This window comes from Sturnira hondurensis, unplaced genomic scaffold (genome assembly GCF_014824575.4).
Source record: "Sturnira hondurensis isolate 20B ecotype Veracruz unplaced genomic scaffold, ASM1482457v3 Scaffold0002633, whole genome shotgun sequence".
Taxonomy (NCBI): Eukaryota; Metazoa; Chordata; class Mammalia; order Chiroptera; family Phyllostomidae; genus Sturnira; species Sturnira hondurensis.
Genome location: NW_028075264.1, coordinates 185141 through 329319, shown reverse-complemented (window position 1 = coordinate 329319; position 144179 = coordinate 185141). Strand labels below are relative to the sequence as shown.

The following is a 144179-nucleotide window of genomic DNA, read 5'->3' as shown; positions in this document are numbered from 1 at the left end:
TTTTATATTGTGCTTGCCCCTAAAAGGAGTTTCCCAGCATTTAATACCACTCACCTTCGCAGCATTCTGGGATATACAGCCAGGATATACAGCCAATTCTTCACTGGGCATGTTCACCTGATGTCACATAGGTACCTCGAATTCCACATATGCTCAGTTGAGTTGCTCACTCTCTACATGTATCCTCTATGTCTATGTTCCCTATATTTATTTGTTACCATTATTCATTTACATTTAAACCAGAGTTTAAAAGTCCACCTAAACTCTTTTGGCTTTCTTCACTCTTCACATTAAATACCAAATAGTTTGTATTTTATCTTTCCCTCATTTTTCTAGACTTCACCCTTCTCCACACATTCACCTCAGATATGCTAGTTCAGGCTCTTAACTCCCTCTTGGATCTTCTTCACTGTCATCTGGTGCATTGAATATTAATGAATCAAGGATGCAATGAAACAGGAAAGCCTACTAGGTCTACCTAAGTATCTAAGAAATGCACTCCTTTTGTAATCTATCTCCAGATGTGTAGTCTAATGTGGCATTTCTCTGCCTTTGGCCTGACAGAATTTTTATTGCTTACCCTAATTTCCCCAAATTCTTGATCTTGTTTTGGAACCTACTTGGTACTTTGACTACAAGTCTAAATTAACTCGGCCATTGTGGCTTTGAAGTAAAGAATCACAATCAAGTGGACATCTCATTGGCAAAAAGCACAGAATTTGATGATACACTGTCGGTAATGGTGTGGTGAAGCAGGCATGCCAACATTTTTATGGAAGGTTAAATTGGTAGGACCTCTTTGGAGGTTAATTTGGCAATGGCTATTAAATATAAAATTGACCCAGCAATTCCATTTCTAAAAATTTATCCTACATATATACTTACACATGTGCACAAAGGTGTATGCACATAAGTAATTATCATGGGATAGTTTATACTAATTGAAAATAAAAACCAATATAAATACTCATCAGAGGTGTAATGAATAAATAAACTATGTTTCAACTACATGGGGGATTACTATTCAATTAAGATGAATTAGATAAATATGTATAATAAACAATCTCCAAGATTTTGTGATAAAGGCACAAATATATGTTGCATGTACTATCATTTGTATGCCAATTTTATGCACATATCCATATACACGTGTATATGCACAGATGACCTATAAATAGACATACACAATTAATGTGCTGCCTGTGACCTATGGGCAGGAGAGATCTGGGATCCCAGGGTTTCAGATTTCCTTTTCACTCTACAACTTTTACTTTTCACTGTACAAGTTTTACTTAATTTAGATTAAAATACAAAGAACAAAACAGAGTAAAGAGCAAGTGGGGAATCTTGATGGCTTTAGCTTAAAATATTAAAAATCTGTGCATAAAAATGGTATAGATTCATGATTTCTCACATGGGAAATAATGTACACATACACAAATATATAGCATATGTGAGTAGGTAGTCATAAGCACAACATGTACATTTGTGTTAGTGAAAAAGTTGGTTAAATCATCTTTAGAACACAAGATGACACCTATAGCAAGTATATTTGGATGTTAAGTATTCAAGATGTTAATCTTTGAACCCATGTTAATAGCATAAGTTTGCTTTTCAAAAACAAATGTACACAGTAATGTATGCATAGCTGAGATTTCAGCTTCAGTTTCTCTCCTGGAAAATTTTGACTATGATAAATATATTCCTAGAAGGACAATTAAGAAAAAGTAAAATATATATTTAAGCATTCAAAAACATAAGCATGGCACTTAATTGCTAAAATGCTGAACATGTTTATTTTTCTGTAATACATCACAAACTCACTCAAGATCAAAAAAATATTCATGTATACAATTTTTTAAAAAAACCTTCCAGCAACAACTACCTTGAGTACAACAGGCAGCCTTTCTCTTTAAAGGACTGCCTGGATAATGTTACCCGACTTTTAGAGAAATATTTACCCCCAAAAGGACCTCCCTGATTGTCCTGATACATATAGGCCAGTTTTGATTAGCTCTGAAAATCTGTGGCATAAATGCTACCCATGAAAGCAGGCCATAATATAGCAGCTTGATAGAAGAAGAATGAGGGTGTGGGAGTATTGATGCTAAACCTTCTATTGAATAATCAAAACTAATTAATAGGATGAACACCATGATAAGACTTTTAAACTAAGAGAACATATTTTTAGAAGTACTTTATGAACCAACATTATACAAACAACACTGAGTTTCCAACATTCAAATATAACACCCCCAAATAGTGGCAATCTAAAAGTTGAAATGCATTTTGTAATTGGAGCAGGGCCATAAACCTGCCCTGTTATATTATGGGTAGTTCTTCAGACCAGCCCAAAAGACACTTTTTAGCACACAGTCCCCTGAAATAACATACATCAGAAGTGTGTAATAGACCTGAACATACTGTTGAATTACTGGTAAAAAGTAAAGTACTGAATTGTAATGAGAACCATGACTGTACAAGCCCAGAGAAAGAGAATATGTTAATCACTCAAAGAAAGAACACCAAGGATTAGCCAAAATTCTTTCTAAGGCAAAAGAAAAAAAAAATGGTGGTATGAAGGAAAATGAGAGGGGAGTAGAAGGAAAATCTGGGCACTTAGAGAACACAGCGGCCACCCTTAGCTCCAGAGGCCTGCATAGTTCCCGTGGAGGCCTGAAGGGAGAGGCCCCCCAGCCACAAAGAGCTTCATCTCGGGCCAGTTGTAGCAGTGGGTGTAGAGCGCATTGGGGAACTCGTCCACACCCCCAAAGTAGTTCACCCACAAGTCATCGTGGTTCAGCCAGCCTCTGCCGCAGGTGAGCCTGAGCTTCCTCCCTGTAGGCGCCAGGAAGGAGTCCTGGCCTGCCGAGGCCCTCTCCTCCAGGAACTTCTGGGCACGGGTGTCGTAGAAGAGCAGGGAGCCGTGGCCGGTGCCCACGGTGATGATGTGCTGATAGAAGCTCAGTGAGCGCACACCAGTGCCGCCCTCTCGGGAGCACAGTGGCCGAATGTTCTCCTGGCGCTGGCGCGGATCCAGAAAGGAGACGTGGGACTGGGAGCCCGCTGCATACAGGGACAACTCATCACAGTAGGTCAGGCACACGTTCTCTCGGCAGTAGGGCAGCCTGATAGACAGCAGCCTGGACAGGGTGCTCCGGGGCTTCCACAGGTGAAAGTAGCCATCAAGGGACACTGCTCCCAGCTCCTGGTTCTTGCTACTGAAGGCCAGGGCCCGCACCTTTCTGTTATTGAGATTGGTGCTGGACCTGGGGATGGTCTCCATGTCCGTGGGGCAGATGTGGGCATACACTGGGAGCCCCGCGTCATTGTGCCAGGCGATGCTGCCGTTGAACAGGTCGGGATCCATTCTCCACAGAGCCAACGTGCCGTCGCGGGACCCACTCACAGCCACTGTGTCACTCATCCAGGCGATGGCGAAGATCCAGTCCCTGTGGCCGTTGCGGTCCCCCAGGCACACGGGGTCCAGGGTGGGCAGCTGGTAGACAGCCAGGCTGTTGGGGTTCTCGCCTCCGGTGGCCAGCAAGGTCTTGGAGGGATTCAGCTCAATAGCGTGGATGCCACAGCTCGGCTGGGCCCGGGCCAACTCGGGCCCCTGGTCCCGCATGAGTGGGATGCGGGTGATCTGGCCCGACAGCACGTCCACCACGAAGAGCGTGTTGCACTTGGTGCCGCACACCACATGCCTGTCGTTCAGCCATTGCGACGCGAACACCTTGTTGAGGGTGCCCAGGGCCAGCTCGCGCTCTCGAAACAGCCCTGGCAGCTTCTGCACCACGTAGCTGCGCAACTTGCCCTCGAAGCCTTTGAGCCCCACGCGGCCCCGCGCGCCCCCCTCGCGGTCCTTCAGGTAGTGCACCAATGAGCACCGTATCGCCGGCCGCTTCTGCCTCTTGGGCTGCAGCGGGCCCCCACCATCCGCTGCCAACAAACCCTGCGAGGACGAGCTTGCGGCAGCCCCCTCGATGGCGGGCTCTTTCCGCTTCCTACTACCTGTTTGCTGCATGGCCATGGTGGGTGGCTGGCGAGTGCTGGCGGTGACGTTGGCGGCGCTGCAGCGCTGGTGCTGTGTGGCACCCGCGTTGGCCGTGGCGGTGGCGCCTCCTAGTCAGCAGAGAGCGCGGGCTCTCAAGGGCCCAGAGTAGGGGGCGACAGAGGGCTTGGAGTCTTTGGAGTCACGGGCGCAGTGGCGGAGGCGAAAGAGGCGAGAGGCAGGCCGAGGAGGGACGTGGATCGGAGAAGGCAGAGAGCGGTGGCGTGGGAGGCTAGGGGGCTATGGGGTTCTAGAGGAGGGCAGGAAGTGAGACTGGCTGCAAGGCAGGAGCACAGTCGGAGTGGGACGAGGACCACGCGGGAGGCGGTTAAAGAGGGGGGCGGAGGCAGCGGGAGGAGCCGGACGGGACCGGGGGTGGGGTGCCTGGGAGCACACGCCTGGGTGGGAGGGGTCGGAGAGGGGCGGGGGATGAAGACTCACGGGGCCAGTGCTCCAGGGTCCCCAGCCGGCTTCATAGGAACACGTCCCCCTGATAGCTTACTCTGGGGGTTTCACTACCCCCTGGATAGCAATCAACTATCCTTCTTAAAATCCCTACTTAAATATAATGCAAAGGTTAAATGTGGTCAAGTATGAGGCTAGAAGGAGCCAGGACAATTGTATGTCGAAGAAACAAATGTGTATTTCGTGCAATACTGGAAGACCCTTTGCCCTAATTAGATAGCAAGCTTGATGGGTGATGGGGATGTTTGGCAGAGACAGGGAGATCCTCCCCCTTGGGTCTATTATGTGGCCTCTTTTGCTCTTGGACATTGACCACCTGTTCATAGTAGTTAAATTGGACAGAAGTGACTAAAACAAAGTATTTGGATCATGTTCTAATTATCAGGCAGGCACATAAAGGAAGACATGAATGAGATCATGCCTACAGAGTTCATTGATCTTCTAAATACAAATTATATAGATTGGAATAGGATTTCAGGTATAAAGGCATCTGTCTTCAGAAATGGAATTATGTAATCATTTCTGATATATTGTATATAGATGTAAAGCAAGGCTGTTCTTAAAAATATTTTGACATCTTGTCTACATGTGTATGTTTTGCCCTTACATTATCTTTATTCTATCCCAGGCTCTATAATATCTTAACTAGATATAGATACCCAGTTATTGTTTCCTCTAACTTTGATATGACTTACAACTAGCTTCAACTACACCCTAAATGCCAATGCCTCCTAATTGTTTTAAACTCCATCCTAAATCCATATGTCCAGCTTCCTACTTGACATTTTACATATCAAAATATAACTTCAAATTCAGCATGTATAAAGTCAAGATTTTGATTTCAACTCCCAGGCACAATCTTTTATTGTTTCCTATCTTAATGAATAGCGCCACCACCCATCGATCTGTGTAAATGAGTCCTAAGAAAGATCCTTGATCCTTGACACATAATGCTTATTTTCTGGTCCAGTATCCATCTTCTAACATCTTTCAAATCCATTCAATTCTCACCATCTCCACTGTTACCATCCTTTTCTATGTCACTGTTTTGTCTTGACAACTGCAATAGCCTCCTAATTTCCCTGCGACTATTCTTGCCCTCCTCCATTCATTCCACCACACTGCAGCCAGTGATGTTTTCAAAATGCAAATATGGCCATGGCACTGCCATGACTTAAATTAACCAGTATTTTCCTATTGTCTTGGGGTAAGGACCAAAACCCTTAACACAGCCTGCAAGGCCCTGAATGATATAACCAACACTCCCCAGCCACATTTGTACCTTCTTATTACTTGTTTTGCTCCATAAAAACTGGTTCTTTTTAATTTTCCCAATGATATTACATAACATCGTGCCTCCAATCTTTCTTTACGTTCTGTTCTCTCTGCTTAGAATGCTTTGTACTTGTGGGTCTTCTGATTACGCCCCCCCCACCCCCAGATTCTTTACCTTGTTAACTCCTTATCATTCAGATTTTAGGTTAAGTGTTACTTTCTTAGGGAAACCTCCTAGACCCCCTGATTAGGTCAGGTCTATTATACATGGAGATCCCCTTCACTGTATTTCATGGCATGTACCACAAGTGAAATGCATGGTTATTTCTGTGACTGCTTCATGTGTAAATCTAATAAAGGATTGGGGAAAAAAAACTCCTTGAGGGCAGAGACATTATCCACTGTGCTCTCTACTGTATCTCCAGTATCTAGAATGTCAGAAATACTCAATAGTTGTTGAATAATGCTGACTGAAATTTTAGAGAGCCTGAATCTCCATTTTACTGGTACACCAGAACCCAGCCCTTCACACTATTTGATCAGCTACCTCTAACATAATAGATCTTACAGGAAAGACCCTCCATTACCTGACATTTTAGGGTCTTTAAATTTTTTTACTCTTCCCTGGCTGGTGTGGCTCAGTGGATTGAGGGTGGGCCTGAGAACCAAAGGGTCGCCAGTTCAATTCCCAGTCAGGGCACATGACTGGGTTGCAGGCCAGGTCCCCGGTAGGGGGCACATGGGAGAAAACCATGCATTACATTTCTCTCCCTCTCTCCTTCCCTTTTCCTCTCCCTGAAAATAAATAACTAAAATCTTTGAAAAATTTTTTTACTCTTGCTTCAGTTGTAACTTTCTCTGAATCTATTTAAAGTATAACCCACTCTTATTTTTTCCCTAAAGGTTAAACCTCTAATCCTGGAAAACTGTGAATCATTTTATGTGATAGACTAATCCAGAAAGCATTATACAATTAGACTGAAAGTGGAAGTGGAATAGTCTACTGTCGAACATTACTGCCTTGTCTTTCAGCTGTGGAGACAAGTGCTCAAAATGACATAAGGTTGTTTCCAGGTGTGGTTGATCATCATAACTCCAAGAATCAGCCTTGACAGAGTGCTAGAAGTTTCAAGTAGAACCTCAGCATTGCTGACCTTAAATGGGCATTTTGGTACCATGTAATAATCACAGGAGATTGCTATAGTCCTTTACTATTTTAAATGACATCATAGAGGGCTATATCTTAGCTGTCATTGTCTTACACACAACTTAATGGTTTAATATCACTTGTAGACACATTCAATCTCCCAGTGCAGATGCTGTGTACAAAAAGTTTAGTGTCTATGTATATATCAATGGCATGATTTTACTGTTAAGAACTAGAGTAGCCTTATTAACAGATTACTACTAAGAAGGTATCAACATTTAGGTAAAATCTAAAACTATTGTTTTTAGCACTAATCCTTCAAAACTCAGCCAGTCAGTTCAAAATTGCTTCTAGCAGCATAGAACTCATTTTGTTACTCTCATAGCCAGGGTGGTAGACATTTTTCAACCGATGTATCATAATAAAACAGTGGGGAATTTTTCCCTGTATCAAATTTCACACTTTCTTCCTTCATGAAAAGTGCCTACTAACTATTGTTTTTATCATTTTCCTAAGTCAACTGCATCGATGTCATCCGTTGTTAGAACTTAGATGTCTGAAGGGAGCACTTGTCCAGATACTCCAGAATCGATCTAAATGTGCATCCCAAACAAAGTCTGGCTTTGCCCGATAGCATCTGTAGGGTAAGTGGAGGCAGTCTGGCTTCCTCACCCAGGTAACTGGGTAGCTAAGGGAAGCAGTGTTCCCATAGCTGCCCTTGGAAGCAATGTTCCCATAGCCTTGGAGGGGCCTGATAACCAGTGTTCTCATAACCTTGAGACTGGGTCTGATAAACTGTTCCTATAACATGAAGTGGGCTCATATGTGCAGAATTATGTTACGTTATGTAATGTTCTGGCAGTTTTCCGGCTTCCTTTCCCTCTAGCACTTAAATAGGTAGGGACTCCCTGCGTGGGTCGATGATGATGGGAGACGTAGAAGGAGACAGATGCCATGCTGGGGAGCAAGGGCCATGACATGAGACATGCAGATACACACACAGCTTGCAGCATGCCTAGCTCACCCACCCATGAATGAAGGCATGCCAGACATCCCAATGGCTGTGTGGATATTTTGCCATCTGCACAAATACCATGAACCTGCCTGGCCTTGAAGGGTGGCAATACAGCATCCCCACATATTACCTCTGTGAGAAAGTAGGATGCTCTGTGAACCGGATGCAAATACTGGTCAAGCTTCTCAACTTTCTTAATATGGCAACCTTATCATATTAAATTAGTATAGTAGTTGGCAACATGGCACTTTTAAAGAATGATATGGCTTAGGCAACTTTATGACCTCTCATGCCTCCCTTTACCCACTGAAAAATGAACTTTTTAAATCTTTATAATTGTGTACAAACAAATGCTTAATCAGTAATAACTATTATTAGTGTCTGAATTTTTTAGCATATGAAGCTGCCTGTCATGAGCACTGTATACCCCTTCAGACATCATCAGAGAATATAAACTCGATGCTCGATGCGTCTTATCTATGCAGGTTGTCCACCAACCCCTTGACTGCCTGGGAAAGTTTTATTCATCCCTCAAGTCTCATCTCAAACTTTACCTCCATTAAGATCACTTCTTTGACTCTTCCAGACAGGTTTAAGCAGGTCTTCTTTTGTACAAGATGAACATTCTTCCATTACAGTAATTGACTAATTTCATTGTAGTCATTGGCTTGTCTAATTTCAAAATAACTGTAAGCCCCTTGGAAGTAGAAAATTTAAAAAAAAATATGTTTTGATGCCCAGAACCTAGCACAGTGCCTGGCATATAGATGGCTCATGCACATTTGCTGAGTGAATGAACAAATGAATTCAGTCAGCTGCTGTCTAAGTGCTTGTTAATGAAATATAATAGTTAACATTCGGAAGGCTGATGCATGTCCTTTCAATTTTATTCTTGAATCACCTTATGCTACCAGAAGACTGTATCATAGGATCATATTAGCTTAGTATTTGCTGAATCAGTTTCACTAACTTGCACTTTAATGTTATGCTTTAGGCAGTTATCAAAGATCATTAAAAATAGCCAAACAGCTATATGGATATCCCTTCTGCATTTATTATAAATCTGTTGTGAAGGTCACTGTTCATCATATTGCTCAATGTCCCCTTTATACAATGTCACACAGAAAATTAATTTTATAATCTAATGCCAAAAAGCCTTTATCTCTGTGGAATTACTATATTTTGTCCTTTCTGACCCTGAGAACTATTTAAGAGTACTGGCTACAAAGTCAGAGAGTCCTTGATTTGAATCTTGGCTCCACTTAGGACTGTAGTTTTGTGGCACTGGGCAAGAAAGTGTTTCCAACCTCAGTAACTTCATCTGTAAAATGAGGATTCTAACACCTGCGTATTATTGTTGTGAAGACAGATGTATTGTCAAAGCACCTAGCAAAGTTCTTAGCACATAATTTATGTTAAGTATGTGGTAAAAACTAATTTAATTGTGTTTCCCCTTGGATGCCAGAAAGCACAAAGACAAACGTGATCCTTAATCATAGCGACTATATAACTTTTCTATTTTTTTCTTTCTTGATCCTGATTTAGACTTTTAAAAATGTTTATTATTAAAATTGACTTCAATTATGGAGAGAAAGTGTATAAAATATATAAATAGATTATTACCCTGGATCTTACAACAACAACAAAAAAACCCACCATTAGTTAGAAACCCTAGGGTTATAATTATCATAGATAGATATAGAGTAGGAATTAATGGACAAAGTAGAAAGCCCCAATATGTCTACACATTCCCCCGCCTGAAGTGCCATAATATCAAAACACCACCATTAGAGATAATTTCAGGGATTTCTCTTTCAATGGGACTTTTAAAATATAAATACATAAATATACGGGGGTGGCAAAGTAGGTTTACAGTTGTGGGTATGTGAAACAAATTTTATTCTCATATTATTATTTATTCTTGTATTATGTATTTTTCCATATAAATAACTGTAAGCCTACTTTAGCCCACTGCTGTGCATGAAAGTATTGTTGACTTTTTATCATCAAGATTAATAGCATCAAAGACCTCTTTGACTGCCCAGAGGAAAAGGACTTGGAGAGCGATAGAAGGGGGAGAAAATGGTTAAACACAGAAAATGACTTTGCTTATATCCTAATTTGCTTCAGGTTGGCCTTATCATACTATTCTTTGGTATAAGATTTAATAAGAAATCATCACTTTACACTTTGTCTTTAACTAAAGAGACCTATTATGGAACGTGCATTTGAATTGCTCACAGATAATCCTTGTGGGGAAAAAATGAAGAAAAGTGGGCAAAATGCTAGAGCAATAAGGTAGATTGCAATGTTAATTGTTAATGATTAATGGTTGCATTATTCAACAAAGATTTATTAAATACCTGTGATGTGCTATAAAGGAATTAGATAGTAGGAAATACAAAGATTAATGAGACATAAAGTCTTTCCCTTCAATGAATTGGAATTCTAATGTGACAAAGAGACATGATGGAAGGACCAGAGGAGGCCAAAAATATTCACCAGACACTTATGTGGATAATAACTAGGTATCAGGAACATTGCCAGGACCTGTGGGTATATTATATATATTTAAAAAATTAAAAAGTATATGTTGTTTACATATATTTGTACGTAATTTAAGGTATGCCTCTAAATTTAATTATAACAGCCTCCATTTTTTGATAATTTATGTTGAACTGCAGGTTTTACATACATTATATCCATTCTTCACAACGAATCTGCATGATAGAGGACATTCTTTCAATTTTCAAACTGAAGACACTGAAGTTTAGTTAAGTGAAATAGCTAACAAGTGGCAGAGATGAGAATCCAACCCAGGCCAGTGCCCTTTCCCCATCACAGTCTGTCCACAGCAGTATTCTTTTCTGGGCCTTTGCCAGTACCAAAAAAAAAAAGGGACGAGGGGGTCATAAGGATGGGACCAGGATGGGCTCCAGTTGTAGTTTGTGGCCACTGAGTGATTTGGAGAGCTACCCAAATCTGGGTGGTTTGCACTCTACCTACCTTGCCCTGCAAGCTTCTTGCTAGGTGTGGTGGACGGCCTTTGAGATGGTCCCTGAAGATCCCTATTTCACGCTTTCCATACCAACTAATCACTTGATTCTAACCAATAAAACGTGGCAAAGATGGTGGAATGTCACTTCTGTTAGTAAGACTCTGACATCTATCTTGTTCTCTCTTTGTCTCTTTTTCTCTCTGGCTTGCTCTGTGAGAAGCCGGCTGCCATTGTGAGGGCTGCCTTATGGAAAGACCCACATGGTAAAGAGCTGATGTCAGCCTGCCTGCAGCCACAGGAGAAAGCCTGAGAGTGCATTACCCCTCCCCTGCCCCAGTTGAGCTGTGAGGTCAGACCACAGCCCTGGCTGACGCCTTGATTGCAACCTGATGAAAGACTCTGAACCATATAAATCCAGGTAGCTTGTGCCCAGATTTTCCTGATTTGCAAATACTGTGAGATAATAAATGTACATTGTTTTAAGCAAGTAGGTTTTCAGGTAATTTGTTCCACAAAATAGTTTATACACTAAGAAAAAAATGTTTTCCAGATGTGTAAAGAATTGATTCTAGCAGAACAATGACTGGGCTACTGACTCAACATACCAACAAGTTCATGACTTGAGCTCTTAAACCATTAAAACATTTACTGAGCATTTAGCAAGCACTAGACCCACAGTATATTATCCTAGTTTTTTTTAATCAACTCTATGGAAGTACTGTACTCAAGCCCCTTTGGCTAATGAGAAAACTGAAGCATGAAGTTTTCTAAATTCACACAGCCAGTAAATTAGGAAAGCTTTGAGTTGCACCCAATTTTGTGACTGGGGAGTGAGCATTCTTAAACAGTTAGCCATATTGTCTCTACTATGCTATATATTCTCAAGATATTGCCTAGAGGTTCACTAAATGGTTCTTTCTTTCCCAGTCTTCTTTTTTATTAAGACATACAAGAAATACTTATCAAATTTATAGATGGAATTAAACTGGGAAGCAGAATGAAGAATATACATAACAAACATAATTCAAAAATATCAATAGATTGAGGCAATGTTTCAAATCTAACATGGCTGTGTTTAATGGGAATATGTACTCTATTTGCATATTTAAAATATTTAAATATAAAGGGGAAGCAACATGGCTTCACACTTACAAAACTTTAATAGTAAGCCCAAAGAGTAAATAAAAGTGGTCCTTTAATATTAGGCTGTAATAGAAGTACAGTTCATAGAGTGAAGTGAGAGATAATTATATTCCTTATAAGTAGGTTAGATTATATGTGAAGTGCTACATTTAAAATTGGCCACCTTATTTTAGAGAGCTTTAGATCCTCTAGAAGAGTGCATTATTGGGAGTGTTATCAGCGCACTTCTGGGGTGGGTGCTATTTCCCAGGGGACACTTTGAAAACTTGAAGGGGTGTTTTTTTTGTCTTACAATTTGGTTGGACCTTCCACACTGCAAAATATTTTATTCTATTATAAATTTATTTTATTACATTTGTCATTTATGTTAAAGTTCAAGAATTCTAGATTTTTATAGATGATGTGTAGGTAGGTTTCATTATCTATGGATTTAATTTCAGTAAAGGGGTTGTTGCAAATTATGGTCCTTAGAGCACACAAGCTTAATGAGAATAACACTGGAACTTATTTAGGGTAGCATGAGTAGGATGGTGAGGAGACTTGGAACCATATCATTTTAGAGACCATGGAAGGAGTTAAAGTGGCATGACAGAGAAAAGAGAAATATTACTGTAGGGTAGCATGGCAGTTCTTTTAAATATCAGTGGCTTATCTTGCGGACAGATATTAAAATTATTTTATGTTGTCTAGTGTCCAAAATTATAAGTAAAATAAGAAAAACAAAGGAGGTTACAGAGAGCAGATTTCAATGAGATACAAAGAAGACCTCTCCAACATGGTGTTCTGTGAGAGGGTGGCCTTTACATAGTTGAGAGTTGCACATCACCACATATAGTGACTATCTGAGTGACTAGCACAGATTAGAAATGTAATGAAGCTGTGTTCAATAGAATAATAAACTTCATATAAAGGATTCAAGCATTAGGTCATTTGGATTAGATAAGCCTTAAGGCTCTCTCCTACTCTGCAAGTCTGTGATTAAGACTGTAACTGAAGGCTTGACCAGTGTGGCTCAGCTGGTTGGGTGTTGTCCTGCAAAGTGAAGGGTCACCAGTTCAGTTCCTGGGTGGGGAACATGTTGGGTTGTGGGTCCTATCCCCAAATAGGACACACACAGGAGGCAACTGATCAATGTTTCTCTGCCACATTAATGTTTCTTTCCTTCCCTTTCTCCTTCCCTCCCTCTGTCTTAGAAAATAAATAAATAAAATCTTATGAAAAAGACGAATTGAAAAACAAGTACATTATGTATCATTGTAAATCATATATTTCAGAGTGTGGAGGCCACACCTGAGACACTGAAAAGAAAAAATAAAAACATGCCTGATCTATGTGCTACACAAATATCAGCTATCCTAGGGAACGATAGATGATGATTGTCAATCATGGTATAGTCCACAGGCAGCAAACACAAGGCCCACAGCCAATCCCGCCCTCCACCCTGTTTTATCCAGCCCGGGCCCCTTGTTTCTACCCAGCAGCAGTGCTGAACCCCTTGCCCCTAGTTAAGGACTAGTTACATTTCTACATTCCTAAAATGACATCTGGCCCTTTGAAGGCAACTGCGAGGATGCTGTGGGTACTGGTGAAAATGAGTGTGATACCCCTGGTATAGAGAATCACAAAATTGCCAAAGTATGTTTTAATAAAGCATAGATTATTAACTCAATTTTGTTATAGTTTATGCATGGACAGGGTATGCAAAACAAGCAATGCCTTATTCTCATATTAAATAATAGAAGAAAGTGTACAGGACAAATGTTCTCCTTTACTGGGTGCATGGTCTAGTGGCAGTAAGTTAAACATTCAGAAGTGAAATTTAACTCTAACTCTCCTTATCAAGAAATATTGACAGTTTCTTTATAAATAGATACTCATTGAGAATCTATTAAGTGTATAATAATATGCTAAGTTCTGTAGAGCATATGCAAGAAATTACAAAGGCCTGTGCCTTCAAAGAGTTTCTACTTTGGTTAGGAAGATAGCAGGAAAATAATTTAACATTTAAAATACTTTAAAAAATTAATGACTATAAAGTTAAGTGCCACCATAAGAAGTCATAAGGAGTCATAACATTTCTCATAGGAGATTCTAGAAGGAAATTACTCACTACAGACTGTGGGATGGAGAACCTTTGTGGAGGAGATGTGGCCTTCTTGAACTTCGAAGCTTCTTTGGTTAGCATGAGCAGCACAGAGTAGAAAATAGCCTGATGGAAGCAGAGTAATTATGTAATGGAAAAGTGGGAAATTGACTTGAACAACTAAGCTCTAAGGGTCCTCCAATTATACAGGACCTTCAAAATCATGCAGAGTAGTAATGGTAAATATGGGAATACCACAGGTTTCTGAGAAGATGAGTGCTATGATGGGTATATTATTTAAAGGAAAGTAGATGAACCATGGTTTACTGGGTGAGCTAATCAAGGAGAAAACAGACAGGAGAGACAATTAGGTATAATAATCTAGTCATGGGGGAATAGTGTTTTGGAATGACAAGTTTTCTCTGGGAATGAAATTTATGGTACAAACATGTCTAAATAATACTACCAAGACTTTTGTATTGTCCAGGTGTAAGAGATACAGAAGAAGAATTGCATACCTTCAGGCTCTGCATTTTGTAAATCAATGAGTCAATAGCTCAGGGGGATGAAGTTAATCCATAATAAGAGCACCAGGCTGAAAAACACAAATAAATGTCTCCTGAAGAAAAATTAGTCAAGTGACTATAGAATTCTGAGCTTAAGTATTGATGGAAATGAGGAATTTAAAAGAAAAGATAAGAAAAGTGAGGAGGGGGATTTCTACATTGATTCAGTAATGAAAAAATGAATTTAAGATGGATCCTTATTTTTAAAAAAACAGTGGAAAAAGCACATCCTCATGACTTGCAAACACTTTTTGAAATATGTTTATCTTTTGATTTCCTCATAACAGTAGCCACAAGTCCAAAACCTTTGTATTCTTTGGTTTCTTATATCTGACTTTTGAATTTGTTATATAACGATGCTTAAAATCATATTAATAATTTCTAAAACAAAGTATGGAAGGCAGGAAGGTATTCTAGAATTCTTCAGAAATTTGGTGGCAGGTAAACAATATAGTGGGATAGATGTTAGAGCATTGAGAAAGGTAAAAGATGAAGTGCTGGTTATAATTCATCTCACCCAGATGTTCTAATTAACCATTTCTTTATCTTGGCAAAGAAATCTTGGTTTAGCTTAGTAAAATAACTGCCTTCAGCATCATTGCTTTTTGAAGGCAGATACCCTTAGTGTGTCCAAGTAATAGTGGAAATACAGGGAGTTGACACAGTTTGGAAAAGCATTTTCTATGCATGTGGGAAACTTGAAGGTGAATATCCTGTTTTTTTCAAATTCAAATGTTGTAAGAAAATTCCTGATGGGACAACAAATCATGAAGAATAAATAAAACAACTTGGAAGTTTGAATTTCTAGAACTTCAGTCATGTTCATATCGTGTCAAGAACTGGTTAACAATTCCAAGAAAATTGCATTCAAGTCAGGTTGATATTATATTTGACTAGAGTGGATTTTAGTGCACTGCACACTTAGGCATTCAATAAATGTGAATAATGATAGTAATGATTCAATATAATTTTTTAAAGATTTTATTTATTTATGTTTAGAGGGGAAGGGAAGGAGAGAGGGGGAGAAACATCAATGCATGGTTGCCTCTTGTGTGTCCCCTGCTGGGAACTGGCCCGTAACCCAGGCATTTGCCCTGACTGGGAATCGAACCACGATCCTCTGGTTCGCAGGCCCACGCTCAATCCACCGAGCCACACCAGCCAGGGCCAATATAATTTTAAACTTTTCAATCTGATGGGTTGAAATATCTAAAGTCATTCTGTTGTTTAAAAAAAAAACACCTTGAACTTGACCTTATCTGCCCTTCCATTTTAAATGAAAGCTTTGCTGGGTAGAGCAATCTTGGATGTAGATCTTTGGATTTCATGACTTGCAATACTTCTTTCCAGCCTCTTCTTGTCTGTAAGGTCTCCTTTGAGAAATCAGCTGACAGTCTGATGGCAAGCCCTTATTATATGAAATGTTAAAAAGGACTTATCTAAGAAAAAGAAGATAAAAAATATGAACAGTGAAAGGACAGCAAACTCACAGTTATTAACAACCACACCTAAAACAAAAGCAAACTAAGTGGACAGCTAGATCAGGAGCAGAACAATAGAAATGGAGATCACATGGAGGGTTAGCAACAGGGGAGTGGGAGGAGGAGAGGGGAGAAGGTACAGAGAATAAGTAGCATAGCTGGTGGGGAGAAAATAGGGGGAGGGCAAGAATAGTATGGGAAATATAGAATCTAAAGAACTTGTGACACATGGACATGAACTAAAGGGGGGAATGGGGGGAGTGGGTGTTCAGGGTGGAGGGGAATGAAGGGGGGAAATGGGACAACTGTAATGACATAATCAATAAAACATATTTTTTAAAAACCCTAGGCAATTAGTCTGATAGCTCTATACTAGTCACTTCAAAGATCTTCTGGTTACCCTTTGACACACATCTTATTTCCCCCAACTCCCTACCTTTGGTAATCACTGTTTTTATCTCTGCTGCTATGTATTTGATTTTCTTCTTAAGATTCCTTGTATATGTGAAATAATTCAGTATTTTTCTTTTTGTGTTTGGCTTTTTTTTGTTTTATAAAATATCCTCCAAGTTTATCAATGTTGTCACAAATGAAAAGGTCATTTTTTAAGGTTGAATAATATTTCATTTATATATATATATATGTGTGTGTGTGTGTGTGTGTATTCATTGGTACTTAGGTTGTTTCCATATGTTGGCTATTGCAGATAATGCTGTACTGAGTACAGTAGCAATATTTCCTTATGTATATGTATATCTAATAATCATGTTGTAGATTTTAAATATTTATTTTAAAATAACAGAAAAGAACATTTAGAAGTAAAAAACAAAACTGGAACATGCCGCCCCCTTTTCAGATTATGTGTAGAGTACTGGTTCACACAAAAGGAACTAGACAAGAACTTTCAAGTTTTAAAAATATGGTTCAGTCTCTTTTCTCTTTGTACAAACTGGCCTCTCCTAGAGTAGGAAGAATAAAAACAAGGTAATGCATGGAAACATGTCATTGGTAACAAGAGAGAGAACTAATAATTTACTTTAAAACTCCTAACTTTGAAACTAAGAAGCTTAATTTACATACATCTACAGAAACTTATGCACTTAAATGAGCTATTTTTGTTCTCTTGCATGCAATCTCCCTCTTCTGTTCCTGCTGGGTTCCAGAGACAAATCAAAATAAATTTACAGTAATAAAATTAAGAGCTTAGACATGCTGTTCTTGTATATATTCATAAAGTTGATTTTTTCCCCACCTACTGTTATTTACCATGGAGTTTCAAATATTCTTTATTTGGTTGGTAGGAAAGCTATTTTATCACAAAAGTACAAAATGTCATTTTGAAAGACTAATAACTTTTTAAAGATTACATTGCAGACCATGGAGAATGCAACAATTTGCAGTTGTTAGAGAAATGTCACTGGACGGACTGAGTTAACAGATGCAAACAGCAACAACTCTCCTTTCTTCTTTAACTTTCCAGTCAAAAACATTTTTGCAAGTTTTAGATGAAATCATGTTCTGAAATGTAAATCATATGCTTTCCTTGGCATGAGAAAGGCCGCTGACCTTCTTTAAGTACATAAAGCAGGGTGTCTCATGTTGTTTGAAGATATTTTGAGTTTGCTTTTTAATGTGAGCCCTATGCGAACAAGGAGCCTTGCTTGAGTGTGTTTTGAAAGTGGAGGGGATGCCAGATCCCAGTTCTCCAGTGGAGGGTTGGCAAGTTGCCCTACTCAATATTCATCCACTGAGCAGAAAAATATTGATGTTCACAGAAGAAAAGAATTTAATATGCATTTAGAAGTGTAAATAAAATATGTCACTTTATAAGCATTTGAGGATTAGGAAAGAATCAAGCATTCCAACTGTTATCGACACATTGACACCAGCAATGGTAAAAAACAAAAGGTAGAATGTCATAAGGTTTACTTACTGTATGTTGACATTCTCATACTAATAAAAGTATTATTAGTTGAAGCATATATAAAGATAAGAATTATCTGATTTCACAATCCCTGCCAACAAAACAGAGATCTAAGATTCAAATTTTATACAGAAAGAGGGACACAGGTGACATTTATTGGTGTTTTTCAGCCTGATGCTTTCATTATGGATTAATTTCATCCCCTCTGAGCTATTGACTCATTGATTTACAAAACTCAGGACATGAAGGTAGGCAATTTCACAGAGTATCGTGTTTGTTTGACTGAATAAATGGAGATTATCAGGACAAGTTAAAACGGCCACATACATATATTATTGTAAGACTCAATTATATTTTCTGCAATGTGTAAATTGGTCCAAGATGTCACATAGAAGTTCAAATATTCTCAAACCCTTCTGACCTTGGTAATTAACAGTCTTGACAACACTATATCACTAAGCAAAACTGGGGCAGATGGTGACTCTCAACATACACTTATTATGCAGCATGAACAAGTGAAAATAATGTTGCTCTTTGGGAACATTTGAAGAGTGATTCTGCTTTAACAGATATTTTAAAATTGAAGTGGAACTTTAAAAATGAAAAGCTAGAATGGTTAGAGACTTCCAGAAAGTAAGCCCCTTCTATTTTATGAATGATTGACTATTGAAGAGGGTGAATATACACCTCTTTCTCTTTGTGCCCATCTTTCTATTAGATGCTTCATTAGTAAGTGAATAAATAAATTTTTGATTAGCTTTTTAAGGGAAGCAGCCATGATTTAAACATTTCTCTATCCTCAGAGCCCAGCAGAGCATTTGACACAAACACTCAACAAAGCTTTTTTCTGCATTTATTCTAAAATGTAAAATAAATGTATGAATACATCTCCAGCTTATCATTAAGTCCCTCACTATAAACCTCAAGCTCTGTGAGATACCCCTTATCTTGAATTATGAAGTATCTGAGAAATCCCATTCCAAGTTAACTACATGTTTAACAAAAATGTTTATATGTGAAATATATAAACAGTGCCTAGGCAAGGAAGCATATAATATCAAAGTGTTTTCCAGCTTTATTGAGGTATTATTTTCAAATAAAATCATAGTACATTTATAGTATACGATGTAATGATTTGATATGTGTATGCATACATTGAGAAAGGGTTTTCCCCATTGTGAAAATAACTCTTTTCTTGATTGTTTACATGATTTAGGAAGGAGAACAGCCTTGGAGGGAAGGCAGATATCGGTTTGAATACTGGCTGCACCAGATTAGAAGCTGTGGAATCTGAGGTTAGTTATTTGACCTCTCTGAGTCTGTTTTTCCATGTATAAAGTATGGTTAATAATATTCCTCTCAGATAACTAAATAACAGATATGGAAGCTCATTGGGGTATAAGAATTGGATAGAACGGATATTTGTATACAATGGAGGTTCTCACATCTATGTTTTCTGCATATTTTGCTTGTTACTTGTTACTAGCCATAGTTTTATAAATAAAGTGTGCTTAACTGGAATAAGATGATCTGATAAGTGATCTTTGAGTTCTGATAAGAATGCTTAGTCATTTATCTAGATTCAAATTACAAGTTCTTGGATGACACTAGGTTTTAGCATTAAGATCGCTGTGTTTGGAGGGAAAAGATCTACATTAGAATCCTGGCTCTTCTACTTCCTAGCTCTGTGACTTTGGACAGGTACTATAACCTCTATGAGGTTTATATTCCATGCCTCTAAAATGAGGATAAAAACATTCACTGGCTTCTAAGGTAATTTGAGAAACAAATGAAATAATGGATGTGAAAATACTTTGTAAAACGCCAAGCACCATGAACCTACTAAATATCTATTATTATTGCTTTCCCTGTGTTAGATTTGACTTGGTAGTTAAGTTCATTGATTTGTCAGAAGTGGTTATTTAGTGGTTAAGAGAATTGACTGAGAATAATGACAGAGATTGTTTAAGATACACATCACATATCAGCTGCAGTGATAAATTTTTATTCCACTCTCTGACATAGATATGATAGGTGACCTGAAAAGAGTAAATTACTTTCCATTCCTCAGTTCTCAAAATGGGAGCAAGAACAACTCCCATTAATGAAGGTTAATATGAGAATTGCAAGAGCGATAACACATAGTGAGATACTGGATTAAGAGGAACACTGTAATTGAAAATGTATCAGGGTGTTTCCTGTTGTCAATAAGGATTTTTCATTATTCAATCTGTTTCTTTGGCTATGAAAGGCATTGAGTCAGATTTTCCCCTGCTGTGAAACTACTATGTTAACATTTTACTAAATGGAACTGCAGTATTTCCAAAATGTCAATATAAGTAGCTCACACCCAGGGAATAGATTTTCTATTGTAAGATTTTGGCGTATTCCTTTATGATAGACCACCCTAGGAATGAACTTAAAAATTCACTCAGATATTTATCCAAATGTATAACTATTTACATTTAGAATCGGCAATAATAATTGTCATATATAATGTCTTTAAATTTGAGTGATGCATTAAAAATCAAAGAATTAACATAAACTGAAAGAGAGCCCTAGTCCATGCAAAAATCTAAAATGATGCTTTATTGCCAAGTAATGATTTTTCTGATGATAGCTGGGTAAAGGATGTTGGGGGGAGAGTGGAGGTTGTGCAATGATGGAGCACTGTTGGTAATAGAGACATTTAATCAAGAAACTATTGCAACTAATAATTGAAAAATAAATCTTTATCTATTGTAATCAGATTCTTTATGTAGATATGGGTGATGGAAAGATTGAAATCACTAGAAGCTAAAGATTGAAATCACTAGGAGCTTTCAGCCATGAAGGAATTGTACACTGTAAACACTCAAATTGAGATCTTTCATCCATGACAGGATGGCTTGTTACTTTGCACAAAGGACAATAAACTGGCTCCTAAGCAAAGTGAGTAATTTTTAAAAACACTCTACTCCATGTATAACAATCATTGCAACATATCTGTCAAGCACATCATTTGTAAATATAAAAGGGATTCAAAAATAAATCTTAAAGCAAGAAAATTGGGGAAAAAACTGGTGGAAATCAAATGGGTCTAAAATAGGTAATCATGAAGAATGACAAATTACCTTTCACAAATTACCTACTTGGTGATGTACATCCAAAATGGAAAATATTACTAAAAGATGGATGTATTTATACACTGCAAGAAACTCAGGGGAAAGGATTTTTTTCTTTGTTATGTTTCCATCTTACTGATGAAGCTCTAGTGAAACTAAACATGTAAGTCACAGACATACATTTTATTTTCTGCAAATCTAAATGATACACAGTTAATGGAACAAACAAAATACGTGTTTGCTAAAGTAAGAGAATGATCCCATAACACAATTTTGAATGAAGATACAACTTTAGTTTTTCAATAAAAGGAAGTTGACAGTGTTTTTCCCTTGATAAGATCCTGCAAAAGAATCTTTAACCAAATTAGAAACAGTAATAGTAATAATACTAATACTACTAATAATTATGGCCAAAAGAAACATTTTGAAATGCAATCAAAAGTCAGAGTTTTTTTTAAAAAGACTTCTCCTTGGATGGTGTGCCTCAGTTGGTTGGAGCACCATCCTGAAACTGAAAGGTCATAGGTTCGAATCCCAGTCAGGGCATATGCTTGGGTTGTGGGTTCAGCACATAGGGGAGGCAACAGATCAATGTTTCTCTCTCACATCAATGTTTCTTTCCCTCTCTCCCCCCCTCCCTTCCCATCTCTCTAAAATCAGTAAGCATGACCTTGAGTGAGGATTAAAAAATATTTTAATTCCTAAAAAAATCCATTGAATTTTATTTGAGTTACATCAAGGCATAATAAAGATCATTTGCCAAAAATTATATTTGAGGAATTCAGTTATGCTTTGAATAAACTACACATTTAACAGGTCAATATGTTTATTCTTTAGTGGGCATAAAAGAAAAATTACTACAAAAACTTTTTTCAAAACTAGCCTCCAATTAAAATTTACCAAATGTCATTGGTTTATAACTTGGTAGTTAGGCAATGAAGAGTTAACACACACTTCACTACTTCACTTACTTGAATTCTCTCCTTAATAAAAGTTAGATAATGTGTTATCTCCCTGTGCCCCTCCTCTTATTCCATTACTTTCTCCTCCTCCTTTCTCTGACTTTCCCTTCCTCTCTCATTCCCTCTAGCATGCTTGCAGACACACATATACACATGCACATGGACACAGGCACAGATACAGACACAGGCACACAGACACACACTCACTCACACATACCATGCTTTCAAGGAAACCACTCACTGTGAGGGTGTTTACAATCTACATAACACATGTCTTTTTGGTCAAAATAAAAAAAGAGTTACATATACACATTTAAATATATGTGACAGAATAACTTTAGGGAGATATTATATTTGGTTGGCCAAAAATGTAAACATAGAAAATTAGCTATCAATAAACTTTTCAAATTGCTGACTGACTTCTGATACGAACACATATGTAAAGGACCCACAGACAAAGCCAAAGGGGGGAAGGTTGGAGGGTGGAAGGAGGGAGTGAGTGAGGCAGGGAAGAGTGGTCAGTGGGATAGTGGAGATGACTATATTTGAACAACAATAAAAATGATAAAAATGCATATTTAAAACACTTTAAAATGTACTGAACTTAGTAAAACTTCAACTGATAAGAATGGTTGAAGAAAGAGGTATTAATGGAAGTTTTGGTTTGTGTTTGCTTATGTTTTTTCTTGTTTTTATTGACCTAAGAACAAAATCTCTTGTTTAAATCTCAGATGCTAAAGAACTTTGTTAAAATGTATTTCTCTTTTACTTATATTTTTTCACCTGACAAAGTGAAGTTTATTTTTTCAGCTTTATTGAGGTATAATTGACAAATTAAATGATAATATATTTAAAGTGTACAACATGATGATTTGATATAGGTATACCATGTGAAAGAAATCAATAACAAGAAAAACTGGAAAACTCAAAAACATGTAAAGATTAAACAACATGATCTTAAACAATCAATGGATCAAAGAAGAAATCAAAAATATCTTGAGACAAATAAAAATGGAAACACACACCAACACTTATCAAATGCAGCAAAAGCAGTTTTGAAAAGAGATTTATGGTGATAAATGCCTACATTAAGAAAAAAGATTTTAAATAAACAATCTAACTTTACACCTCAATAAACAAGAAAGAGAAGTGCAAACTAAACTCAGAGTTAGCAGAAAGAAGGAAATAACAAAGGTCCATTTGGAAATAAATAAAGTGGAAGCTGAAAAAACAACAGAAACGACCAACAAATCTAAGAACCGGTTTTTTTAAAAGGTAAAAGAAAATTGGCAAACCTTCAACTAGTGTAAGGAAAAAAGAGAAGAGTCAATTAAATAAAATCAGAAATGAAAAGATACAACTGATAACATAGAAATATTAGGACTATAAGAAACTAATATAAACAATTACATGCAAACACTTGCATAATCTGGAAGAAATGGATAGAATCCTAGAAACAACCTACCAAGACTGAATCATGAAAAAATAGAAAATTTGAACAGACCGATTATGAATAAGGAGGATGAACGAGTAATCAATCATAAACCTTCCAATAAAGAATTGTCCAGGACCAAACAGCTTCAGTGGTGGATTCCATCATGCCTTTAAAAAAGACCTTTCTTAATTGTGTGCTCCAGTACCTGGAAATTTCTGTTTTATGCATTAGTTCTCATAGTAGAACAGCATGGATAAAGAAATCATACTTTACGGAACTCTAGTTAGTAACTGAAAATATGTTTTTAAAACAGATTCCTGATATTATCTGATTTCCTTTACATTTCTTTCTCCAAAAGGAATGAATTTTCAAATTCTCCTCCTTAGAGAATCTAATATAACCTTGTCAGCTTTGATTATTTATTACTACTAGATTTAAAAAAAATGTTTTCTTACATAGGAGAAAAGAAACAAACAGAAAAGTTCCTCATACTTGTTTATAGAAATTCATTACATAATATAAGATCACTGAGGATATTATTATGTTAAGCAAACTCAGTAATCTGTGATTTGTGAAATATGACCAACTGCTCACTGGATATTTTGCAGAACAGTTTTATTTATAGATCATACACTGTAAACCTTCATTTTTTAAATCATACCCTCTGCACTTTAGAAATTACTTGCACCTCTAAACATAGCAAATTATTTTTTTAATTTTTTTTGTAATTTAAATTGCAAAGGCAATTCATATTTTTCCCAAGATGGGAATACTTCTGTTTAGTTAATTTCTGTGTGAACAACTATGGATCACATAAATGTGTATAAAATGTTGCTTTGATTTATGAACCACATTACAGATCTAAAGTTTCAATTCATTAGCAGTGAATATAATGACTTTGGAAGCATTGAAGTGTCTCATGTCATATGTAGCTATCTAATGTCCAAAAGCCCTGCAGTAAAAGTCTGATATGCACTGGGGAGGAAATTTATATCAGATCAAAACTTTTTAAGAACAAAAATGTCCTTAAATTTGTTTTGCCAAATGAACACAAGCCATCATCCATCTGATATGCAGGGTACAACTGGTCATTAATTTCCCCCTTCTAGAGTATGAAATTCACATCAGTTTGTTTCAGCTTTATTCTGTTATATCTATCTTTTTATTTTTTAAAGGTTTTATTCATGTACATTGAGAGAGAGGAGAATGGATATAAACATTGGTGTGAGAGAGAAACATTGATCAGTTGCCTCTTGTACATGCCCCGACCTGGGAACCAAACCCACAACTTAGGGCTCTGAACCCAGAATTGAACTAGTGACCTTTCACTTGCAGATGACACATAACCAACTGAGCTACCTGGCCAGCCTATTCTGTTATGGTTTTTAAACAACAAGGGTGCTGGAACATAAGATTGGGATCAGAGGCAAGGTCACATAGCCATTCCTGTATCTTTATAGGAGAAAGATTCTTAGACACTTTTGCTTAGAGTAGGAATGCTTTTCACATTTCAAATTAATAGACACATTTCTAGTTCCTACTGTAGTATCCCTTAACCACTCCATTGTTATTCAATTTATAAAATATTAGTATTTTACATGAATGATAATAATTAAGAAATTGTATAATTTGGATTCTGTGTAATGGCAGTTCTAAAACATCAATTATGGAGCTTTTGTTGGTGACGTGATAATTTTTACATCAAAGTTTTTGAAATGATTTTGATAAATCAATTTCAGGGGCTCCCATACCACAATCTATGCATGTATGTTAATACATGATTGCCTAAAGATGGATAATAATGTCACATTTACAGAGTGCTTTTTATGTATTATGCACTAAACTAAGCATTTTATGTTATTATCCCCAATTTCATAGAAGAGATATCTGAAACAAAAATAGATTATATCACTTGCCTGAAGTCATTTGGCATGTATTTGGTGAAAGCAAACATATTTTGACACTAGAGTCAACACTTTTAACCTGTAGACTTTACTGCCGCTAACAGCAATGCACTGGAATTAAGGAAAGCAATACCAAAATACTTCAGGTTTTTAAAAAAATCTTTCCTTTTTTTCTTTTGGTTAGTCATATGCTTTACAAAGAGTTTCTCCCAATATTTCCAGTACTCACCTGACACCATACACAGTTACTACAGTATTATTGACTGTATTCCCTGTGCTGTATTTACATCCCCATATCTATTTTGTAGCTGGCAAATACAGACCTATAGATATGGAGAATGTTAGATCCACCAACTGCGAGAACAAATGTCGGAGACTTTCAGGGATTCAAAGATGTTAATTTATTGGCCAAGTTTAACCTGCGCAGGGGCGATCCCTCCGGAGACACTGTGCCCACTGGGGGCTCGTCCGGGATTCGAGCCTAGCGCTTACAGCTAAGTCCTTATATACAGGTCATCAAGCAGGCGATTTGCACAGAAGCAGATTATTGGCTTACAGGGCCCACGGGCGAGAAAAAGGGTGGGGTCTGACTCAACTGAAGGGGAAATTTTGAAACTAAACAGATGGCAATCAATTTACAGGGTGTCTGCTAAGGTTTCAGGCTCCTTGGGGCTGAGGCCATTGTTCTTGTTCCCAACCGAGAACATACTGAGGGATGCTAGAGGGGAAGGAGTTGTGGGAGCTGGGTGAAAATGTAAAATACTTCAATTTTTAAGTTTTTCTGTTGATACAGAATGTATTGTTTCTTATCCAGGCTCTGAAAATGACACTCAACTTGCCCTTGCACAAGTCACATCACCTCTGTGAGCCTCTGTGAGTTGTTTCATGTAGTATGAGAGTCTGGATGAGGTAGTACCTAAATTTTCTTCAATTTCCCAATTATATGTTTATATGACTTTTCTTTGAATTCAAAGAGGCAGAAATGAATGCCTTGACTAGTTACAGTGTACAGAATGGGGGAAAAGGGACCATTGATTCCTAAATTCATTTTGATTGATGCCATGCAAATTGGCATAAAGCAAGATTGTAAATACAATCTTTGAATGTTATTCTTTATGCTTAGAAAACATCCTTTCTCAGTTCTGTATTGATTCATTCATACTTATGCTTCAAAACCTCTATTAACCTTTATCTCATTCAGGAAGCCTTCTCTTTTCTTCTGGAAGCATTCTTTGTTCACTGCCCTGTCACAAAGTAGAAGTGACCTTCATTTGAATCGCACCTGTGCCTTTACACCCTCTCCATGCTGCTCCGTGCAGGCCTGCCGCATCTTTTTTTTTTCCTTTTTTCTTTTTGTCTAGTTGCCTTCTACTCATCTTTTCATAGCTCAAGCCCTATCTGCTTATGTATTTCTTCATTGGCCTAACCTCCTCCCCAAGCTGGTTGAATGTCCCACTTCAGGGTTCTGATATCATTCTGTATATAATTATTTAAAATGTTCAACAGATTGCATTGAAATGATGTATATACTTGGCTTCCTCAATCACTGTATGATCAGAGTAGACAGGGATTATGTTTTATTCATTTTATAAACCTAGAGAGATTTCCTGGAATGCAATGTGATCAATATATGTTTTTGATAAACTGAACTTAAATGGTGATTTAATGCAGATGTAGCTCTAAAGTAGTCTTTTACCACATCCCAAAGCGGGGGCATTTGCACAGGCACTTTGATAAGTTCTAAAGCACAGGTGGCAAACGCAAGGCCTGCAGGCCAAATCCGGCCCTCCACCTTGTTTTATCCAGCCCGGTGTCCTGTTTCTACCCAGCGACAGTGCCAAGCTCCTTGCCCCTTGTTAAGGACTAGTTACATTTATACAGTCCTAAAATTACATTCGGCCCTTTGAAGGCAACTGCAAGGCTGATGTGGCCCCTGATGAAAATGAGTTTGACACTCCTGCTCTAAAGTGGGGGTGAAGATTCAAAGATGAATATAAATAACCCTGCATCTTCTTAAACACAGGGAAACTTATAGAATTATTCAAAAATCTAATCCACTCTAAGGTTAAAAAGTTTAACAAAATTAGTAATTTTACCATTACTTGAGATGTGGCTTGGTTTGTTTGTACTTTGACAATCTAGAATTAATAATATAGTTGTCATCTTCAATAAGTCAGTCCCAACTGATGTGGAATAGAAACATTCCATCAGTTCACTTGGGGGTGATATGTCTTTGGTGGCAAATAATTGTTTATTCAAGTTTTTACTTCAAGGAAAAACACCCTATTGTTAAAAACTACAGAAGGAAAGCATGGATACTTTTTGCCTTTTTTCCCCATACCTACCTATTCATTTGACTTGGATTTAGGGGCTGATATTGCATCTTTAAAGGACACCTCTGATTATATCATTCCTCTGACATTTGCAATGTTACTCAGTGCAACATAACACTCCAAAGAACTGTCAGACTAAGTATTTCAAAAGTGATGAATTAGCAACATGAGAATTAAAGGACATCATGATGGATTGGACAGAAAGCTCTTAAGGATGACCCCATGATATAAGCAAATGTGGACATGATGTATTATGAGAATAACACTAAAACTGTGCATTTTCTAAAGAACAGCATTTAAGAATGTTAATTATAGTCATCATTTTAGCACCATAGAATCTCTATGAGATAACACAGTAGACTCATTTTGCAATTCACATTACTGTTTGTGGTATATCAGTGACATTAATAATTATTACTTTAGGCTATTGCAAAAGCAAAGAGAAAAAATTAAGTGTGTGGTTCATTTCATAATAGAAGACATAGAGTCCTTGGAATTGAGATGCCACACTTGAGCACATTTAGTGTTCAGCAAATAATTTCTGAATGTCACTGATCCTCGATTGCTTTTAAAAAGCTACTTCCCCTTACTGTGAAAGATGTGTTATGCTGCATTTCATTACTTTTCTCCTTACTTCGTTCTGCTTTTGTTTTAAAATAAGTGATGAGGCTTTTGGTGAAGATTAAGCACTAGCAGGCAGTAACGCAATGGCCCAAACAGGGTTTTAATTGGAACCTCAAATCCTGTGGAAAAATAAGAAATTAAATCATTAATAAAATACACTTCCTAGAAGATACTATGCTGATACATGTTATGTTAAGAAATCTTCATTGTGTTTTCCCATAACATTCCTATATACATACTTGGGAAATCTGAAATTCATTAGCTATGCCATATTAAGGTTATATAATGAAACTCCAGTCCTTTCAAAGTTTCAAATATCAAGAAATAAACAAGAATCTCATAGCAGTTTTCCTTTTAAAAATGTTAGTATTTTTAGGTCAACATTAATCTTCATGTGGATGTTACAGTACATTCATTACTTAATATAATCCTGGAAATACTACAGAGGTATTTCCATATTACCCAAGCAAAACCATGGCTCGGTGTTTAGGGATACAAGTTGCCACATAGCTGAAAGTTTAGAATGAAATGTCATTTCTCTGGAGACCTGCAACTCTAATTACAAATGCCCCCATTAAAGAAAATCATAAGAACACTGTTCTAGTGAGTCATGGATTATACTAGGTCTGTGACTAAAGCACATTATAGAAATAAAAATGTAGAAGACACATTAAAGTGTCCAAGATTCATGATACTATCTAAAAAACACTTTATTATACATTTGCTCAACTAACAATTATTGAGAAACTGTGGACCCCGTTCTGCTTAAGAGTAGTGCAAAAATAGTTTATATTGAATAGCTTAAATCTAGTTGGGAAAACCAACTGGAAATGTTACTACTACAAAATAATCCACGTACACTGGAATAATGATTCTAAGATAATGATTTTTAGCATTACACTTTATAATTGGTTTATATAATTTGTTTTTTGGGGGAAGAGGTTTTGTGTAAAGGATGGGTTTATTTTATAAATATTAAGATGGCTATGCACTCATACATATAAAATATGCAATATGTTTCATATATGTTCTATAAATGCATGCACATGCAAGTTTCATGTGTCACCTTTTACTATTTGGTAGTAAACATAATAAAATTTGTGTACTATATGAACATCTAAAATCTTCTTTACTTCACCTTGCCTCATTAGTTTCAAATGGATTATTTGCTTGGTAAACCTTAATGCAGATATATTAAAGCCTATACTATTGGAATTTATTTATTTATTTTTTAGAAAATATTTTATTTATTTATCTTTAGAGGGGAAGGGAAGGAGAGAGGAAGGAAACATCAATGTATGGTTGCTTCTGGTGCATCCCCTGCAGGGAACTGGCCCCTGCCGGAAACTGGCCTGCAGCCCAAGCATGTGCCCTGACTGGGAATCGAACCGCGATCGTCTGGTTCGCAGGCCCGCACTCAATCCACTGAGCTATACCAGCCAGGGTCTAATATTGGAATTTAAAAGTGTATATTTCAAGTGTATTAAAAGTGTATATTTCACTTATATTATATTATATTATATTATATTATATTAGAAGTGTATATTTCACATATATTTCAAGTGTATTCTATTAATTATAACTCGCTACTCTACCGCATTTATTCTGCCTTATGCTAATGAGAGGTTGTATCCCCAAAATTATCAACATAATTTCAACTCTTCTATTTCTGTCTGCTGTCTCTAATATATCATCTTATGCCAATAGGACTTTGCATTTTTATAAACACATTCTAATCCACTCTTTCAACAAATATTTATTGATCACTCAAAATATTCAACTAAAGTGACGTGTAAGATAAAATAAAACAAAACAAAAAGGTGAATTACACATGGATTCTGTCTCTGGGGTGCTTATAGTCTAGTAAGGGAGATGGCAACTTAGTACTGATAAGAAGGAATATGATGAATATCACAAAAAAAAGTGAGTAAAAAGCTACACTAACTAGTTTCAGAGGAAGAAAGTTTGCTTCCAACCATGAGGATCAAGGAAGAGTCTGTGGAATAAGTAGCATTTCTGCAGGTCTTTAAAGGATTTGGACAATTAGAAATCAAACATTGCATTTGGCAGAGAGAGAACTGCATTGAAAAAGATAAGAAGGGGAAATTTGCATGGCAGATTTGGAAACTAGTGGGCAGCTTTAGTTAGCTAAATTAGGGAGAACTTGGATTGAGGTAGTAGAGGTATGGCCTGAAGGATGGATCATTAACACACAATGAGGAGACTTAAATATAAGCCTAAGGAAATGGCACTTGTTTCCTTAGGCGATGCAACTCACTGAAGTTTTTCTCGAACAAGGGAATGATGTGATAGGATTTTGTTTTATGAAGATTTATCTGGCAGAAGCATGAATAATGGATTTGAAAGTTGGAAATAGTTGATGGGTGTGGAAGCAGTTAGGAAGCTATTGTGATAGTTCATACGAGAGATATTATGGACCTGCATTAGGACAGAAGCAAACGAAAATGAAAAAGATGAAACAGATGTGAAAAATGCTTTTCTAGGGACATTGCAACTGACTGCTGAGCTTGGGGAACTGAGAGGATGGTGGTGCCATTAAGAGCGATGAGACATCAGAGCATGAACTATTAGATGTTAAATAAGAAGATAGGAAATAAATTGGGTTTATTTTAAATATGTAGTGCTGGCAGAAGATGGATATGGAAAGGTATAACTGGTATCCAGAGAATTCTAGGCTACATAAATAGATGTGAGAAGCATCTGCATTCATTCTTTCAATTAACATTTAATGAGCACCTAAGATATAGCTGACATTAGAGGTAAAAGGTAAACACTACATGGTCTCCTTCCCCAGAGAGGTAATTGTCTAATAAAGGAGAGAGTCCCAGTAATAGAAACTTATGATTTAATATGAAAAGTTCAATCACTGAAGTTTTCAAATATAATCATAGATACGTAGCACTTGATACATCTTGTAAGGGTCATAGAATAAGTCCGAGAAAAGGTGACACCCTAGCTGAGTTGTGAAGGATAAGGAAATATTTGCCAAGTGAATGGGCAGTATTTGAAATGAAAAGAATAAGAGCAGAGACGTGAAGGCATAAAAAGTGCAGTGTGGTCTTGGCTGGTGTAGCTCAGTGGACTGAGCACTGGCCTGTGAAGCAAAGGGTCGCTGGTTCAATTCCCACTCAGGGCACATGCCTGGGTTGCCGGCCAGGTCCCAGTAGGGGACACATGAGAGGCAACCGCACACTGATGTTTCTCCCACTCTTTCTCCTTCCCTTCCCCTCTCTCTAAAAATAAATAAATAAAAGATATTTTAAAAAATAAATAAAAAGTGTGGTGTGTGTGTGAAGGTATTACATATTTTTGCTGTAGCAATAAGAAAAATGTAGGAAGTAAGAGGGCAAATGTAGTTTAGGGCTAGATTGCTTACATTCTTAGACACCAAAATAGGCACTTGAATTTATTTAATAATCATCGGATAGCTAGTAAAGGTTTTGGGGTACAAGGATAATTTAATTTTATTTATGCTTTAAGAAAATTAATTTAGTAAAGGAGTGCAGGCTTAATTATAATGCAGCAAGCCTGTGGATAGAGGGAACAGGTGACTGCTGTGAAATTCTGAATGAAGATGATGAAGGCTTTAAACTTAGGTATTGATTAGTACAAGTAATGGAAATAGGGACAGATTGCAGATATATTATGAAGGCAAGATTGACATTGACTACAATTGATTGCTTTGATATAGTAGGAAACCACAATCTTACAGTTTATAACCACATTCTCAAACTACCATATATTGAAATTACTTGTCTTTATATATTTCCATTGTTGCGTTTACAACACAACAGATTACAAAATGACAGGAATCAACCTTCTTTTCTAAAAACAAAAGCTGTAGTAGATCTAAAACCACTCCTCACCACAGTTCTTGTCTTCATGGGCATTGCTGTTATAGAATTGTAATTCACTTAGAATTGGAGGGGTATAAAAATTTTTTCCTTCCTACCTTTGTAAGTTCTTATGGCTGGACTAACAATCAAAGTAATATGAGATGGATTCACAGGAGAAAATTTCTGTCTGTACATTTAGTGACTGTAAGAATAGGAGACCCCTGGATAAAGTGGGCAGTTGAGGCATCTATGCTGGCCTGGACTAAGGAGGGGGAGGTCAGGGTCTGAAACTTCAAAGATAAAACAGGCAATTCACAGGTGGAGGAGAAAGAGCAAACCTGTGGTGAATAGTTTCTTGCTGAGTCACCCAGAACAATGGGACCTGGAGGGCAATCCCACAGACAGACATTGCTTGGATCCTCTCTGATACACTGTGTTCATATGGGCTAAGGTGGAAATGAATAACCTTCTTCCTTTAAGCAGGTTTTTCTATCTGAATTCAAAAACTACAAGCTTTAAATAATCAATATTCCCAAAAGCATATTTTGATGTGGCAAACTCTGCTTCCCCTCAGAACTCATAAAAAAACATTTGTAACTACAAAGCTTTTTTCTTATTTTTCCTTCTGGTTTATGGTCATAGAACAGGGATTGTTGGCTTTAAGGAAATACATGTTTGATTCTGCTATAATTTCATACAGTCCAAGTGGAATTCAAGTTCAGTTTTGCTTGTTTTTACTGAGACTCACAGTTACTTGACCTATGAATTAAAAAAAAAAAGCTGGCTAGGACACATAGTGCATTTTTTTAATGTTTATGTGTACTTCTGTTGAAAGACCATTTAAAAAATAAAATTGTGGTGAAAAAGTGTACACAATCTTTCTATATAGAGAAAGACAGATATATATTGAGCTATAGATAGAGTGAGGCATTTTACCCAGGTGAATATTATCATGGCTGAAGCATACTTTTAGTTTTGACTTATTTTATTTTATTTTAAAAATATTTTATTTATTTAGAGGGGAAGGGAAGGAGAAAGAGAGGGAGAGAAACATCAGTGTGTGGTTGCCTCTCGTGCATCCCCTGCTGGGAACTGGCCTGCAACCCAGGCATGTGCCCTGACTGGCAATTGAACCAGCAACCCTTTGCTTCACAGGTCCATGCTCTGTGCTGAACTACACCAGCCAGGGTTGACTTATTTTATTTTAACCATTTGGGGCAGAAGTCTTTTAAAACTCTACTTCAGGCTCTTGTGCTTGATTTCTAGAGGAAAAATTGCACATAATTCAGTGTCTCCCTAATAGCCCCAAGTCATCTGCTTTAGCATCAATTATTATAGTATTTATGAGAGCTAAAGCGCTATTGAAAAATGTACAGATGTTTGTCTGTTGGAACTTGCCTTCCTTTAATGGACTAGATATGTTAAGTAATTCATTTGATTTGATTTAGTTTTAGCTTTTTTTTACTTTCCTTTCCTATCAAGTTGTTAACTGTCAATTATTCCTGAATTGGTGTAAGAGGCTCTAGCAGCCCCTTCATACACTCCAAATTTAGTGCTTAAAATCTACTGGTGGCTGAGCCATTTCATACAAAATGCATTAGATTTGTGTTTAAAGTAAAAGTAAACACGTTCTAATAGGGGTTGATAGGACTTGGTTATATGTACAGCATAAGAATCACAGTGCTTGTATTCTGGCTTGTGTGTATTAGAGCCCACATCTACAGTAAATGGGATCATAGAGTGACTTTAGTGTTTCTGTGGTGTTCTAGTGATTATGTCTTTGTTTTTATATCCTGACTGCAATAATTATGTAATGTTAAAAATGTGGCATCTGGCCCTGGCAAGTGTAGCACAGTGGATTGAGAACGGGCCTGCAGACCAAAGGGTCACTGGTTTGATTCCCAGTCAGGGCACATGCCTGAGTTATGGGCCAGGTTCCCAGTAGGGGACTCCTAAGGGGCAACCACACAGTGATGTTTCTCTCCCTTTATCCCTCTCTAAAAATAAATTAAAATATTTTAAATTACTTTACTGTTGTTCAGTTTCAGTTGTCTGCATTTTCTCTCCATCACTCCCCCACACCCTAGTCACACCCGCCTCCCTCCCTTGCTTCCACCCTCCCCCTTGGTTTTGTCCATATGTCCTTTAATCTTTTTTTAAAAATCAAAAGAATATCAAAAATGTGACACCTGGGTATGAGGGATCTAGTATAGAATTTAATACAACTGATCTAGGCATTTGCTATTGCCTTCTGTAGATCTCAATGTTCAAAACATAAATGAAAGGGTTAAGCTAGATGGGCTCCAAGATTGCTTCCTCTTCTAATGTGAATGTACAGGGGTCTGCCTAGGGCCAGCTATAGTGTGCGGGTTCTTGACTTCCTGTAGGAAAGATCTCACAACATGAGTCCAGGTGACAATAAAAGTGCATTCATTAAAGCTGGGGACAGTAAAACAAGGAAGGGCTTAGCATACAGGAAGCAACAGCAGAGCCTAGGCTGGGCTGCCTAAGCTCACTGGGAATTCAGAGTAAAGGGGGCCTTGCGGACAGGTTCAGGGGATTAGTCTGGGAAAAGCTGCTGCTGCCCATTGTCTTAGATTTTAGAAGAGGTGTGCCTGTGAAGAAAGAAGTGGGGGAAGAAATGGGGAAAGGAAATGGCAAGGACTACTCCCCAGGGGGAAAGCAAGCAGGCGGCATCTTTTGTTTTGAGGCTTTTATCTCTCTCTTGCAGGTGGGAATCTTAGGAGAGGTCTCAGGGGAGGGCTTCTCAAAATATTCATCAGTTCTCCAGGTGTGCCCTTTCAGGGTCATGGTCTCCACTGACTGGTCAGTGGCAGGGGTCATCAGTCATGGCAGTTGGCCCTGGTGTCACCCCTCTGGCTTTGCTGCTTTTCTGCACCAGGAGCTGAAAGACAACTGAGGCCTAGATGTTATCTTCAGGGAGGAAAGGCCAGGGAAGCAGAGGATACCCTGGGGGGTGAGGTTTTTGTTTTCCCAGTTTTGCTCCTGCCAGGCACTCAGGGTCTTCTGTCCTGGAGACCTTCTGTATCCTAAAGTAAATTAGTTGACCATTGTGTAAAGCTACCTGTCTCAGTTTTCCTATTCTCTTCGCCAAAGAATTCTCCTAGCTTCTCATCATTATCCTATCTCACTAACATTCTGGAAGTCTGTGATTGCAAAAAGACTTACAGAAATGCACAACCTCTGAGCCAGAAACACAATTTGAATGATAAAGCTTAATGTTTTGATTAGAATGCTGTCCATTTTAAGTTGAATGACTAAAAGCTAAGAGGAAACATGACCTTTCAGAAACTGGCTTGAGAATGGATAAGTAGGGCTTAATTAACCTATGAAAGAAACTTGCCCATTACCTTAATTTTTTCAAAAGGCCAAAGGCACTAACTCGACTGCTTGTGTCTAGTTACCTGTGTCTTTTAGTAGAGCTAATGAAGAACATGGTCCAATTTGAGCACCAGGAAAAAAATTCACTGGATGCTAGCAAAACTGAGATATTTGGCCAAATGTCTTATCTGTATTATTCAAGTGATGAGGAGATAAGACAATTTTAATTTCCTAAGGTGTTATACCACATATTGAAAAAAAACAGGGGGAAATAGAATAAAATTTAAAAGCCTTTGCATTTGTCATCAATACATGGTCTGAGAAAGTATTTAAAATAACTCAAAAATTATTCAACCAACACATTTTCAAAATATATCATCTCTCTTAGCAGAACTTAAACTAAGATGCATGTTATTAGGCCCCGATATTTGAGTAGGTCTGCCTGCACACACTGGCTGAATGAAATGCATGAACAGAGTTTGCAGTGTAGAAAGGAGAATAGTTCAATTTTGTATTGACCAATAAAAAGAATGAAATGTTTCTTTGTCTCCTCAGTTTGGACCCTCCCTGTGTTTGGTTCTGTGTATTAGGTAGAGCTGCTTTGACTCCCTGTCTTAGTAGCGTGACCTATTAGAAAAAGAAGATCAAAACTATGAACATTAAAATGACAACAAATTTACAATTGTCAACAGCTGAATTTAAAAATACAAACCAAACAAACCACCACAACAGGAGCAAAATCATAGAAATGGAGATCACATGGAGGGTTGTCACCAAGGAAGGGGGAGAATGGGGAAAAAGATACAGGGAATAAGAAACATAAATGGTCTGTACAAAATAGGCAGGAAGAGGTTAACAAAAGCATGGGAAACGGAGAAGCCAAAGAACTTATATGTACAACTCATGGACATGAACTAAGTGGGTGATTGCTGGAGGGAAAGGGGGTATAGGGCAGAGGAGGTCAAAAGGGGAAAAATTGGGACAACTGCAATAGCATAATCAATGAAATATATTTTTAAAAAAGAGAGCCCTGCCTGATGTAGCTCAGTAGATGGAGTGCTGGCCAGCTAACCAAAGGGTCACCGGTTCAGTTCCCAGTGAGGACACATGGGTGGGTTGTAGGCCAGGTCCCTGATAGGTGGTGCATGAAAGGCACCTACACGTGGATGTTTCTCTTCCCCTCTTTTTCACTTCCTTCTCTTCCCTCTAAAAATAAATAAATAAATACATCTCTAAAAAATTAAATGTTACCAATTGCAACAGCATGGTTGGACCTAGAGGATATGGCTAAGTGAAATAAGTCAGTCAGAGAAAGACAAATACCATATGACTTCATTTATATGTGGAATCTAAAACAATATAAATGAACAAACAAAATAGAAACAAACCCCTAGATACAGAGAACAGACTAATGGTTGTCAGAGGGGATGAGGGTTGGGGGACTGGGTGAAAAAGTTGAAGAGATCAACTAGTACAGATTGGAAATTAAAGATACTCACGGGGATGTAAAGTACAGCATAGGAAATATCATCAATAATATTGTAATAACTATGTATGGTGCCAAGTGCATACTGGAAATATCTAGGAGACACTTTGTTGAGTCTATGATTGTCTAACCACTATGTTGTACACCTGAAACTAATGTTAAATAATATTGAATATAAATTGTAATTGATTTTTTAAATCAATTGTTTATCAAAAAATATATTGAGAAACATTTATTGTATTGGCCAATCCAGAGTGCATGGAGCTAATGATCTAAAGACCCAACTCCATGATGGGCAAACTCACAAAATACCTGTGAGTTAGAGGTTTGGTGTCATGCTGGGAGGTGATTGGTTGGAGATGAGGTAAAGGTAAATCAATCATTTTTCAGGTCTTAAGGACAGTTCTGAGATCTTTTCTAGTGTCCTTCTGTCTGGTTTCATGGGAAAGTAGCTAGAGGGTCTGGTCTTTCCACTTTAGGGCTTGGGAACTAAAACACAACTCAGGTCAAAGTGTTATTTATCCTGCCAGAGCTCCCAGCCTTGTGACCCTTAGTCAGGTCTGGGCTGTCTTCTGCCACCTGGGGGTTGCTGATTACCTCAGGGACAGGCTAAGTCTATGACAGATACAGAAAGAGAGATATGATATCTAGAACCAGGATTCAAAGCTAAATTTAATCAAAGTTATAAGAACCCTCAGTTTCACTAATGTATCATTAATTTAGTCTCAAATAACTGGGGAAATTATCACAAATAACAGTAAATATTTACTGAGCACTTACTCTGTATTGACCATTGTTCTAAGTGCTTCAAATTTATCTCTCTTTAATTATCTCAAACATCCAGTGAAGTAGATTCTATTAGTATCCTGATTTCAGAAGTAAGGTAATGGAAGCACAACAGGGAAAATAAGTTGCCCGGGATCAAATAGCTAGTAACTGATGAAGTGAGCACTTGAACTCTTGGTTCTATTATATCAGCTTGAACTGAAGTTTATCACTGTTTTTCAAAAGAATATTTACCTTACTTAAAACAAAAGTAAGTTGTTTTATTTTATTTATTTATTTTTCATTGATTTTTTATTCTCATTTTTTCACATTTTTTATTGTTGTTCAAGAACAGTTGTCTCCATTTCTCCCCCACCATTCTCCCCCAGCCAGTGCCCACTTCCCATCCTTGATCCTACCCACCTTTGGTTTTGTCCATGTGTCTTTTATACATGTTCCTGAAAACTCTACCCGCTTTTGCCCCCATTATCTCCCCTTTGGTTACTGTCAGTTTGTACTTAGACAAATACCATATGATCTCACCTATAAGTGGAACCTAATCAACAAAACAAACAAGCAAGCAAAATACAACCAGACACATTGAAATTAAGAACAAAATAAGTTGTTCTAAATATATCATTCATTTGCACGTTAACAGGCCGATCATAGTTGAATCTTATCTGTTTCTTTTTATTTATTTATTTATTTATTTATTTACCTTTAGAGGGGAAGGAGAGAGGGAGAGAAACATCAATGTATGGTTGCTTTTTGTGCATACCCTGCTGGGAGTTGGCCCGCAGGGAACCGGCCTGCAACCCAGGCATGTGCCCTGACTGGGAATCGAACCACGATCCTCTGGTTCACAGGCCTGTGCTCAATCCACTGAGCTACGCCAGCCAGGGCTACATTAAACTTTTAAATCAAATGTAACTTGATACATATAATTGAAAGCTATATGTATCTAAGTATCTCTATATATTTCATTTCAAATTGCTATAATTCAGTCTTTCTTACTAATTCAAGTAGGCTTTAGCTTGAATTATTCAATGTAAGTAGAGTTTTAGGATGCATTGTCCTTCACTAAAAGAGATCCTTTTCTTTATTGATAATAATTTTTTCCTCATCGTTATTGACATGTAATTGCACACAATAAAACACATGCATTTTAAGTATACCGTTAGAGTTTTGACAAATGAAATTATTGGTGCTTTTTAGCATCAAACTGGAATAGGCAGAAAGTCCTTTTTACTGAAATATTATTCAGGTGTCAATAAAAACTCTCAGTAACATAATAACAATCAAGAACTTTAATCATCTCTAGTCTCCACAGGAGATAATATTGATAAAATTTGTGCTGCTATTCTCTGGGAAAAGGATATATGTAGGTTGCTTCCAGAAGGTGGCAAGAGGACACTAATGTATCTCAAGATCTGGCAAATAGTTCACTTTCAACAAATGTTTATTGGATGAATAAATGGAATAAGATAGTGATAATAAAAATGAATGTGGGCAACATGAGTAGAAGACAGAAAACTGTACTTGAACAATAATTAAATAAATTTTTTTTAAAAAAATAAATGTGGGAAAGCTGCAAAGAAAGAAACATAGACACATTTTCACAAAGTTACTCAAAGTATTTGAGAATGAAATCCAGTGAATGGAGACTAATGATGAAGGCTTCCTCTAAAAGTTACCTACAGAGGCATCTGGAAGGAAAGAAGTGAAATTACCTGTTTGGAGATGACAGGATCTTATATGTAGAAAACTCACAAAAACACCTGTCAGAACTAATAAACAAACTCAGCAAAATATAAAAACAACACTCAAAGATCATGTTCCATTTCTATATATTAATAATTAACAATCCAAAAATGAAATAAAAAATAATTCCACTAACAATAGCATCAAATAGAATCATATACTTAGGAATAAATTTAACCAAGGAGGTTAAAGACTTATAAACTAAAAACTACAGAATGTTGCTAAAAGACTCCACACTAGGAAGGAAAATATCTAATTAAAGAATAGACAAAGAACCTAAGCAGACACTTCTCCAAGGAGGCCACACAGAGGGTCCATGGAGTATGAAAGGATGCTCAGTATCACTAGCCATTAGAGAGATGCAAATTAAAACCACAGTGAGATACCACTTCACACAGGTCAGAATGGCCATCATAAAAAAATGAGTGCAGTACCAACAAACAATAAGTGCTGTAACCTTGTGGAGAAAAAGGAACCCTAGTGCACTGTTGATGGGAATCCGGACTGGTACAGCCACTGTAGAAAATAGTATGAAATTTCTTCAAAAAACTGAAAAAGGAACTGCTTGCTTTCTTTTAAAAAAAATTAAAACATTTAAAATTGTTTTTCAAGTAGTTTTTTGCCTTTTCCCTGCACACCCCTCCCCACCTCCTTCCCCTGTTTTCACCCCCTCTTGTAATCATCCATGTGTTCTTTATCATTGTTCCTATAAACCCTTCACACTTTTCCCTCATTATCCCCTCCCTTCTCCTCTCTGGTCACTCTCAGCCTGTTCTCAATTTCAGTGTCTTTGGTTATATTTTGCTTGTTTGTTTGTTTTGTTGACTAGGTTCCTGTTAATGGTGAGATCATATGGTATTTGTCTTTCACTGCCTGGCTTATTTCACTTAGCATAATACTCTCCAGTTCCATCCATGCTACCACAAAGAGAAGAAGCTCCTTCTTTCTTTCTGTTGCATAGAATTCCATTGTGTAAATGCAGCACAGTTTTTTGATCCATTCATTTACTGATGGGCACCTAGGTTCCTTCCAGCTCTTGGCTATTGTAAATTGTGCTGCTGTGAACATTGGGGTGCATAAGTGTTTTGCATTGGTGTTTCAGGGTTCTTAGGATATAATCCTAGCAGTGGAATTGCCAGGCCAAAAAGCAGTTAAGAAATGGAACTGCTTTTTAGTGATTCCACTGCTGGGATTATACCCTAAGAACACTGAAACAACAATTCAAAAAAACCTATGCACCTATATGTTCATAGCAGTATTATTTGCAATAGCCAAGTGCTGGAAAAAGCCTAAGGGCCCATCAGTAAATAAGTGGATCAAAAAAATGTGGTATAGCCCTGGCTGGTGTAGCTCAGTGGATTAAGCGTGGACTGCAAACCAAAGGGTCACTGGTTCAATTCCCAGTCAGGGCACGTGCCTGGGTTGTGGGCAAGGTCCCCAGTGAGGGACATGTGAGAGGACACCACACATTGATATTTCTCTTTCTGTCTTTCTTCCTCCCTCCCCTTCTCTAAAGGGGGGTCCATGGAGCTAAAAATAAATAAATAAATAAATAAATAAATAAATAAATAAATAAAAATAAATAAAAATTTTAAAACTATTTTTTACCCTGGCTGTTGTAGCTCAGTGGATTGAGAGCGGGCCTGTGAACCACAGAGGTTTGATTCCCAGTCAGGGCACATGCCTAGGTTGCAGGCCAGTTCCCAGCAAGGGACTCATGAGAAGTAACCATACATTGATATTTCCTTCTCTCCTTCCCTTCCCCTCTAAAGATTAATAAATAATAATAAAATCCTTAAAAATATTTTTAAAGTGTGGTACATTTACACAATGAAATACTACACAGTAGAAAGAAAGTAGGAACTCTTATCCTTCGAGACAGCATGGATAGAACTGGAGAGCATTATGCTAAGTGAAGTAAGCCAGGTGGTGAAAGACAAATACCATATGATGTCACCTATAAATAGAACCTAATCAAGAAAACAAACAAGCAAGCAAAATAGAACCAGAGACTTTGAAATAGAGAATAAATTGACAGTGACCAGAGGGGAGGGGAAAGAGGGAAAATGGGAAAAAAGAGGGAAAGAAGAGGAAAGATCAAGTCAAGGAACATGTACAAAGGACCTGTGGACAAGGACAATGACATGAGGATTGTCTTTGGGAATCGGGGTTAGACAGGGCAGGAGAGCAAGGAGAGCAAAATGTAGGCAGTTACAACTGAGCAACAATAAAAAAAATTGTCTGAAAGATCCTTTAAAAAAAGAAATTTCAAAGACCAAATAAATGAAAAAACATGTTCACAGATTGGAAGTCTTAATATTGTTAGGATGTCTATATCACCCTAAGTGATTTACAGATTCCCAACAATATTTTTTTTTGCAGAAATAGAAAAATCCACCCAAAACTGAAATGGAATCACAAGGAACCACAAATAGTCTAACCAGTTTTGGAAAGGAAGACCAAAGTTTAGGTCTCACACTTCCTCATTTCAAAATACTACTGTAATTAAAACAGTGGAGCTGCTATAAAGACAGGCACAAAGACCAATGGAATAGAATACAGAGACTAGAAATAAACCCTTGCATGTATTGTCAAATGATTTTCAATAAGAGTTCCAAGACCATTCAATCAAGAAAAGACAGTCTCTTTAACAAATGGCATGGACAAAACTGATACAGATATGCAAAAGAATGAAGCTGGACCCTTATGTGGTGTACAAAAACAAACTGAAAATGGATCAAAGAACTACATGAAAAACAGAAAGTAGAAAGCTTTTAGGAGAAAATAGCAGAAAAACTTCATGACCTTAGATTTGGCAGTGATTTAATAGATAAGACACCAAAAACACAGCTAGCAAAAGGAAAAAACCTCCATAAAACCCAATAAGTTAGAATTCATAAAAACAAAAACCAAAAAAAAACAAACTTCTGTGCATGAAAGAACACTATCAACAGGGCTAAAGGGCAACCAATGAAATGAGGGAAGATATTCTCAAATCATATATATCTGAAAAGGGACTGCTATCTGAAAAATATTTTTTTATAATTCCTATAACTGGGCAATTTAAAAGACCCCAAAAATCCCCTTAAAAGTGGGAAAGAGACATGAAAAGACATTTCTCAAAAAAAAGGTATACAAATGACCGATAAACATATGAAAAGAGTCTCAATATCATTAATCATTAAGGAAATTCAAATGAAAATCACAATGTGATACCTCTTCATACCCATTAGGATGGCTATTACAAAAAAAAATAGAAAATAACAAGTGTTGGCAAGAAATGTGGAGAAACTGGAACTCTTTCACACTGCTAGTGGGAGTGAGAAATGGTATAGCCTCTGTGGAAAACAATATAGCAATTCCTCCAAAAATTAAACAGAGAATTACCATATGATCATTTAATGCCACTTTTGAGTACATACCCAAAAGAAATGAAAGCAGGGACTTGAATCATGTATTTGTACACCCACTTTGATACCAGCTTTTTTCTCAATAGCCAGTAGGTTAAAGCATCTCATGTGTCCATCAATGAATAAATGGGTAATCAAAATGTGGCACATTAGAATATTATTCAGCCTTAAAAAGGAAGGTAATTCTGACACATGCTGCAACATGGGTGAACCTTGAATACATCATGCTAAGTGAAATAAGCCAGTCACAAAATGATATGCATGATGCCACTTGTGTGTGGTACCTGGGGTAGTCATATTCATACACACTGAAAGGAAAATGGTGATTGCCAGCAGTTGGTAGTAGGGGAGACTGAGAAGTTATTGTTTAATGGTTTCTGGAGTTTCAAATGGGTAAGATGAAAAAGTTCTGGAGATGGATGGTGGTGATAGTTGTGCAACAGTGTAAATATACTTAATGCCATAGAAATGTACACTTAAAAATAGTTAAAATTTAAATTTTATGTTATGTATATTTTACCACAATAAAATAAATTCTATAAAACATTACCTGTAAAGAAGTAGATAATGGCACAGGAAATGATTCCAACTGGGACTTAGTGGATTAGCTCACATGAGATACTGTATTTCTGAGTTGATTTACTTATGAAATTAGAATCGTATTGGCATTTTCCCCATAGCCTGTTTGAAGGATTAAATAAGATAATACAAGTAAAGTATCTAGCACAATGTTACACAAATGTTTGATCATCTCTTTTTGCTCCTGTTGTCATTGCTGTTGTTATCAGGAGCTGGAGGACTTTGTGCCAGACAAACACTCTCCTAAGACTACATCAAGGGAAATGGATAATATTCTTCAATATTAGGAGAATTAAAGACTTTAGTGAACATATCCTAAAGACTCTATGTTGTCTTCTGCCAATAGCCTAAGAAAAACATTGGCAGATTTTTGTTGACTAACTGGATTTTGGAAACATTGCAGAGAAGCTGCCTATATTAACATTCATTATTGAAGAAAATGTTCAATTTTTTAAAGATTTTATTTATTTATCTTTAGAGGGGGGAGGGAAGGAGAGAGGGAGAGAAACATCAATGTATGGTTGCTTCTCATGCGTCTCCCGCTGGGAACTGGCCTGCAACCAGGCATGTGCCCTGACTGGGAATCGAACCAGCAACCCTTTGGTTCACAAGCCTGCGCTCAATCCACTGAGCCACACCAGCCAGGGCAAAATGTTCAATTTTAGTTAAAGTTTAGTGAGAATAAATTTATATTATTTCTCTTTCTATATTCATGGGCTCTTTGAATTTGGGTTAAGAGCCCTCAAGATAAAGGAAAGGAGCAATAATGGCTAGATATAGGAGATAAGGGAGATAAAAATAATTCAGAATAGCTTCAAGCTTTGTTCCTGATTAATTGGCAGATATAGTTCTCTGTAAACAGACATTGGTTTTTCAAAACAGCTACTAAATTGGGTGCTAAGGTTTGAATCTTTGCTTCCCTCAAAATTTCTTTGTTGAAACCCTAACCTGCAAAATGATGGTATTAGGAGGTACAGATTTGGGTAGGTGATTGGGACCTGAAGGCAGATCCCTCATGAATGAGATTAGTTTTCTTATAAAAGAAACCTCAGCCCTGGCTGGTGTAGCTCAGTGGATTGAGTGCCGGCCTGTGAACCAAAGGGTTGCCAGTTCGATACCCAGTCAGGGCACATGCCTGGGTTGTGGGCCAGGTCCCCAGTAAGGGTGTGTGAGGGGCAATGGCACACTGATGTTTCTTGCCCTCCTTCTCCCTCCCTTCCCCCTCTCTAAAAATAAATAAATAATACCTTAAAAAAAGAGACCTCAGATGAATCTTTCACCCCATCTAATATGTGAGGATGCAGAGAAAAGTTGGCAGTCTGGAACCTGGAACAGGTCTTTCACCAGATCCTATGTTGGTACACCAATCTTTGACTTCCAGCTTCCAGAATGTGAGAATATCTTTCTGATGTTTATGAGATACCCAACCTGTGGTATTTTGTTACAGCAGCCTAAATAGACTACAACACTTGAGATTTAAGAGGTGACACATAAGAACTTCCCATGGAACAGAAATCTGATACTGGAGTACTGGAAAAACATAGGCTGGAGATAAACATCAGAAAGATTGTACATATATAATGCATATATGAATCGAAACATCTGTATGCTCAGCATCCATTTGAAGAAGGGAGAGTGGAGCTTATAATAGTTTATAATATAATGAATATAAAATGTGAAAGAGATGAAATAGATTTTTCCATTTGATAGTTGGAGAAGTTATTTCCCCTTCATGAGGAGACTGAACAAGATGACCTCTGAGTTTCCTGGTGTCTTTTACTTTAAAATATTATGAGCTTTGGAGAAAATTAAGGGTGGAACAAGACAATGCCCATGTTAAGGAGAAAGATCAGGCAATAGAGCAAACATGTAAGATGTGGTTACAGAAGCAGGGAGAGAACCAAGATAGTTCAGTGCTTAAGAGGTGAAGGAAGGCCCTGGCTGGTGTGGACTGAGTGGACTGAGCATGGGCCTGCGAACCACACGATCACGGTTCGATTCCCAGTCAGGGCACATGCCTGGGTTGCAGGCCAGTTCCCAGCAGTGGACTCACAAGAGGCAACCATACATTGATACTTCTCTCCTTCCCTTCCCCTCTAAAGATAAATAAATAAAATCTTAAAAAAAAGAGGTGAAGGAAGGAGAGTTTGATGAAGAAGGATAAGATTAGCTATAAATCTCTCAAAAATGGAAAAGAGATACTTCATGATATTTCAAAAAACATATCCATCAGAGTTAGAAAGGACAGGAGACAGGTGGTAAGCAAAGCAGAAATAATAATTTGGTGAAGAGAGTGAGGCAAGAATGTAGATTTAAATTTATTTCAATTACAGTTGCCATTCAATATCATATCAGTATCAGGTGTACAACAAAGTGGTTACACATTTATGTAACTTATGCAGTTATTCACCCAATAAGTCCACAGCTACCTGGCACCATACATAGTTGTCACAATACTGTTGACTATATTCCTTATGCTATACTTTACATCCCTGTGACTACTTGTGATGACCAATTCATACTTCTTTTTAAAAAGACTTTACTTATTTATTTTCAGAGAAAAGAAGAGAGAAAGAGAGGGAGAGAAATATCAGTGTGATTCATGCTTCTCAATCCCTTCACCTTTTCCATCCAGTCCCCTAACCACTGCCTCTGGCAACTATCGGTTTGTTTTGTACGAGTCTGTTTCTATTTTGTTTGTTTGTTTATTAAGACTCCACATATAAGTTAAATCATACATTTATCTCCTTCTGTCTGACTTATTTCACTTAGCATAATACCCTCTAGGTCCATCCATGTTCTTGAGAAGGTAGATGATTTTTTGAGAAGATTTGATATCCATACTTCTAAAAGAGACCTGACTCTTGATCAATAACTCATCTCAGGTTTGGTTTCTGTTTACTTCCATTTCGCCTCTTAAAATCTATTGTCTTGCTGGTTTTACTACATTTGCCTGGTTTGTCCACACTTACCATGCTACTTTTGCTTCCCTCATAATAAGGAGCTTCTCAATCAATAATAGCTAGCACAGTGACGGGAACATATGGATGCTTTATAGATGCTGTGGAAAGGATACATGGTACTAGGATAAGGTGGATTTGTACTACTTTTTTTTTCACACAGTGCAGTTAATTCTTTTTAAAAAATTTCTTGTATTTTTTCCATTATCATTGAGTCCCCTTAGATCCCCCTCTCCCCCTCAATCACCACATTGTGGTCCATGTTGGTCAGTGGGTGAATGTCAGCCTCTAGGAAGGTGCCCGTGCATGTTGCCTTGTTCTGAATTTGGTCTTATTCTGGCCAACATTTATATCCATAATTTCAATGAGCAAACAGAATCCAGGTTATCTAACCTGTAGGTAGCACAAAGCTGGAGTGGTAACTAGATGTTAGATGATAGATTCAAGATTCACAAATCTCTCAAGATCCTCTGATTAGATGATGAAAACAGATACTCATACACAAAATATTTGCATATAACTTTAGGGGCTAGAGGGATAGACTAAAAATAAAGACCAAATAATAATAATAAAATACAATTTCACAAGGAAAATTGTAAAGTAGTATATTTAGATTTTTAAAAATCAACATTGTGTATTTTGGTGGGGGAGGTTTAGCTTGATAGCAGTCTCTGTGCAAAAGACCTGGAGTTCAAGTACATAAACTCATAAAGATAAGTCAGTGCTATCCTTGCCTGTACTGATAAATATGTAGTGTTCAGACTAAAGGGGATTAGGCATCAGTCCACTGTATTCTGAATAGGTTGGACCTCTCTTTCAGCTCAGTCATAAACACTGTGATCTAGAAGGGACACTTAAGAAGGGTGGTGAAAGGAACCTGGTTGTACCACTTGTTTCTTATGGATTAAACTGCGTTCCCCCAAAAAGATATACTGAAGTCATAACCACCCATACCTCAGAATGTGACTTTATTTTTGGAGATAAGGCTTTTACAGAGGTAATCCAGTAAAAATGAGGTCCTCAGGGTGGGTTCTAATCCAATGTGACTGATGTCCTTATAAAAAGGAGAAATTTGCCCTGGCTGGGTGTGGCTCAGTGGATTGAGTGCTGGCCTGTAAACCTAAGAGTCACCAGTTCAATTCCCAGTCAGGGCACATGTCTGGGTTGCAGGCCAGGTCCACAGTAGGGGGTGTGAGAGAAGCAACCACACGTTGTTGTTTCTCTCCCTCTCTTTCTCTCTCCCTTCCCCACTCTCTAAAAATCAATAAATAAAATCTTTAAAAAAGGGGGAGAAGTTTGAACAGATACACGTAGAGGGAAGATGATGTTAAGAGGTACGGAGATAACATCATGTGAGGATGGAAACAGAAATTGGGATTGTGCTTCCAAAGCCAAGAGTCCTAGTAGGTACAAGAAGAAAATGAGGACCCATTACCTATAGGTTTCAGAAGGAGCATGGTCCTGCCAACACTTTGATTTTAGACATATCACCTCCAGAACTGTGAAGCAATACATTTCTGTTTAAGTCAACCAGCTTGTGGTACTTTGTTATGGCAGCCCTAAAAACATAATGAACCAATGAAGACCAATTGGAGATCTGAGGGAAGAGCAAGTTAGTAGACAGGACAGTTGTGATAGCTTCCTTTCACTGTTATTAGTCAATGATTCTTAGTAGCTGTTCCCACCCAGTAAAAGAAAATTACAATTTTACAAAATAAGGCAAAAGGTAAAATCTATAGTTCCCTGCGCTGGGAGTTGTTTCTGGCTCAAGAATACAAGAAGAGTAGAATTTAAGACCCGAATCCCAGTTAGCACAGGGAATTATTCATTTGTTTGGTTTGGCTATATTTTTAATATTCACCCTCTTTTCTGTATACTGTTTTCTTTGTTATATATCTTGTATATATGCCACTGGCATGTTCGTATTGGTGTGTAAATATGCTATAATAATTATCAAAATATTTATTAATTTTTCCAGAGTTTGATGTATTTGTTTTCTACTTCTATAATGAAAGTAACAAATATATTCACACAGCTCTGGTTTCAGGGGACAAGGTACAAACAAAGGATGTTCTGTACATAGCTGTAAACCTGTGGCAGCATTAAACATATTTAGTACTTACACACATTTGAGTAGTTACAATTTGAGTCTGTTTAGCTCTGGTTGATGCATTTTTTAAAATTTCTGAAGTGAATAAGGAATCCAGGGGAAAACAGTCAGGCGGTGACATCTATGAAATATTTGGCAGTCATTCTGGCAATATGCTAGTCTTCTGGGAATAGGTGTCTAATTGACAGGTATTCTTTTGATGGGACCAATGAATGAGATGCTATTGGAAGCTACTAAGCCATTCGTTCTTGACTAATTAATATACCCAACCAACCATTGATTCCTGTAAGAATGTACAGGGCCTATGGACCTGGGGATAGAGTGTGTAGAGGTAAAGTAAAATGAGTGTGGTTTTCTTAAAGAACATTCTAGAATTTGAACACACAAGTGACTATTAGACTAATTAAAATAGTTATCTTGGAAGGCTAATCTGGATACTCCCTATTTTAAAAAATGCATACATTTTTGGAGATGGTCAAGATATGTCAAACAGAAACAAATCCTATGAAGAGCTATTTCAGTAGATAATTTAGCTGGAAAGGCCTGAGAGATGCAAATTACCAAGTGTTTTACCTCGATGCCTTCCTAGGCCCACCATCTGCAAACAAACTGAAAAACTTCTTATAGAACTGTCTCAAGATGCCATGCCTCTAGTCACTTGGTCTGACGGTGTGTTTGGGCCTTCCCAACTGTCAGTGTATCACTACAGAGCATGCTGTACAACTGCTATCCAGTGATAATTAATGCCATCAAAGCCTCAGTCAAGGCCTCAAAGGAAGGTGCTGGCACTTCTGTGGCCAACAGAACCTCCTTTTACCTCGGGGGCGGGCACCATGATGACAGTCACCACCAGAGGTGAGGAACCTCAACAGAAGGCTACAAAAGTCAGGGCACCTGCAGTCCTACAGATAGCTGGATGGGGGTCTGGGAATTGAAAGCAGAGCACAGATGAGGGACACACAAAACCTGGAGAAGAGTCAGGCCTTTGAGGGCTGACTGGGTGGTGTGCAGCAAACCTTGGGGTCTGAGGAGGTAGTGCAGGGGCTGAGTTTCCAGCAATCGGGGTGTGTAGACTGCAAACAGTGAAAGAGGAAACAGGCTGAAAACAAATGATTAGAGAAGAAGGCAAGAAGTCCAGAGTTTAGAAAAAGAGAGTAGAGTGAGGGAGGTGGTGAGGAAAAGAAAAAAAAATAATAAAAGAAATAGGACCATCAGTTATTTCTATGTACTTTATTTCAGGACCTGCTAAAGATGACCTTTTGCAATTTATATTTAATTATAATTATTTAGAAATGATGTTTTTGTAGAGCTTTATGATGCATTTAATAGATAGTACACTAGTACATTTGTATGATTTATAAATGGATGAAATGCATATTTGGGTATATAAGCTTATTTATAAAAATGTAGAAAATAGTAGTACTTAATTCATAGAATGGGGTCAAGATTAAATGAAGTAATATATGCTACACATTTATAAGACTGCCTGGAAGATAGTAAGTACCGTGCTATATAAGGATTAGCTATTACTATCATGTGTTCAGTTGCAGGAAGTTTGGTGAGTTCAGTTTTCAGGGTAGAAGAGGAGAGTGGCACCCAATAAACATTAGCTATTATTATTATCAAAACAACTTCTAAATAGTTTATATCCCTAAATTCCATTACAATGATAGCAGAAGTATAAAATATGAATGACTCAATACCAATGCTAGAAAATTGGATCAGGAGGTTTAATGAGCTAGAAGTTCTAAGAAATGTTTATGTATGTTAAGGTAGATAAGACCAGGCTGACAGTGAAAACAGGGCCAAGAAACTGCAATACACATTGAAATAGAGACTGATGGAAAATGAGTTTTCCTAGGAGAATCTGGACTAACCCCCAAATTAGAAAAAGCAGTAATTAGACATGAGGGCATAGATACCTTATGGAGATGATGAAGGGGGTAATTAATTTTTTTAATGCTGGAGGCAGGGAGGGAGAGACTTCCCTACATAATATGCCATAACAGACATAGAACCTCCATGTCTTCAAGGCAAGGTCCTGGGCATACTAAAGGGAGGCCTGCGCAAAAGTACATCCCACCCATTCATTTGAGTCAGATATCCAGCAAGTATCACTTGAGTTCACTAACAAAGAGTTAATATTGCAAGTGCTGGGAAAACCTAGTCCAGCTACTAAATGTGGTCAAATAAGACCCTCATTTGTGAAAATAAAAACACCACATAAATGTGGATGATTCCTAAATTTATATCTCCACGCATATTTCTTCCTTGAACTCACAAATTTTATTGCCCACACAACATGTATACTTGAAGGTATAATAGGCATAAGCTATTTCACATGGCCAACCTAAAGGTTTGCTTTTCTCTTCGAAAAAACACTCTCTTGCAGTGTTCCTGAACTCAGAAAATGACTGAGTTCATTTACTGGGTTGATCAGTCCCCAAACCTGGAAGTCATTACTGATTCCCTGCCCCCCTTACCTCGCCGAAAACCAGAGATTCCATAAATCTAGAAGATTCAACCTCCAAAATTCATCTAGAACTGTGTACTTTCTCTGCCTCAACATGGATGCAAACATTTCTTTAAGAAACCCCGGATTCTTTCAATGGGAGAATGAATGTAATTTTAGTACTAAAACCTTGTTACTACATATGCTCATTGTTACTAGGGTGTCATTGCTTTTAGGCTTTTTCAGTGGCCAGAACTAAGAAGTACTCCATTCCATATTTGTATTTCCTTTATTCCACAGTGAGAACCCTGCTTCTTAATAATATCAGCATTATCTCTATCCCAGAATATTCATGATTTCAGAATACTAAATCAATACAAGTCCTGAAAACCAACATAATGAGTAAAGTTCAAGAATTATTTATATATATTTTTTGTGTTTGGTCTATATCCCTGGAAAAATACAGCCAGAGTACTGTTTTAAATGTTACTTGAATTCAGATTATTTTCTGTGTGCTTATGCCATTTGTTTGATATATTGGTATGATCTTCTCTATTTGTTTTTAATTTTAGAGTCTAATTTATTCATCTTGATCTAATTTTATTGTTTGAATTTAAAAGACATTTATATATTGCAAAAGTCAAAACTGTGAAAAAGATAAACACAAAAAAGTTTCCTTTCCATCCCTTGGCCCTCCTCCATAGTGCTATGTTATTTTCATTGGTTTGTGGTTTATCCTTTCTGTGTTTCTTCTTCAAAAATATATTGTGACACAAAGTAAGGATGCACTAAAATACTAACAGGGGTGGGGGTCATGTCAAAAAATGAAACACAGGAACCAGTTTGACATGGCTCCCACTGGATGCATTTGAGATAATTTGCACATTAAAAAGAGCAATGGAGACAATTGAATTTGAAAATAATGAGTTCATAACAAAAGTCAGGGGCAGGAGGAAAGACACAGAGAGAAAATGTCTTTGCTGAAGGATAACAGCTAATACATTTGAAGGAATAATGGGATTAAAAGACCACCTTTTTGTAACCCCTTGTGAAATGATTAATTTGTGAAAATGTAGGGAAAAAACTATTCAGTGAAATGTTATTAGTAAACAGGGCATTCATAATGTCCAAAGATATTACCCTGTAGTATGCTTATCAATTACAAGAAGAAAAAAGTCCCATTTACAGTGCAGAAAATAAGCAGTCACTACTCTAGCCAAGTTTATGATTAGATCCTCCAGTTAGAAGATGGCCTGACAGTTATGTACCCAGAGTTAGGAAGTGGGAAGTACCCAATATCACCTATGAGGTGTTCTGACTGGATATATTTTACCTGATCATAATTGCGTATTAGAAAAATCCAGAATGTGGGATGTTCTTCAGGATAACTGGTCTGGACATTTTAAAAAGGATTTTATTTATTTAATTTTAGAGAGAGGGGAAGGGAGGGAGAAGAGAGGAAGAGAAACACTGGCATGAGAAAAAAAAGTCAATTAATTGCCTTTCTCACGCACTCTGACAGGGAGACCCAACCTGCAACCCAAACATCTGCCCTGATGAGGAATCAACCCAGAAACCTTTTGCTTGGCGAGATGAGGTTCACTCAACTGAGCCACACTGGCCAGGCTGGTCTGGACTTTTAAAAGTATTCAGTGCCATGAGAAACAACAGGAAATGGAGAGGCTTTATCTGGATTGGGGAAGAACAAAGACAGAGTCACATGCCATGTGTGAAACTAGTGCAGATTCTGGATCAAAAAAATGTAAATGAATACCTATAAAGTAGATTTGTGGACAATTGGGGTAACTTGAGTAGTAACTCTATGTTGGGTAATGTTTTTAATTAATGTTAATTTTATTAGGTGAGGTAATTCTGCTGTAGTTGTATAGGGGACAATCTTTGTTGGTGGGAGATGCATGATGAAATGGTGTTTAGTAGTGAAGTGTCATGATGTGGACCATCTATTTTGTGATGATTTAACAAAAAAGGAAGTGTGTGTGTGTAAAAAATGAAAATTAGCAAAATGTATGTGAAAATGTTATAGCTGCTGACTCTAAATGAATGGTATATGGGAATTCATTGTACAGTTTTTTCAATTATTCTTTGGGGTTGAACATTTCTAAGTAGATAAATAAAAAAATATATATCCACAATCTGACAATTCTTGGATTATGCTTTGACTACTAGCATTTAGTCTAAGCCACAATCATTCAGAATATAGATTATTTCAGTAGCTTCCTAACCGGTACCTCTGCCCTCCCCTAGAGTTCGGATGCCAGTCAGAGTGGTCTAGTTAAAATGTTTGTCACATAATGTCAGTACTCTGCTCAAAGCCCCCGGGGGTTTTCTAGGGATAAAAGTCAAAGTCATTAAAATGCATCCCCAAGGACTTTTCAAATTTATTTTAATTTTTAAATAATGTTTATTCAGAGACATAACGATTGGGATGACTTTAAACATTACTTTGGCTTGCTGGTGTGTGTGTGTGTGTTTATATTAATGTTGCAGAGATGAGCTATGTAAATTCCAAACTTTTAAATAAGATTCACAGTAATTTCAGCACAATTTGGGGGAAGGTAGGAAATATGTGGAAGCAGCAGCCCCATATATCTTTAGAATGACAAGAGACAGCCTTGTTATTTCTGACTTCCAAATGGCTAGGGAACTGGTTAGACCTAAATAATCCTTACCATGGATAATAGATTGTAGGAGCAGCAGACTGTAAAAGCAGAGATGGCTAATTAGCAATATGCCTACCCTTTCCTTAATCCTTCTTCCAAACGCAAGCATTTATCACCAGTTGTCACACTTACCGAACAGTCATAAGAGTGGGATTGGGAAGAAGGTGGGATGTAGTGTGCAGGCTCTTAAAAACAATTCCCTCTTGTTCTTCACCAAGGCTCAGTTTAGTTAATATACACTCTATCAACTTGTCCTTTATTTCACTTCAGAGCTATTACATAGGTATTTTAAAATTATTTTTTATTTCTATTTCTCTTTTACATTTTTTATTGTTTTTCAAGTACAGTTTTCTGCTTTCCCCCTTCCCCTCCCCCACATCAGCCCTTCCCACATCCCTCCCTTTTTCCACCCCCTCTTGTTATTGTCCCTGTGTCTATCATTGTTCCTGCAAACCCTTCACCCTATTCCCCTATAATCCCCTCTCCTCTCCCCTCTGGTCACTATCAGCCTGCTCTCAATTTCAATATCTTTGGTTATATTTTGCTTGCTTGTTCATTTTTGTTGATTAGGTTCCTGTCAAAGGTGATATCATATGGTATTTGTCTTTCACCACCTGGTTTATTTCACTTAGCATAATGCTCTCCAGTTCCATCCATGCTGTCACAAAGGGTGGGAGCTCCTTCTTTCTTTCTGTTGCGTAGAATTCCACTGTGTAAATATACCAAGTATTTTTATCCACTCATTTACTGTTGGGCACTTGGGTTGCTTCCAGCACTTGGCTATTATAAATTATGCTGCTATGAACATTGGGGTGCATAGGTTCTTTTGGATTGGTGTTTCAGGGTTTATAGGATATAATCCTAGCTATGGAATCATTCCTTTTAGCTAAAATCCAGTTGTGCAACTGGATTAGGCCACACAGAACTTTCTGGCTAATACTTTTTTTTTTCAAAAATCCAACCAAGTAAAATTATTTTTATTTTTATTTTTTTATTTAATTATTTTTCAAGTACAGTTTTCTGTCTATGACTCCCATCCCATCCCAACCCCTGAGTAAAGATTGGCTTTACTGAATGGTGTGTGAATCAGGCAGCATCCAATCTACTAATTAGAGAGAGAGGTGCTCAGTGGCTAATAAATATTATTTATTTATTTTTACTAAGAAGCATAAATTTTGCCCTGGCTGGTGTAGCTCAGTGGATTGAGCACAGGCCTGCGAACCAAGGGATTGCGGTTCAATTCCCAGTCAGGGCACAAGCCTGGGTTGCAGGCCAGTTCCCAGCAAGCAGGGAATGCATGAGAGGTAACCATACATTGATGTTTCTCTCCCTCTCTCTTTCTCTTCCCCCTCTAAAGATGAATAAATAAAATCTTTAAAAAAAGAAGCATAAGTTTTAGACTCAAGCTTACCTGATTATAGAGCTGTTAACAATTAGCTCTGTAGCTTCATATAAACTTTGTCTACAAAAAAGGATCAGTGTATTACCTAATTTATAAGCTCATGGTTAAGAGCTTGGGTGGTAACAGGGGAAAGAAGGGAAAGGGTTGTAAAGTAACATTTATGAAGGACCCATGGACAAACCAAAGGAGAGTAGAATTGAGGCTGGGAGGTGGGGGTCAGTGGTGAGGGGAAAGTGGTGACAGGAAAATGGAGACAACCGTACTTGAACAACAATAAAAAAATAAATGATTAAAAAATTTAAAAGCAAAAAAAGACCTTAGGCTCTGAAGCCAGAGTTGAAGGGTTTATATTCCAGCCCTGCTACTTAATAATTTATGAACTTTGTGATCTTACAGATTACTTACACTCTTTGTGCACCAGCTTTCCTTGAAGGGTGAATGGAATAAGACTGACTTGATAGGGTTTTATGAGGATTAAATATTAATAAATAATAAGTAATAAAAATGAAAACATTTTGATTGGAAATTCACTATGTCTTCAATTCTGTGCTGAGGAGAAATAGTGTATATTATATGTATTAACATATTTAATAGCATACACAAAAGCCATGATTGGTGTATTTGAGAAAATAAAAGGTCAGTGTGGCTGCTGTACAGTGAGTAAGGGAGAAAGTGGGACAAGATGTGGTACTTGTGCCAAGCAAGGACCAGTTCATGCTCCTTGTAGATATGTAAAAGATTTTGGATTTTATTTTAAGCATCACATAAAAACCTTTGAATGGTATTAAGCCAGAAGTATACTGGATTTCATAAAGGAGTGTATCCAGCCATGTTAAAGGCTACTAAGGGGTCTTACCAAGACAAGGGTTGGCGGAGGGGGAGAAAGAAAGAAGAAAGTCCATAGCATTTGTCTAATATGGAGGCAACAAGCATTCTTGACAACAGTGTTTGTATGGCACTCTGTGTAGTGAAACTAGTGTTATCTCTAATTGTAATGTTTATCATGCCTGAGAAAGATAGTTCGTTCATACTCATTTTGGTGTTGTCCTCACCTCAAGGGCAATGCATTAAATGACCTCTGTAAATCACTTAATAGTTAGTTCTCTGATTCCAAGATGTTCATTCTTTTCTATGCTGCCTTTTTTAAAAAAAAAGAAAACAAAGTCTTAATCATAGCAGCATAACCTTTTTGGTTATAAAGCAAATGTTATTTTCATTTACTAACCTACATAGATTCTTCATTTGATGAACGTATGGTCAAATCTCTCCCTGAGCATTTTTATATCAGAGAATTGATAGATGGGGCCAAACTCATATAAAATTCATCACTGCATAATATGCATTCAAATGGTAATAATAATTCTCAGGTATCTATCCTCCCATTTTCTTTGTAATTTATTCATGTCTTCTATTTTCTTTTCCTGCAACTGTTCACTCTTTGGCAATTTCACTGTTCATTAGCATATCTATCAGATGTGAAGAAAAAAGCAAGGAAAATACGTTGAAATAGATCAGATTATTATTCATCACCAGATCTCAAAAAGCAGCTGTATGAAGAGATTGGAAATTAATTTTTGAATGGATGTTTTGGATTATCTCAGTCTTAGCTGCTGTTTATGTATCACAAAAATAATCAACTTTATTATTGACAAAAATAAATCTAATGTTTTTGATCTTATATATTTGCTAGACTGCTCTTTCAATAGTACAAATAACAACATTTTGTAAATATTCATTTCACTGTTATTAAATTCAGCAATATTTATGAAACTTTTGGGAATTACTATAGGTGCAAATTGCCTACCACGGAACTAGAAGAAACAAAAGATATATGTGAGCCCTTAGGGAGTTTATGAACCAGCCAGGGAGTCTGGCTTATACACCTAAAACAGATGATAAGGAAACACAGTAAACCATCATTTAACACCAACAGTAAAGGCAAACTGTATACTAATAAATAAAATAAGAAAATATAAAAGACATTTTTGACACTCTATACCTCATTTCTGAAATTAGCTGTGTAGGTACTTCCATTCTAATTCAGATCCATTAGTAACAGACTGAAGTGATTAAAGATAGTTTTGTTGTCTTTATTAAGCACAGAGTGAAGTGAGACCTTGCTGAGTGCTTCAGATTATATTCTGGTTATAGAAAGCATTTGCTTGACAAGCATACATATGTGTAGGTTTTGATAGAATTAAGTAGCTGATCTATTTTTCCCTCAAGGGAGAAAACGTTTTAAACAGAACAAGTGCAAATAAAACATCATGGATGTGCTGTACATATTCATTTTCCCTAGACTTTTTCTTGAGTGTGAGATTTACTATTTGACTTCAGACATCAGAGTTTTTGTTAAATATGTTACAATAGCGTTTTTCTAAAATATTTGGTTAATAGGGCACATTATTTGGACAAAATTCTGAATGATTAATGCAATTAACAAATATCATATGCCTACTATTAGAGTAAATTCTTCGTATTATGTTTTGCTATGTCCCCTCCTTTACATTAATAGACCATTCTTCTGAAAGAAAACAAATACCACTGTTTGTGAGAAAATTATGAAAAAATGCTCAATATTTGTAAAATATTACAGCAAAAATTAGGATTACATATACAAATTTAAAATCATATATTGTTATAAGGTAAGAAATATCTGAACTTTGACATGTAGGAGAATTTTATTTTATTTTTTAGGGTCGAGACTTCTGGTGATTGTGTTCCCTGAACTGTGAATGCTTATATGATGATAATGAGGGTCAGGTGATGGATTCCATCCAGCTGTTGCTTTGTGTGAGACATCCGGATACCTAAAAAACCCCTAATTTTCTGCTTTTTAACCTTCCTCAGAAAGTGTGAAGGCTTAGTTGAAATCCTTCCTCAGCCTCTTCCTCCTGGAAAAAAACAAGTCACATCTTATGCTAATGCCAATATCATCTGCATTAGAAAAACTAAAATAAAATAACAAACAGAAATTAACAAAACAATCACCACATATCCACTGAGATTTACATTATATTATTTGCTTTAGGCGTCTATTAAAATTACTGGTTGGTTTAGTTAAAATGATGTGCTTCATCACATCATCCAATTAAAAAAAAATCTTAAGTGTGTCTTGTATTACTTCTAAATCTGTCTAAACAAAGTCTAAAACAACCCATAGCAAAATGAAAAGTTCAATCAACCCCCTGTTTAGGCTACATGATGCCAAATTACCAGTTTGAATTTTCCCCGTGGAATTGGCCAGATGTTTTAGCATTGTGAAGACACAGCCTAAGAAAATATTGAACCACTTACTATCAAATGATTGTATTGAGGGTAGAAATTCACATGCCTAGCCACATCCACACAGACATTAATGCACCCTTTGCATAAAATGAAGCACACTGTATAATTTTATGATGGTATGTCAGGAGCCATATTTTATCTTGTGCAGAAATTATGAGGGCATATTGCATTGTAAAACAAGATTCACACAAAACAGAATCTTGTTTTACCTAAGCTCTGATGAATGAAGGTAATTTATTGTGCATAGTTTTTGCATGTGTTTAAAATGCCTAGACTATGTCATTATACATGCTTTTTTGAATTGGTGATCTGAAGATTTTTTCTAATGATAGGATTGTGAGCTCCAAGCAGAAATTGTAAAAGAAAAAGTGACAATAGATTTACAATTCAAAAGGAACGGAAATGAACAGAAATGCCCTCTCTCAAAAAAAGAACACAAAAACCAAAACAGCTGTCTACCTGACCGATCCAAGAAAATGAACACTGAAAACAAATAGCTGCCATTTGTGGTAAAACTGATCACCCTGAGCATAATGAATTTACTTTCTTTTGTGCTTATTATGAACTTGGCAAACTTTCTTTGGTATAAATATTTAAATGTAACAATGAAGAGAGATGGCAATGGCCCAGCATCCAAGAGAGAGAGCCAGAACTGTTTCTGGGAACTTTTGAGTTCTCTTAGAAAGCTTATTTTTCCTTAGCAATTCTTCTTTTGGAATTTGAGTCAGGAGCCTGTTTATCCTTAAGTTCTTATGGAATCTAATTAAAGAACATAGTATCCTTGTGGAATACAAAGGAAGAGAAAAGAGGTATGGAACAGGAGTGAGAGAGTGACGACAGAGACCTAGTGGCTGGGAAAGAAAGAGGAGTGAGGGGGAGCAAGGAGGAGAGAAGAGGGATGGAGTGGTCAGTCAAGTCTCACAGGAATTCTTGAAGTGTGATGTAGTAAGTAGGCGTGGACTAAGCTGTCAAACAAAATCAGGCTTCCTTTTCTTAAGGTAGTCATGGAATTTTGATGTAGATCAAGGTTAAATGATTTCCTGTCATTCTACATGCAAAAGTACTCAAGATGGCAATATTCTTTCTTTTTAAAAAGATTATTTATTGATTTTAGAGAGAGGAAGAGATGGGGGAGAGAGAGAAAGAAATACATCCATTTGTTGTTCCACTTATTCATGCATTCATTGGTTGGTTCTTGTCTGTGCCCTGACTGAGGATGGAATACACCACCGTGGTGTATCAGGATGATGCTCTAACCAACTAAACACACAGCTAGGGTCAATATTTCTTCTTGAATTTAACACCGGTTTTTCAGTTTTCTCGGTTGTGTACTTGTTAACATCATAATATACTAATGGCAATTGCTTTAAGTATGTCATAAAGCTCTTTTTAAAAAATGATGTTGCTAATAAGGAAACTTTTAGAGTCCAAGAAAACAGGGCTCAGTTAAACATGTTGTATAAAATTCTGGTTTCAGAAATTCTAAATTATAGAAAATTCCATTAGGGCATCTATTTATAAGCAGCCTATAAAGCAAAATAAGTGAAGCACAAAAAAGTCAATACCACAGCATGACTTTACACAGCAAAACCCATCTAGTGGGGTCTATGCTGCTTAGGCATGCCAAAAATTACACTTATTTTTTATTTCTGCCATTACTTGTCCCCTCAAAAAATATTTTAGCAGGCTTTTAACAAGAGCTACAGATGCATTATAATCATTAAAGCAAGGGAAAATAGGCAAGAACCAATAATAGAGGGAGGTTGATTTGGAGGTGGGAGAGAGATACTTAGCTTCCTGGCAGTCAAAGTTAAGAAAGGAAAAATGATGGACTAACTTTCCATTCTCTAACAAAAAGAAGCAATACGGATTTTTCAGATAAGACAAACTATTGTCTAAGCCTTCATCTTTGGGATAAATCATTGGAATGGTCCTTCATGTAAGAAGTATTAGACAACAAAATATTGTCTTGGGTAATTTACAAAAATAGAAACACAAAAAACAAACTTTGTATGCTTTTTCAATAGTGACCATAGATAAGAGTAGAGGTGAATTATGGAAGTGGGTATTCACTGAGGCATTGCTATGGGGAACTATATTAGTATTGTTTAAATATGTAGCAGCCTGACAATTTGATTTGATAGAGAGCTACAGCATAGAGATTTAAACCAGTGCCCCTCTATTTCAATGGTTTCCAACCAAGCTATTCATCAAAATAATCTGGAGATCTTTGAAAATATACATGCCTGGTTCTGATTTTCTAATATGCTCTTTTAATATGTTTGGGATGGGCTAAGGAATCTGTATTTTTAAATATCTGTCTCTAGTTGGCTACTCTGACTATTTGACACTCTTGTTCTCTGGATGTTCTCAGAATGCAACCAGTATGTTTGTGCCTGATATAAGTATTATGTTTACCTGATGCTATTTTATTATCATTTATTTCTTTTCCTCTCGCTCTCAAGAATATATATTATAGACATTTTTCATCCAGATGACCTCTAGGAATTCAGACTTTCAAAACTTTAAAATTTATAATGATAGATATAGCACCAGACTGAGCTCCTGGAATCTCTACATAGTGCCATGCTTAACATCTTTTTCATCTAAACAAATAAGTACACTACTTAAAGGATAAAAAAGAAACTGAATTCAAATACATTGAGTGTCTGTCTATTGTGTGCCAGAAATTATGTCGTTTTTATCACTTTTATATATGCTATCTCATTTAACCCCCAGAGCAATTCAGGGATAGTCATTATCTCCATTTTACAAATGAGAAAATTCAAACTCCTAGATGTTAAACCTTGCCCAAAGTCACACAGCTTTTAAGTGGTAGAGCTGAGATTCAACTGCCACTTAAAAAAAAAAGGATTTTATTTATGTTTAGACAAAGGGGAAGGGAGAAAGAGAGAGGAACATCAATATGTGGATGCTTCTCGAGCGCCCCCTACTGGGGACCTGGCCTGTAGCCCAGGCAGGTGCCCTGACTGGAAATCAAAGGGAAATCCTTCAGTTAGCAGGTCAGTGCTCAATCTACTGAGCCATACCAGGCAGGGCTCAACTACCACTTCTATGTTAGGTAGTATGGTGTGCTACATACTGCGGATTCATGATGATAGCTGGGGGCATGGCTTAATGTCAGAGCAAAAAATTACCTAGTACTTGTACTTACTAAACAAAAAGAAAAATAAATGATTTGTTTAAATGTTAAATTTATTTATGAATCTATTGTTCTCCAAAGCCTATTGTGATTAGTATTGCTTCCACTACAAAAAGCTTAGAAAAGATGATCCTTTGATCAAATTCAAGGGAAGACCTTGTTTTCTTGCCATTGAAAAATGGACCAAGCAAATAAAATCCAGGTGCTAAAAGTGAAAACATGCCCCTAATGAAAATCCTGGTTGAAAAACTTTTGAAACAAAAAGAGGAATGTTGAAATCCTGTTAATAAACAATTACCAAAGAGCCAGAATTTAAATAGATCTTGTTAATTGTGTTTATCTCAGTGTGAAGCCATGTCAGAATGCGTAAAGAAAATGTATTTTGTTAAAAGTGCTACTGGCACAGCAGGCCCTGAACATTAAACAGGGAGCTTGTCACTGTGGGGCTGCAAGTGAGAGAGGAGACTAACACGAGTTTAAATCATTAATATTATATCTCCAACTTGAAATGCTGATTATAAAACTTTGTCCAACAGAATTCCCTAATATCATGCAGTTGTTTTAACACTACTTGAATCAGTGTTGAAAACTGTTTAACTTCAAGTGAATCACAATTTAGGGACTTGGCCCACTAGTTGTATTCAGAGTTGTAACACTAGTTTTCCTGGGACTATTGGCAATATTAATTGATATAAAAAAGATTTTCTCCTTGGATAGATTACTGGATGCCTACAGTCTAACAATACGAACGGAGTCCTATAATCTGAGAAGTATAAATGAAAATAATTGATAATTTATCTGGTTCAAGATGACAAATAGCACCCGTTTGTATCCCCTTTTTGGAAAATTCCAAGGGTAATGGTAGTGAAGTACTAAAGACAGCAAATCTGGCCCTGGTCCAGTAGCTCTGTTGGATAGACTGCTCTCCTGATAGGCCAAGGTTGTGAGTTCGATGCTCAACCAGGACATATACAAGAATCAACCAACAAATACATAAATGATTGGAACAGCAAACTGATATTTCTCTCTCTCTCTCTCTCTGTCTCTCTCTTTGCCTCTCTTGAAAATTGATAAATAAAAATTAAAAAAAACATAGTAAATCCATAAATGTACTGAAAATGAGTGAAGCATCAGAAGATCAGAGCTTTGATATGTATTCTGGAAAATGAGGCACAGTTCAGGCAGGGAATGTACAGAATATTGCAAGAGATTCAAGCCACTAGAATTGGAACAGAATTAGAAAAGCAACATGATTCATGGTCTATAGCAGTGGTCTGCATGATTCTGCATACTTATCCCGGAGGATGTACAAGATGATTCCATGTGGTAAAAAGAAAAAATAATAGAGTTTCCATTTCAACTTATTTTTATCAAAAACTAAGACATTATGCCTATCAATATTTTATAAACACATTGACATCAGTCTATTTTTGTGATTTAGAGACACATTTGATGTGCTATTTTATTAATTTAATTTATGTAAATTAATAAAATAACTATATGTAAATTATATATAAATGCATATATTTATATAAATTTTTATGTATAAAATTACCTGTAAGTATGTTCAGAAAACCAAGCATCATCTGAAATCTGAGAAAAACTAGAAGCACAAAAAGAAGCATAAATAACCCTAAAAGAATCAGTGATAATTTGGGGGAAAAAACTTTAAAAATAATCTAATTATATTCTTGAGAGAATCAGAAGTTCCTCCCTGGCTGGTGTGGCTCAGTGGATTGAGTGCCTGCCTGCAAACCAGAGGGTCACTGGTTCAATTCCCAGTCAGGGAACATGCCTGAGTTGCAGGTCAGGTCCCCAGTGGGGAGCGCATGAAAGGCAATTACACATTGATGTTTTTCTCCGTCTCTTTCTCCCTCCCTTCCCCGCTCTCTAAAAAAATTAATAACATATTTTAAAAAAAGAAGTTCCAACATTTATAAAATAAGAACAGATGCTATAAGAAAAACGGAGTCAGGAAAGGGAAAATTAAATTTGAATAAAAAGTTAGAAAGTCAATAGACAGTACAAATTTAAGTGTAAAGTGAATTGTAAAAATATTGGCTATCACATAGGTGATAAAAATTTTATTGGCCATCAGAGGCGCTTCAGCTTCTTTTCCTGTGTTCCTGGTGCCTTTCCAGCTGCTGTTCCTTTTCTGGAGCTTAGAGACTTCCGCCAAGATGGAGGCATAAGTGGAAACACTGTGCCTTATCCCACAACCAAGTTTGAATATAACAAAGGTTTGGAGAACAAAGACACAGCCACAAAACAGAAAATTGAATTATACGGAAGTCTGACAACCACTAACCATTCAACAGGGATGGTAAGAGGGGCAGAGCCAGCAGCAAGCAGGGTCGGGCAGGACAGATCCCCCGACCTAGGCATGCAGGCAGCCAGGAACCAGTTTGGGTGCGGGGCAGACTGACCGCGGTTGCACATTCGCGCACAGTGAGACGGACCACGCAGGCCCCAGGGGGGGGGCTGACGACGGTGGCACATTCTCATACAGTGGGACGAAACTCATGGACCCGGTCACGGTGGCAGCTGCTGCACCTGTGGGGGCCGCAGCGGGAGGCGGCAGACGGGACGCCATCGCTCCTCTTTGACCCCGCCCCCACACACAGGGTCACAACCCAGCCACTGAGTTGCCCTGCTCTGGTGAAGACCTAGGGATCCGATCCTGCTACTTAACAGGCACGAACAGCCCAAAAGATGGCGCAAGAAGAACTCAAAGTCCCAGAGCCAATAACTCTCAGTGACTGAGAAATTGCCAGCCTCTCAGAAGCACAGTTCAGGACACTGTTTATCAGGATGCTCACAGAACTGGTTGATTATAGTCACAAATTAGAGGAACATAGGAAGGCTAAACTAATTGAAATGAAGGGAGATGTCCAGGAATTCAATAGCGATGGAAAGGAAACTGGGACTCAAATCAATGGAATGGACCAGAAGGAAGAACAGAGCATCCCACCAGAAAGGAATGAAGTAATGAGAATTCAAAAAAATGAGGAGAGGCTTAGGAACCTCCAAGACATCTTTAAACGTTCCAACATCCGAATTATAGGGGTACCAGAAGGGGAAAGAAACAGCCACAAGTGGAAAACTTATTTGAACAAATAATAAAGGCGAACTTCCCCAGTCTGGCAAAGGAAATAGACTTCCAGGAAATCCAGGCAGCTCAGAGAGTGCCAAAGAAGTTGGACCCAAGAAGGAACACACCAAGGCACATCATACTTACATTAGCGAAGACTAAAATGAAGGAGAGAATTCTAGAAGCAGCAAGGGATAAGGGGACAGTCACCTACAAAGGAGTGCCCATCAGACTGTCAGCGGATTTCTCAAAAGAGACCTTACAGGCAAGAAGGGGGTGGAAAGAAGTATTCCAAGTCATGAAATCCAAAGACCTACAGCCAAGATTGCTTTATCCAGCAAAACTTTCATTTAGAATGGAAGGACAGATAAAGTGCTTCTCAGATAAGGTCAAATTCAAGGAGTTCATCATCACCAAGCCCTTATTATATGAAATGTTAAAGGGACTTATCTAAGAAAAAGAAGATGAAAAATATGAACAGTGAAAGGACAGCAAACTCACAGTTATTAACAACCACACCTAAAACAAAAGCAAACCAAGAGGACAGCTAGATCAGGAGTGGAACCATAGAAATGAAGATCACATGGAGGGTTAGCAACAGGGGCGTGGGAGGAGGAGAAGGGGGAAGAAGGTACAGAAAATAGCATAGACAGTAGGTAGAAAATAGATAAGGGGGAGGGCAACAATAGTAGGGGAAATGTAGAATCTAAAGAACTTGAGACACATGGTTATAAACTAAGGGGGTGGAGAATGGTGGGGGAGGGAGTGTGCAGGTGGAGGGGAATGAAGGGGGGGAATAGAACAACTGTAATGGTATAATCAATAAAATATATTAAAAAATTTATTGACCATCAATAAGACTCACAAGACAGAGCTCTTGATAAATAAATATCTAGTAGAATTAGATCAGTTCAAAGTTGAAGAGAAAAACTGACAAATATAGTGATGTGGTAGGTGTTTGATAAGAAGATAATTTAAATAACAAAGTATTAGGAGAATCATTTTGAAAAGAGAATGAAACCTAATATTTTTGCAAAAATTACCATCTTTATTCTTTTTAATTTTTTTATTGTTGTTCAATTACAGTTGTCCCCATTTTTCCTCGATTGATCTCCCCTGCCCTGCCCATCCTCCTCACCCACATTCAATCCTCCCCCACACTGTTGTCCTTGGCCGTGGGTCCTTCATATACATGTTCCTTGACTTGACCCTCCCCCTTCCTTCCCCCATTACCCCCTTTCCCCTCCCCTCTAGTCACTGTCAGTTTGTTCTTTATTTCTAAGTCTCTGGTTCTATTTTGCTCACTTGTTTGTTTTGTTGAGTAGGTTCCATTCATAGGTGAGATCATATGGTATTTGTCTTTCATCACCTGGCTTATTTCACTTAGCATAATGCTCTCCAGTTCCATCCATGCTGTTGTGAAGGGTAGGGCTTCCTTCTTTCTTTCTGCTGTGTAGTATTCCATTGTGTAAATGTACCACAGTTTTTTGATCCACTCCTTTACTGATGGGCAGTTAAGCTGTTTCCAACACTTGGCTATTGTATATAATGCTGGTGTTGGGAAATCTGGACAGGTATATACAAAAAAGTGAAATGACCTTGTTTATTTTTATGCTGTGAAATTTAAATACAGATTGAGGAATATGGTAGAATATTGTCTTACAAAGTACTTGGGGAAAATTCATCCCCAGTCCTTTCTTAGGTATGAATACTTCTTTTATTCATGTGTGTTCTGAGAAATTAATGCACAGTATTAGTTAAAAATAGATCTGTCATTTGACCCAATGATTCCACTTTTGGGAATGTATCCAAAGGAGCCCAAAACACTAATCTGAAAGAACATAAGCATCCCTATGATTACTGTACTGTTATTTACTATCGCCAAGATATAGAAGCAGGTCATATATCTAGTAATGGATGAATGGATAAAACATTTACATAATGGAATACTACTCAGCCATAAAAAAGAAAGTTTTACACTCTGTTACAGTAGGGATGGACCCAGATAACATTATTGTAAGTGAAATAAGCCAATCAGAGAAAGACAAATATCATATGATTTTACTCATGTGTAGAATCTAATGAACAAACTGAAAAAACAAAATGGAGACAGACTCATGGATGAAATGCAGGAAGAAAGTTAGTGAGGAGGAGGTTAGGGAGTGGAGGGATTAAGCAAAAACGACAAAGGACTCATGAACACGGACAACAGTGTGGTGATTGCTGGCGGGAGAGGAGTATAAGGGTACTAAATGGCAATGGTAAAAAATACAAAAAATTATTTTAAAAAATTTTGCAACAGAAAAATAAAAAACCATAAATCTGAACACCTTTCTCTAAAAATAAATAAATGTTATTTACTGTGAGACTAATTAAATACATGTATTTTATTTTTTTCTAGTCAAGTTCTCAGTAAAATCTACTTTCCACTACTTTCATAGCCTTGAAATGTTGATTCTTATTTTCAGTATTTTAATTTTAAGTAGGGTTTTTAAAAACATGGATAGTGAAATCTTAGATGGTATGATTTAAGCTGGATGATCTCAGTCATAGGGAAATAAGGCATATATTTCTGATATCAGGAGTCAAAAAAGAAACAAAAACATGAATTGTTGTTCCAGAAAAAACAAGAAGCTCTATAAGGATGTAATGATCCTTATAGCAAACTAAAATGCAGCATGATTCTGAGTATTAAATGGGGTGTAAAAGAGAAGAATCCACTTGACTTTGATGCTTGAAGCATCTTCCTTTAAGAAGCTATATTATTTTTTCTGTATCAGATCCTGTCATGCTACTTGACTCTACAGTGAACAATATTTACATAATTATAATATTTTAAATTATAATATACATAATTATATAATTTTAACAACTTATATTTAAAGATGGATGTTTATATTTAAAACACAGCAGTTATGTTATAAATCTTGTCAATATAAAGAGAAAAGGTTCTGTTAATTCAAGTTGAGATGTAAAGGGAAGAAAGAAGAATGTACTTTCTCTCTGACTTAATGCAGGAGTCAATTGGTAGAATTTAAAATGAAAAGAGACTTCCGGCCAAGATGGAGGCATATGTAGACACACTGTGCCTCCTCGAACAACCAAAATAAGGACAACAACAATTTAGAAACAAAATAACAACCAAAACTGAGAGAAAAAATTGAACTGTATGGAAGTCTGACAACCAAGGAGTTAAAATAGACACACTCATCCAGACCAGTAGGTGGGGCAGAGCCAGTGGACGGATGGACGGAGTTGGGCGGCCAAGCAGAGAGGATTCGCAGGCAGCACAGGAAGTGGTGACACCAGGCATGCATGACCATACCGGGCAGACCCTGGGCACCCAGGTTGCGGCTGGTAGACCCCGGGCATGGGGTGGCAATAGGCAGACTCAGCGAGGCAGCGATTGAGAAGTGGGGCACTGTGTGCAAGTTGGCTGTCTGACCTGGGCAGCAGTCCCACATTCGTGTGCAGAAGATAACTGTGGAGCAAGAAGGATCCCGCAATCCCGGGTCCTAGCGCTGGGAAATAAAGACTCAAAACACTGATTGAAAATACCCGTGGGGGTTGAGGTGCAGGGAGAGACTCCCAGCCTCACAGAAGAGTTTGTTGAAGAGACCCACAGGGTCCTAGAATGCACACAAGCCCACTCATCCAGAAATCAGCACCAGAGGGGCCCACTTTGCTTGGGGAAAGCAGCCGAAGGGACTGAGGTGTAACAGAGAGCGAAGCAAAGTGCCATTGCTCCCTCTCTGACCCTGCCCCTACATACAGCCTCACAGCCCAGCCACTGGGTAGACTCGCCCTGGTGAACACCTAAGGCTCCACCCCTCATACATAACGGGTGCAAACAGACCAGAACATTATGACTCAAGCAGAACAGACAAAGCCCCAGAGCCAATACTTCTAAGCGACAAAGAGATAGCCAACCTATCAGATGCACAGTTCAAAATACTGGTGATCAGGATGCTCATAGAACTGGTTGATTTTAGTCACAAATTAGAGGAAGAAATGAAGGCCACACTAAGTGAAATGAAGAAAAATGCACAGGGAAAGCAATAGTAATGGGAAGGAAACTGGGACTCAAATCAATGGAGTGGACCAGAAGGAAGAAAGAAACATTCAACCAGAACAGAATGAAGCAACAAGAATTCAAAAAAAATGAGGAGAGGCTTAGGAACCTCCAGGACATCTTTAAGCATTCCAACATCTAAATTATAAGGGTACCAGAAGGGGAAGAGGAAGAGCAACAAGTGGAAAACTTATTTGAACAAATAATAAAGGAGAACTTCCCCAATCTGGCAAAGAAAATAGATTTCCAGGAATTCCAGGAGGCTCAGAGTCCCAAAGAAGGTGGACCCAAGGAGGAACACACTGAGACACATCATAATTACATTAGCCAAGATTAAAATGAAGGAGAGAATCCTAGAAGCAGCAAGAGATAAGGAGACAGTTACCTACAAAGGAGTTCCCATCAGACTGTCAGCGGATTTCTCAAAAGAGACCTTACAGGCAAGAAGGGGATGGAAAGAAGTATTCTAAGTCATGAAAGACAAGGACCTACATCCAAGATTGCTCTATCCAGCAAAGCTTTCATTTAGAATGGAAGGGCAGATAAAGTGCTTCTCAGATAAGGTCAAGTTTAAGGAATTCATCATCACCAAGACTTATTTTATGAAATGTTAAAGGGACTTATCTAAGAAAAAAGATAAAAAACATGTATAGTAAAATGACAGCAAACGCACAATTATTAACAACCACACCTAAAATAAAAATAAACTAAGAAAACAAGAACAGAAATAGAACCACAGAAATGGAGATCACATTGAGGGCTAGCAACAGGGAAGTGGGAGGAGGAGAGGTGGGGAAGGTACAGAGAATAAGTAGCAGAAAATAGAATATGTAGAATAGGTAGGCAGAAAATAGATGGGGCGGGGCAAGAATAGTATGGGAAATGTAAAAGATAAGGAACTTAAGACACATGGACATGAACTAAAGGGGGGGAATGTGGGTGGGAGAGGGTGTGCAGGGTGGAGGGGAATGAAGGAGGGGAATGGGACAACTGTAATAGCATAATAATAAAATATATTTTAAAAATAAAAATAAAATACAATGAAAAAAGTAATATGACATTTTAAAAGATTATTAATAGAATTATAAAAATAAAATATGTCTAACAGCTATTGAGAACATGGGAGAAAAACAGTCCTCTAATTGAACTCAATTCTTCCTATTTAATGAATATTCTCAATTTTCATTTAAAGATACAGTAGTCCTCCCTTATCAATGGTTTTGCTTTCCTCAGTTTCAGTTGCTTGTCATCAACCATGGTGAAAAATATTAAGTGAAAAATTCCAGAAATAAACAATTCATACATTTAAAATTATGCACCATTCTGAGTACCTCACTTCATCACAACACATGGTATTGTTTCCTCTCATGTAATCAGAAGAAGAGGGGTGAGTACAGTACAGTATACTTTGAGTGAGAAAGAGACCTCATGCACATAATTTTTATCACAGTATAGTTATAGTTGTTCTATTTTATTATTAGTTATTGTTATTACTCTCTTACTGTGCCTAATTTATCAATTAATCTTTACCATGGTAGGTATGTATCGGAAAAGACATATCTAGGGTTCGATACTTTCTATGGCTTTGGGCATGTACTGGGTGTCTTGGAACGCATTCCTCACAGATAAAAGGGGACAGTATAAGTATATTATTTGGAATTATTTTGATAATCAACAAAAAATAAATGACTACTAAGTAGTAAGACTGGTAATGTAAGAATAGGGTGAATTCTTAAAAAGTATTACTCTTCTGTGCTTGGAATATTATTTCCATGTGCATGTATTATATCCTCTTGTTTATCTTCCTCTAAATTCCATCCTCCTGAAGTGACCAATGGTAAATTTTGATGTGTATTCATTCATACCCTTCTGTCTCATAATTCTTCTTCTCCCTTCCTTTTCCTTCCCTTCCCTCCCTTTCCCTTTCTCCCTCCCCTCCCCTCCCCTCCCTTTCCTCTGTCTCTTTCTCCTTCTCTCTTCCTCCCCTCCTCTTTCCTCTCACCCTCCCTCCTTCCATTTCTCTCTCTATGACATACACACCCACACACCCCAAAAGGTTGTTCTTTTTAATCTAACTGTGAATATACAATTCACATGACTCTGAAATTTTATTTTATATATTTTTAAAAATGTCTATAATTTTCACAACCATCCATGTCTACACATAGATTCAACTCACTCTTTGTATTAGCTGCACACTATTCTATTGAACAGAGAGATTCAGGGCTGACATTTCAGTACCTGTCATGATTGGTTATACTGATTACTAAATAGTTTGACTATCACCACTGAATAAACCCTAATATATTCCACTAATTTATTATTCCTATGTATTCAAGCCACTACAATGCTGAACACACACATACATGCATGCATTCACACATGTATTCATACATATCAGTGCTTATGTTTTTCTGTGGGTGAGATTCCCAAAAGAGTGATTATTGGGCAAATGTATTTATTTGTTGTGCATATATTTATTTTAATAGAAAATTGTAGCATATATTTTAAACAGTTGTAGTATTTCACAGTCCTGCCAGCAATAATAGGGTGCCTTTTTCATATCGCTGCTAGTACTGGATATTATTATATTTAATATAGTTACTGATAATTTAGAATTTATGTCTTTCATTTTGATACTTGTTTTCTGTATGTCTCATGTGTTTCCCTCATATTCATTTATTCCTTACTTTGTGATAAATATATTTTTCTAATATATTATTTAATTTCCTTGCTCATTTTAATTAATATTTTAGTTATTCCCTTAGCAATTTCCCTGAGTATTGCAATTGACATCTTAACTTAAAACAATATATTTCAATGTAGTAACAACTTAATTTTAGTTGTGCGTACACAGTGCTGCTATATATATCAGTTCCCATACACCAGTTTCCATATGCTAGATCTCATCTCAATACTTTATAAAGGTATGAATTCAGGTTTATAATTATTATTTTATACAGTTATTTTCTTTTTTTTAAAGATTTTATTTCTTTATCACTAGAGAGGAAGTGAAGGAGAGAGAGAGAGAGAGAAATATCAATGTATGGTTGCCTCTCGTGAGTCCCCTGCTGGGAACTGGCCTGCAACCCAGGCATGTGCCCTGACTGGGAATTGAACCACGATCGTGTGGTTCGCAGGCCCGCGCTCAATCCACTGAGCTACACCAGCCAGGGCTATACAGTTGTTTTCAAATGAGGAGAAAATAGGATTGTAAACCAATAACATATTTATATTATAGTTTATATTTTACTAGATACTTACCAATTATTGGTAGATTAATTGATTAGAATTGCTATATAGAGTCTTTTCATCTCATCACCAGAACTCCCTTTATGTTAGATCTTCTGGCAACAAATTTTCTCTGTATTTGTTTATTTGGGTAATGTGTTAATAGTTTTCAATGACATTAATGATTTTTATATCATAACAAAATTATTATTTTATATAATTATAACCCCAAACCTTATATAATTATAAACAAAATAAAAAGAACAACTGAAAGTCCAATCAGTTATCTATTCCTTATTCCTAATTCTGACATGAGACATTTAGATTGTCTTTACTGCCTACACACTCCCAATCAGCTACTCCATTTTGCTATATATGTTTTGTATTTTAGTTGTCAGCTATTAGTTATTATTAGTTATTCCATTAGTACATAAAATTTGATCATGATTTTTATAAGAGCTATAATAACTATAAGAGGTATACAAGGAAAAAGAAGATAACAATGGATGATGTGTTAGTTAAGATATATAAAGAAACAAGTGGTGATTACTCTGTAATTACTGAAGAACACTCCATAATAAATAACTGTGAATTATATTAATAAAAGAGAGAGAGAGATACAGGGAGACAGAGGAGGAAACATAAAGCTCATTAAAGAGCATAATAGGTAAAAGGAAGAGAGGGGATTCTTTCTCCCTCTGAGACTAGTGCTTTGCTTGTAACATGAATTTCACCATAGGACTATGCTCTGTTTGATCAGTTCTGTGATTAATATCAGTCATTGCAGAAACAACTACTATGTATTTTCTGGTAGGTATGGGTAAGATGAACAATGTTATGTGACTATATTTTTAAAGATATCATCCATCTTGCCTTATTAGAGTGAAATTAGCTTAAGTAAAATGAATTTTCTGAGGAAACTGAAAATGGAACTGCCTTTTGCCCTGGCAATTCCACCGCTGGAATTCTACCTTAAGAGCCCTGAAACACTACTATCCAAAAAAAACCTATGCACCACAATGTTAATAGCAGCACAATTTACAATAGCCAAGTGCTAGAAGCAACCAAAATGCCCATCAGCAAATGAGCGGATCATAAACCTTTGGTACATTTACACAATGGAATTCTATGCAGCAGAGAGAAAGAAGGAGCTCCTACCTTGGAGACAGCATGAATGGAACTGGAGAGCATTATGCTAAGTGAAATAAGCAGGCTATGAGGGACAAATACCATATGATCTCACCTTGAACTGGAACATAATCAACAAAAGGAAAAAGCAAGCAAAATGTAACCAGAGCCATTGAAATTAAGAACAATCTAACAATAGCCGGAGGAGAGGGGACAGTGGGGAGAAGGGTTTTCAGGAACTACTATAAAGGGCACATGGAAAAAACCAAGGGGGAGGGTGGACCAAGGGAGGGAGGTGGGTTTGGAGGGGATGGGGGAGTGGGGGGAGAAAATACAGACAACTGTAATTGAACAACAATAAAATAATTTAAATTAAAAAATAGTAAAAAATAAATTAATTTTGAAAATAATTTTACATTAATCAAGCTCTGAATCTAAACCTTGAACTTTGAGAAATTTTATTCATTCATGTTATTGTTGCTGTTGCTGCTGTTTCCTTTTTTATATAAAAAAGTTTTAGGCTTATCAAAAAGTTATAAAATAACATAGAAATCCTGTACTTCCTTAACCCAGTTTCCCCCCAAATGAAGGTTTTATATAATAATAAAATTATCAAACCCAGGAAATTAACATTGGAACAATGTGATTACTAAACTACAGAACTTCAATTTTATCAAATTTTCAGCTGAAGTTTAAACCTTTTTTTTTTAGGATTCTGTTTCGAGCTTCATCTCCTCCAATCTGTTATAGTTTCTCATTTGCTCCATGTTTGCTATTACCGTGATGGTCTTGAAGAGTACTGGTCAGATATTCTGACATAGGTGTATTTGTTTTCTTTTGTAAGTTATGAAATAAAATGATAAAAACTATATGTCCTTCTACTGTGTAAAGAAATACCTTCTAGGTCTATAGAGAACTCTGAAATTAAATGACTAAGAGTCTAAGTCTATAGACTCTTTATGTCTGGAGGTTCTTCCCTCAGAGTGGAGGAAAATGGAAAGAGATTAAAAATTCATTGTGCTTCCTAATATTTGCTCTGGTACATTCTTCAGAATATTCAGAAACTTAGTTATTTTCTGCAATTGAATTGAACAACTCAGTTTTGATCTGAATGAAAAATGAATAATATTCTCTCAAGATTGAAATATAGTAATTAAACTGATTGGAGAATAAGTTTTCATTTGGAAAGGAATATGAAAATGAATATGAAGATAAGTGTGTTTGTATATTCAGAGAATAACCCATCTTGTTAGATTCATTACTCCCAAATAAATGGTGAAGTTATTAAAACTGCTCTCAGTTTTAAAAGATTGAAATTTTAAAAATATAATAATAATGATTAAGTATAGAAATATTTTATGAAGTCTCTTTACCATTAGTTCTCTCTTATCCACAGAGAATACCATTCAGGACCCCAGTGGGTGCCTGGAAGTGCAGAGAAGTAACCACTATATATACTATGTGTTTTTTCTATACATACATACTTATGAGGAAGTTTATTTTCTAGACTTGGCACAGTAGGAAATTAACAACAATAACTAATAATAAAATAGAACACTTAGTATGCTATAATAAAGTTATGTGAAGGTGGTCTCAGCAAGCTAGCACAAATTTCTTTTTCCTTCTCAATGTCATGTGTGGAAGATTGGCTATTATCATACATCTTAGCAAGTTCAGCTTTTTTTCCAAATTAAGTTAAACACATACATTTTCACTGAAGGAAGCTTCTTTACATTAAAGGAATCACTATAAGGCTTCTCTTTGGCATATTTGAATTGCCAGCATCACTACTGTTGCGTTTGGGGGTCCTTATTAAATAAAATAAGGGTGACTTGAACACAGGCACTGAGATACTATGACAGTCTATCTGATAAATGAGATGACTACCAAGTGAGTAATGGGTGAGTGGCTTATACAGTGTGAATATTATGAACAAAGTGATGATTCTCATCCCGGGTAGGAAGGAGTGAAACAGAGTAACATTTCATTCTGTTATTCAGAATGGCCTGAATTGTTTGTTTATGGAATTTTCCCTAAATGAAATTTAATGGACATTTCATAAATTAAATGTCCATTAAATTTAATATTTTCAGACTGTGGTTCACTGTGGGTACCTGAAGCCAAAAAGTGAAACTGTAGGCAAGGAAAACTACTGTCATCATATTACTGTTGAGATGAAAAGTGATTGGCTATTATAAAAAATAAATAAAAGTCATAGATCTTAAAAACTATGATTAAAGAAGGTATATTTTATACAAAACAGACTATTAGAAAAGTATCTTCAGACATTTTTCCTCCCTTGATTTATTACAGGAAATTACTCTTCCTTTGCTCAATATTTATTAAGCAAACTAAATTAAAATCATATATTTTTTTCTACCTTGATATAAAACAAATTGATATCTGAGGAAGTCTGAATTTTTACAGTTCTCATTGAGATATAATTCACATCATATAAAATTTACCCTCTTAGAGTGCTCTATTCAGTGGTTTTAAGTATATTAACAAGGCTGTACAACCATCACCACTAATTCCAGAATATTTTCATCTTCTAAAAAACACAAACAAAAATATACTTACCTTTTTGCCATCAAACTCAGTTGTCACCTAACCTCACCTGCTCGCAACCACTAATCCAATTTCTCTGCATGGATTTGCTTATTCTGGATATTTTATATAAGCGGGATCATTTGTGTCTAGATTATTTAACTGAGAATAGTGTTTTATACATTCAGCCATTTTGTAGCATGTAATGGTACTTCATTCTGCCACATGGCAGAATTATGTACCATTGTATGGAAATACATAACACTTTATTTATCATTTCTCAGTTGATGGACACTTGGATTGTTTCCATTTGGGGGGTTGTTATATATAATGTCACTATAAATATTCCTGTACAAATAACTTGTGAGGACATATATTTGTATTACTTTTGGGTATAACCCTAGTAATACAATATCTGGGTCATAAGATACTTCTGTGCTTTATTTGAGGACTTGCCAAAGTGATTTCCATGTGACTGCACATTTTACATTCCTTTCAGCAATATACAAGGCTTCCAATTTCTCCACACCTTCACCAACATGTATTATTGTCCACCATTTTGTTATAACAGTCGCAGTCTGTATGTAGCAATATGTCATTGTGGCTTTCATTTGCATTTTTCTAATGACTAATGATGTTGAGCATCTTTTGATGTACTTATTCTCTATGTGTGTATCTTTTCTTTTTTTAGAAAGGTTTATTCAGATCATTTGTCCTTGATTTAATATTGAATTATTTGTCTTTTTACTGTTGAGATGTAAGAGTACTTTATATTTTCTGGATACTAAACCTTTATTAGATATATGCTCTGAAAACATTTCCTTTTGCTCTTTGGATTGTTTTTTCACTTTCTGGGTAGTGTCCTTTGGTGCACAAAAGTTTTTACGTTTAATTTATATACCTTTTTCTTTGTTATTTGTGCTGTTGGTGTCATACCTTAGAAGTCATTGCTAAATCCAAGGCCACAGAAATGTACCTCTATGACGTTCTCCAAGAGTTTTTGAGTTTTAACTCTTATATTTTGATCTTTGATGCATTTTGCATTCTTTTACGTATGAACTTCAGTCTTTCAAAGACATCCAATTACCCCAGTACAATTTGTTGAAAGACTGCTTTCCATATTAAATTGTTTTGGCAACCTTGATGAAATTCCATGACAATAATAGTGAGGATTAGTTTCTATATTGTCAATTATATTCCATATTTCTGATTTTTGTTCCTATACTAGTACCACATTATCTTGTTTACTATTGCTTTATAGTTAGTTTGGAAACCAGGAAGTGTGAATATTCCAACTCAGTTTTATTTCTATTATAGTTGACATAATTGTATGTCAACTATATTGACATAATCCCCATTTGGGGGGCAGGGAGAGGAAAAGGGAGTGAAACATTGATGTGTGAGACCAACATCGATTGGTTGCCTGTCCTACTCCCCCCAAAGGGGGACCTGGCCTACAACCCAGACATGTGCCCTGACTGGGAATCAAACTGGCAACCTTTTGGTTCACAGGTTGGTGCTCAGTCCACTAAGCCACACCAGCCAGGGCAATATATGGCAAACTTTTCAGAGAGATTTTACTACTCACTACAATCTACATTCTTCTTGCCATTCCAATCAGCCTATCTCTCTAAGGATACCATGGAAACTACTGTAGTACATTTCCTCCAACCTCTTTGTTATTGCATATTATATACACTTTCTAGTTCTTTCTTGATCTCTTAACACCATCTGAGTCTTGTCCATTCTTCTTTTATTGCTATCATACCACACTCTCCTATTTTTCATCTTATTTCTGTAGATATTCTTACATTAATCATATTCACACAAAATTTTCTTTTCTGGCTCCTCGTTCTCTTCACGTAGCCTCCTTTGTAGGTCCACACATTATCTCACTTTGGCTAACTTTATTCACTTGCATGGATAATTAGATAACCTACAGTCATCTACTTCTATATTTCTAGCCCAGAACCTTTCCTCCTGAGTTCCAGACCTATGTATCCGCCTACTTTATGCCCTCTTCACCTTGATGTTGCTCAGTCATCTAAGCCTCAAAAGTTACCTGACACTTTACCCGGCCTAATTTGATGGGATCAGGCAGAGGTGGTATGGCAAGCACATACATTAAAAATATTTCCCAGCAATTATTTTGAGTTTTAAAAATACACTAAATTTTGTTCATATAAAATTCCAAAAACATAAAAAATATACAGTGAAAAGGGAATCTCTCTGACTGCTCCTTCCCCAGCTACTCAGTTTTCCACCCCAGGGACCACCACTTTACTAGTTTTCTACCAATCTTTACAGAGATATTCTATCCATATGCAAGTATTTCTCTTGAAGAGCTTGTTGTACTCCCCCCCTTGAATAATTTGAACATCAGCTATTTTTAAAGTGAGTTGGTGTTATGAGCCTTTTGAGGTTATTATGCATGATTTCATAATCTTGGCATGCTTAGTCCCTAGTACAGTATATAACACATAGTAGGAACTGAATAAATCATAAATAAGTGGTAAATTGTACACTCTATTAAAACCAGACAATACAGCAGTAATCAGACAGATTAAGGAGAAATTATATTAATACATAGTGGGTTTTCAAAAACAAAGTTGCCAATTTTAATTGTATGAATTTTAATTTAGCTGCCTGTTTACTTAATCTTACTCCAAGCTGTATGTAATATGATCCACAGAGCTCTTTAATGTTTATAAGTACTTATGTTTAGTAATAATTACATTTATTTGGAAAAGAAACATAGTCAAGGGAGAAAACATGCTGTAATCTTTAATTCAGCTCATCAAGTTTATGGAAAATCTAAAGATTCAGAGTGTCAGCTTCCCTGATGTGTAGTCTTCGTACAGGGATGTCATATTCATTTTCACCAGGGGCCACAGTAACCTCACGGTTGCCTTCAAAGGGCTGAATGTAACTTTAGGACTGTATAAATGTAACTACTCCTTAACTATGGGCAAGGAGCTTGGCACTGCCGCCAGGTAGAAACAAGGTGCTGGGTGGGATACAACAAGATGAAGGGCCAGAATCGGCCCTCGGGCCTTGTGTTTGCCACCTGTGTCTTAGTAGCTAACTTAGTATTCTGTCCTTGGAACCTAAAACCCATAAAGTGATGACAATTATCAATTTTCTTAAGGAGATGATCTGAACTGGCCTAGTTAGGATATGTTTCAAAGTTTAGTGAAGGCATCTGGTTAAACTTGTCTTTCTCCTTTATTTTTCATGTATAATTTAATTTACTTTTATTATTATAAATCTAAAGAAAAAGCCCTTTAGTATTCACTTGATTGTTTTTTTAGGTCACTCAGTGACCATCGGGCTATAATTCTACTTAAAAGGTTCACAGATAATAAGCCTCAAGAGCACAGGTGTTTGTAGACAGTTAACCCTCCATTCTTTCTCCTCCCCAGCTCCCCGTAAATTATTCACTTTTACAATACATCATGTTGACAGGAAAAGTTCATAGTGCAAAAAACATAAGGAGAGAGGGCAACAACATGTTTAGAAGGATACAAAAATTGCTATTTGAGGACAGAGATCACTTAAAAATGCATACATACAACTGTTGCTAATGCAAAAAGTACATAGAAATTATTTGTGGTAAATGAAGCTTCCAAAGTTCCATGGAGACCTAAGGACCCTTCAGTGTAGGCATTCCACTGTGCTATATGTCACCCAGACATGGCACAACTTGACCTCATTCTTTATTACAAAAAGTGTGACTTTTAGAATGAGGTCTCAATTAGCTCAAGGAATAAAAACACTAATTTTCACTTTAGCTCATTGTAGAGGGCCATCGGATATCAATAATTAGTTTCTAAATCAGTTGCCCTTTTCTGAATCCTTCTCTGTAACCTGACTTTTCCCTATCCAAATCTAAGTTTACAAAGAAGCATAAGAAAGTAAAACACACACACATACACACACAAAATCTTATTGGGACTTAAAATTGTCATGTTAAATCTACCTCAAGTTAAATTTTGGTTTTGTTTCCTTATAAAATGATAGAGTGAAATATTTTCAACTGTGTCAGTTACATGAACTGCAGATTATATAACATTATAACAGATTTAATGTTTATGTGGTATTTGTTCTTTTGTATATGCTTTAAAACTGTTCAGGTGAGATGAAAATAGATAGGAAATTACAGTGGTGTCCAATATGACCATGAGAGAACAGGGGTGCCATCTTCTCCAATAATCACGGGTATTTAATGTTTTTACTAATTTATCTGGGTACTCAATTTATATCACTTACCTGGTACTGCTTCCTTTAGCAAAATTTTATTTCAGCTAAGAAATATGTTGGATAATTCTGAAGAAGCAATCTATATAGATTTGAATTCTCTGTATACATTACAATGTATAATCTAGAAAGAGGCTGAAGTTGATGAAAGAGGGACAGTTCAGAGTTACCATTCTCCGAGTGTGTGAATGTGTATATGTGCATGCATGTATGCGCACAGTTTGAAAAGCTTCACAAGGAGGAGATTCTAATAGAGCTCTTATACCAGCATCCTCATCCAATTATTTGTTCTCATTCAAGTCTAAAGCAGGGCCTTGGAAACTGAATGTAGTTGTTCATCTTTGCAGATATACAGAGGAAAACAAGAGATGCCTTTGTGCTATCTAGAGATGTCCTATGTACCACCAGCTCTAAAATGTTTAAAAGCAGTGAAGGACAATTGGAGAGAAAGACAATTCCAATGTTTCCTAAGGTAAGAAAGTAGATCACAACTGAAAATTGATTTTGCAAAACAAATACTAATATTTCAAATATCTATTAAAAGGCCAGTATTAAGTTGAAAGGCCATTGCAGGATGATCATTGACTGGCTTGGACCAAAACAGTAGCAGTAGACATGGTGACAAGTGGTCCTATTCTGCACATAATATGAAGGTATGACCTAAAAGATGTGCTGTGAGGTTATATGTATTTTGCCTAGCAAAATTCTAATGTGAGTGTTTCAAGCCTGCTGCAATCTAACTTAAATGTTTAGCTATATCTTCCATCACTCTTGTATCCTCCTCCATAATATACAATTATACTCCAGCTGAAGGTGACTGCTAATCGCCACATTTAGTCTTAATTTTATGCCTTTCCCCATGAGCACTGCCCAAATAAATCAAAACCATATTTTAAGTAACAATGAAGGGAAATGAAGATGAAGGGTTTGTGGAAAAGAGGAGGGGCTGTTTTTTTTTAATGCTAGATCTGCCACCTTTTGCCATATGGCCATGGGCAATTTTTTTATCACTCTGAGCCCTCAATTCCTCAAGTGTACTTGTTAGCATTATTGTAAGGATGTAAGTGGTATGTATAAAGAGTCTCAAAAATATTTGGCAAACTAAACTTGCTCAAAAGTGGTAGCTATTGCTATTATTATATAATTGATTTAAATGAAACTTTTCCCTATGAAGTCTTCCCTGATCCTTTTGCTGTGTTTCCACAGTACTTTCTTGACATCTTTATTATTGATACTTCATGATCTTGACTGAACTATGTTACTTGTGCATGCATCTTTTTTTCTCAGGCCAGGAAATGTTGCATAGTGTTATTCGTTAAGAACACAGTCTCTGGCATCAGAAAGAGTTGAATGAAAATTGTAGCTCTTCTACTTAGCAGCTCTTAGACTTTCTTAAGAAAACTCTTTCCCTGAGTTTCTTTATTTCTAAAGTATAGATAAAAATGGTAGTGCCCTGGCTGGTGTAGCTCAGTGGATTGAGCACAGGCCTGCGAACCAGAGGATCACGGTTTGATTCCCAGTCAGGGCACATGCCTGTGTTGCAGGCCAGTTCCCAGCAGGGCACACATGAGAGGCAACAATACATTGATATTTCTCTCCCTCTCTCCTTCCCTTCCCCTCTGAAGATAAATAAGTAAAATATTTAGAAAAAAAAGAGTTATGTTTAAAAAATGGTAGCTAACTCATGTGGGTTTTGCTAATATATGTAAATACTAAGAAAGATGTGTGAAACATAGTAAAGGCTCAATAAATATAATATACACTTGGCTTTTCAGCTCTTAAATGATGGGATATAGGTTTTGTCAAACTTGTTCTTTTCCTGTTATACATGTTCTTTCCCTATCTATTACAAAGTCTGGCACATTCTGGGTATTGAAATATTTTTTGAATTATAACACTTGTGGGTAAAACAATGCTCAATATACCAAGATCATTCATCTCTTGGCTTGGATCAAAGAGGAAAATCATTGAATTAGAGCTTGAAACAGTAGCCTGAACTATGTATCCTGAATTAAGGAAGTTTTTTATGCATCATAATGTGGGCATGGCACAGTATCTTATATTTAGTAAGTGCATAACAGATATTTATTGAATGAATGAATGACCTCTATCTTTAAGTTATCAATTACAGAATATTCTTAATTGTTCCTCAGTTATAAGCAACAGATATTTATTTTTCAATAAAATATGTTTAGAACTAATAAGCATCAAGGAAAGGAAAAGAAAAAACCAATCCAAACTAAAACTTTCACAGACCCTTTGTGACTGCAAATTAGACAGGGCACTTCTACATTTGTCATTAACATGGGTTCATGACATAGAACTTAACCGAAAAATATCTGTTCACCTCTTAGACAGTAAACTTGTAATCACGATAGTTGCCATGTGAATGTGAGTAACAAACAGACATGTATGACAAGTTTTTCTTGGGTTTAGAAAACAGAAAGAAGTGGGCATGACATAGGAGCCTATAAATTATCCACAAGAGTGATTGTAGAAAGAGCATCACAAATATGCATGTGTAAGTGAATGTAGTCTGTGTTTCCGCAGGAGTATATGATTTAATAGTGTCCGATTACTATGTAGGTCTAAGCAAAGAATATATGTAATGTGGATAATGGAACACAAAAGTGGGAAAATCCAACTCATTTCTCAAGCCAGCTCTGACACCTCCTGCAAACTACTGTAAGATCAATTTCCTAAAGTGTTGTGTTCACAATGCTACCATTCATTCAAGCCTTCAAAAATGTATCTTGAACATCTACCATATACTTGGCTACCTAGACAGTGGGGTTAAAAATGTATAAGATTCAAAGGGGTCATAGTGTAGTTAGGGAAACAGACAAGCAAACTCACTATGGGGTTTTCCAGTATAAATCTCAGGAGAACATTGGGTTGGGGATAGATACTGTAAAATCCTAAAGATAGTGGTTATCATTCTATATAAAAGAGCAGGTGAGACTCTCCAGGAAGAATACGAAAAAACAACAATATTTAAGGGAGGACTGGGGAAAAGACTTGGATAAGACTAATAAAGAGTAGCCAGAGAGGTAGAAAGAAAACCAGAACATAATGGTGAGGAAAGAGTTTGAAGAGAAACTTGTGTCATTATCAAAGGTATCAGAGATGAAACAAACAAAAATTATTCAGAAAACATCAATGGTTCTCCAAATCCTATTAGCATACATGAATTTACCAGTGTTACACTCAGAAAAATTCCATAAGGAAATTAGAGGAGATGGGCTGAATGATGCAAGAAGTTGAATGAACTGACTCATATTTCTATCACAACTCTAAAATAAAGATTTAGCCGTACGAGAAACTGCTCAGGGGAATCACAGCTCCATTGAAGTTGGAAGTCTTTGAAACCTTGTAAAAATGATAGCTACAATGATGATTTAGAAGACTGATTTCCCTCCCAGAAGCTAGGGAGATACTTCATTCCCTGTAAGACCAGCAAATTACCATGGGATAATTAATATTTTTAATGTTATATACAGAGAAAATAATGTATAGCATTATGTTGGGTCCCCCAAATAAAAGACTTTGCTAATAATTTCTAACCAGTGATAGAGCTACTAATTTTAAGTTTGCCCAGGTTTGTTTCAGTTTTGAGACTAAAAGTCATGTGTTCCACAAAATGCCTTCAGTTCTAGACAAATCAGGAATGGCTGTTCATTATTGTCACTCCCAACCTATTTGTCCCAAATTTCCTCATTTATCTATTTTTCTTCTACTCTTGAAAGACTTGGAACACTCATTCCACCATGAGCATGGAGAGAATTTGCTTACCTGTGTCAATTTATGTTGTACCTCTAAATAGAATGCCTTTCTCTTAAATAAATCATACCTGTTCACATTCTAACACTATTTCTAGGGGTCTTCTCTGAAACCTCTCTTGGTAATCTTTTCTACTTTTAAACTTCCATAGCACTTTTTTTAGTATTTTCCTTGACACTTATCATATTACACATTGGATTTTAACTACAGGTACACTCTATATACTTCCCCTTTTCTCTCTATGCCTTGTCATGGGAGAGTGTGTGCTATACTCATCTTCAAAATATTAACATAATACCATGCATATGTAGACATCCAATAAATATCTCTTGAATGCTGAAAAAATAGATGCTTGAGTATCCCTAGGAACCAGCTAAATGAATGACATATAGGACATTCTCAATATTTGTTGTATGAGGAAATGAACACAAAAATTCCTCATGATATAGCCTCCAATTTTTCTTTCTGATTTTGTTTCAAGCTCAAAGTATCTATTATCTTTATTTTATTTTATTTTATTTTATTTTATTTTATTTTATTTATTTATCTTTAGAGGGGAAGGAAAGGAGAGAGGGAGAGAATATCAATGTGTGGTTGCCTCTCACATGGCTCCCACTGGGGACCTGGCCTGCAACCCAGGCATGTGACCTGACTGGGAATCGAACTTCAATCCTCTGGTTCACAGGCCCGCGCTAAATCCACTGAGCCACACCAGCCAGGGCAGTATCTATTATTATCTTTATGGGCAAAATCTCTGTGAGAAAAATTTAGGCCAGTGTAGGTAGGCTATCTTGACTTACATTTCTGTATTAGAACAGTAAGCATTCTATATTAATCAATTAATCTCAGCTATGCGGTAACTCCGACATAGGGTACAACTATTGCGTTATAGTAAAAATGCTCATTGCAAAAATTATTAAATGTAGAATACAGCACTCGGTTAACCAATGGTCTGACAGTATACAATGTCCTTGTGCAGTGCTTGGTTCCCAGACTCAAACACATTTGTCAGGAAGATGGCAGGTTATTTCTGGTTCGTGAAAAAAAAATTCTATAAATGATTTTATGCACATGCCAGTTGAACTCTGTTCATTTCTTTCTCAAGATAGAGTAGAGGTGAATATTCTAGGATCTTGAAAACTTCAAACCTCAAACTTCTAATCTTTTGATTTTGCTATAAAATGAATTTACTAGAAGAAACAATAGAGAAAGATATACATCACTCTAGAAAAATTGGGAGTTGTTGCAGAATGTTTCTATTATGAAATAAATGTGGGAGTTGAGGTTGAAGGATATTTAGTGTTGATTTTCAAGAAGATTCTTTCAATTTTTAAGAAAAATTATTTGAAAGAATAATGCTATAATACCATCATGAAAAACAGCCTTCCTATAAAGATAATCTTTTGTGAAGTTCACACTGATTTGGTATTTGAACATACAATTTTTATGGGGGTTGGGTGAATGTATTGATCATTTAGATTATAAAAATCTTAGAATTACCTCAAACTTCTTTTCAAAAATCTACTGAAGAGATTCTGTGAAAGGTCATATAAATAGTGATTTTTCACAACTCTTTCAAATATTTATTTGCCTAAAACAGGTATAGATATTGGAAGCTACACATACGCATTGATATTTTCTTGACAGATTCATAATGCTATGATTTCTAAAACTTTAATGCTCAATAACATTTAATTAGAATACTATAGTGTATTTATTACTGTGCATTATTAATACAGATATGTGCCTAGGAGATGTATAATTTGTAATTATTTTTCCTTTCAAAACATAATAGCTTCACACTGGGCTTGTTGCAGCTACAATATTTCATCTCCGAATTCTCCTTCAAACTTTCTGGGGCTGTGACAGAAATTTGTATTTGAACAGAAAAGCTGTCAAGAAGGTGCTCTAGGTACTATCCATCACATTTTTAATTCTGACCATACTTAGGTGCTACTGAGGTCTACTGTCCAAGACACTAAACAAAGATTGAAATTATGCCTTCTGTTCTTACACAGGAAAGTAGCACCATTATACCAAATTCAGTAGGCCTGTATTACACTCTATTAATTTCTATTAGTTCTCAGGTATGCAAAATCCAACTATGGTGTCACTATGGTTTAGACATGCAACCTTGATTACAGCATCAAAAAAATGGAACCTGTCACTTCTAATAATTTTACAGGAGATTCTACAAATGTAAACCTTTTTCATCTTGTCATCCTTTCATGTCTTTAATGAGTTTGCTCACTAACAGTGTAGAATCTTAATTTAACTTTCAGAAATATTAACAGCTATTATAATTGAGCATCTCTAGGAGTATACTAATTAAAGTGTAATAAAGAGTAATTTATAATTCCTAAAACATTTGTCACTTAAAAATCTCATCAATATTTAACCATATATCAGAAAGAAAACAAAAATAATCGTGAACTCACCATTCCTAGCCCGATTGTATATTTTGAGAGAAAGCATCATGGAGCACAATTGGATGATCTTCAAATTAAACTCAATGATTTGTAAAAAACAAGCCAACACTGTGCACTTGAAAAGCAAAAAATTAACCAGGGATTACCATGTTAAAGCTACATCTTGGAAAATCGTTAACTTTTGGGAATAGGTTTCATGATTAGTCTGTCGAGTATTTTTCATAAAATATTAGTATATTCTCTCATAGAAGTTTACACTTTATTTAGATGCATTGACTTTTTGCCACGATTGCTGACTTTCAAATCTAATTAAAGGTCCTTAGAATCTAGATCCATATCCTTGTATCTTTTTTGACAACTTTTACTTTGAATGTCTATAATGTCAACCAAAATTCATACCATACCAGTAGTAAAAATTGTATTTGCTAGGCTAGGGTTTCAGATATGATACTTGAAGTTGAAAAACAACGACTAAACATTTTCAATTTTGAATTACAAATTTCACTATTACATTTTCTAAAAATTAATGGAATGGATTCGATAGTGGAATTACACTGATCCTCCCCCCATTTCACTGTAGTTGAATTATTTTATGAATAAACAGTAATATAACACCGTTTTGTTATAGAGAATCAGTTAAACTTGTTTGATATTCTGGAATAATATATGCAAGAAATGTGGGAGTTGAGGTTGAAGGATATTTAGTGTTGATTTTCAAGAACATTCTTTCAATTTTTAAGAAAAATTATTTGAAAGAACAATGCTATAATACCATCATGAAAAACTGTCTGAAGTCTAAGATATTTGGTTGTAAAAGTAACATTATGCAATTCAAGTCTGCCAAGCCACAATGCCAAGTCTTGGCACTGAGATGTTACTGTGAATCTTAACTCTTTCAAACTATGCTTTATCGTGACACAGTATTTTTTCTATATACATTGGATGCAGAGTATTTCATTCATTTCAATATTTTCTATCCATTACCTTACCATTTTAGGCAGGGGTTGAATTGCTGAAAGTCTGCCATTATCTCAGTGTCAACTGCCAGGGTGGCTGGATTTCAGCATAAGTCATGGTATGTAGTAGTTTCAAAGTACACAGTCTTACTACCCAACTAGCCAATGCATATGTATTTTACCATTTGTTAACACACAAAATTCTTTGTCTATAATATTAGAGCTCTATAACTTAGCATTCTTATTAGGCTTTTTACAGATAGAAAGAGCATTAGTAGCAAATAGCTACCAAGCATTTTTGTCTCAGGGACTGAGTGAATTCCTTTACGTATATTATCTCATTTAGTTTTTACATTAACCTATTATTAGCCCAATGTGACAAATAAAGAAAAAGATGCACAAAATAGTTAACAACTCATCTAACATAATATAACTTTTAAGTGTTAAAAACAGGATTCAAAGCCTTGTCTTAACAACAGTTACTACTGCCTCGTGATGGGAATCAAAATGGTAAAGTAACACAATTTTAAGGGAAATCTATTGTTTCTGGTCACTACAACTGCGAAAACATCAATTTGAACACAAGTTCTGTGCATTGTTTTATTTGTGAATTCTATGTTAATAAAAGGTAAATCAAATTCTTCCTGAATTTAACTTAACTCTAAATTAATCAAGTGTATGCAAGGGAGTTGTTATGATGAAACATATTTCATTTTCACAAAGGAATCTGATTTTTAAACATCACCTATGAATTTCCCAATAAGAGTATTATATTAGTCAAGTATAGCTAAGTTTAATATATTTAGATAAAAACATATCAATACTTGCATACAAGTTCACCTTATAAAAGAATTTATTATAGCATCCTATTTAAGTAATGCTTTTTTCTTTAGAGTTGCCACAGATGACTAATTTATATAGATTAAATTTACATATAATGGTTCAGGAGCATAATTATTCAATAAACTGAGGTATAACTGTACTTTGTTTAAAATGTCCTTTTTCTTTTTTGGAGACTTCCATGTCATTTCATTACATATAATATTTGAAGCATTGAAAAGTTATATACATCCCATGGACAATAACTAAGGTGGGGGGCAGAGATGGGAGGGAGGTGGGGACCACTGGGGGGGGGCAGGGATGGGAATACAAGAAAGAAAACTGTACTTGAACAAGGGTTAAATAAAAATTAAAAAAGAAAAGAAAAGTTATATACATCCTAAGTGAGAATCATATTCCTAGACTAATGGGCCAAACCCATGGAATGGGAGAACATGTTCACAAATACATCTGATAAGGGGTTAATATCAAAAATTTACTGAACTGAATACCAAAAAAATCCCCCCAAAACAAACCATCCAATTAAAAATGAGCAAAGAACCTGAGTAGACACTTCTCCAAAGAAGACACACAGATGGCCAATAGACATATGAAAAGATGCTCAATGTCACTAATCAGCAGAGATATGCAAATTAAAACCACACTGAGATATCATCTCACACCTGTCAGAATGGCCATCATCAATAAATCAACAAACAAGTACTGGTGAGGATGTGAAGAGAGGGGAACCCTAGTGCACTGTTGGTGGAAATGCAGACTGGTGCAGCCACTGTGGAAAGCAATATGGAGTTATCTCAAAACATTAAAAATGGATCTTCCTTTCATCCAGCAGTCCCACTTTGGGGAATTTAGCCAAAGGAACAAAAAATACTAATTCGAAAGACCATAAGCATCTTTCATTGCAGTATTATTTACAATTACCAAAATATGGAAGCAGCCCAAGTGTCGATCAGTAGATGAGTGGGTACAACAACTATGGGGCATTTATACAATGGAATGCTATTTGGCCATAAAAAGAAGAAAATTTTACCCTTTGTGACAGCATGGATGGACCAGGAGAACATTATGCTAAATGAAATAAGCCAGAGAAAGGCAAATACCATATGATTTCACTGTTATGTGGAATCTAATGAATAAAGTGAACTACCATGCAAAATAGAGTCAGACTCATAGATAGTGAGCAGGATGTCAGCTAAGGGGGGAAATTTGGGGCAGAAGGATTGAGGGAAAAGGGAAAAGGACTCATTGCCATGGACAATAGTGTGGTGACTGCTGGGTGGAGGGGCGCATAAGAGGACTAAGTGGTAATGAAAAAAATATAGTAAAAATTATTTTAAAAGTTATATTTTATTTTGGCCTTTTAAAACATACTTTTCCTAATAACACTATTATGTATTTTAAAGGTTTTATTTATTTATTTTTAGAGAGAGCAGAAAGGAGGGAGAAAGAGAGAGAGAGAAACATCAATGTGTGGTTGCCTCTCATATGGCCCCCACTGGGGACCTGGCCCACAACCTAGGCGTGTGCCCTGACTGGGAATCAAACCAGCGACCTCTTGTTCCACAGCCCATGCTCAATCCACTGAACTACACCAGCCAGAGTAACAGCATTATATTTAAAATCACTGCTTAGCCAAGTAGTTCCTGGAGGAGAAAGGTAGAAAGCAATTGCTAGAGATGTTGTGAATGGGAGGTAGGTGATTGGGGGATCAGGGAGAAAACACAGACTTTTTTTGTGAGCAACTTGAGCTGGGAGTATTGATATTCATGAGGATAGGAGAGACTGAATACTGGGAGTGAAACTCCTTATTATACTGCAAGCTACACACATGGTCTAACAGATAGTGCCCAATGAGATGGGCATCATGTACATACTGTGAATTTCTGGATCATAATGGCTCCCTTTATATGTTTCTAGATGGGAAAAGTGCTATTTAGAAAACAGAATGTTGCTTTGCTGCTGTGCTCTAGGGGGAAATCAACAGTATCCTCAATGGTGAATATAATTTTCCTTTTCAGGAAAAAACATGTAGTATGCTTTGAGAAGTCTTTTTGGTTGAACCAGTTAGAACCTAGAGCACTAAGAGATCTAACTGTATAGTGTTACCCAATCAGAGAGTTAAGATTTTGAGTTCATACAGGTTGCCTGAAAGAAAGGGTGAAAAGGTTGTCAATGTGCAGATGAAAGTGAAGGAGACAAGTCTTGGGAAATTGAGAGAATAAAACCTGAAAAGGTAACAGGTTCTTAAGGAAACAATATAGTCACCAAGAAACTCTTAGTGACAGCAAAATGACCAGTAAAATTTTAGGGTATTGATATTTGATGGTAAATTTTAACTTTTCTGTTGTGTTATAATCCTACTTTATTACTCCAGATCATCAGTATAAATCTTATATATGTCACATACTTGGTCAGTGTCTAGTAGGGAATGACCAAATAGGGATAGTAGGGTAAGAGGTACCCAGAGAAAGCTTCAGTCTTACACTTTCCAACCTACTCAAGTAAATATAGAGACATAGGGAGTAATATTGTTATTTAGCTGCTGTACTTTAATATTAGAGAAAGAATGAATTCAGACGCTAGAAAACTAAGAGACACAGTGACTAATCACACACAAATTACATGTAGAAAGTGTTCATGTTTATATTAGTAAAAGTTCCTGTGTTTTGTGAAACATTTTACAACTGATATTAAATAACATTAAAAGTCATGAAACTGTTGAATGCATGAAGGAAACATTTCTGTCCACTAAATGCAACATTTTTAGGTATGGAAACATTAATGTTAACAGAAATTATTAATGTAGTAAATAGCATATAGCATATTTGGAGATAGGTTTAGTGTAGGTTCTGTGAAAAAAATGAATCACAGAAATATCCTCAATTGGATGCTTGAAATCACATTTTCTGTGAAATGGGATGTGGTACTCAATGTTTTAGAAATTGGAGGTTAAATGTTACACAGCTGTTAATGTGTCCCTATTGTGAAGAAAAGAACAACACAAATGATGGCTCATGTTGTTATGTAGGTTGTTATGCCCATAACATCTGAGTCATCTCATTTTAGAAATCTTATAAAGGAGACAATAACTTAATAATGTAGGCTATATATTCCTATAAAGTCAAGAAAATGGATCCTAGTAGTGGTGTGTGCTTAATTTATGGGTCCCTAAGTAAGAATATTAGAGCAGGCTTCTATTCCATCTCCTAAGTGCAAAATAATCACTGCTTCAGGGAAAAGTTCTGCTTGGCTCTCATTATTTCTGCTACCTCCACCCAAGTGAATAAGAAGGAATTTGGCTGTGACACAGACTGCAGACTATCCCTATGTGCAAGTGTGTGTGTGTGTGTGTGTGTGTGTGTGTGTGTGTGTGTGTGTGTGTGAGGCCTTCCACAGTAGAACATCGTTGTGGCTTAATAAGCTCTTTAAAATATACTGAATATCAGGATACAAGAGATGCATAGATAGATAAATTCTAGATCCTTAGCAGTGCTTTGGAATCTAGTTTTACATAATGTGTAGGGCCAACTCTTATACTACTCTGTGTCACACTTCCAGAATGGTTTGTTCCAGTTTTCTCAATTATTGGAACCTTGAATTGGCTGTTTCTCTGGATGCTATTTTTACAAGTCTTGCTCCAAATTCCCTAATGCTTGACATAAGTTCCATTCTCTCTCTTCAGTTGTGTGCTGTCTTGGCTTGCTGAAACAAGTCCCTCCTCCACTATTTGAAAGCCTTGTTTGAACTGCTTACCTTGCCCTCACTTAAGTAAATCAATATCAATTCAAATCTTTTTTAGTTTCTTTCCCTAGCAAATTCTTAGGTATACATTCTCCATATTGCCCTAGCCTCTGTCAACAAACTCTGAGCTTTTGAAGGAATTAATATTTTATCAAATTATTATGAATGCTTGGAATGGGGTCACAATTAAACTACACATCATTCAGGACAAGGTACATTAAAAAGGGCACCCTCTTTCATGTTCTCTTTACTCTTTCCTACCCATTTCCATAAACATATGATAAAATAAAGCTGTAATTATTAAATGTTTTACAATTATAAACTGGTAGAATATTATATTTATAAGGGGACCTTAGAAATCTTCTACTTTAATCTTCTCATTTTATATTTGAAAAGTATGAGGCTCAGAGGATTACAGTAAATTGCCAATGTCACAGAGTTAGTGAGTGGCAAACCCAAGACTCAGAATGCATTTATTCTCCTGACACTCAGTTTAATTTTCTTTTTACTATACCACCACTAAAATAGACTTGAAAAATTAATCTCAAGCAAATGGACTGAAATTGACTACCATTAAGTAGTAAAAAATTGGAAAAACATTTGTTTGCATTTGTGTATCATAGGGACATCAATTATTTGAATGACTGCCATAATTGTATTTAGTACATGATCTAATAAAGTGTTTTTATTCGTAATCTGGAAATAGGGATAAGAATTACATTCTAAAACAGTCATTCAATATTGATCCCAATAAGTTAATAAAATACAAAATGTTAATTCGAAATTATTTATAAAAATAGGTTTTTATATATCAAAATTCTAGTTCACAAACTAGAATAGCTTTTGTTGCATAGCAAATCATCTCAAAACTTAATAACTTAATAATGCAATGTCCATCTATTTAATTCACCATTCTGTAGGCCTACAATTTGACCTGCAATTAGATGGCTGGGTCCATTGGTCTCAGCAGAATACATTTAGGTATCAGCAGTCAGCTGGTGCTCCAGTAGGAGCTCTGCTTCTGGGGATTGGCTGGCTCTTCGCTGGATTAACTAGGGAAATTGAGACATATCTATCATTATCCAACAGGGCAGCCTGGGTTTGTTCACCCTAGACAAGATAATAAGAAAGACAACAGAACACTCAAAGCCTCTTGAAGCATAGGCTTAGAACTAGCTCATGGTTGTTCCCGGTGCATTCTATTAAGCTAAACAAATCTCAGGGCCAAACCAGATTTACAGTTTGGGAAAAATACACTGTGAAATTCAATGGGAGATGCTACAAAATTACATTGCAAGGGGTCTGGATATAGAGGACAGAATAAGTGCAATCATTTTTAAATCATTTTTATTGGTATTGTATTATATTGTATTGTATTGTATTGTATTGTAAAGTCCCAGTTTTCTCCCTTTGCTCTCCTCCGTCTACCCCACCCCCTGCTCCCACAGTCAATTTCCACACTGTTGTCCGTGTCCATGAGTCATTCACATATGTTCTTTGTCTAGTCCCTTCACTTCCTTTCCACCATTATCTCCCTCTCTCATCCCCTCAGGTCACTGTCAATCTGTTCTATGGTTGCATGCCTGTGGTTCTATTTTGTTTTTTAGTTTATTTTATTCATTAGATTCCTCTTGTAGATGAGATCACATGGTATTTGTCTTTCACCAATGCTTATTTCGCTTAGCATAATATTCTCTGGTTCCATCCCAAATCACTAATCCAAAGGAGCCTATGCACCCCAATGTTCATAGCAGCACAATTTACAATAGCCAAGTGCTGGAAGCAACCTAGGAACCCATCAGTAAATGAGTGGATCAAAAAACTGTGGTATATTTACACAATGGAATACTATGCAGCAGAAAGTGAACTCATTTTAAAATCTATAATACCACCGAAATCATTAACAGCAAGCAACAAGTCTATTTTGAATGTTCCATGTGAAATTGAGAAAAAATGTATATTCTAATAGTATTGGATGGACTACTCAATAAATGTTATTTAGATTAAAATGACTGAGAGTGTTTTCAGGTCATGTATATTCTTACTGATTTTCTGCCAATTTAATGTATCAATTAATTATGGAAGGGCTTTGTAGTCTCCAAGCTATCATAATGGTTTTGTCCCTTTCTCCCTTCAGTTCTATTGGTTTTTGCCTCATTTGTTTTGGCACGTTACTGTTAGGTGCTTACACATTTAGAATTGTTACGTCTTCTTGGGTTTAACATTATGTGTGGCTCTTTTTTAATCCTTTGTGATTATCCTTCCTCTGAAGCTTACTTTGCCTGATATTATTATAACTACCCCAGTTTTCTTTTGATTAGTTATATAGAAAGGTATATTTTCATGTATCCCTTTACTTTTAACCTATATGTGTCTTTATATATAATGTAGATTTCTTGTAGACAACATATAGTTGTATGTTGTTTTTAATACATTTTGATAATCTGTCTTTTATTGTTGTATATAGACCATTCACCATTCACATTTAAAATAATTAACATAGCTGAATAAATATCTGTCATGATTGTCTATGTTTCTCTTCTCTGCAAAAAAAAAGTGAAATAGTCCTGCTTTTCAGTTCATACCTAAAAGTTGATTTTCAAGTGCATGTAAAATTAAAATCAGGTTTTTTAAAAAAATTATTCAACAATGTAGGTAAATCCTGACATACTGCTTAATTTTCACTTCATACCATCTTACCCCAAACAAACCCAAACACAGTAACTGTGCTGATATTTAATAGCACAACAAATATAATAATAACAACAAAAAGTTTGGAAGATTGCAAGAATGACCAAAATGTGACACAGAGACATGAAGTGTTTTTCCAACAGCAAATGAAATGCTGTTGGAAAAATGGTGCTGACTCGATGCAGGGTTACCACAAACCTTCAATTTGCAAAAAAACAAACAAAAACAAACAGAAACATAGTATCTGTGAAGTGCAATAAAGTGAAGTGCAATAAAATGAGGTATGCCTACATAACAGTGATTGAAACGCTTAAGTATAGGTTTTTGTTTTTTTCAACCACTAATTTCTACATCTAATTAATGCTACTCGGCTATTAACCACTGCAGACTTTCTATGTGCACAATATCTCTGCAAGTCAACCTTTAAAAAAAAGTATTATTTTTGTCAAGTAAGAGAGAAGTGACTTGGATGGTTATAACCTAGTAAAGGTATTATGCAAAGAAATATGTATGAGTTTGTTTCAGTGTTTCAATGACTAGGAAGCTAGACTTGTAAATGCTGTTTATTTAACACCAAAAACACTTGGCTATATTTTTCTTTCAGTTCATTCTGCACAGTCTCCTTTATGATATTATAATTGCATGTACCATTTTCAATTGGCATGAGAGGTTTAACAGAAAACAGAAATAGAAAATATTTTGATATATTTTCAGCTGTTTATTTAAAATGTGAAATTATTTTAATAATATTGTTATGTTGCTCAGCATGAAAACATGGCACGTGCACCACGTATATCTACTATCATTGCTGATTCAAAATATTTACCATATATGTTATGGATATAGTTTTTTTTTGAATTCACAAATAAGATTATTTCCACAAAGGATGGATGTTTAAGAAACTCTTGCTAGTATAGAATACTTTAAACTTTTCTCTCCCTGTATGTATGCTTGTGTATACTGTGTTTTTATTAAAAAACATAACTATACTTGTATTAGAGTTAAGTCTAGAAATGGCAGGATAGTTGTCTTACAGGGACAATCAAACTCTGGAGCAGGTGTTTGCCCTGAGGTGTATGAAGATCGCCATTTTTGCCTAGAGACCGAGTTTTAATGGAATAGGTGTAAGAAGAAATAAGTGAGAGGTCAGATGAGATATCCTTGCGTAATGCCTAGAACCCACAAATTATGACACAGTCACTGGGTGAATTTAAAAAAATAGTTCCACAGAGGAAAACAGTAGATGCCAGAACCAGTTTCAATTTTTGTACTTTTAACAATGAATTTGATGATTCCCTAAACATTTGAGACAAAACAATGAAGACAATAAACAATTGTGTAAGGCATACAAGCAGCAAACCATGACTAGGATTACACAGGCTTTGATGTATTACTTTAAAAAATTAAGATGTTTCCTTGACATTAAAATAATAGTGACATACAGTGACTAATTGAAGCAATACATATGAAACAATGGCCTGCACACTCTTATGCATAGTGGAAAATGTATTTTAGGCTAGTGAACACGCACCAAACTAAGCAGGGTCCTATAACCTATGTAACACTGCTTTTCATGTGACATACTAACAGAGGTCTTAATGTTATTTGCTATGGATTTTTTTCTATCAAGGATCATAATTGTCACTGTGTGACTGACATTTCTCAAATTCTGACTGAAATTTAGATATGGAATGCAACATATAATCTATCAAATATAAACACAGATTTTACATATGTATTTATATCTCACATCTATTGCTGCTTGAGTGAGACCAAGAGAATAAATTAGAACGATGGTTAAAAGGTGTTGAGGTGACAGCTGGTCTACTATCCTAACTTCATCAATGGAGTGAATTGCATTGCTATTCCAAAAGGTAATAGCACAATGTTTGATTCCTATAATTGAACTTTTTAGTATGCAAATGTGCAAAGTGAAAGATGTCTTGAGGTTTGGGAAGAGACAATATCAGTGTGAAGTAAATGTATTCAGACTAATGCTCCTGGAAATAAAGCAGGGCACAAATCGTCACCATTTGTAATTCCCCAAACTTCAGAGAGATAGGATCATTTTATCTAGTGAAGTAAAATGCCAACAAAGACCAAGAGAATGGAACTTATTTATAAAGATTGGGGGGACTCCTGAAGAAGATGTTTTAAAAATGAAATGTTGTAACCAGCCTGGTTTAAAACAGATTATGTACATCCATGCGGCAAACTATTCACTTAGAAGTAAATAGTACAGTACTATTAATAGCCCCTCATTATCTGCAGTTTTGTTTTCTGCAGTTGCAGTTACCCACAGGCAAGCACAGTCTGAAAATATTAAGTAGAAAAATCCAGAGATAAGCAATTCATAAGTTATATGTTTTAATATTTTTAAATTTTATTTTTCAATTAGACTTTATATTCAGTTTTATTTTGTATTCATTTCAGATGTACAAAACACTGGTTAGACAATCAAACACTTACAAAGCGATCTCCCTAATAGTCCCAGTACCCACCTGGCACTATATATAATTATTACAACATTATTGACTGTATTCCCTATGGCATGCTCTGGATCCCTGTGACTATGGAATCTAAAGAACAAAATAAATGAGCAAACAAAATTGAAACAGATTCATATATACAGAAAACAGACGAATGATTGCCAGAGGGGAGGAAGATTGGGAGACTAGATGAAAAAGGTGAAGTGTTTAAGAAGTACAAATTGATAATAATAATTCATAAAGTTTAGCTTATGCACTGTTCTGGGTAACTTCATCTCATCATCATGTAGACATTGTTGTCATCTTCCATTTTCACAAGAAGAAGGATGTTGAGTACACTAAAAAAATATTTTGAGTGAAGGATCACATTCACATCACTTGTATTATAGTACATTATTGTAATTGTTCTATTTTATTAATTATTATTGCCAATCTCTTACTGTGCCTAATTTATAAGTTAAACCTTGTCATACATATGTACGTGTAGGAAAAGTTCATAATACTTATAAGGTTCACTGCTATCTGTGGTTTCAGGCATCCACTGGAGGTCTTGGAAGGTATCCTCTGCAGATAATGGGGTGCTACTCTAATCACCTTTGCCTGACAAACACCTATGCAAAAACTATCACTTTTCTCTCACAACAAGTCACATTAAGGAATTTACATTCACTGTTCTGCATAACAAGGCATTTGGGCGTATAATAGTCTAAAGAACTCATTAGTCTGAAAGAAACCATGTGGCTTTAATGATTTTGGATCCAATCATAAATCTGATACTTTAATATGATGATTAGATAAAAACCAGAGCATTCCTGAAATTATATCTGTGATGCAGTTACTATTAAATTACACACAATTTTCCCTTCGCTGAAGTTGTTTAAATATCAATAAATATGGATGGATAAAATAAACATTTAAAATTTTTGCCAGATGATTTGAAAGTCCCTGAATCTGTATTGGGGATTTTCAGCTTTGGACAACATTTATTTCCTTTAAACTTAACCTATGTGTGCTGCTTTAATGAAAAAAAATCTATCATTCTTAGATGTGATGATAAAAATCTGCATCAATAATTCTGAGAAATCCTGGAACATGGCAACAGAAGTCAGACAGCTCGAATCCACTAATTTCCAAAAATGGAAAAAAATAGTCGCTGACCTTTAAAGACTTAACCTGTTTGGAATGTATTCCAGGACAAAAAAAAAGTAAAATAGCTTAAATATAGTATGTAAGCATTAAAATATAAAATAATGTGTTGACCACCAGGAGCTAATAAGGTTTCACTAAGAAGTTATGGCAAACTGGCATTGCTTGCAGATGACATGATAGTGTACATGGAAAATCCTATAGCCTCTACCAAAAAACTCCTCCAACTAATAAATGAATTTGGCAAAACAATGGGATACAAAGTCAGTATCCAGAAATCAAAGGCATTTTTGTATATACTAACAATGAATCAGCAGAAGCAGAAATCAAGAAAAAAATCCCATTTGATATAGCAAAAACAAAAATAAAATATCTGGAATACACCTAACCAAGGAGGTAAAAGACCTGTATGCAGAAAACTGCACAACACTGGAGAAAGAAACCAAAGAACACACAAACAAATGGAAACATAGACTGTGTTCATGGATTGGAAGATTTAATATCATCAAAATGTCCATACTACTCAAAGCAATTTACAGATTCAATGCAATACCTATGAAAGTACCAATGGCATATTTCACAGACATAGAAAAAACACTTCAAAAATTTATATGGAACCATAAATGAGCCTGAATAGCAGCTGCAATGTTAAGAAAGAAGAACAAAGTAGGAGGGATCACAATACCTGATATTAAACTGTATTACAAGGCCACTGTAATCAAAACAGTCTGGTACTGGCATAAAAACAGTCACATAGACCAATGGAATAGAACGGAGAGCCCAGAAATAAACCCAAATCTCTACAGTCAATTAATATTCGACAAAGGGGGCAATAACATAAAATGGAGTAAAGATAGCCTCTTCAACAAATGGTGTTGGGAGAACTGGACAGCTACATGCAAAAAAATGAAACTCGAGCACCAACTTACACCATACACCAAAATAAATTCAAGGTGGATAAAAGACTTAAATATAAGCCGTGACACCATTAAAGCCCTAGGGAGAACATTGGCAGGAAAATCTCAGATATTCCACGCAGCAAGATTTTTACTGATACCTCCCCTAGAGCAAGGGACATAAAGGAAAGAATAAATAAATGGGATCTCATCAAAATTAAAAGCTTCTGCATGGCTAAGGAAAACAGTATCAAGATAAGAAGAGAAGCAACAGCTTGGGAAAACATATTTGCCAATGATACTTCAGACAAAGGCTTAATCTCCAAAATATACAAAGAACTCACTCGACTCCACTCAAAGAAGACGAGCAACCCAATGAAAAAACAGGCAAAGGACTTGAACAGACACTTCTCCAAGGAGGACTTACAGAGGATCCAGAGACACATGAAAAGATGCTCAATATTGCTAGCTATCAGAGAGATGCAAATTAAAACCACAATGAGATACCACTTTACACCAGTCAGAATGGTTATCATAAACAAAGAAACAAACAACAAGTGCTGGAGAGGTTGTGGGGAAAAGGGGACTCTAGTTCACTGTTGGTGGAATTGCAGACTGGTACAACCACTATGGAAAACAGTATGGAATTTTCTAAGAAAACTAAAAATGAACGTGCCTTTTGACCCAGCAATTCCACTCTTAGGAGTATATCCTAAGAACCCTGAAACACCAATCCAAAAGAACCTATGCATCCCAATGTTCATAGCAGCACAATTCATGATAGCCAAGAGTTGGAAGCAACCTAACTGCCCATCAGTAAATGAATGGATCAAAAAACTATGGTACATATACTCAATGGAATTCTATGCTGCAGAAAGGAAGAAGGAACTCCTACCCTTTGCAACATCATGGATGGAACTGGAAAGCATTATGCTGAGCGAAATAAGCCAGGCAGTGAAAGACAAATACTATATGATATCACCGTTAACAGGAATCTAAACAACAAAACAAACAAGCAAGCAAAATATGACCAAAGACACTCAAATACGGAACAGGCTGACAGGGGCCGGGGGGAGAGGGGAGAGAATCACAGGGGAAAAGGGGAAGGACTCACATGAACAAGTATAAAGGACACATGGACAATAACTAAGGTGGGGGGCGGAAATGAGAGGGAGGTGGGGAGCACTGTGGGGTGCAGGGCTAGGAATATAAGACAGAAAACTGTACTTGAACAAGAATTAAATAAAAACAAAAATAAAAAAATAAAAAAAAGAAGTTATGGCAAACTAATAATTAATTTCTTATTACAAGGAAATTTCAAGTATAATAAAAGGCAGAGAAAATAGTGAAACCAAGCTCATGAGCCAGAATGTGTTTTTGCCGGTGTCTTAGGCCACAGGGTTTGTTGGTTCTCTTTCCTGTTGCTTAAACCTTTGGCTTCTTAGGCAGAGGTTGGGGTTTAAGACTGACACTGAGTGGTAGACAAGCACCTCCTGTGCACCTGTACCACAAAAGAAGGCTTTGTATGTACTCCTTTCCTGCCCCAGTTTCTCATGAGCACTTGGTAGAGACCCATGAAAAATGTCTTTGAATGCAAACTCCTTTTGTCTGAGCTCCCTACCTATCGCACACTGACTTACCAGCCTCTACTTGTTTTCAAATTATTTGTTTAGATTTTAGCTTATATCTTCTTGCCAGCTTGTGTGGCCGTGACCTCCTCCTTTTATGCTGTGCTAATCAATGTACATATCTCAGCTCTCTTTGGGAAGGCGTATCCTTTCTTGATATTTAGGCTCTTTGGGTGGCCTGAAACTTCAGGTCTGTCTGATGGGTCAAGAAAAGTTAAGATTTTGTAGTTTATCTGGCTTTTCTATCTTTAGTGTGGGGGCATTCCTTGGTGAAGAATAAGTTACAGTGTAATTTTGTGTCAGAAGAGTGTAGTAAACAGTTTTCCTTTTAGCTCATAACCAAAATATTTGAAGAACTGATACATATCAGTAATAAAGATAGCTAACTTAATAGAAAAATGAGCCACACCATGTGTGCACCCATGTCCCAGAACTGGCTCCGCCACCATGCATGCACTGCAGCCCTTAGGAGAAAAAGAGAGGTGGACCCTAGCAGCTTTTGCCATTAAGGATGTCATAAATCTTTCCTATTGTCACAAATATCCACAGCCTTCACCGAAGAGGACCCTCACAGTCTTTACCAATGCTGATCTCAGCTGACAGAGCTGTCAAGAATCCATGTCACTCCATCCCTGTGAAGCTAGAGTTACCACTGTGCCCGAGCCAGAGCTGGAGTTGCCGCTGGGCATTGCTGTGAACCTTGCCTGACAGATCCACCGGAACCACCCCAGAATCAGTGCTACTGTATGCCCCTAGGACCAGTGTCTTCACATGTTCACAGAGCCAGTGCCACTGCACACTCCACTCAGCCAGCACTCTCACACTCACGTGGAGGTGAATGTCTTTCCCACTAAAACCAGTTCATAAAGTCTGCAAAAGGTAGCTGCTCCTTCAAATGTGGAGATACCAATGCAAAACATCAAGGAACATGAAAAACCAAGGAAAGATGACACCACCAAAGGAATACAATACATGTTCAGTAATCGCCCCAAAGAAATTGAGATCTACAAATTGACTGACAAAGAATTCAAACTAATTTTAAGTAAAGTTGTCAAGCTATAGCAAAATATACATACACAGCTCAACAAAATTAGACAAATAACACATGAACAAAACAAAAGACAAAGGGGAAGAGCACTTACCTAAAGTAATAATTGCTGCAAACTTCTAAAATCTAAGGAAAAATGCACACCCACATTCATGAAGCTCAAAGGATCCCAAACAAAATCAACTACAAAGAAGACTACACTGAGAAATGTTATAATCTTGTCAAAAGTCAAGGACAAAGACATCTTTTTAAACAGGGAACAGAAAATTGACTCATCACAGTAAGAAAAACCTCGTAAGACCATCATCAGTTGACTTCTCAGCAGAAACCTTGCCAGCCAGGAAAGAGTGGAATGATATATTCAAAATAGGAAAGAAAAAAACCATGCCAAACAAGAGTACATCTCAGAAGTACATACTATCATGATTTATAACGGGTTCAGCAAGTGGTACTGTGGCTGACTGTATGGCCAGCTCAGAAGTAACAGACTGAGGCTACTGCATCAGGCAGCTTTCCAGACCGTCGACAGTAGTAATGGAAAATGCGGCAGAATGCATAGCGGTGTCACACCAGCAGATTTATTGGTCCACTGTTTTTGTTAATTGGCTGAATGACCTTTTAATTTTAATCTAAGTAGCCAGGACTCTTTGATTATGTAAGGTTTCTAAGACTGCAGTCTTTCACATGCATCCATACGGCAGTGTCTACTTTATAGCACTGCATCACTATTCGATTTCTGGCTTTCTTTGGAAGATTGTAAATACTGGGTTTTAAAGTTATTGATCCACAGACTTCCAGTTTGGGGATTTTAAAAAATCCCCAGTATTTGCCAACATATATATTCTGGTTTTTTAAAAGATTTTATTTATATATCTTTAGAGGGGAAGGAAAGGAGAGAAGGAGAGGAATATCAATGTATGGTTGCCTCTCATGAGTCCCCTGCTGGGAACTGGCCTGCAACCCAGGCATGTGCCCTGACTGGGAATCGAACCTCAATTGTGTGGTTCGCAGGCCCACGCTCAATCCACTGAGCTACACCAGCCAGGGCTATATATTGTTTTTATGACAAGAAGTCATACAGTATTTGTAGAAGAAAAAAGGTATAAATGCATTTAATTTCATAGTTCATAGGATAGTACTGTTATAGTAGGCAGCTAGTTAGATATTAATGAAAGAGAAGGGAGCCAGAGCTCTAATTAAGCTAGATTAATTAGGAGGGGGCAACTTCCCAGACACCCCAGGGAACAGCCACATCCTCCACTGAAGAGATGTTAATGCCTGAGCAGGCGTGGAGGACCAGCTTTCTAATCTCCTCAGGTAACAGCTGGCTCCTACCCATAGATGACCATGGGGAGAGAGAAAACAGTAAAGGAGAAATTCCTCTGCTGAGGCATGCATAGTAGAAGCCAGCTGATGAAGCAAAAGTATGAGGCATGCACAGTAGGAGCCAAAATGGCGACTATAAAGGGGAGGAGTTTAGCTTGGGAAAGTTTAGGGAAAGGATTGGATAGGGTAGTGGCAGGGACCCCAGAAGATCCAGGAAAGGAATCGGAAAATGGGAGGGCCCAGCACAAGCCTGGGAAGAATTAGGAAGATTGGTTAGTTTGAAAGAAAGCTTACCCCTTCCCAAGGTAATATAATCAAAATTTAACAAAGGCCGGAGATGTGTTCCCACATTCCATCTTTGTAGCAGCCCCGTGGGCCTGAATACAGCAGCTGGGCGGGCAAAGCAGAGTGTCAGTCATGCCTGGGCACTATCAAGCCTTGGCTATGGATGTGCAGATGGGAAAATGAGACACAAGAGTTCTGCTTCTCTGGGCCCTAGCCCTCCTGAGCCTGATGGGTGTGGATGCCTACCTACAGCCCCAGAAGCTGGACTTTTGCAGCCAAATGGATCTAAGTCACCTCACCATGGATGAGACATCAGGTACCTGGGGACAGCGTTCTGTTTTTGCTCCAAAATTTTTTGCCACTATACCTCAAATCCTCCTATGTGTGAATTCCTGAAGTTCCTTTCCTATGACTCTGGGAAAATCTTGTTTCCAGACTGGTCTAGCAGACCACTTTGATCCCAGCCCATGTTTGGCCCCAGTATTACCATTGCAAAGATAGAACAATTCTTGTGCATAATCTAATAAACAGTATAAAAGTTTCTGTTTTTTTTAACCAAATTATCATGTCTTATCTTCCTTCATATATATCTTTTCCTTTGTCTTAAAAGTCTTTCACCAATGAACCATTCTACAGAAACATTTTGGATTATTCTTATATTGTTTGAGTGAAGAAGTATCTATTTAAAATTTACCCCAGAGTTTTATTTATAATGAGTTCTTACATTGAAATTATTTACTTATAATCTGAACAAGAACTTCTAGTAGATTTCCATATGCCTAGTTCTGCTCTAATACAAAAAGAAAATCTTCCTACCCCATGAAAAGGAAAATATTTCTTTAAATTTTAAATTAAATTTATTGGGGTAACATTGGTTAATATTTCAAGTGTATAACTTTATAATGCAAGATCTGTATATGGCATTGTGTGCTCACCACCCAAAACCTAGTCTCCTTCCATCGTCATATATTTGACCCCCTTTACCTTCTTTGTTCTCTTCCATAGATCTTCCCCCCTTTTAACTTCATTTCTTTGAATCACTGCTTTCTTCCAGCTTCTCCAAGCCCTGCTTATTAGAACACTTACTCCTCTTAAACACAGAAACTGGTTCAGGGGTAGGTCAGTGTTCTAGATCATGTCAACCTAGACCTCAACTTTGTAACTGGCTCAGGGCACTAAGGCCAAGTCAATTTAAGAATAAAGCCATGGCTGGTGTAGCTCAGTGGATTGAGCACAGGCCTGCGAACCAGATGATCACGGTTCGATTCCCAGTCAGGGCACATGCTTGGGTTGCAGGCTGGTTCCCTGCAGGCCAACTCCCAGCAGGGGATGCACAAAAGGCAACCATACATTGATGTTTCTCTCTCTCTCTCCTTCCCCTCTAAAGATACATAAATAAATAAAATTTTTTTAAAAAAAGAATAAAGCCTGTGCTTTCTTCATGTACTACCAAGAGGATAGAAGCCCAAAGTTGCAGGTGGCCACTGCAAGCAGAGGACTTACACTGGAGTAAAGCCAATGGAGATATGATCAGTGCCAAAAAATGGAGACTCAACTCTGATAACATAATTTTAGTCCCTGATTCCAGGTGTTCATGAAGGTAGTAATCCTCTACCCTTTTTCTTAAGCAAGGATGGACTTTCTACCATTCACTATAGAAAAATACTAACTGAATCATAGAAGTGCATGCAAAGTGACAAAAGGACAAGAAGAAATTGATGTCTAAAAGAAAAGTATCATTGGTGTCTCAAAGAAAGTATCATTTACACTTAAATTGTGTGTTAAAGTGCACTTATGTTTCATCTGGAAGCAAAAATAGGGAAGGAAATTTCCTGCATAAGGAGTAGCATGTACGAAAGCATGAAGGTATGGATGTGTATGGTGTATTCAAGGAATGGCAGGTCAATATCATATTAAAAACACAGAAGTACTTTCATAGTTCAAAATAGGAAATGAATGGAGATGAATAAATGTTTCAGATTCAAGTGTTTCCCCCATTTAAGGCATTAAGGGTGAAAGCCACTGTTCTATTCTTTGTCCTTTAAAAGATAAACTTTATGTTAGCTAGATTCAAACTATGGAATCTGAAACAGTATGATAATGGCTTAAACACAATTTTCAGAAAATGGAAATTCACATTATGTAAGATACAAATCAACTATTAGGTTAATAAGAAAGATAAGTAGAATGGGATTTCTCTGCAAACTCAAAAGTAATAGATAATTTAAGAAACTCTAAGATATGAAGCTTTTGTTTTATTTTCTGATTATAATGATAATAAAACTTCCTTTTAAAAATTCAGAAAATGAAGAACACTTATGAAGATAAAAATTAAAGGGACATAGTCATATGGTGCAGAGAGAACAACTGTTGTATTTCATTTCATTATTTTTCATACAAATTTGTATTAGGAACCACTATTTGTGTTTATATAATTGGATTATATTTTCTACATCTCAAGTTTGCAAACTTCCATCACACTATTAAATAACTTTTATTATACATCTTTAAAATATTATATAATACTTTAATTGATGGATGTAGTATAATATCCTGTTATTGTTAGACATTCAAAGATTTTCAATTTTTCACTGTTACCTGTCAATATTTACTTACTTATTTATTTTAGTCACTTGTTGTTGTTGTTTGAATATAGTTATCTCCATTTTCCCACTACTACTTTCCCCTGTCCCACCCTCCCCCAACTTCCACCCTCTATCTTTCCCCTCTTTGGCTTTGTCCATGGGTCCTTTATACATGAGTCCTTTGAACTAATACTGTTGGCATTCGTATTGCCTCAAAATAGAGTTTCTCTCCTATGGAAAAGTAGTGAGGAGAGTTTGCTCAAAAACAATGATTCTTTTAAAAAACTGTGGTACATTTACACAATGGAATTCTATGCAGCAGAAAGAAAGAACGAGCTCCTACTCTTTGCAACAGCATGGATGGAACTGGAGAGCATTATGCTAAGTGAAATAAGCCAGGCAGTGAGAGACAAATACCACATGATTTCACCTCTAATTGGAACATAATCAATGAAAGAGAAAAGCAAGCAAAATATAGCCAAAGACATTGAAATTGAGAACAGGCTGACAGTGACCAGAGGGGAGAGGGGAAGGGATAAGGGGGAAAAGGTTGAAGGGTTTGCAGGAACAATCATAAAGAACACATGGACGATAACGGGGGGTGGGGTGGGGTGGTGGAAACAAGAGTGGAGGTGGGGAGGGCTTGATGGTGGGGAAAAGGTGCGGGGAAAAGGCAGAAAACTGTACTTGAACAACAATTAAAAATGTTAAAAATATTTTATCCAAACTGTCAAAGTGTCTTTGTAAAAATATCATCAATTTATTCATTTATTAGGAGAGTTTACAAGTGTTTGTTTCACTACGTCCCCACCCAAAGCACTGCTTATAGTAAGAAAAAGGTTTTCAAATTTTACCAATGGCAACATAGTATCTTACTTATGTTTAATTAGAATTTTCTAGTCAGTCTTTTTGTATTTTGTAAGGTTATTACTTTGTCTTTAATTTTATTGCTGATACTAATACAAAAGTCCCAATATTGCCCCCTTTTGCCCAGTGCGCCCCTCTCTCTGGCCATCACTACACTGTTGTTGGTGTCCATGGTTTATGCGTATATGTTCTTTAGCTAATCCCTTCACCTTTTTTCATCTAATCCCCCACCCTGTCCCCTGTCTCCCTCCCTCTGAAAACTGTCAGCCTATTCATGTGACCATGCCTTTGTTTCTCTTTTGTTCATCACTTTATTTTGTTCATCAGATTCTACATGTAAGTGAGAGAACATGGTATTTGTCATTCTCTGACTGGCTTATTTAACTTAGCATAATAATCTCCAGCTCCATCCATGCTGTTACAAAAGGTAATATTTCCCTGTTTTTTATAGCTGTGTAGTATTCCATTGTGTAAACACACCAAAGTTTTCTATGCACTTACCTATTGATGGACACTTGGGTTATTTTCATATCTTGAGTTTTTAAAATATCACTGCTATGATCATAGGTGCTTTGGGATCCTTAGGATATATTCCCAGAAGTAATATCGCTGCTCATAAGTCAGTTTCATTTTTAAATTTTTAAGAAAACTCTATACTGAGTCTTTCTGTATTTTTAACTTTATGAATAATTTAGAGCTGTTATTGGCCTTTGTGTATAAGATGTTTTTACTTTATGTGAGTGCTTTTATCAAATGGTTATTTTTATTTTAATTTCCTTAATGTTTATATGACCAACAGAATTTTACATTTTATATTTTTATTTAATCAAACATTTTCTTTAATTGTCTTTTGTGACATGTTTGCTTTTAATCTGGAAAATTTCTCTGGTCCTAGTATCTGAGATCACATAAACATTTTACCTTTTTTTTTGGCCCCTGACAGCATGTTTTTACTTTATTTCTTTTAGTTAGTTCCTCAAATACTTGTAAGTAACTTAGGTCTAAGGTAAAGATATGCTTTCATTTTGTTTTTATCAATTGATCAATTATTCCATGAGCATTTATTATACAACCCTATCTTTTCCCAGTAGTCTGTGATACCTCCTTTATCATATTATACATTCTTTTTTTTAAAGATGTTTTAAATTTATCTTTAGAGGGGAAGAGAAGGAGAGAAGGAGAGAAATATCAATGTATGGTTGCCTCTCGTGAGTCCCCTGCTGGGAACTGGCCTGCGACCCAGGCATGTGCCCTGACTGGGAATAAATTCTTAGATATATTATGGTCTATTTAAAAGTTACTGCTTTTCACCCTGGCTGGTGTAGATTGAGCGCAGGCCTGTGAACCAGGTGATCACGGTTCAATTCCCAGTCAGGGCACATGCCTGGGTTGTGGGCCAGTTCCCAGTGGGGGACGCATGAGAGGCAACCATGCATTGATATATCTCTTCCTTTCTTCTTCCCTTCCCCTCTAAACATAAATAAATAAAATCTTTAAAAAATAATAAAAATAAAAGTTACTGCTCTTCAATGACATTTGTTATGGTGGAAGTTGGACACTTTATGAAAATAAATTACTAGATTAAGGTATAAAAATATCCCATTTATAATTCCATTAATGCACATTGGTTTTGGACTATATTGATGTGTATATATGCATATGTATGTGTGTACATATGACATGTGTGCATGTTGAGCATGAAATTTTTATTTTTATAAAATGCACATAAAACCAGTGATACTGCCCTGGCTGGTGTAGCTTAGTGGATTGTGTGCTGGCCTGTGAACCAAAGGGTCACTGGTTCGATTCTCAGTCAGGGCACATGCTTGGGTTGTGGGGCAGGTCCCCAGTGTGGGGAGGTGCGAGAGGCAACCACACATTAATGTTTCTCTCCTTTTCTTTCTCCTTCCCTTACCCTCTCTAAAAATAAATAAAAGGAAAAATTTAAAAAATATTTAAAAAAACAGTGATACTGTATTGGGCCATAATACCCTGTTTTTAGAAGTTCTATCAATTTTTCTCATATCATAAAATTCAAAGTCACACATGCAAACAGCTCCATAACATTCCATCATAGGATTGTACCATAATTTATTTACCCATTCAGTAAATATTTAAAAACAGTTTTAGGTAGCAGCATAACAGCTCAGCAAAAGGTTATTTTCACCGTATTTTATTTACTGATTTCTGTATGTTTTTGATATTTAGATGGTCAAATAAGGGGTCAAGCAACTTTTTGCTATTATGAATGAAGCTACAACAAAAATCTTTCTCATAACAGATTATTGATGGCATCCTAATATATCTTTAGTATAATTCCATATATGTACAATTACCAAATCAAAGCATATGTATTATTGGCTAGCTATTGTCTTCTAATGCTCTATTTGCTGAATTTGTGCCAGTGACAATTGTCTTTACCTAGAGCCAAATTTTAAAATATATGTATAAAAGGATGATCCCTTTTAATACAATTTTATAGTTTTCCTTACTTTATTATTTTTATAGAATTGTAGAATCATTTGTCATTAAAATATGTATTTGAAATTATTATTGGAATTGCATTAAATTAGTAATTTGTGAAGAAATGACATATTTACAATTCTGCTGCTTTCTATCCATATAATCTCCTTTGATTTGTTCATGTTTTATTTCATGTCACTCAGTAAAGTTTCATTTTCTTAAATGTAGATCCATCACGTTCCTTCCTAAGGGATTCTCCTTAGATATTTTATACATTCTTTAGTTTGAATCCTCTTTTATTTTTCTTTACTCTATTTTCCCTGTGATTGCCTTTGTTATATTAGAATTATAATCTAATTTTTCTGTTGTGCTTGCTCTTTCATCTCTCTTGTTAGTACTAATTAGTATTCTAGGGAGTGATGTGAAATAAATAATGATAACTTTGCCTTCTTTTCAATGATTATTCTTCTTATTTTTGTTTAATATCTTGTAGCACTGTGTAGAAAATCAATAATGATTTTAAATTACATTTTTAAATCTGTTTCTAATTTCAACCAGAATGTTTCCAGTCTTTAAAATTAAACAGAGCATTCATGCTATGAACACATTTTTTAAATTACCTAGAAAGTTGTTTTTATACATGTGGAAAAAATGTTATTTTTATCAAAAGACTTTTCAGCATCTATTAAGATGATTGTATAATGTTCTCCTTTGATTTATAGATGGGAGGGTTTTTCTTGATAATAGTAAGAGCTAATACTTATGTAGCAACATAAATGAAATTAGACTCCTATCTTATTTCATACATAAAATCAGTCAGCTCAAAATGTGTTAAAGATTTAAGCATAAGATCAGAAACTCTTAAAATCCTAGTAGAAATCATGGGAGAAGAGTTTTATGACACTGGCCTTGGCAATGACTTCAGGACATGACACCAAAACCACATGCAATAGAGGCAAAAATAAACATGTGGGACTATGTTAATCCAAAGAGCTTCTGCACAGAACAAGAAACAATCAACAGAGTGAAAATACAACCTATAGTATGAGAAAATATTCATAAACCATGTGTCTGATAAGGAGTTGCCCCAAATATGTGAGGAACTCCTAAAACTCAGTATTAAAAATGATCTGATTAAAAAGTGGTCAGAGGGGGACTTCCAGCCAAGATGGAGGCGTAGGTGGAAACACTGTGCCTTCTCCCACAACTAAATTTAAAGACAGTGAAGTTTTAGAAACAAAAACACAGCCAAAACAGTGAAAATTGAACTGTACGGAAGTCCAACAACAACAAACCACTCAGCCAGACCAGCAAGAGGGGCAGAGTCAGCGGCAGAGTGGGGTCAGGCTGGTAAGATCCTTCGGTCCGACCTACCCAGGAGCAGAGGTGGAGGCAGTTGGTGGATCGCAGGCTTGGGGTGGCGATGGGTGGACCCAGTGAGGGCCCAGGGCGGCTGGCCGACTCTGGTCACACATTCACCCGCGCAGATAAACCAAGCTAAGGAGCGAACAGTGAGACAGACGGCTCAGGCTAGGTCCTCAGTGGGAATTAGAGCTTGAAAGCACCAACTGGAAAGACTTTCTTGGGGTCGAGGGGCCGGGAGAGGCTCCCAGGCCCACAGAGAGTTCAATGGAGAGACCCACAGGGTCCTGGAGAGTACACCGGCCCACACACCTGGGAACCAGCAGCAGAGGGGCCCAATTTGCTTGTGGGAAGCTGCAGAGGGGACAGAAAGCTGAGAGAGAATGGAGTGGAGCAAAGCGCCATTTTTTCCCCTCTCTGACCCCGCCCCCACATACAGCGTCACAACCCAGCAACTGAGTGGCCCGGACCTGGTGAACACCTAAGGCTCTGCCCCTCAAACATGACAGGTGCAAATAAACCAAACATTATGACTCAAGAACAGCTCAAAGTCCCAGAGCCTATAATTCTAAGTGAACAAGAAATAGCCAGCCTTTCAGATGCACAGTTCAAAACATTGGTGATCAGGATGCTCACAGAATTGGTTGATTTTAGCCACAAATTAGAGGAACATATGAAGGCTAAACTGGTTGAAATGAAGGGAAATGCACAGGAAACCAATAGTGATGGAAAGGAAACGGACTCAAATCAAGGGAGTGGACCAACAGGAAGAAAGAAACAACCAAACAGAAAAGAAGGAAGAAACAAGATTCAAAAAAAATGAGGAGAGGCTTAGGAACCTCCGGGACATCTTTAAACGTTCCAACATCTGAATAATAGGGGTACCAGAAGGGGGAGAGGAACAGCCACATGTGGAAAACTTATTTGAACAAATAATAAAGGAGAACTTCCCCAATCCGGCAAAGGAAATAGACTTCTAGGAAATCCAGGAAGCTCAGAGAGTTCCAAAGAATTTGGACCCAAGAAGGAACACACCAAGGCACATCATAATTACATTAGCCAAGATGAAAATGAAGGACAGAATCCTAGAAGCAGCAAGGGATAAGGGGACAGTCACCTACAAAGGAGTTCCCATCAGACTGTCAGTGGATTTCTCAAAAGAGACCTTACAGTCAAGAAGCTGCTGGAAAGAAGTATTCCAAGTCAAGAAATCCAAAGACCTACATCCAAGAGTGCTCTATCCAGCCAAGCTTTCATTTAGAATGGAAGGTCAGATAAAGTGCTTCTCAGATAAGATCAAATTCAAGGAGTTCATCATCACCAAGCCCTTATTATGGGAACTGTTAAAGGGACTTATCTAAGAAAAAGAAGAAAAAAAATATGAACAGTGAAAGGACAGCACACTCACAGTTATTAACAACCATACCTAAAACAAAAGCAAACTAAGAGGACAGCTAGATTGGGAGTGGAACCATAGAAATGAATAACAGATGGAGGGTTAGCAACAGGGGAGTGGGAGGAGGAGAAGGGGGGAGAAGGTACAGAGAATAAGTAGCATAGACAGTAGGTAGAAAATGGACAGGGGGAGGGCAGGAATACTATGGGAAATACAGAATCTAAAGAACTTGTGACACATGGACATGAACGAAAGGGGGGAATGGTGAGGGAGGGGTGTGCAGGGTGGAGGGGAGTGAAGGGGGGAATGGAACAATTGTAATGGCATAATCAATAAAATATATTTTTTTAAAAAAGTGGTCAAAGGACCCTAATAAATGTTTCTTCAAAGAAGACATAAAAATGGTCAAAAGGTATACCAAAAGATGTTCCACATCACTAATCATTAGGGACTTGCAAATGAAAACCTGTTGGAAGATGTCATCCATAGGACGTGACTAGCAATTGACCCACAAAAGGCATCTCATCCCCTGCCTTGTCCTTGGAATATGCATTCCAGTTGCCTTCCTCAGTACCAGAAGCTGCTCCAAGGATACAGCTTTGAGATAGAAATGGAATGTTGAAACTATCTGCACTGGGTACATTACTGAACTTATTGCTTCTTGTATATGTTACTAAACCCAATTAATGTCTCTGCATTAACTTTTCAGATTGTGGTTTATGGAAGCGTAAAATTACTCATCTTGTGGTCACTCAAGACAAGCCTTTTAAGTGAGTTCCTTTGCTCATTAAAACTGCCACCTACCAATCTGGAGTGGTCTGCCTCTTTCCTCAGTTTCTCATTGCCCCAAGTGAGTATGGAGGGTTGACATGGAACATGGAGGAGGGGGAGGGGGGTACAGTTTTATATTACATCTCAGAAGCTCCCTGGGAAGTTATGATCCACTAAAATCACAATGGCATATCACCTCACACCTGTTAGAATGCTTATTATTAAGCACACACAGAGAAAAGATAACAAATGTGGGTGAAGATATTGATAAATTGGAACCCTTGTGTACTGTTGGTGGGAATATAAATGTATGTATATTATTAAGCAAGATTAGGCAAACGTTTTCTTATTTCCTTAGTTCCCTGAGTCTTTAAGGTTTTCTTAGCGAGATTATTCTAACTTCATCAAAGAATTAAGAATCTTTCCATATTTGTCAATAATTTGGAATCATTTAAATAAGAGTAATATCCTTAAGATTTTAAAATATTTATAGATAAAAATTTTTGGCCAATAATCTTTTGAGAGAAGTCATAGTTATACTACTTTTAAATTTATTTAATGGCTATTACTCCTTTCAAATTTTCCATTCATCTAGTCTCAGTCTTGACAATTTATATATTTCAAAAGTGTGTGATATTCACATATAGTTAAAAATAAATTTTCCTAAATTTATTGATACTGTATATTTAAAATTATTTACCCTTTTCACATTCCAGAAGACTGCTAAAATAAGTTCATATTTTATTGATTTATATATTTGGGTAATAGTTATAAATTAACCTAACGTGCAGGTATAGGTGATGAGGGAGATGTGAGCTGATTTTAAAGTGCCAACACCTTTTTCTTTTCATCATTAAGCTGAACTTTTGAGGATGCTGTTTTACAGAAGTAAAAACAAAAGGAAAAGCAAAAGCAAAAGCAAAGTCACCTCTATTTGCAGAATAAATCCAGAAGGATTGGGGAGATGAACATTGTCCCATGAAAGGGACTACTTTGTCACAGCTGTTGCTCTCTGAAAAAGCTCAATATTAAAGTTCACGAGTGACTCATAATCAACTCTTCTCTCATTGTACTATTTAAGAAATATTATTAATATTCTTCAAATACATGAGATTTAATTGTTGCCTAATATTTCACAGTAGAAATACTACAATTTACTTAATCATTTTATTGTTGTTGGATATTTGGATTCTTTCACACATCACTGTGATGAAAAGTTTTAGAGATTAACTACTCATCAGACACATGGTTTGAAAATATTTTCTCTCAATCTGTAGGTTGTATTTTCACTCTGTTGAGTGTTTCATGTTCTGTGCAGAAGCTGTTTAGTTTGTTGTCACCATACTTATTTATTTTGGCCTTTGTTGCCTGGATTTTGGTGTCATGCCTGTGAAATCATTGCCAAGCCAATGTCATGAAACTTTATCCTCGTGATTTCTACCTAGGATTTTCAAAGCTTCCAATCTTATGTTTAAATCTTTTTTAAAAGGTTTTATTTATTTATCTTTAGAGGGGAAGGGAAGGAGAGAGGGAGAGAAATATCAATGTATGTTTGTCTCTCATGCATCCCCTGCTGGGAACTGGCCTGCAACCCAGGCACGTGCCCTGACTGGGAATCGAACTGTGATCATCTGGTTCGCAGGCCTGCTCTCAATCCACTAAGTTACACCAGCCAGGGATAAATCTTTAATAAAACTTTTCCCACATGTCTGATAATTTTCTTAAGGTAGATGTCTAAAATTTTAGTTGCTAGACAAAGGAGGGCAACATTTTAATTTTTTAAGTGTTTGCTAATTTACATTTGTACCAGCATAGCTTGAAAAAGCTCATTACTTTGAACCAAACACTGTATATTTCACTCTTTATTATTATTAATATGATGTGCAAAAATTTATTTCATGATTGGAGAGGTATATACATACATTATGTATATACATACATTATTATTATAATGTATATATTCATATTATGTATGTATCAAATTTTTATATCACTATTTGGGGCCTTGAATCATGCTAAGTTAGAGTCTTTAAGAAACTGGTTTATTTGTACAAACAGGTATGTAAACAAACAATTATAACACATAGAAATTACTGCCTAAAATATGTAGAAAGTACTTTGAGAACACAGAAGAAGAAAACAATAACTGGGGCCACATGATGGAGAGATTAAGCGTCACAGAAATAGCAGCATTTGAATTTAAACTTGGAGACTAAGGTTGTCTGATGTACCAGTGTGGGAGGAGAAGGATTTTCCAGAATAAAGAGAATGTATGAATTCAAGAAGTATGAAGGAAATGATATATTCAGATAACTGTAAAGAGGTTTGTATGATTATAGAATGAAGTTCATTTAATGAGACATAATCAATTTAGAAAAGTGAATTGTGATCAGATAGTAAAGGATTAGTCTCTTGAACTGTGACCCTGAATAGAACATTTTAACTAGTGCAAGTGCTTTTAATATATATTTTCACAGTATCATGAATGTCTCTTTTCATAACAACTATTATTTTTTAAAATCCTCACCTAAGGATATATTTTTATTATTTTTTCAGAGATTGGAATAGAGAGAGATAGAGAGAGAGAGAGACATCAATATGAGAGAGAAAGATCAGTCAGATGCCTCCTGAATGTACCTCAATCAGGGTACAGACCTGCAAACGATGTATGTACCCTGACTGAGAATTGAACCCACAGACTTTTGTTGTATGGGGTGACACTGCAAGCAGATGAGTCACCCAGCCAGGGCACACCCATCACATTTTAATTATTTATTAGTTTCACTTTCTTTAGACTCTAATATCCATGAGGGCAAGAATTGTATCTGTCAGATCCACTCTCATAGCACCAGTTCCTAGCACGGTGCCGATTGAATGAATGAATAAATGAATGAATGAACTTTTTAAGCATCAAGGATTTATTAAAGTAAATTAATAAATATAATTAATTATAAATAAGTATGTAACTATATTTAAGTAATATAATGGTTTGAAGAGCAACTGCCCAATAGATACGTCCAAGTTCTAACTCATTGGCACCTGTGAATGCGTACTTATTTGGAAATAAGGATATGAGGATATACTTATGAATCTAAAGATGAGATCATACTGGATTTCAGATGGCCCCTAAGTCCAAGGACAGGTATTTATATAACAGAAAAGAGAGGGAAATATTAAACACAAGCACACAAATGAGATCACATGAAGAAGGAAGCAGAAATTAGAGTTATGCTGTCACTAATCAAGGAATACCTAGAGCCATTATAGTCTCAAAAAGGCAAGGGAGTACACTTTCCTAAAGCCTTAGTAAGAAGCATGGCCCTGCCAACACTTTGATTTGGGTCTTGTGGACTCCATAACTGTAAGAGAATAAACTTCTGTTGTTTTAAACCATCCAGTTTGGGGTTATTATTTATAGCAGTCTTAGGAAACTAATACAACTATATAATATATGTTCAATTAGATGTTTTTAAAATTGTTGTTCAAGTAAAGTTGTCCCCATTTCCCCCCACCACTCTCCCCCAACCCTTTGGCTTTGTCCATGGGTCCTTTATACCTGTTCCTTGATGTCCCTTCTCCTTCTTTTCCCCATTAGTCCCCTCCCCCTCCCTCTTCCCTTCTGGTTACCATCACTCTATTCTTTATTTCAATCTCTCTGGTTATATTCACCAGGGGAAAATTGATCAATGGACTACAAAAAAGAAAGGTTGATGACAGGATAAGAATTAAAGAGGGCATTTGTTCTCAATGGGTCAGGTTGGAAATGATAGAAGACTGAAAAAGTGTCTGTAGCAAGGACATATATCTTATATATCCAGAAGATAAAAGTTAGAGATGTATTGGGACTTCCGGCCAAGATGGAGGTGTAGGTAGACACATTGTGCCTCCTCACACAACCAAAAGAAGGACAACAACAATTTAAAAACACAACACAACCAGAACTGACAGAAAATTGAACTGTATGGAAGTCCAACAACCAAGGAGTTAAAGAAGAAACATCCATCCAGACCAGTAGGAGGGGCAGAGTCAGGCAGCCGGGCACAGAGGACTCATGGCAAGGTGGCAGCGGGTGGACCCAGCAAGGTGGTGTATTGTGGAATGGGGTGCATGAGGCTGCCACTGGCCTGTAAGGTGGCGGCTGGCGGACTGGGCAGTCCCACATTCATGTGCAGATAAACCAGGAGAAACAAAGGGGGAGCAGGATGGACCACATAACACAGGGTCTCAGCGTGGGAAAATAAAGCCTCAAACTACTGATTGAAAACACCTGCAGGGGCTGAGGCAGCAGTGGGAGAGACTCCCAGCCTCACAGGAGAGTTTGTTGAAGAGACCCACATGGTCCTAGAATGTACACAAACCCACCCACCTGGGAACCAGCACCAGAAGGGCCCAATTTGATTGTGGGTAGTGAGGAAAGTGACTGAAATCAAGCAGAGAGTGGAGCAAGTACCAATGTTCCCTCTCAGACCCCTTCTCCACATACACCATCAAAACTCAGCAATGTGAGTTACCCTGCCCTGGTGAACACCTAAGGCTCCACCCCCTCACTTTGTAACGAGCACGTCAAGACAGAAAAAAAAAATGGCCCAAATGAAAAAATAGATCAAAGCTCCAGAAAAAATTCAACTATGCGACGAAGAGGTAGCCAACCTATCAGATGCATAATTCAAAACACTGGTAATCAGGATGCTCACAGAACTGCTTGAATTTGGTCACAAATTAGATGAAAAATGAAGGCTATGCTAAATGAAATAAGGGGAAATGTACAGGGAATCAATAGTGATGGGAAGGAAACTGGGACTCAAATCACAGGTGTGGACCAGAAGGAAGAAAGAAACATCCAACCAGAAAAGAATAAAAAAATAAGAATTCAAAAAAATGAGGAGAGGTTTAGGAACTTCCAGGACATCTTTAAACATTCCAACATCTGAATTATAGAGGTACCAGAAGGAAAAGAGGCAGACCAACAAGTGGAAAATTTATTTGAACAAATAATGAAGGATTACTTCCCCAATATGGCAAAGGAAATAGACTTCCAGGAAGTCCAGGAAGCTCAGAGAGTCCCAAAGAGGTTGGACCAAAGGAGGAACACACCAAGGCACATCATAATTACATTGCTTAAGATTAAAATGAAGGAGAGAATCCTAGAAGCAACAAGAGATAAGGGGACAGTCACCTACAAAGGACTTCCCATCAGACTGTCAGCGGATTTCTCAAAAGAGACCTTACAGACAAGAAGGGACTGGAAAGAAGTATTCCAAGTCATGAATCCAAAGACCTCCATCCAAGATTGCTCTATCCAGCCAAGCTTTCATTTAGAATGGAAGGACAGATAAAGTGCTTCTCAGATAAGGTCAAGTTCAAGGAGTTCATCCTCACCAAGCCCTTATTATATGAAATGTTAAAGAGATTTATTTAAGAAAAAGAAGATAAAAATTTGAAGAGTAAAGTGACAGCAAACTCACAATTATTAATGACCACACTTAAAACAAAAACAAAAGCAAACTAAGCAAACAGCTAGAACAGGAACAGAACCACAGAAATGGAGATCACAGGGAGGGTTATCAACAGGGGAGTGGGAGGAGCAGAGAGGGGGAAAAGGTACAGAGAATAAGTAGCATAGATGGTAGGTAGAAAATAGGCAGGGGGAGGGTAAGAATAGTATGGGAAAAGTAGAAGCCAAAGAACTTATATGTATGATACATGGACATGAACTAAAGCTGGAGGGAATGTGGGTAGGAGGGGGTGTGGAGGGTAGTGAAGGGAGAAAATGGGATAATTGTAATAGCATAATCAATAAAATATATATATTTAAAAGTTAGAGATATATTGTAATTTGGGGGGATAAGTAACTGAAGAGGATAAAGATCAGTTGCAGATTTTTCACACAAATAATTTATTGACTGATGATTTTGTTAATAGAAATGAAGAATGGAACAGCTGGGTTGTGGGGGGGCAGAAAACTGTACTTGAACTGTACTTTTAACTAGAGTTCAAAAGAATTTAATTTCAAAAAAAGAATGCAAGAGGAATCATGGATTTGGTAGATCTGTACCTAACACTGAGGTATTCTTTATCAAGTATGACCAGAGAATATTTTGTTCTTTAGCTTAATGATCAGATTTATATGGAGATTTCATAGTATTCTGGAACTAATAAGTCTCCCATTCTTTGCCTAAGGACTCTGTGTGCATGTTGGAGGACACTTTCAACACTCAAACAGTAAGTTGACAATTGTGCTTAGTCCTTACTTCATGCTTTTACAAAACCTCAGTATCTGCCTAAGGTGAGAGGGTTTAGCACTTTCTCAGGTCTTTCTTGAGCATACACATAGCCATGATATGTTCACAGCCCAACATCTGAACCTGACCTTCTAGGTGTCCAGGAATATATCTGAACTTTTCAAAGTCTTATACAGACAACTAATTTCCTAGCTTCCTTTTAAGACTTTTAGTTAGCCTTTGTCCCAGCTGTTACCCACTGCTTCAGTCAGCCACGATTTTACTCAATTGCATGTAATTATTTTTGACAAACACTCTCTAGGAAAGGGCTTTTTATTCTTGGTGACCTCCAAGTCAGCTCAAATAAGACAGCTTTGCAAGTAAAGTCTTCCAGGGAAATACCAGACAGGTGAAATAATGTGAGTTATTTGGGAATGAGGCTCTGAAGGAGCCCCAATAACATTCTGCTTCTTGTGATGGCAAGTCTGCAAATTTCCTTTATTTTTTTCTGGGAGGGAGGGAGGAAGGAATGGAGGGGGGGAGAGAGAGAGATGTGAGAAAGAAACATGTTAGGGCTGCCTCCCTTACACGCCCTGACAGGGGATTGAACCCACAACCTTTTGGTGTACAGTATGACATTCCAACCAACTGAGCCACCTGGCCAGGGCAAGGCTGAGTTTTCATGGTGATTGTGTATGTTGGTTCTCAAAACTACTGAGAATCTGGAGATGGAAATTGGAATAGGACAAATTAAAATGCCACAAAACTTGCTACTCTTACTGAGATTCGTGTTTTATTTGAATAACTCTCTCTGAATTGCTGCAAGCATTTATTCAATTTCTAGATTTCAGAAAAAAATGATTCGTTTCTGGTCATTTTTGCTATTTTTTCTTTATTGCTTTTAAGAAGAGAATTTTAGATGGTCCTTACTCTGCTATTACGCTATGCTGGTTTTCACCCCACATTTATATTTGGTTAGACATTTATATTAATTAAAATACATCCAAATTACTGCTTCTAGTTCTGTTATTACATGTGCACTTAGTTACATGGTGAGGGATTTTCATGGACTAAGTCTGTGTAGTGGAAAAGAGTTCAGAGTATAAAGATCCCTGTAGTCTACTTCAGCAATGACCTTGCTCCCTATTCAGGTCCTCATTATGTATATATGTCAAAATCAATCTTTAAAACTGCTTTTTATTTACAACATCTGAAAGTTTCTTGATTGTGTATAGTAGCAGCTGAGTGACATTTTAGCTATTGTTCTTATTAAGTATATCAAAGAAGTCATCACAGTGGTTTTTCTTTTGAACAACAACAACAAAAAATCCAATCTTCCTCATTCGCTCTGACAGAATTCCATCACTGGATAAAAGAATTACTATGGGTGCTAGCTGGGCAAAATCATAGAGTAATAATAACAAGAAATAATAAAATAGAAGAAATGCCTTATGTCGACATCATATGAAAAGACAAGTTAGAATTACATTTTTAACATAGCTGTATTAAACAGCACAGTTCTACAGAGAATAATGAATTAGTTTTTCTATGGGTTTTCATTGCTTAGGAAAAATGAAATAAATACTTTAATCAGTATTGTGCAACTGAAATTAAGGTAAATAATTGACTTTTGGTTATCAGTGTATGAACAATTCATACAAGACCTTTCCTTTCTTATGTTTCTCCTCTAATCTCTCATTGTTCTCTTGAGTTACTAACAGTAGGGAGGAAAACTCTGGGTGGAATGCCTGGCTGTGATATTCAAAGAACATTCTAAAGTCAAATAAATATAATTGATTTGGGATTAACTGTTATTCTATAATACTATGCTATTTACCTCTCATTGGGATATTTGTATATTATGTATATAAAGGGAAATTATTTCAACAATAGCATTTTATTGTTAACTTCATATGTTTATACTTCATATCACTCAGCCAGTTTGAAAGCCATAAATATTTCCCAAAGAAGGGACTGGTGAGAGAAAATTCATGTACCTCTCACCCTGTCTCCATCAGGATGTTATATCTTCAACATTATCTATAGGCATTCATTCTACCTGCTTGTTTTAATGTAAACCCGTATCTCCCCAAAAGATACCACTTCTCTGGCATACTTCTCAAGTGCTAGATGCTTATTTTTCAAGTCCCATATATTATGGGTTTAAGAGTTAGTGTCCTACTTCCTCCACTTTGAAGTAATCATTACTCTCTTATGTTCCCCTCTCCTTAAATAATTCTCTCACCCTCTTGTTAGAATAAATACAACAAAAATCACACAAAACCATTTCAACAAGGACACATACTCCTCAGAGATCTAGATTTTTGCAGGTTTTTTTTTTCCTGTTCAGCTCTGCCTCAACTTGCACAAGCCTAAGGTCTATTTCTCACTTTTGATCGGATTGGCTGTTTATCCTTGAAACGCCAGCTTCCTGGTATGGGCAGCCCATATTTCACTTACCTTATGCGTTTCAACTCCTTACATAACTCTGTGGCCTTTGGCTATTTCTTTCTTAAGATATCAGCAATGTATTTAAAAGTACGGTTTTATACTTCGTACAATACAATATCTATGTGCTTCACACTAGAATCTTCTAGAATTTTCTCTTTGTTCAGAATATCTAGTTGACTGTTCTGTGATAAGCATTAATATGAACTTTTATTTGTAATTTTAAATTAATGCCTTAATATTTGTTTTTTGTGCCTTGGCCCATGTCTTTTTTGTGTGATGCCTATATATATAAATATGTTTTTACATATAATGGAAAGGAATTCAGTTTTTTTTAAGTAACAGATACTTTCTTATTATTTCTTTAAAAATATATTTTATTGATTATGCTATTCAGCTGTTCCATTTCCCCCCTTTTTCCCCTCTGCCCTGCACAACCCCTCCTACCCCCATTCCCCCCTTATTCATGTCCATGGGTCATACATGTAAGTTCTTTTGCTTCCACAATTCCTATACCATTCCTAATCTCCTCCTGTCTATTTTATACCAACCATTTATGATTCTTAAATGGTAGGTAGCTCTGTATCTTTTCTCCCTCTCCTCCGCTCCCACTCCCTTGTGATAACCCTCCATGTGATCTCCATTTCTGTGATTCTGTTCCTGTTCTAGTTGTTTGCTTAGTTTGTCTTTGTTTTGTTTTTTAGGTTCAGTTGTTAATAACTGTGAGATTGTTGTCATTTTATTGTTCATATTTTTATTTTCTTTTTCTTAAATAAATCCCTTTAACAGCTCATATAATAAGGGCTTGGTGATGATGAACTCCTTTAACCTGACCTTTTCTGGGAAGCACTTCATCTGCCCTTCCATTCTAAATGATAGCTTTGCTGGGCAGAGTCATCTTGAATATACGTCCTTGACTTTCATGACTTGGAATATTTCTTCCCAGCCCCTTCTTGCATGCAAGGTTTCTTTTGAGAAATCAGCTGACAGTCCGATGGGAACTCCTTTGTGAGTAACTCTCTTTTTTTCTCTTGCTGCTTTTAAGATTCTCTACTTATCTTTAATCTTGGCTAATATAATTATGATGTGCCTTGGTGTGTTCTTCCTTGGATCCACCTTCTTTGGGACTCTCCGAGCTTCCTGGACTTCCTGGAAGTTTATTTCCTTTGCCATATTGGGGAAGTTCTCCTTAATTATTGTTTTAAATAAGTTTTCAATTTCTTGCTCTTCTTCACCTCCTTCTAGCACCCCTACAAATTGGATGTTGGGATGTTTAAAGTTGTTCTGGAGGTTCCCAAACCTCTCCTCATTTTTTTGAATTGTTGTTCTTTATTCTGTTCTGGCTGAATCTTTATTTCTTCCTTCTACTCCAAACCATTGATTTGAGTCCCTATTTCCTTCCCATCACTGGGGGTTCCTGATATATTTTCCTTTACTTCACTTTTCATAGCCTTCATGTTTTCCTCTAATTTGCTACCACATTCAACTAGTTCTGTAAGCATCCTGATTACCAGGTTTTTTTTTTCACCAATAATTGTATTCATTTGGATGTTTTGAGCATGTTGGTTATCTTCTGCATGGTATAACGCTGATTGTACTTAATTAATATCTTGATTTGATTGCAATATATTTCAACTGCTCTATCCAACCATGGAGAATCATCCAGCAAGAAATCTCCAGCACAAAACTTCACAAACCACTTTTAATACATTTGATCAGTCACAGCACCTTCTCCATACACTGCACAAATCTTTCTTTGTGTTTCAGTTGCATTTTTTAACTTTCCTAAATAGTAAAGCACAGTATGATGAAAATGTGTATTTTCTTCCATTTCAATATTAAACTGACTACACAAAAATTCACCAAGTTTCATGTTTTTTTAATTTTAAAATTATTTTATTGTTCAATTACAGTTGTCCATATTTTCTCCCCACCCCCTCCAAACTCAGCTCCCTCCCTTGCTTCCACGCTTCCCCTTGGTTTTGTCCATGTGTCCTTTATAGTAGTTCCTGAAAACCCTTCTCCCCACTGTCCCCTCCCCTCTGGCTATTGTTAAATTGTTCTTAATTTCAATGGCTCTGGTTACATTTTGTTTGCTTTTTTTCTTTTGTTGATTATGTTCCAGTTCAAGGTGAGATCATATGGTATTTGTCCCTCACCACCTGGCTTATTTCACTTAGCATAATGCTCTCCAGTTCCATCCATGCTGTCGCAAAGGGTAGAAGCTCCTCTTTCTCTCTGCTGCATAGAACTCCATTGTATAAATGTAACAAAGTTTTTTGATCCATTCATTTGCTGATAGGCACTTAGGTTGCTTCCAGCACTTGGCTACTGTAAATTGTGCTGCTACGAACATTGGGGTGCATAGGTTTTTTTGGATTGGTGTTTCAGGCTGTTCCATTTTTAGTTTTTTGAGAAAATTCCACATTGTTTTCCACAGTGGCCGCACCACTCTGCATTCCCACCAGTGGCGCAAGAGGGTCCGAGTTCCCCCACAACCTCTCCAACACTTGTTTGTTGATTTGTTTATGATGGCCATTCTGACTGGTGTGAGATGGTATCTCATTGTGGTTTTAATTTTCATCTCTCAGGTGGATAGTGATGCTGAGCATCTTTTCATGTGTCTTTGGGCCCTCTGTATGTCCTCCTTGGAGAAGTCTCTGTTCAAGTCTTTTGCCCATTTTTTAATTGGGTTTTTTGTCTTCCTGGAGTAGAGTCATGTGAGTTCTTTATATATTTTGGAATTCAAACCCTTGTCCAAGGTGTCATTGGCAAATATGTTTTCCCATATGTTTGGCTTTCTTTTCATTTTAATGCTTTTTTTTTTTTTTTTTTAGCAAAGCAGGAGCTTCTTAATTTGATGAGGTCCTATTTGTTTATTCTTTCTTTTATGTCCTTGCCTTAGGGGACATATCCTTGAAGGTGTTGCTGCATGGAATGTCTGAGATTTCCCTGCCTATGTTTTCCTCTAGAACTTTTATGGTGTTACAGCTTATATTTAAGGTCTTTATCCACCTTGAATTTATTTTTGTGTATGGTGTAAGTTGGTGATCCAGTTTAACTCTTTTTCATATAGCTGTCCAGATGTTCCAACACCATTTGTTGAATAGACTATATTTGCTCCATTTTATGTTTTTTCCTTCTTCGTAAAATATTAATTTACCATAGAAACTTGAGTTTATTTCTGGGCTCTCTACTCTGTTCCATTGGTCTATGTGCCTGTTTTTATGCCAGTACCAGGCTGTTTTGATTACAGTAACCTTTTAATATAGTTTGAAATTAGGTATTTTGTTAGGTTTTTTGTTTTGGCAAGCGTCTCAGGCAGAAAGGGGTAGAGCCTTAGGTATTCACCAGGGCCGGGTAACCCAGGTTGCTGCCTTGGGATGCTGTATGTGAGGGAGAGGTCCAAGAGGGAAGAGTGTCATTTTCTCAGCTCTCAGCTGATTTTCAGTCACTTCCCCCACTACCCACAATCAAATTGGGCCCTTCTGGTGCTGATTCCCAGGTGGGTGGGTTTGTGTACATTCTAGGACCCTGTGGGTCTCTCCAAGAAACTCTCCTGTGAGGCTGTGAGTGTCTCCCACTGCCGCCTTAGCCCCCACAGGTGTTTTTAATCAGAGATTTGAGGCTTTATTTGCCTGTGCTGAAACTCTGGGATGCATGGTCTGTCTCACTCCCCAGTTGTTCTTCCTGGTTTACCCTCACAAGAGTGTGGAACCACCCAATCTGCAAGCCACCACCTCACCTCGTCTGTCAGCCACCAGCTCACTGGTCCTGGCCCTCTAGCCGCCACCTTGCCACAAGTCCTCTCTGCCCAGCTGCCCATCTCCACCCCTCCTACTGGTCTGGGTGATTGTTTCTTCTTTAACTCCTTGGTTGTCGGACTTCCATACAGTTTGATTTTCTCGCGGTTCTGATTGTTTTTTGTTTTTAAATTTATTGTTGTCCTTTTGGTTGTACGAGGAGTCACAGTGTGTCTACCTATGCCTCCACCTTGGCCAGAAGTCCGCAATTCCCTTTATTCCACAAAGATTTCAATATTATGATACCAAACTCTTGATGTAATACTATGCTTATTCTAAATGACAACTTATATGTTCACACATGCACACACACCAGAAAAAGAAAACACAGATTTTTAAAAATTGCTGAAATACTAGATATATTCTTTTAAAATCAGGAACAAATTATGTTTACTATTATAATTATTTTATAATATTTCAAAACAACTTTATAATAATTATTTTGATTTATACATAGTTTGTATATTGCGTTAAACTTTTAATTTTTGTTTTTCGGCTTCAAAATGAACCTTGGTTCTATTGATTTAATTAATTTTGGCTATTTGTTTATTTAACATTGTCATTTCTTTGATGCTCCATTATGTCAGACCTGTTATATATTGCCAATAGCTACAATGAGCATAGCATGGTCATTTTTTTCCTTGGTTACCATAGTGGAAGAAACCCTAGTGCCCTGACATTGAGGACCACTAAATGGGAATAGAGTTTGCATGACTCAATATTATTGTAGAAACTATTTCCTCATCAAGTAAGACAAGTATAATGCTTTTTAAATTTGTTCCACCTCAATAATAATGTTCTTCATATATACACCATTGTTGATTTTTAATTTATAATCTTAAAAGTTCTAAATTGTGCTCCTATAGTAAAAGACATTGTGTTGGCACTATTGTAGGAACAGCATACTATAATGTATCATTTTATTAAAATATTCCTATGTTGCCCTGGCTGGTGTAGTTCAGTGGACTGAGCGTGGGCTGTGAAACAAACGATTGCTGGTTCAATTCCTGGTCAGGGCACATGCCTGGGTTGCAGGACAGGCCCCAGTGGGGGCCATGTGAGAGGCAACCACGCATTGATGTTTCTCTCCTCTTCTTTCTTCTTCCCTTCCCCTCTCTCTAAAAATGAATAAATAAAATTTAAAAAAATTCCTTAAAAATATTCCTGTTATTTGAATTTTTTCATTCAAATTCTTGCTAGCTTAGTTTATGACCCTGGTGACCAGATCTATCATTTCTTTACCTATCTAACTGATGTTCCAGATGCATTCTTTGCCCTGGATATTGTAGTTTCTCTAATAACTTTTGTGAAACTTTGGTTGCACATTTAAAAGGTATGAAGGAACTAGTGACTTTTTTTCAGCAAGTAACATAAATAACTGGTTTAATAGGCAAAATATTGCTTTAGGAATGTTAAAGGAATTAATATTCTTTATTTTACAAAATGAAGAATTTAGGACTGATTAAATTACTCCTCCTAATATAAAAACCTTTTAAGAGAAGAATATTGGAAAATAATGTGCATGTGTTATCAAACAAGAAGACATTCACTTCAGTGGAAATGAGAAATATGGGTTTTAGACAAATAGAAAAGATGGATAAAATATTAAAATACATTATATGCTTCTTGAGGGCTTCAAGACAATACACAATCATCCCTCCTGAATGGTTTAGCTGAAAGGAAAAGGGATTAGGACAGATAATGCCACAGCTTATTTTTATTTTTTAATAATGCTACCATTTGTATCTCTCATTTTGTAAATAAATCCCTACATGACTTATGTCATCAATAGGTATGCTAGCAGTTGGAAAATGGTCCTCTTGACATCTGCTGGAATTTGTTAGCTTGGGATCATATGGTTTTTACCTTCTCTAAGAATGGGCAATTCTAATTTACTAAGAATGAAAGAAGAACATTTCCTCATGCAAAGAAAGGTATTTCATCCTTCTTTTTCCCCCCTGGGTATTATTTCTAACAGTTCTAGCATTAAACTAGATTAGCAATAAAACAAGTCTCTGACCTTGGTTAAACATCTGACCTACGCTGATATCATCAATGATGTATACACGAAATAAATCTGTACCACAAGATTACAGAAGTCTACTTTGCCCAGAGTATGCCTCCAATATTGGACGATAAAGCTGTTGTTTACCAATATACAATGTACAATGTCTGGAATATGCCAGAGACTAAATGTCTATATACAAAATTGGATATAGTTCAAAAGTATATTCCACACAATGCAATACCCTTGTTCCTTGCCTTTACCTTGCATCTTCCTAGCCCCTTAGTTGACAAAAGCTCTGTTTGAAAACATTTCCATTTTGAAATAAGCTAAACTAACATTTATGGGCAAAAACTTTGCTTGTCATACATATTTTATTATACCATAAAAATCATTCATATAACATAACAACTTTTTTGATGAGCTGTACTATTATTTTGTGTGTGTGTTTATATTTTTATGTTTTTGGACTTTGTTTTTTTAAAAATATTTTTGGTATTCCTGGCCTGTACAACTCATATTGTCCATAAAATGAGTTTAATGCATGTATCACAATCTGGTATCTAAAATACCATTCCTAAAAGGTGCTCTAAAATATTAAGTCATGCCAAGTTAGATTTTCTACAGAAGGTAAAATCGATATGTTTTATCTGAACAAAACAAGAAAAAAACGCTATTGATAGTTTTGATTGAGTAAAATATGCATCTGGTAAAATTCGAAGGAGTTGTGATTGGAGTTGATAGGAAATTGGTATTTAATTAAAATATTTTAAACTTTTCATTCCCAAGATTTCCCACAGCACACTGGATCTTGCATATTACAGTTAATATGACAAGTAGGTACATGTGAAAGACTAACTGTCCTATATAAATGTACTAAGAGTAACAAGCTTTGACATTATAGGTGTTCCTTTCTTTATAAACAAATATTCCAAAATAAGAATTTCTAAAGTATGCAAGTTGAACAGTAAATACATAAGGATATGCTGCAAGGCTTGTTTTCAATAGTGAAATGAATTTATATAAGGAATTTGCTTAGATACATGCCTATAGCAAGCAGTTAAAATCAATAATTCATTGAGGATGCTTCTGATATGAAAATGATATGCAACCAATATTCTAAAGTAGGTCAAGGGAAAATAAGATTTATTTAAAAAAAAAAGGTTTTCCAGAAAAAAATGGCATGTAGAAGATTGTAACCTTATCCAGCAGCTATATATATTTTGAATTTAGAGTCGTGAAATGGTATAAGTTCTAGAAATTTCATAAGCTTACTACTAATCATAGGAGACAGGAAATAGATCTTTTTGAAATGAGATGACAAATGAGTGGAACAATAAGATAAGAATGAGTAGGACTAGCAACTAGGGATCAGAAGTTTTCACCTTATTCAAATTGTGCCTGGTGAAATGCTGACAGGCAGAGCATTGATAATTGACAGACTTGGATATCCTAGTTCTTGTCTCTGTTTCCTAGATCTAAGTTTTTTTCACTGCAGCCATGATAATCTTTTCAAACAGTACTCACATTGGATTACACTTAAACATCTACAGAAGGACCTTGTGCTAAATTCCTCAGGCCTGACTTAAATTCTCTCCTTATATCATATCTAATACCTTATCATATCATATCTTATATCATTTCTTTTGATTCCACATATTGGGAGTGTAAATATATTGTACCTTCCCACATACAACTCTCTCTTACATCACTCTGTTATGATCTGTCCTCATTACATTTGCTGTGAGCCTTTGTTATTACTTTCAGGTGCTTATCGTCTGAACTCCCATGTTGGTGAATTCCTTACTTTATGAATTTTGGAGGGAGAGAGAGCCCACCTCACACTATAGAAACTGAAGGAAATAAAACAATACTCACTTCTCCAACCTACCTTTTAACTAGGATAGGCATGTGACTAGAATGGTCACCCACCTAAATTTTGAATTTGGTGTTACTCTCCCTGTTTTTGTCACTCACCAATATAGTACATTCTCTATTGTACCCTTGCTCCCTGTTTTTCACTCATTTCCCGAGCTTGGTGTTTTTATCTTCCTTATAATTTTCTGACCTACCAAATAGATTTTGATAAAATGTTTTTTTTTTCTTATATAATCCTAAAAACAGCTTGTGTTGTCTGCAATGAAGAACCTTAAATAAATCATCTTGTATAATCGGTCTTTTGGTTTGGTTTGGTTTGGTTTTGGAGGTTTCAACTATGAACCTTTATTAAGATATTTGGAGGGTTTTCCCCTTCCAAAATATGCACTTTTCTTTAACAAAGGGAAACATCTACAAATTGATAAAAGTGATGCCTTACTTGTAGGGATTTAGGCATCATATGAAAGTTTGTGGAGAAACTCATTTGAGGCAGAGAGACATTCCCAGATTACTTTCAAATCACATTTAAACAGTGGTTTACTTCCTGTACAGCCACTTCCAGACATATCACATGTTTGAAATCCAAAATGATCCACAAGTCTTAGGACTGATGTCACTTTTTTTCTAAATGTTTATCTAACCTGTTTCTTAATTGTAAATGGATTATGTCATGAAGAAACTTTTAAAAATATTTTTAAATTTATTTTTAGACAGAGGAGAAAGAAGGGAGAAAGAGAGGGAGAGGAACATCAATATGTGGTTGCTTCTTGTGCGCCCCCTACTGGGAGCCAGGCTCACAATCCAGAAATGTGCCCTGACTGGAAATTGAACTTGCAACCTTTTGTTTCACAGACCAGTGCTCAATCCACTGAGCCACACCAACCAGGGCTCCTGAAAAAAAGTTTAATGAAAAATACATAAGGTCTACCCTCAAATTAATGTATTTAAGAATATTTATTAAATTTTTATGGATTTTAGAATGTTGTGTATATGTGCTATACTTAATTTCATATATTGTTCATATAATACACATAGAGGTATATATAAAAACAGTTTTTTTTCTGTCATTAAATTAATTAATTAATTGCACATAATGCTAAGTATAGAAAGAACAATACATAGACAGTACTTTCTTCACTTAGCATTATATGCAAAAGATTTTTGCTCTAATGTTACAAGTAGAAAGAAAAAGAACAAAAATTACTAATAAGCTGTTCTTTTTTTGTTCACTACAACCACTCTGAAATGGAATACTCAAGGTTTCTTTACTCTGTAAGAGAGCAAACTAACTCTGTAATAGTTATCTAAGAAGAACGAATAGCAAATTGGGCTGGAATCATGCTTCATACAGCCAGTAAAACAAGAGAAGTCCAAAAACAAACATGACTATCCTGACAGGTGTGGCTTGGTTGGATGGAGCATTGTGTTGTAAACCAAAAGGTTGGGGGTTCAATTCCTGGTCATGGCACATGCCTAGGTTACAGATTTGGCCCTGGCCTGGGATGTATATGGAAGGCAACCTATCAGTGTCTCTCTCTAATCAAAGAACTATTTTTTAAATATTAAAACAGCCTTGGCTGGTGTAGCTCAGTGGATTAAGCACGGACCTACAAACCAAAGGGTCATCAGTTCAATTCTCCATCAGGGCACATGCCTGAGGTTGTGGGCCAGGTCCTCATCTGGGGGTGCATGAGAGGCAATCACATATTGATGTTTTTCTCACCCTCTTTCTCCTTCCCTTACCTTCTCTAAAAATAAATAAAATCTTTAAAAAATTAAAAACAAAACAAAATGAAGCATGACTGACTTTTTTTTTGTTCCATGGGACCCTGAACAATTCTAAAGAATGAAGAGCTTATATGGGTATTTTCCATAGGAGTAGATTTGGTGTAACTGGCCTTTTATCTGGGCACATAAGGATTTGGTAATATTACCAAGATGTCATAGTATAGTAAGGCTTAGGCCTTTACATTTCCAAGTAACTATTTATGTTATAAAAAAGGACTGGGAGAGATCATGGCAGTTCTCTAGTCTTTATGGCTTGCATTATACCATGATAATTTTCACGTGCATGCTAACTTGTAAATATCTCTAAACTGACGGGAACACTTATTTCAGTGTCTTAATGAAGGAAAAATTACAATAGTGTGTCTTCACTGACAGACAATATAGGCACTGAAACAAAAAAGGGAAGGTAAGTTTTATAAAAGGAAAACAAAGAGCAGGCTGTGCCCATAATGACTGACCATAGATAAACCATTTATTTGGTGAAGGAAAGAGACTGTTTTGATTCTCTGCTTAGACATTTGATATAGTTAAACATATAGTAGAGAATCCTCATCATTAGAGGGATGAGAAACTGGGATGGATGAGATCTGATTATTGTTTAATATTATCTTAAATACACAATAAAAATCTTTGTGAAAATTTCTTTTGACCAATGTCTATTTCTGATAATTCTGAAATTCTCATCTATTTCCTTATAAAAAGAATTTGTCCAGCTGGGGTCAGCTACAGATGGGAAAAAAATGTTTCCCCTGGTGTTTTGGCCAAAATTTGCTCTAAAATATCATAAATGTTTACCTTGAAATACTTGGGGTATCTTTTTGTAAAGTTTTCAATTACACTTGACTGTTGTTTCAGGTGTACAACATAGTGATTGCCATTTATATGATTTATGAAATTATCTCCCCCCTTATCTCAAGTACCCACCTGACACTGCACATAGTTATTACAATATCATTGACTATATTCTCTATGTTGTACTTTATATCACATGACTATTCTGTAACTGGCAGTCTGTACTTAAACTCTTTACCTTTTTCACTCAGCCCCCAACCCTGCTTCGGTCTGGCAAACATCAGAATGTTGTATGTATCTGTGAGCATATTTCTATTTTATTTCTTTGTTTATTTAGTTTTGCTTTAGATTCTACATATAAGTAAAATCATATTGTATTTTTCTTTCTCCATTTAACATATTTCACTTACCATAATACCCACTAGGTCCATCCATGTTGTGGCAAATGGAAAGGTTTTGTTCTTTTTTATGACTGAGTAATATTTCATTGTATGTATGTACCATATCTTCTTTATCCATTCATCTATTGATGGGCACTTAGGTTGCTCCCATGTCTTGGCTATTGTAAATAATTCTGCAATGAACATTTTTAATGAACTATTTTAACTTTATTGAGAAGCAGTTGACAAATTATATATATGTAAATTATATAATATGATGGTTTGAGATATATGTATATATTGAACTGATTAGCAAGATCAAGGTAATTAACACATTCATCACCTTACATAGTTTACTTTCTGTATGTGTGTGTTGAGACTGCTTAAGATCTACTCTCAGCAACTTTTAAGTGTATAATACCATATTATTAACTACAGTAACCATGCTGTGCATCAGATCCTCCAAACATACTCAACTAAAAATTTGTATCATTTCTTAAAATCCTTAATTTCTGTTAAAAATCTATAGATATATCAGTTCCATAATTATGCTATTTTATATCATTTATTTCTTTAGCATATGGCCTTTTTAATAGTAATTTCAGTTTGTTTTTTAAATAAAATAGTGAAGTATAAGTGGATAAAAAACAATGGTACACTTACAGAATGGAATTCTATGCAGTAGAGAGAGAAAAAGGAGTGTATACCCTTTGTGACAGCATGGATGGAACTAGAGAGCATTATGCTAAGTGAAATAAGCCAGGTGGTGAGAGATACTGTATGATCTCACCTTAAACTGGAACATAATCAGCAAAACAAACAAGCAAACAAAATATAATCAGAGTCATTGAAATTAAGAACAATCTAACAATAGCCAGAGGGGAAGGGGGACGGGACAGTGGGAAGAATGGTTCTCAGGAACGACTATAAAGGACACATGGACAAAACCTAGGGGGAGGGTGGAAGCAAGGGAGGGAGGTGGATTTGGAGGGATTTGGGGGAGGGGTGGGGAGAAAATATGGACAACTGTAATTGAACAACAATAAAATAATTTAAATAAAATAAAATGGTGAGGCAGTATTTAGTAATTTCTCATTCAATGAAACTGAAAAATATTATCTCATTTTATTTTAAAAAGACGTTATAATTATCCTCATTCTGTTGATGAAGAGACTGAAATTCAAAGGGAAAGTAACTTACACAGTTACATAGCAGTAAGTATTGGAGCTAGGACTCACGCTCACTCTGTCTTACACCAACATTGTTATTATCTTCATTAAATCATGCAATCTCTGAGGAACAAAATTTTTCTTCTTGTTGTCCTAAAAACACCGATTTTGCAATTTTAGTACTGCCCCTGGTTTTGTAAAACAGAAACCTAGAGAGTAACACTTAACTGGAAAGTCCTCATTTAATGTTGTCCTTCTATGGCAACATCTCCTATTCTGTGATGATTGGAGTTTCTCCTACCCTATTGTTTGTTTTTCTTGTGATCCAGTGATTGTAACTGCATGCAGTCTTCCAGGTACAGATGTTATGTGATTTCATAAGGCAGGATATGTGTTGGTCTCCTCTGTATAAGAAACAGTCAACAGTAACGTCCAAATCCCCGTTCTGGGACTGGATGGCTATTTCTGAGCCAATCATTTAAATGTGGTTTAAATTAATTTCCCTAAATGCATATGAACCATTTGGAGTCCAAAGGAAGTTGAGCAATTTTAGAAATCCTGCTCCATACTACTCATCTGCCAATGGCTTAGTCATGTTAAATAGATACTTTTGCACTTAGTTGAATGGTGATTTTTTTTTAACTTAGTTGTTAAGGGAGTACATGTAAACACATTCACAAAAGCAAACAAAAGGAAAGAAAAAGGAAGAACTTTACCCTAATCACATCTTGTACTTTCATATATTTATGCAGTATGTATTCTTAATTGCTCAGAAATACCTCTTGTGAGCCACTCAAATCTGCAGTCATGCACCTTCAGAAAACTACAACTTTCTTTTTGTTTGTGAGAAAATATTAGAATAGTAGAATACTGAGTTTGCTGATGAGTGGCAACTTTAAGAAGAGTTTAAGCAGGTCTCCCCTTGAAAAATTTTCCTTTTTCTTTGATGAAAAGTCAATTTATTATTTACATTTTTAGTATAGAAAACCACAAAATTCAACTAGTGAGTTATGGGGAGTAATTATTGTCTATGTAAATATTTAATCAGCTGAGTCAAAACTTCTGCATAGCTTTGTCTCCATTACAGGACAACAAAATAACCTTCAAATATTATGAAAACCAGAAAGTTAAAGTTTTTAAGGTGAATATTTCTGTTCCTTTTAGAATACTTCATTGGTATATGCATTGGCATTGGTCTATTTTAATGTATCCTTAATTATTCTAGATTCTCAGGTTGTTTACAAAATTATAGATCTTCTTTCTTCACTTTTTATGATACCCTAAGAGTCTAAACCAAAATAGACACAAGTAATAAATACACATTTACAGGATTGCACTTAATTAAAGTATGATTAAGGCACACATTGATTTACACAACTGCTTATGTCATTTAGAATGTTATAGTTTGCAAATAGCTTCACAGATTGTTAGGTCATTTGAGATTCAAAACAGGCTTATGCATAAGTAGAGTAGGAATAACTTTGGTTTTTCAGTTGAGGAAATTGAGATTTATGATGCTCAAATAACTTATCAATGGTACTGTTACAGAAAACAACTCAGCTTCTTTCGGGTGTACGGAGTGGAACTTTATTTATGCATGGGGACCCAGAGGAGGCAGTCTCCAAATTCTGGGTCCCAATCAGTGGGGAACAATTGCTTATATAGGGGTGAGGGGCAGTCTGCCACTCAGACCGTTACTTCTGGCATTAAAGCAGGAAGCAGCTTATAGAAGCAAGAAAGCGGAACTGCTGATAGGAGTTAATATGAAATTCTTTGTTCTTACTTCCCAGTTACTTAGTTACTTGCTCTCCCTGATCCTGTTGACTCAGCTGCGAGCCACCTCCTGGGCAGGCCATTAGCCATTACATTCATCCTATTGATTCAGCGGCTAGCTCCCCTCCTGGGCAGGCCACTACAGTACAAACTTCATAGGAGAAAGCCCTAAAAGGAAGGGATCTTATATTTCTGAGTTCTCTATCTACCCCACATTATCTCCTTTCCTTACATATATAACTTCCATGATAATGTATTCTTCTCCTGTTTTGTTCTCATTTTCAATAAGAACAAGAATTTACCATTAACATGGTAAATTCACAAAACAGCAAAAAAAATCCTGACTCCTTACAATTTATAACTCTAATCTTAGACACAGTCAAATTTAAAGAAGCCAAGGTTGATGAAGGATTTTGCTGTTTTTAACAACATTCAAAATGTTTAACAGCTTGATACCAATATTTAACACATGCCTCATTGGTCAAGAAATTACTCTTTTACCAGCCTCCCATTGCACATGGGAGGCTGGTAAAATTTTATCTTATTTTATCTTATTTGTTCAAACAAATAGAAAGACCAACTAGCAAAACAAAACAAAACTGCAAGCCATAGTGTTTTTCATGTATTTGGAAACCAAAAGTAGTTTAGCTAGTTAAAGGCTTCTGAAAGTACTGGTCACATGCACTTGCATCAAACTTTAGCACCTTGTGTCCCTGGCTGGTGTAGTTCAGTGGATTGAGCATGGGCCTGCAGACCAAAGGGTTGCTGGTTCAATTCCTGGTCAGGGCACATGCCTGGATTGCAGGCCAGGTCCCCTCCACCCCCCAGCAGGGGGTATGCAAGAGGCAGCCACATGTTGATGTTTCTCTTCCTCTCCTTCTCACTCCCTTCCCTTCTGTCTAAAAATAAATAAATAAAATACTTAAAAAAAAACAAAGAAGCTTTAGCATCTTGTCTAGTGTTGATGATATTAGAATTGTGCTAAAAAATGTGACACTGATTATCTTTTTGGTAAATACAGAGATTGAGTGGTATAGACATAATTCTAAAATAATATTTCAATAGTATTTGAAGCAGCAGTGGAGAGGAGGAAGTGGAGAAGGAAACTGGTTTGATCATTGTTCATGATGAAGATTATTATATCATAGTACCAGTGTTAACATCCACCTGATGTGTCGCTCAGTAGCAACCAAGGAAAATAATTATAAGCTACCATTTCAGCACTGTGTGTCTAGTACTGAGTAAGAACTTAACATATTGTTTAATCCTCATAACAACTTCAAAGTAGGGAATGCTATTTCTATTCTATGGATGAAGAAAGCGAGACAGAAAGATTAGGTAAATTGCTCTACTGTGTATTGACTAAGTGAGAAAGCCAAGGTTTGGACCCAGTTTTATCTGACTTCAAAGCTTATGTTCTATGAATTTTATTGAGCTGCCTAAAGAAGCCAATCATACCCTTGCTGATGTGGCTCAGTTGATTGGGCATTGGCTTGCAAAGTGAAACGTCACCAATTCAATTCCAGGTCAGGACATGTGCCTGGGTTGCAAGCCAGTCCCAATAGATGTTTCTCTCTCACATCACATCAGTGTTTTTCTCCCTCCCTTTCTCTCTTTCTAGCAATAAAAAAGGTAGCCAAGCACTTATTTTAAATCTTAAACATTAAAAAAAGAACAAATGATTCTGTGACTTATAGTTCTAGAGATCTATAATTAAAAAATAAACTCATTTGTCTGACTTTCTGTTTTGGGAACTACTAGTTGACAATGTAGCTTACTCTGTATCTTAGATCACTTTAAAGTCTCTAAAGTTTCCTTTGGTCATAGCTTGTCATTTAAGATAATTTTTTTTCTATGTTACAAAATGGTAAACTCTGGTTGTTCACCATAATTATTTCAGGATTCCAGAGCAAAATTGGACATTTTAGTTCTCAAAAATTTGTATTGAAACAGCTGCCTCTCTCATTACCAGGAGACCCTTTCAGGCACTGGTGCTGACATTTCTGTTACCCCATTACTCTATAATATGAGCATGTCTAAGAATTCTAAAGGGTATGTTTATGATTAAATTGTACTGGTATTTTGATAGGGCTTTTTGTGCACTTCATATAATAAGAAATTTTGTAAAACTCAAAGGCCAATAACTTTCAGGACTTTAATTTGATCAGTGATTCAAACTTTTGGGAGAAAAGAATTTCTGTCTTTTGTACAACCAGGTCAAGTTTAAGAAGTCAGCCTTGCCAATCTATAATCTCTGTAAATGCAAAAATGTGTAAAAACAAATAGCAGTGAGTAAAGAAGGGAGCTACCAAAGCAATGAAGCATAACTCTCCCTTATGAAAGTCTGCCCTGTAAACCTGGGCAGTAGGCAGAATTCGAAAGATGCCCTTTACCCAAGATTCTCATGACCAGGTTATTTAATCCTAGGTTCAGAAGGGACTTTCCTGGTGAAATTAAGGTTGCTAATCAGCTGACTTTAAGATAGAGAAATTTATATGGATCCTGGAACATGTATATGGGACCTTAAAAGCAGAAGAAGAGGACCAAAGAGTAGTAAAGATGAGGCAGAAGTTGAAGTCAGAGAGATTCCAAGTATGAGAAGGACCTGAGCCACCACTGCAGGAGGGAAGCTATGGAAGCAATAGAAGATCCTTATTCAGCAGGTAAATAGGTATGTATGTCCTGCACTGATTTCTTGCCATTCTAGTATTCATGTTTGTGCACATGCGCAAATCCTAACTGGAACGCCTTTAAGAAAATGTCATAATCTTAGAGTACTGGAAATACTATAACATACCTACTCATGCTAAAAAGGAAAAACAGAGGTTCATGCTACTGTAGGTCATCCTATGAGTCAGCACATTGTTTCCCCCGTGCTGTTCCTATTTTCCCAGTCTTCACTTTGGTAATCCTATTTTGAATTTCTGTGCCTTGATTGGAAGATTCAGAATCCTCATGATGACCCTGGTGAGAAATCTCAAACTAAAGTTGAACTGAATTCATTCTTGCTTATATGCTTCCTCATATTATTACATATTTGTTGTTAATAATCCTCAACTAAAACTAAAACTGATTTTCCCTTGTCTGGTTCCCTTTTTCTGTTAGATGACAATAAATGTACTCATTTTCATGAGCAACTTTAGAGGAGGAGTTGAAGTATTTTTACTTTTATAATAAATATTTGTTGAATTTTAAAAAGAATATGATGTCTGATAATGTCTTGCTGGGTTATCTTACCAGGATAATTTTATTGTAATTGCAAACTGGAGTGCCTGTACTGTAATATAAGTATTTGCTGCATAGTCCCACATTTTTTAGACAATTCTAAGATTTAAAAACATTAAGTAAAAGGGAAGCCAAGAAGAAGTGAAAGGAATGCCTTCCAGTAAAAGTTGCAGTAAAAGCACAATATTTTCTATATCTCCACTAAAAAGACTACAGGTGTAAAAACAGAATGTAAACTTGCCCAATGATGAACCCCAAACATTGAGAATTTTCTGTCAGTTAAGATGAGACCAGATAAAAAAGAAGAGTAATGACCTGAACAGAAAACTGCTTCCTGTGAGAAAATAGTACGTCTGATAAATAAATTGAGGGAACTCCAATGGTGCTTCTTAAAGTTGAAAGGAGAAGGCTGAATTCCTAGAGTGGGCCAAAGATCAGTGAAAGGCACACTGCATTAATGTTGCCTAACCTCTGTTCATGCACAGCATCTAGAGCTACAATTAGACCTGAGTGAAGTGATATTCACTTAACTGACAGGTCTTACTAGAAGGCAAAAGTCAATGCTACAGGCAGCATCAATGAGAAGGAAGCTTAGGACTGCCATAACTTGTTTTTGGTACAGGGAAGCTGATTGTTTTCGGCTTGCTTCTAGGTTTGTTGGCACTGAATTTGCTCTATTTAGTCTGTTCAGGGCTCTGGATCTTTTCTCAATCCCTGCAGATTATGAAGTCACTATGAATATACATTTACAAGAATTATAAAATATCTCCTTTCTTGGCATCTAAATCTGAAAGATTCATGAAAAGGTTTATACCAATTTCTTGTAGGATCTATCACAATTTCTACTTAACCATGCCAAAGTAATGAGTAGCCATAGATACTCAGATGTGAGATTTTTTTTACAAAGAGATAAAATAAATCACCCAATATGTGAAAATACACTCCAATTCAAACAAAAGAAAGAGTTAGGAATCAGAAGAGACATCTCACTTGGAAACATAAGTATTCCAAGTAACAGAAGAACATTATCAAAGTTTTAAATAATTCTTAACAAGATTTAAGAATATAATTGGTCCCGACAAATAAACAAACAAATAAAACAATAAACAATAATGAATGATTAATTGGACTTAAACACAGATACACACAAGAGAGATTCATAAAAGCAAGATTGCAAAATTTATAACTTCAAAGGAAGTATCACATACAGTAATAAATGAATTTTTATAGTAGCATACAGATTCAAGATACTCATTCAGAACTTTAAAGAAATTGTAAATTGGTGAAAAACAGAAAGAGAAAATATGACAGACATTGTGAATAAACCCAAGGAATCCAATACACACAAAATAAGAGTTTTACAAGAAGAAAACAGACATGGTGTAATGGAAGCAAAAAAAAAAAAAAAACCACCCAGAATATTGGAGAGAAAACTTTCTAAATGGAACAAATATTTGACATCTTAGTTTAAAAGACATGATGAATATTCAAATTCAATGTGTGTGTGTGTGTGTGTGTGTGTGTGTGAGAGAGAGAGAGAGAGAGAGAGAGAGAGAAAGAGAAAGAGAACACCTAGAAATATTTTTTTAAGTTTTCAGTGTCAAGGTCACAGTGATCACGGTAAACCAGGGAATATAGTAACATTTTAAAGTAAATATTAATGTTCAGTGCTCAAGTGCTGTAGTTCACTAAATGAATAAACTTGCAATACATTTTTAAATAAGTAGAACAGAAAAACAAATTCAAAGAAGGACATTTTATAACAAAATGCCCTGCAAAAATTTTATAGATGACATAAACAGAAAAAAATAACTGGTGATAGAGAAGAATTTAATGGTACAGTTAATAGTTGGTCTTGCCAGAAAAGTATCCCAAGAACCCATGTCCTATTCTTTTTCTAGAATCCACGAGATGAAAGAAAAATATGGTGGTGGTGACAATCATCCAAGAGGCAAAACATAGCACAAATCCCGAAATAACTTATGGTGGGAAAAGATTGAAGGGAGTCACAGAAGGTCATACTACATTGTGATTGGATAGTGTTGATAAAGGAGAGTAGCTTGGGGAATTGGGTACCATTGGAAATCTGGATAGCACTCCACTAGATGCCACATGTGACTCTACACAGCAATCCTGGGCAGCAGTGCCCAAACTGGCAGAACATATATCAAGCATAAAGCAGAGAGATTTTCTCTGAGCTGACTTTACTTACTCACTTATCGTTCATTCAGCAAACAATTATTAAACATTGATGTGTGCCAGGTAATGTGCTGGGTGATGGGAAAGAGGAGTAAAAAGGACAGATAAATCTTTCCTTTCATGATTTTTATATTCTGGCTGGGGAGACATACAAATAAACACATATGGACATAAACTAATTTTAAAACTTATATGTGCTACAAAAGGAAAAACCCAGGGCAATGTGATCCACTGTATAGATGTTGGGGATAGGAGTTACCTTATATTGGGTGATTAAAGAGGAGTTTCTCTCTAAGCAAGTGACATATAAACTAAGCCCCTAACACACTGAGACATTTAAACTGAGACTTCTAAAATGAGCCATAGGAGAGCAAAAGAAAAGGTGTTTTAAGCCTGAGCGGTAATTAGCACAAAGACAGACTTGGGGAGGGGTGGTTGCACTTTTTAAAAACAATTTTATTTATTTATTTTTCAAGAGAGGGGAAGGGAGGGAGGAAGAGAGGGAAACAAACATCAACATCAACGTGTGGTTGCATCTTACGCGCCCCCTACTGGGGGCCTGGTCTGGCCTGCAACCCAGGCATGTGCTGTGATCAGGAATCGAACCAAAGACACCTTGGTTTGTAGGCTGGCGATCAATCCACCGAGCCACACCAGCCAGGGCTGCACCCTTTTTAATATAAAAGAAAAAAATAAAATCTTCTCAATATTGTAAAGATATCAATACCCTCCAAATTAACATATGGATAATTACTGTGAAAATGACAATGATTATTTGGGAACTGAAGCGGATGTGAGTGTAAAAATTAACATCCTTGTAGAAGAATAAACTGCTAAACTAGGCAAGAAAATGCACAATGATGTTAAAAAAATTTAGAACAGTTTATTGCTAATGCAAGAACATAAAGACATGCAAAAAATAGTTCCCAAATAGTCTCCAGTGTAAGTACAAATGTAGTGATTTATAAAAGTAGTATTATATTAGAAAAATAAAAGATTAGTAAATAAATTGTAGTAGGGCAATTGGTTAGTTGTTTACCCAATTTTACATAGTTATCTCCAGTCACCAAAACATGGATTATAGTATTAAATGTTTAAAAATAACTAAATTTTAAAAGAAAATGTAAGTAATTTGTGCAGTACTAAAGTGAGGAAAACTTCTTGAAGCAACAACAACAGAAACCTTAAAGGAAAATAACATTTCATGTGGCAATGAGTGATTATTTGTCATTTAAAATACAAGGTGGAGCAAAAGTAGGTTTACAGTTGTGAGTACATGAAACAGAGAATTTATTCTTGTGTTATTATTTACAAATTATTGTGTTATTTTGCACACCAACAACTGTAAACATACTTTGCTGCTCCCTCTATTTTCTAAATCATCTACACCGAGGTTGTAATTTTAGAATAAAAAAAGCTTATTAGAGAATAAAGCGAATCCAAAACAATTGCCTCAAAAGAAAATTGAGGGATTATTTTTCAAAGAAGTGGATTTGGTGCCTGTAACATTCTACCCTGAGGACAGTGGCCATCTCTGTATGTTTGGTAACCCAGGCTTACTCTTAAAAAATATAGATAATGGTCCTGACTAGTGTGGCGCTGTTTGGAGCATCGTTTCATAACCGAAGGGTTGAGGGTTCAATTCCTGGTCAGGGCACACACCTAGGTTATAGGTTAGGTCCCTGGTCTGGCACTTGTGATCCTCTGTCAGGGTGGATACAGGAGGCAGCCAATCAGTGCTTCTCTCTTGCACGGAAGCTTCTCTCCATTTCTCTCTCTCTAAAAGCAATGAAAAAATAGATATTTGCTGTTGGGTGGTTTCTTATTCTTTAACTATCAGGGAACAGACTGTCCAATGTTATTTTAGCCCTGCAGTCTCTTCTGATAGAAGAGATAGAAGTTAAACTTGGGGTCATCCCCCTGGACTATGGAGTCCATTTGGTGCAACAGAGTAACTAAGAGAACACATATTTTATCATTTTCTCAAGCTTTTTGTGAAAATCCTGTCTGATTGAAAAATAAAAACCACAACCTGTGGTTGAAAAATAAAAACCACAACCCTGTTGCAGAATTCTACTGTCTCTCTGTCCTGCAAAAACAAAGTACTTTTTAAATCTCTTTCTCCAGACACCTAACACTTTTGCTTTCATTAATCCCAGAGCAGCAGCTTTCTTATCCAGACAAAATGGGTTCCCTGGGAATTACCAGCCTTATCATTATTTAAATAAAATTACATATGTATGCCAATTCAATTGTCTCCTAGTATCAGTGGTATTTTTCAGTCAGCAAGTAACCAGGCTGTAGACTGTTTGCATTTTCATCTACTTTAAAGTGCAACTGGCTCAGCTAATGAAATCACTGTAGCCCAGCAGAAAGCTGAAGTTTGAAGTAAAGTTGTTTTCTTTTTTAATTCAAGGTTGTTTTACTTTCCATATGACATTCCCCTGCACTGAAATGTTACTACTCATTGTGTTTGATCCAGTCCAGTGTTAAATCTATTATTCAACCTCATGGGAAAATAATGTTTGTTTTTATGGCCTTCATCTTCCTAAAGAAGCTACTCCCAACCTCATGCCACTTAGAGCTTTGTAATTGGAAAATTGATAGAAAAAATATTAAAAATTCTCAGATGGAGTACAAGGACCTGGGGGTAGGCAAGCACCAGTCCAGTGGCCTTAGCCAGGATCACAGCTTTCTGGTTGGCCAGTGCTGGGGAGGGCCTGGTTTGTCCCAGATCTGCACTGAAGTGAACCGGTTCTTACCGCACTGTCAGCAGAGGCCTCACATCTACGTCACAGTGCCAGGATACGTCCTTTGGTTTGGGAGCAGGTCTTCACTGGGCCCAGTTCTGAATAGCCCTGGCCACACAGGGTCTCTGAGTCCCTGATAGAGATGATTGGAAGATCTTGATGCAGTCATTAATGATGAGCCATACACAAATAATCTATATTCTCAAAAACTATCAGTCTGCCCTGACTGGTGTAGCTCAGTGGATTGAGCACAGGCCTGTGAAGCAAAGGGTCACTGGTTCAATTCCCAGTCAGGGTATATGCCTGGGTTGCAGGCCAGGTCCCCAGTAGGGGACACATGGGAGGCAACCACCCATTGATGTTTCTCTCCCACTCTTTCTCCTTCCCTTCCCCTCTCTCTAAAAATAAATAAATAAAACATTTAAAAAAGAACTATCAGCCCTGGCTGGTGTAGCTCAGTGGATTGAGAGCGGGCCTGCGAACCACACGATCACGGTTCAATTCCCAGTCGGGGCACATGCCTGGGTTGCAGGCCAGTTCCCAGCAGGGGACTCACGAGATGCAACCATACATTGATATTTCTCTCCTTCTCTCCTTCCCTTCCCCTCTATAGATAAATAAATAAAAAAAATCTTAAAAAAAAGAACTATCAATCCTACCTAAAGAATAAATACTGGAGACTTCCAGCCAAGATGGAGGTATAGGTAGACACACTGTGTCTCCTCACACAACCAAAAGAAGGACAACAGCAATTTAGAAACAAAACACAACCAGAACTGACAGAAAATCAAACTGTATGGAAGTCCCACAACCAAGGAGTTAAGACCAGACCAGTAGGAAGGGTGGACTTAGGGAGCCCAGCAGAGAGGACTTGCAGCAAGGCACTAGTGGGCAGACCCAGGCAGTGGATTGTGGACTGGGCGGTCCCACATTCATGAGCAGATAAACCGGGAG

At 36.6% G+C, this 144179-nt stretch overlaps 1 protein-coding gene across 1 annotated transcript; it reads right to left on the bottom strand.

Annotated features, from left to right (window-relative positions):
- Positions 1 to 2641: 2641 nt before the first annotated feature.
- LOC118983073 (DDB1- and CUL4-associated factor 12-like protein 2) lies at positions 2642 to 4033 on the bottom strand. Its single transcript, XM_037040341.1, has one exon. It carries the CDS (start codon positions 4031 to 4033, stop codon positions 2642 to 2644), a length of 1392 nt encoding a protein of 463 aa, XP_036896236.1.
- Positions 4034 to 144179: the final 140146 nt, after the last annotated feature.

What these genes read in the sequence shown, in the direction of transcription:
- LOC118983073 (XM_037040341.1), bottom strand. Translation starts at nt 4,033, where the DNA reads ATGGCCATGCAGCAAACAGGTAGTAGGAAGCGGAAAGAGCCCGCCATC.